The sequence below is a fragment of the Neovison vison genome, chromosome 13 (assembly GCF_020171115.1).
Source record: "Neovison vison isolate M4711 chromosome 13, ASM_NN_V1, whole genome shotgun sequence".
Taxonomy (NCBI): domain Eukaryota; kingdom Metazoa; phylum Chordata; class Mammalia; order Carnivora; family Mustelidae; genus Neogale; species Neogale vison.
In genome coordinates this window covers 30,093,914-30,238,092 of record NC_058103.1, presented here as the reverse complement: position 1 = coordinate 30,238,092, position 144,179 = coordinate 30,093,914, and the positions used below count along the sequence as shown (strand labels likewise).

The 144,179-nt window shown below is 39.6% G+C and overlaps 1 protein-coding gene and 1 pseudogene across 1 annotated transcript; one reads left to right on the top strand and one right to left on the bottom strand.

Moving 5' to 3' along the window:
• The first annotated feature begins 28,927 nt into the window (after positions 1–28,927).
• CATSPERB (cation channel sperm associated auxiliary subunit beta) lies at positions 28,928–138,873 on the top strand. The gene is given in 26 exon segments (XM_044231233.1): positions 28,928–29,006; positions 30,778–30,866; positions 32,570–32,710; positions 36,960–37,020; positions 47,836–47,931; positions 51,916–52,065; positions 58,726–58,821; positions 58,958–59,076; positions 60,126–60,158; positions 67,364–67,430; positions 67,687–67,733; positions 68,332–68,496; positions 69,797–69,949; positions 79,546–79,690; positions 90,465–90,619; positions 93,318–93,472; positions 109,064–109,254; positions 118,404–118,733; positions 121,807–121,946; positions 123,808–124,005; positions 124,794–124,904; positions 129,034–129,144; positions 130,496–130,631; positions 132,848–132,948; positions 133,639–133,713; positions 138,658–138,873. Coding segments are annotated over 26 exon segments (3,360 nt in total).
• LOC122894009 lies at positions 46,092–47,429 on the bottom strand (annotated as a pseudogene).
• Positions 138,874–144,179: the final 5,306 nt, after the last annotated feature.

Here is a 144,179-nt window from a genome sequence, read left to right as displayed (position 1 = left end):
AACACCAAGGAATGCACTTCCTCTAAAATCAATCTTTATGCTTGCTGTCTTCAGGATATGGCTACAATTACAGGAACCATCAATAATTTTTTCGAGGGTTACTCTAGAGTTCTTATGCAAAACAGCTGGACATCTACATTTATGGAGAAGACAATATCTGCTAAGTTTCCAAACAATTTTTTTCATGGAGATGGAGAACCAATGAGAAGACAAATAGGTACCAAATTCTAGCTTCCAAGCATGGAGAAAAACAAGAGTAAAACATCACTTATCACCGCTAATGGGTTTAAGTGTGATCTTGTCCATTTGAAGAGGTTAATGTCCATAACCAAAGAAAATTATAAATGATAAGTACATGTAAAGTAGCTGATCTTACAAAGATAATTGACTTAAAGTTAACCCTGTTTCTTTTTTTTTTTTTTTTAAGATTTCTTAATTTATTTATTTGACAGAGAGAGATCACAAGTAGGCAGAGAGGCAGGCAGAGAGAGAGGCAGGCAGAGCTGAACAGAGAGCCCTATGTGGGACTCCATCCCAGGACCCTGAGATCATGACCTAAGCTGAAGGCAGTGGCTTAACCCACTGAGCCACCCAGGCACCCTCGTTAACCCTGTTTCGAAGTGGCTTTCCAATCTACCGGTGTCCCCTGAATATCAGTTACAGGTGGAATCCAGAGAGGACTGTATCTCCGCCTTTTCTTCAGTTGTGTAACTAAATCTATGTGCCAGTCATTTAAAAATTTTAATTGTTAATTTATTCAGCATGTATTTACATCCTGCCTCACATTTGTGTGTATGACAATGGGGTAGGAAAGCTCTACCGATTTTCCCAGAACAGAATGATCACTAATGGTTGGGTATCTTCCAAAGTGAGTCTGACGCAAGTTAAATAGCAATAGTTAATATTAACCGAGAGAGGTTAATCACAGCCCAGAAGTCTCTTCAAATAGTCTTTCCAGAGAAAAAGAGAAGTAATTTGATAATATGTAAGTCCATATCCTCCGGGAATGCTTATCTCTCATTTTCTCAGGACACAGACTAAGAGACAGACTCTGGTGACATCCCAGCACCTGCTATCATTAGCTCAGGCCCTGGGGTTTGGGTATGAAGGCCTCATATACAGTCTTGCCCTTTGGGGCTATGTTCATGCCACTTCCCCCTGCCTTCCCCTTTCTTCTCCACTTTACCTACGTAATTTCTACATATTACGGGAGTCTCAGCCTGGAATCACTTTCTCTAGGAAAACTTCTGTATTAGGCAGTGTTCTCTGGAGAAACAGAATCAATGGGATAATTCCTATTTTACAATATTACTAGTTATTTAGCTTATCTTACTGATTTTAGAGTCATGGAAACCAAGATGCAAAATGAACATTTTACAACAAAAAACTGGGGTCTGGGGGCATATGGGTGGGTTAGTCGGGTAAGCATTTGGCTTCATCTCAGGTCATGATCCCGTCTGGGTCCTCAAGCCCAGCATTGAGCTCCTCACTCAGTGGGGAGTGTCTTTCTCCCTCTCCCTCTTCCCCTTCCCTCCACTTGTGCTCTCTCTCTCTCTCAAATAAATAAAATCTTAAAAAAAAAAAAGTGGGGCGCCAAGTCAGTGTGGCATTGATTTATTAGCTAATTAGTGCTGGAGCTGAACCAGGGACTCATGTTTACCAATGTCTAGTGTAGTCATTCAACAGGTATCAAGGACCTGTTATATCTCCAGGTAATATATTAAATGCTGTATCTTGGTTAAAATTGTTTTAGAATGTGTAACAACTTTATTACATTAGTCACTGTCCATTTCAGTCATTTCAGTCATAGAAGAGGAAATACTGAGATACCAAATGTTATTCGGGTTGATGTCCTTGTATAATTCAAAGTTCAATCATTTTGTTTTGTCTTTGCCTTAGTTAGTGATAAAATGCTACTTGTTCCACTGTTTGCTACTGGGAGCTGTTCCTTTAATAAGTATGCTTTAGGGGTGCTTGGGTGGCTCAGTGGTTAAGCCTCTGGCCTTTGGCTCAGGTCATGATCTCAGGGTGCAGGGATCCAGCCCCACATTGGGATCTATGCTTGGCAGGGATCCTGCTTCCCCCTCTCTCTCTCCCTGCTTCTCTGCCTACTTGTGATCTCTCTGTCAAATAAATAGTCTTTAAAAAAAAATAAGTATGCTTTAAATATCATTTATTATTTAACCAAATAGAGATCCACCTAGTTGAATTACATTACTTCCCTTCCCTGTCACTTTTGGATATGACTGGACAGGAAACATATCTTACTATGAGGGTGTGCTTTGCCTTAATTTTTTTGTTGTTTCCACGTCAAATAAGGATTGATATGTCGACCTGTGAAGAAATAAAGGAAGTCTTATTTTTAAGTTTATCACTATTTCTTAAATACTACAATTGGTAGCAAACCAGCCTTCATTTGAATCAGTCCCCTCAGTCACCTGGTACCTTCAAGAAAGAATTGTATTTTACCGAAGCATATTGGAAAGTATGGAGTTGAATCTCATTAAGTGTCAATTCCACTTTTTTGGATTATATACAGATCCCTTGTGAGATGAAAGGCATAACATGGGTTTAAAAATGCCATTTAGTTTTTAAAATTTTGCATTTAGTAACCATAAGCAATACAAATCATAGCTTAAACTACTTACTTTTCTTCTGACTAAAGCATAGGCAGTTGTATTACTGAGAGCAAATATTCAGCTTCGAGATCTTGGATCTGAAATGTCAGAAAACTCTGTCTCTGTTAAACACGTATTGGTTTGGGAGCAGACAGCAGGTGGTTGAAGTGCTTGTGGTGTGAGTTATAGGAGTTGGGATCCAGGCCCTTCTGCTGCTGAGGGGTGCTACTAGAGACACCTGACAGAGGAGAAGATGCCTCTCCTTGCCCGGTTCCTGATGAGCCAGGCTTGGGGGAAGTGCAGGCTGTAGGCCATCCATCTCTAGAGGCAGATGAAAACTTTGGGCTCCAGCTCACCTGCCACCCTGCCTTTCAGTTGACAGCCACTAGTCTTTAATAGAAGAAAAATTTTAAGCACCTTAGAAGATTTTCTGCTGCACATTTCCATGTATTGTTATCAAAGATGAAAAAGAATTTATATGTCAGACCCATTTCAAAAACTAAGTTTATTCTGAAATCACTTTGTTTGTTTGTTTTTTAAAAGATTTTATTTATTTATTTGACAGACAGAGATCACAAGTAGGCAGAGAGGCAGGCAGAGAGAGAGGGAAAGCAGGCTCCCTGCTGAGCAGAGAGCCCGATGAGGGGCTCGATCCCAGGACCCTAGGATCACGACCTGAGACGAAGGCAGAGGCTTAACCCACTGAGCCACCCAGGCGCCCCCTGAAATCACTTTGTAAGAAATCAACAATCCAGGAATGGATGTTTTCATTTTAGCCTACCTGTTGTGGTTCCTGGAGCAGGGCACCTATCTGATAATGAAACGGAGAAACCTTTTCATTTCTAGAATTTCCTGTTGGGGGTGTGGAGTTTTATAAGTAATATGTGGCATTGGCTAGTTACACAATACGTTGGATTTTATTGCCGCCACTTTGTTTAAAAAGGGCGGAAGAGGTTTGGACCAACAGGAATGTGAAGTCAAAGTTAACTATGATGTCATCTTACTGCCTGTCACATTAATAAACCAGACTCATAAGTAAATACATTGTAATTAAAATCTTTTATTACTCTGATAAGTCTGCTATAAAATAGCTCTCTCTAGCACTTACCTGCATATGATTTGGGGAAACTTTTTCTTTTCCATTCAGGGAACATGGTTAGAGGAGAAAACTTGGCCCCTGGAGTTGTATCCACAAGTGAATGGACATGTGAGGGAGGTTTCTTTAGTGATTGCGGGGGAAAGGAATGTGCACTCGTGGAATATTTAAATATTCTAAATACCTAAAATCTGTGTAGCTGAGAGTTAATTCTTCAGAATCATGTCCAGCTTGCTAAGATTCGTATCCCTGCTGTCCTCTGTCTCTAGATACACGCACAGGTGTTTAGTTCTGCCACATAACATTTCAGGTTATGTTTAGAATAAGAATCTTACACAGAAAAGTGTCTATAGTCTATGCTGTTTTTTTTAAGGGTTTTATTTATTTATTTGAGAGAGAGAATAAGCAGGGGGATTATCAGAGGGAGAAGAAGGCTCTTTGCTGAGCAGGGAGCCCGATGTGGGGCTCGATCTCAGGACCCTGGGATCATGACCTGAGCTGAAGGCCATTGCTCAACTGACTGCCTCTATCATCTGTGCTGTTTTTAGAGGTGTATCAGACACCATGCTGTAAAGTTCCCTTCAGCAACACACTGCCTCATTTAGTAGTTATAACCATCAGGAATTCCTTAAGTTAATATCTAATTTGTCTGTGTAAGACAGGGTTTCTTAACCTTGGCACTATTGACATTTTGGGTAAGAGAATTCTTTGTTGGGGTGGGTGGGACTGCCCTGTACAGTGTAGAATGTTCAGCAGCCTCTCTGACCTCTTTTCACTAGATGCACTTCTGCCCCAGTTATGACAACAAAAAATGTCTCCATACATTACCCAGTGTTCCCTAGGGGGCCAGAAATTGCCCCTGGTTAAGAACCACTGTTGTGAGGCAAAATAGATTGTTAGAGAAAAGGATCTTAGTAATTATCCAGTTTCTGTTTTCTCATTTTCCATATGGCTATGATTTACTTAAGATCTCATGACTCCTTAGTCTCAGAGGTGACTCGGGTTTCCTAACTTCTTAGTTTCTTTTCCTATCATACCATGCTTTCTTGGTTTGGGTTTAGGATACTCTGACACCCTTCTCAGAGGCTTGTCCAACCCCATGGGTTCTGTTAGGGCATAACCACCATTTAGTAACCTAACCCATACTGTTTTACAAAATCTGTAGTTATCCGTAAGTATCCACGTGTACATATTCATTCGGATTTTTCCTCTTTGAAGCAACCCTGAGATGTGGATTTCGATAGAAGTGGTTTCTTGGGAAGTGTTCTCAGGAGAAATTGGTAGGGCATTGGGGAAGTGGACAGGGAGGAGAAGGAAACCACATAAGGACACAATAGCAGGCAGACTTACAAGGAGGTAATTTTTGCTCAGTGTGACAGGAATGCTCTGGAGTGTGTGTAGGTCCTATCTCAGAATGTTCCAGATCTGGCACAAAAGACCTGGAGTGTCTACACTTTCCTGCCCATCAGTCATTGTTTATGGTGGAGTTTCTCATACAGACCCTACTGACATTTCAGGGCTAGTTCTTTGTCCTTTGTTGCAGGAGTCTGTCCCCTGCATGGTAGGGTTTGCAGCAGCATCCCTGGCTTCTGCCAAGTGGATGCCAGTAAACTCCCAACACCCTCCCCTAGCCAGGGATGACAATCCAGAATGCCTCCACACAGTTTCACCCGCAGAGGTCAAAATTACCCCCAGCTGAGAACCACTGGTTTAAGGGTGGCTCTGGGGGAGGTATGAATTCCCAGAAACTTGAGGCTGTCAGGCAAAGTCCTCTTTGGCAGCCTGAAAACAGCCCTCAGACAAAGACATAGGTGTCGGCTGTGGGGCGGGAAGGCACACCCATTGCCAGTGTGCAGGGAAGGTTAATGAGTCCCAGCAGACACGCACACAGCACTGGCATCATCTCCTACATGTAGATGAACTCCGTACGTTTCTACTCGACTGCATGAACGGTAGGAAGGATCAAGCCCCATTTTCCTTTAAGGGCTTGTACTGAACTAACTCAACAGAGCGTGACCCGTCTCACTGCGAGCACCGCACTGGTACTAAAATCCCCCTGCTGGGATCCCCCCTGCACCACATGGAGCTCCACTGGGACTCACGTCTATCTCTTTGGAGCTGCTTTTATCAGAAAGAGGATTTGAGAAAGAGGTCAATAATTTGGAACCATTTCTGCAAGACTAGAGTTTCTGATTTTTATCTCATGCCTCACAGGAAATCATTGTCTTTTGGCTGTAATCTTGGACATATATTCTTGTTTCCCTTCCTCCTGTCCATCTGTTCATTTATTCAATAAGTGTTTGTTGAGTGCTTCGTCGACACCCAGCACTTTGCTAGATGCTGGGAATACAGGAGGAGACGAAAAAGATATGACCCCTGCTTTCAGTCTAATAGAGGAGAAAGACAAGAAATAAGTTGTTGTTCCAAGAGCAGGTTTGTCTGAAAATGGCCGTGAGTCCCCGCTCTGGGTTTTCTGGACAGTGAGAACCAGGGGCTCCTCTTCTAGTAAGAGGGGCTGTGCACAATTCTTATAGGACTGGTGACTTTGTGTTCCCAGCAGAGGGGATTGCAACTTTGCAGGGAGGATGGCATTCTTTGACAACTCTGGTAAACAGCCTGCCTGGCTGCCCAAGTGGTTTGTGCGTTCCCCTAAAGACTCTATGAACAGGGACATGGCCTTTGTCCTAGAAGCAAATCCCAGTAGTATGGTGGTTCCTATAGGAAGAGGGCAACATGCTCCTATTCTTTCTTCTAAACACTGAGGAAGTTAATCCTATGAAGACCTAGGGGAAGAGCCTTCTAGGCAGAGGCAGTATATGGGAAATTCCTGAAGTGGTAAAGAGCTCGATGTGTTTGAGGAATTAGAAAAGTCTAACTTAGGTGCCCAGAGCATAGTGATTGAGGGAAGGAAGGATGAAAGTGGCATGAAACATAGGTAGAGAAGTTCAAAATACAGGCAGGATCAGATCATAATAAATGGCCTCACTGGTTGTGGCTAGGAATTCTTATTTTATCCAAACTATAATGGGAAACAGGTGATTTAGGTTTTTGAAACATAACCATTGTTCCTGTAGGGAGAGTGGTTTAGAATGGGAGCAATAAGATCAAGAGACTGATGTAGCAGTCCAGCTGAGAGATGGTGATAGCTTTGGGTAGCTGTAAGTGGAAACGAGTGTAGAGAGGTGAGATCAACTTTGGAGGCACAATTCACTGGAGAAGTTGGCCAACAGGATGGCAAGGAGAGAGGGAGAGTTGAGGATGACTGCCAGTCATTTGACCTATGCTGCTGGTAGGTGCTGAGATCAGGGTGTCTGGAGGAGATGCTGGAAGGAGAAGATTTGCAGGACAGGATGAACACTGCCATTTTTGTTGTATTAAATTTGAAATGTGAGCTGTCTGAATAGAGATTGAAGTGGGTGGCTGAGTATATACCCGTTAGAAGTTTGGAGACAAGGTCTAGGATGGAAAAGTAAATTTTGGAGTCACTGACATCCATGTGATATTTAAAGCTAAGAACCTGAATAAGTTCGCCAAGGGAATGAATGTAGACAGAGAGGAGTACCAGGAACTGATCTCTGAGGTTCTTCAGTATGAAGAGGACAGAGAGGTATGGAGGAACCAGGAAAAGGTACTCAGATGATGGGCTGTGGCCAGTGCTTTTGGTTAATGTAACAAAAATTAAACCTGGAGGTTGAAAAGAGGAAGGATTACCATGACTTGTTCTTTCTATTCAGTCTTCGAACTATAAGGAAAGTTATAGATCATGAACACATACTTGGGTAATAGAATTGTATGCAGTATTCAGTTATATAGGGTCATCCAAATGATACAGAAAATGACCCTATTAGTGTTTCAGCATTTTCATAGAAGCGAAAACAACATTTGAGAATCCTGGGAAAACTTCCCTAGGCCAACAAGACTGGTTTTATGCTTCTCCTATGTCCTCATTACACATATCGTCATCACCACATTGATATGTAGGATCATATGATGGGAAGAACCATCATGCTCTTCCCTCTGCCCTCCACCCCCAACCCCATAAGAGCACAGCTCTTCACATGAAGGCCTCCTCTCGTCTTTATTTTAGATGTCATCTCAAGAGGCAGTCCCTCAATAGAACATACCCCCTTAGACGTGTATTCTCTATCACAGCCCACTAGGACTCATGATCTCTTTTTAATTTTTTTTTTGATAGATGCATTTTTTTTCTAATTTATTTATTTTCAGAAAAACAGTATTCATTATTTTTTCACCACACCCAGTGCTCCATGCAAGCCGTGCCCTCTGTAATACCCACCACCTGGTACCCCAACCTCCCACCCCACCGCCACTTCAAACCCCTCAGACTGTTTTTCAGAGTCCATAGTCTCTCATGGTTCACCTCCCCTTCCAATTTACCCAAATTCCCTACTCCTCTCTAACGCCCCTTGTCCTCCATGCTATTTGTTATGCTCCACAAATAAGTGAAACCATATGATAATTGACTCTCTCTGCTAATTTATTCAATCACTTACTAATTTTTGTCCTTATTATCCACTGGATTGTAAATTCCATGAGTGCAAAGACATGGCAGGATGTCATTCCAGTCTGCACATATTTAATAAGCACTTTTAAAATGAATAAGATGATAATGAAAAAAATTGGAAAATTAACCATAAACAGAGACGTAAATAGTTCTTTTTTCTTTTTCTCGCTATACCAATATCAATGTCTTACCATATGTAATTGTTTTCCATTATTACTTATTGGTGTCTAGGTATATGACAATGCTTACCCCACCTCCAACTTTTCTCAATTTCTGTTAATTTTTCTTTTTTAAGATTTTATTTGTTTATTTGACAGAGAGAGAAAGAGAGCGCACACAAGCAAGGGGAGCAGCCGACAGAAGGAGAGGGAGAAGCAGTCTCCCCACTGAACAGGATGCTGGGATCATGACCAGAGCCAAAGGCAGACTCTTAACCACCAGAACCACCCAGGCACCCCAGTTTCTGTTAATTTCTTAAGCTTTATATTATACCTGCCTACTGTTCCGTGTACTGCCGTACCTGCTGCTCACCACCCGTAGTTCTGCTCTTGTTCCTCACCTTTTAAAACAACCTTGGCCTTTAATAACCATAGTCTTCCAGCCTCCTTCTTGCCTCACTTCAGCTTGCTGTTTTGTTGTATTTCTGGTGCTTACCTCCAACCTGCCCACCTATTCCGTATTACTGGCTTCATATCAACGTCCAATTTCCATGCACATTCCTGGGCCTGTGCTCTTGTGGGGAGCCCCCAGGAGCTGTGTTGATTTGAAGACCTTAGGGAGGGAGAGATTGAGAGCAGGGCCAAGCAGTGACTAGTGATGGGATAATCAGCTGTTCCTTGGCTGATATGCCTGTGCTCTTCCACAGATAATCGACCCTTGCTTTCCTTGGAGGCCTAAGACTTTTGCACAAACACAAGGATTTTCCCTGGAACTTCCCCACTCTGTGGATGTCTGCCTACAGATTTTCACTTTCAGAGGACCTTCAGCTGTGATTTTTCCAATAAGCTCTTTTGCTTGGGTTATGTCTCTGCCTACTCACTACAATCCTAGTTATTTAAAAAATCTTAAATAAAACAATCTGCATTAGTTACAGTCTTATCCTTTTGGTTTTTACTTTTTACCATAAGGGTCTGATACTATTTTTAAAGTATCTGCCTGTAGTAGACATTATCAAATATGTTGCTTTGCCCAGACCCCCTATTCCTGTGTTTGGCATGTCTGTACATAGGAGTGTTGGTATGAAATGCAACCTCGCAACCCACATAGTTGCCATCTCAGCCTTCAGCTCAACCCCATGCATATCACCTAGGCTTGATCAGTCAGGCACATCCACATGGACTTTGCATCAGGAGCCTGTGCATAAGAAGTGGAGGCAGTGGGGAATCTCAGTAAGATCCAGTTTGAGAGGCGGTACCCAGTACCCAGTTCTGGGGGAGGTTGTGTGATACACAGTTGGGGGCCAGCGGTTTGGGTTGCAGCTGCAGCTGTGTGCTCATGAACTCTTCTATGGCTTCGTATTTGGATCTGACCTTTGCTCCCGTGAGCCTTTCTGGCAATTGTGCTGGGCCAACGGTAGCCTTTCAATTGACCCCTACTTAGAAATCAGCCTATTTAGAAATCTTAGTTGCACCTAAGAATGCTATCTATTTTCTTGACTGACTTCTCTTTATATCATTCCTTTTTGTACTTCTGATGATTTTTCTGGGGTCCTTTTCTTTCTTGAAGTGCAAGCTTTAGACGTTCCCTTAGTGTGAAACTCTTGATAGTACCGGTGGACCTTGAACAATGCAGGGATTAGGGGCACTGATTTCCTGCACAGTTGGAAGTTTGTGTATAACTTTTGCCTCTCCCACAGATTAACTACTCATAGCCTACTGTTGGAGTGGATGCCTTACAGAAAACATAAATAGTTGAATAACATGTATTTTGTATGTTTTATGTATTACATACTGTATTCTTGGAAAGTGAGAGAGGGCTAGAGAAAAAAAATATTAAAATTATAAGGAAGAAAAAATACATTTATAATACTGTCCTGTATTTAAAAAAAAATCCTCTTATGAGTTGACCTGTACAGTTCAAACCCATGTTGTTCAAGGGTCAACTTTAAGCACTCTTTTTTATCTGTAAATGACTATTTGACTCTCATCTCTGAAAGATAGTTTTTTTCTGGGTATCTTTCTTAACACTTTGAAGGTACTTTTTCCATTGCTTCCTGATCTTAATTATCATGAAGAAAGTCAATTGTCTTTCTATTTCTTTTTTTTTAATAATTAAAAAAATTTTATAAACATATAATGTATTAGCCCCAGGAGTACAGGTCTGTGAATCGCGTTTACACACTTCACAGCACTCACTATAGCACATACCCTCCCCAATGTCCATAACCTCACCACCCTCTTGCTCCTTCCTCCCAGCAACCCTCAGTTTGTTTTGTGACATTAAGAGTCTTTTATGGTTTGTCTCCCTCCTGATCCTATCTTGTTTCATTTATTCTTTTCCTACCCCCCAAGCCCCCCACATTGCATCTCCACTTCCTCATATCAGGGAGATCACATGATAGTTGTCTTTCTCCGACTGACTTATTTCGCTAAGTATAATACCCTCTAGTTCCATCTACGTCGTTGCAAAAGGCAAGATTTCATTTCTTTTGATGGCTGCATAGTATTCATATATATATATATATATATCACATCTTCTTTATCCATTCATCTGTTGATGGACATCTAGGTTCTTTCCATAGTTTGGCTATTGTGGACATTGCTGCTATAAACATTCAGGTGCACGTGCCCCTTCGGATCACTACGTTTGCATCTTTAGGATAAATACCCAGTAGTGCAATTGCTGGGTCATAGGGTAGCTCTATTTTCAACTTTTTGTGGAACCTCCATATTTTCCAGAGTGGTTGCACCAGCTTGCATTCCCTTGTGATAGAGTTCTAGCTTCAGAGCATTGTGGTCTGAAAATATGCAGGGAATGAGCCCAATCTTTTGGTACCTGTTGAGACCTGATTTGTGACCCATGGTGTGATCTATTCTGGAGAATGTTTCATATGCACTGGAGAAGAATGTGTATTCTGTTGCTTTGGGAGGGAAGTTGAATATGTCTGTGATGTCCATCTTGTCCAGTGTGTCATTTAAGGCCTTTATTTTCTTGTTGATCTTTTGCTTGGATGAGCTGTCCATTTCAGTGAGGGGAGTGTTAAAGTCCCCTACTATTATTGTATTACTGTCGATGTGTTTCTTTGATTTTGTTATTAATTGGTTTATATAGTTGGCTGCCCCCATGTTTGGGGCATGGATATTTAAATTTTTTAGATCTTCTTGTTGGACAGACCCTTTGAGTATGATATAATGTCCTTCCTCATCTCTTATTATAGTCTTCAGCTTAAAATCTAATTGGAGAAGGGAATTTGGGTAAATTGGAAGGGGAGGTGAACCATTAGAGACTATGGACTCTGAAAAACAATCTGAGAGGTTTGAAGTGGCGGGGGTGGGGGTGGGAGGTTGGGGTACCAGGTGGTGGGTATTATAGAGGGCACAACTTGCATGGAGCACTGGGTGTGGTGGAAAAAAAATAATGAATAATGTTTTTCTGAAAATAAATAAATTTTAAAAAATCTAATTGATCTTATATAAGGATTACCACCCCAGCTTTCTTTTGATGTCCATTAGCATGGTAAATAGTTTTCCACCCCCTCACTTTAAATCTGGAGGTGTCTTTGGATCTAAAATGAGTTTCTTGTAGGCAGCATATTGATGGGTTTTGTTTTTTTATCCATTCTGATACCCTCATGTCTTTTGATTGGGGCATTTAGCCCATTTACATTCAGGGTAACTATAGAAAGATATGAATTTAGTGCCATTGTATTGCCTGTAAGGTGACTGTTACTGTATATTGTCTCTGTTCCTTTCTGATCTACTACTTTTAGGGTCTCTCTTTGATTAGAAGACCCCTTTTAATATTTCCTGTAGAGCTGGTTTGGTGTTTGCAAATTCCTTCTATTTGTCCTGGAAGCTTTTTATCTTTCCTTCTATTTTCAATGATAGCCTAGCTGGATATAGTATTCTCTGCTCCATGTTTTTCTCATTTAGTCCTCTGAATATACCATGCCAGTTCTTTCTGGCCTGCCAGGTCTCTGTGGATAAATCTGCTGCCAATCTAATATTTTTACCATTGTATGTTACAGACTTCTTGTCCCGGGGTGCTTTCAGGATTTTCTCTTTGTCACTAAGACTTGTAAATTTTACTATTAGGTGATGAGGTGTGGACCTATTCTTATTGATTTTGAGGGGGGTTCTCTATATTTCCTGAATTTTGATGTTTGTTCCCTTTGCCATATTAGGGAAATTCTCTACAACAATTCTCTCCAGTATACCTTCTGCTCCCCTCTCTCTTCTTCTGGAATCCCAATTATTCTAATGTTGTTTCATCTTATTGGGTCACTTATCTCTCGAATTCTCCCCTTCTGGTCCAGTAGTTGTTTGTCTCTCTTTTGCTCAGCTTCTTTATTCTCTGTCATTTGGTCTTCTATATCACTAATTCTCTCTTCTGCCTCATTTATCCTAGCAGTAAGAGCCTCCATTTTTTATTACACCTCATTAATAGCTTTTTTGATTTCAACTTGGTTAGATTTTAGTTCTTCTATTTCTCCAGAAAGGGCTTTTATTTCTCCGGAAGATATTTAATATCTTCCATGCCTTTTCTAGCCTCCTAGCCTGGCTAGAACCTTGAGAATCATCATTCTGAACTCTAGATCTGACATATTACCAATGTCCATATTGATTAGATCCCTAGCCTTCTGTACTGCCTCTTGTTCTTTTTTTTTTTTTTTTGTGGTGAGTTTTTCCACCTTGTCATTTTGTCTAGATAAGAATATATGAAGGAGCAAATAAAATACCAAAATGGTGGCAAAGACCCCAGGAAAATGTGCTTTAACCAAATCAGCAGAGACCCCAAATCATGGGGGGAAGAAAGGGGATAAAAAGAAGTTCAGGAAAAAAATTTTAAAAAGAAAAGAAATAAAGAAAAAATATAAAAAAGAAAATATATATACATATTAGACAGGTGACTAGAACAGGGTCACTCACTTAATTTTGGGAGTGTCTGGGTCTCTTAAAAGAAACTACCTCCCAAAATTTTAAAGAATGAAAAACATATATAAGGGTAAACACAATGAAGGGATGGAATATGACTATAAAGATAAAAAAAGATTTTTTTTTTAATTTTTGAAAAAGGAGTTGATAAGTTGGTTGGGAGAATAAAGAAAAAGAAAGTGGAGAGAATTAGCTCAAGCTGGAGACTAGAACAAGCCTGGTGCTAGATTTATGGTGTATTTTGATCTATTAGAAGAACTTGTACCCCAAATTTTTTAGAAGAAAAAACCCTATGTGTATACAAAAAATAAAGTTGGATACAATGAAGGATAAAATATGACTACAATAATGAATGTTCAAAAAACATTTTTTTAATGAAAGGTATTGTTAAGATAAACTAGTTTAAAAACGTTAAAAGAGGAAAGGGTAAAAGTTACAAAAAATTAGCAGAAGAAAAAAATAAAATTTAAAAAATTAATTAACTTTGCAAAACTAAAGAATCATGGGGAGAAAAGCCACGAATTCCATGCTTTGCTTCTCCTCCTCTGGAATTCTGCTGTTCTCTTTGGTAAGTGAACTTGGTCTTGGCTGGATTTCTTGTTGATCTTCTTGGGGAGGGGCCTGTTGTAGTGATTCTCAAGTGTCTTTGCTGGAGGCGGAATTGCACCGCCCTTACCAGGGGCCGGGCTGAGTGATCCGCTCGGGTTCGCTTTCCAGAGCTTTTGTTCCCTGAACGCTTTCCGTAGAGTTCCGGAGGATGGGAATGAAAATGGCGGCCTCCCTATCTCTGGCCCAGAAAAGCCGAGAGCTGGGGGCCCCACTCCTCAGTGTGTTCTCAGAGAAAAGCAGAGCGCTCAATCACTCCCGTCTCCCTGGCCTCTGGCTGTGCTCCGAGCTCACCCAGCCTGTGAACAAGCATCTCTGTCTCTGGCACACAGCTCTGCCTGAGTCTCCGAACCTTTCAGATCCCTGAGCTTTTCCAGGGGGTTCTCCCCGGATCTTGTGGGGACCCCACTCATGGAGCAGTAGCCTGTGCCATGGATTACGGTTCAAGGTAACCCCGAGTTGAGAGCTCACTCCTTGGTTCTGTCTCTGTAGCTGGCTTCCCCACTCTAATACCTGCGAGCTCTGCGACATTCAGACACCCCTGATCCTTCTGTGACCCCATGGGACCTGAGGCCATGCTGTCCCCGCGTGGGCTTCACCCCGGTTTAGCCTCTGGAGAGATGTCCCTCAGTGGAGCAGACTTTTAAAAGTCCTGATTTTGTGCTCTGTTGCTCTGCTGCTTGCTGGGAGCCGGCCCCTCCCCCGGCCATGGTCTATCTTCCTGTGGCTTTGGATACACTTCTCCGCCGGTCCTACCTTTCAGAATGTGGTCGATTTTCTGTTTCTAGAATTGTTGCTCTTCTTCTCTTCAATCTCCTGTTGGATTTGTAGGTGTTCAGAATGAATCTCTAATTATTTCTTTGTAGATGAGCTATCTCTCTCTCTCTCTCTCTCTCTTTTAACCTATTTTTAAGTTCTTTTTAAGAACTGGAGATAAATTGATTTAGAAGGTCTAGAAATTACTAGAAATATATTTCCCCAGTAAATTTCCTAATAGTCATGTTGTAGTCTGAATATTGACTCCAGGAGCCCAGGGGTCCTCCCCCATCTATAAAATTCACTCAGTTTAGAGTGCTTGGGAGGCTTAGTTAAGTGTCCAACTCCTGGTTTCAGCTCAGGTCCTGATGTCAGTGGTCTGTCTCCGAGTCTTCTTATATACCACCACCATCCCTTATAGCTGCTGACTCTCCATCAAGCCTTTTCCCTCTCTGAGAGTCTGGATTTGAAATCAGTAGGAGAAAATTATGGAAACAGCCTCTGTGCCTATTGACTGATGAATGAATAAAAATGTGGGGCATATACATATAGTATACACACACACACACACACACACACACCCCACAATGAGATATTACTCAGCCATAAAAAAGAATGAAATTTTGCCATTTGCAATGACATGGATGGAGCTAGAGAGTATTGTGCTAAGCGGAATAAGTTAGAGAAAGAAATACCATATGATTTCACTCATATGTGGCATTTAAGAAATACAACTAGCAAAGTGGAAAAAAAGAGAAGCAAAGGAAGAATTGGACTCTTTTTTTAAAAAAGATTTTTAAATTTATTTGAGAGAGAGAGTAGTGGGAGGGGCAGAGGGAGAGGGACAGACTCTTCAGCAGAGATTCAGTGGGCAGAGCAAGGAGCCCACCATGGGGCTCAATTCCATGACCCTGAGTTCATGACCTGAGCTGAAAGAGTCAGATGCTTAACCAATTGAGTTACCCAGGTGCCCCAAGAAGTGGACTCTTAAGTCTAGAGAACAGACTAATGGTTACCGGATGGGAAGTGGGTAGGGGAATGGGTGAAATAGGAGATAGGGATTAAGGCATGCACTGGCTGTGATGAGCACCAGATATTGAATAGCAGTGTGGAATCACTATTTGTAACCTGAAACTAATATTACACTGTATCTTTACCAGCTGAATTTAAATAAAATATAATAATAATAAATAAATAATAAAATAAAATCAGTAGGTGAGGATGTAATGAACTGAGAGAAACAGAGCCCATCCAAACTGAATGATGGTAACAAGTCAGCAACTGTAGAATCCAAAAATCACAACCTGCAGAAAGCTAATGGGTATATCATGCCTGGTAAAGAAGCCCTAGAAGCATTCCTATTGTAACCAGGAGTGAGATAAGGACCAATCCATTATAGTTATCTTTGTTCTGGAGGTATGTGCCATGGCAATTAGACTGAAGTAGAAATAAATGGTAAACAATAAACAGTTCAAAGGAGATTAATCATAGGAAACAAACTGAGGGTTGCTGGAGGAGAAGGGGGTGGGGACATGGGGTAACTGGGTGACAGGCATTAAGGAGGGCACGTGATGGAATGAGTATTGTGTGTTATAAAGGACGGATGAATCCCTCAACTCTACCTCTGAAATGAATACTACATTATATGTTGATCAATTGAATTTAAGTAATAAATATAAGAAAAAGCAAATGAAGGAGATTAAACCAATATTTGTAGACCCCAGGAATCAACTAAAAGGCCAAGTGGTGGGATAATTCAGTAAAGAATCATTACCAAGACAAAAAGCACAGAAATAGAACTTTATATATTCAAACAAGAAACAGAAGTAGCAATGGAAGAAATGATACCATTGCAGAGGGTTGGAAAATATAGAAAGAAGTTGACTTAGCACGAAATATGAAGAATCCACGTGAAGAAAATCGTAAAATGCCATGGAGAGAACAAAAAAGAGACTTAAACGTAAGGGCATTGCCACATTTAGATCAGAAATTTTAACATCTGCATAATGTCAACTCTCCTTTGGTTGATCTGACCACAACAGGGTTTTTTGTGGGTTTTGTTGTTGTTGTTGTTGTTGTTTTTTAGGATTTTATTTATTTATTTGACAGAGATCACAAGCAGGCAGAGAGAGAGGAAAGGAAGCAGGCTCCCTGCCAAGCAGAGAGCCTGACTCGGGACTCGATCCCAGGACCCTGAGATCATGCCCTGAGCCAAAGGCAGAGGCTCAACCCACTGAGCCACCCAGGCGCCCCAACAGGGTGTTTTTGTTTTTGTTTTTTGTTTGGGACAAACTGATTCTAGAAATCATGTGGACAAACAAAGAAGGAGTAATTACCAGGAGAATTCTGAAAAGAGAAGATTAATGAAAGAGTACTAACTGTACTAAAAATAAGAACGTGTTCTGCAGTAATAATAATGAACTACTGGCACTCATGTGTCAGTAGTTCATTGTTGATAGTTTATTGTTGATGAGTGAATCAACAATCCAGAGGAGCAGATTAGAGAACCCAGACACAGACCCAAATATACACAACAATTGAATAAAAGTCTTTTTTTTTCAAGACAGTGGAGAAAAAAAGGGATTATTCAGTAAATGGTGTTGGGACAACTGAGTAGCCATCTGCAAAAGAAAGTTGGATCCCTTCTGCAGAGATCATACCAAGATGATTTCCAGATGAATCAAAAAGTCACATTAAAAAAAAAATGAAGCCATGAATTACCAGAAGATCAACAAGAAAATCCACTTACTTAACAAGAAAAAAAAAAAAAAAAAACCACGTCTCCATAAAAAGAAATCAAAAGACAATGGGTAGATGGAGGAATTTTTTATAATTTAACCTCACTGAGGGCTGATTCCCTTAACATATAAAAATGCTTATAACTCAGTAAGAAAAACAGACTCAACTGTCCAGAAAAAAAATGGGCAAAACCTATGACAGTTTAGAAAATAGGGAAGAATGCAATACGAGACGTGCAAATGCAATGACAATGTGATCTTTTATGCAACGTGATAGCACGTAGTTGGCGAATGGCGCTCATGCTGGGCTCCAGTGTGTGTTTCCACAACAGCTGTGACGGCCTGCTGGATAGTAGTAAAATTCTAAGAGTACGTTTCCTTTAACTGAACAGTTGCACTCTCAGAAATGTATTTTCGGCTATACTTCCATTGTGAAATAATATGAAATGACACATGGACAGGAAGATTCTTTGTAATAGAAAAAGACTGGAAATAACCGAAACTATCAACGGTGGCTGGTTTTATAAAGTATGTGGAGCCAAGTGACGGAACAAAAGGCAGCCACTACAAAAGAATAGGACAGCTCCAAGGAGAGAGCTCCAAGATGGATCGTCAGGCTTAAAAATAGAAGGCATAACAGGGTGTCTAGGAAACCACTTTAAGTAAGGGAAAGGGAATGGGTCTATACAGACACACTCATATACTGTGTCAGATAAATAGCATGATTATCCCCATTTTTCAGATAAGGAAACTGAGGGTTCCAGAGGCTAAGTAACTTATAAAAGTAACACAGTTATTGGGATGCCTGTGTGGCTCAGTTGGTTAAGCAGCTGCCTTCGGCTCAGGTCATGATCCCAGCGTCCTGGGATCGAGTCCCACATTGGGCTCCTTGCTCGGCGGGGAGCCTGCTTCTCCCTCTGCCTCTGCCTGCCTCTCTGTCTGCCTGTGCTTGCTCTCTCTCCCTCTCTCTCTGACAAATAAATAAAATCTTTAAAAAAAAAATAAAAGTAACACAGTTAAAAAACAAATGAGAAAACCGTTACACAGATTAACAGTGACCACAAGCATAAGATTAACAGTGACCACAAGCATAAGAATGAGGGGAAATGTAACCACAGAGGTCCTGGTCTTTATTAATACATGTTGTCTCCAGTGGGGAGGAGAATGAATATTTTTTGAAAGCTGCCCAAATGTTCACTTTCTTTTATTTGGAAAGCCACGAGCATGCAGTGGCAAGGTAGTACTGAAACACTGATGATGAAAGGCCACAGTTGCAGGCTCATTCTTATCATAACCCCCTTCTCCAGGGGCATGATCTTTGAACAGTGTGTGTTCTTCCAGTGATTATCCCCTCCAGCTCCATAATCTTCTAAAATAGGCTAATTTCTCTGTTTCTTGATTTGCCACACTATGCTTTGTCAGTAAGTTGAGTTTAAATGGTGGAAACCAAGAAATGGCATTTACATTATTATGACTGCTATCAGAGTTCAACCAGAGAAATCAAATGAGCAGGAAATTGTATCTATCCGACTGTCAGGCTGTTAGGTATCTACTGCTCTGTCTGCATATGTCTGTGTAAATAGGCATATATACCTATGTGTCCGTGCACACACATTCGTTCGATTGCCGTTTATTATGAAAGATAAGAATAGTGTGCCTTTAATATCTGCAAGCTTTCTGCCTTCTTAGTCATACTTTATACTTCATGGGGTTCCTTTCTTTCTTATTTTTTTTTCCCAATCTGGAGACCTCTGTGATCCTTTTCCAGTCTGGACTACTCATCCTCCTGGCTTTCTGCCTACTTGTCATCCCAGGACTCACCTTTTACCATTCTTCTGGACTGATTCCATGCTTTCTGGATCCATGTCTTTTGTTTTCCTCAAGTATGTCCTCAAACAACTTCTAAGAATGAGGCAGGGGGTATAAATCTCTGAGTCCTGGCTGTGTCAGTTATATACTGAAGTAGATAGACTCACCCCTTACCCAAAATGGAATTTATTGGAAGGATAAGAGGGTGCTCACAGACTCAAGGAGCCTCGGGCTTAAGAAAAAGAAGAGTATCAGGTAGGTCAAGGGAAGGTAACGCAAAAAGTGCTCCTCTAACTTGCTTGAGGAATAGACTTACACTATTGTCAGTCTTCTTGTGCTGCACTGATTTCCAGTCCAAGAAAGGAGCACCTGCTTCTTTTGTTTTATTGCCTTTTTTCTGGTGTGGGTCACATACTTGCCTCCTGGCTATGGAAAGGCAGGGAATCTGGGTTAGTGGTCCCATTAGACTATACAGAGTCCATGAGTGCCCAAAAGTATCAAATTATTATTAGCAAAGACTGGTGGGATTGCCGTTGAGTAAAATATGACATGTTCATTATACTCTGCTTGAGTAAAAATGTCTTTAAATGTCTTCATTCTGTTCTGATACTTCCTTGTATGATGGATTATAGAATTTTAGGTTGAAAAATCATTTCTTTTTCCTGTAGGACCTTGAAGGCATTTCTCTGTCTCTTCCATCATCCAGTACTGGTTATAGGACTTGTGCCAGCCCTTGTAGTGGGAATGCCTCTCAAAGGTTTTTTGGTTTTGGTTGTTGGGTTTTTTTAATTTAATTTTTTCCAGTGTTCCAAAATTCATTGTTTATGCACCACACCAGTGCTCCATGCAATACATGCCCTCCATAATAGCCACCACCAGGCTTATCCAACCCCCCAACCCCCTCCCCTCCAAAACCCTCAATGTGTTTCTCAGAGTCCACAGTCTCTCATGGTTCATCTCCCCCTCTGATTTCCCCCAACTCACTTTGTTGGGTCCCCCAATAATGGGTCCATGATTAAAGGAGCAAGACTGATACAAAGCGAAGGTCGAGCAAAGCTTTATTTCATGCCAAGCATCAAGAATTAAACCGAATGTTCAGGGCCCACCTCTCTCTGTTTCACAGACTAACTTTTATAGAGCAAAGGCCATGTGGTTAGGCCTGGCCACACACAGGTGGCCAACGAAATTGTAACACACAGAGAAAGCTGCACAGTCATGCTAGGTGACCAATTGAATTACAATTTATCCTAGTAGACATTTGAACCAGCCTATCACCTTGGTTAGAATTGGCGCCCAAAAGGTGCCCAAAGGGCGGGGCCCATACTCCTTGGTAGCTAGGAGACAGTATGCGCCCCCACTGATTGATGTCTCCACCCGGCCAGACCCACCCTTGTATTTGGACTTTGTTACCTGGGACTGGTTTCCAGGACTTGTTTTTAAGTAAGTTCCTCTGCCGGGGGTGGGGTGGGGGAGAGTGCAGAGTCAATTTAAGTTTTACAACAAAATGGCAGCTCAACCAGGGTGGGGCCACTCTGGCTGAATAGGCCCTTACAACTTCTCCTCTCCATCTCCCAATGTCTTCCAGTTTTTGTTTTTTAATAAACACTCCAGTGGCTGATAAAAATCCAGCTGCCTCCAAAGATACTTTCTTGGGACCATCTTTTTGAACCATCCAATTGTCAGGTGACTTCTTCTAAGGAAGCCTAGACAGTGGTTGGTGTTAGAGGATGCTGTGATCATTGGACAAGTTCCTGATTTGAATTTTAACCAAACCCTACTTCCCTTTGATGGGGTACAATAATAGTACAGAAGTCAATGGGAGATCAGCATGCACTCAGATTCCAGATTCTTTTCTGATAAAGATAAATTCAAGTACTCCATAGCTCCTTCTTCCACTTTAAGTCTCCATGATGTGCTCGTCATGGACTGCCCCATCTGGATGGCAGGTGGCCAAGGACACCCAGATCCGCAGCAAGAGGCAGCTGGCAGTGAGCCTGGAAGGGAGCCACTGGCAGGGAGGACTAGGGCAGGAAGGAAGGAGAAGGAGCTGCTCTCCAGAAGTTTTTAAGCATCTTTATCCTTGTTCTGAAATTTCATCAAGTGTGCCAGATATGAGCCTATTTTGATTTTTCATGTTGATATTTCAGTCCGTATATTTGTGCCTTTCTTTTGCTTTGAAAAGATGCTGAATTTTCTTTGCCCATTATCCATATTTATTACTTTTTTTTCAATGATTTTACCTTTTAAAATTTTTGGTTTTGTTCTCTTGATAGTTTTCCTTCCTCTTCTCTGTGACCCTTATTACATTTCTGAGATTATTTTGTCTTTTTTTTTTTTTTTTTTCCATTTCCTGAGTTTGGTCAACTCTCCTTTCACACCATCCAGTTTTTTTCCCTCTGTTTCTATTTTGGGTTATTTCAAACCTATTACTCAAGGTGATTTTTGTTTTAACGTGCATATTCTTGTTTTAACATTTTAATTCTGGTTAGAGTGTTCTGTTACAGTTTTCTCTCCTTTCTACTTCTTGTTTGTTTGTTGCTTTTGGCAGGGAGAATATTTTCATCTGCTGAAATGTTTGAATTCCCATGTTCTATCTTCTAAGAGCTTTGTATGATGTTGCCTGCCACTTTGTGTTCATTGTCAAACATCATATTTTATCTGGACCAGCCTCAAGGAGGAGGTGTGAGTTGAGTGTCTAAGTAGGTTTCGTAATCAAAAGCATCCTCTTTTGTTGTTTTAGTGATGTTCAGTTTTGAAGTAGATGGAAATTTGGGGGTTAGGGTCAGTGTGTTTCCCAATTTTGTGGTTCTCTTTTATTTCTGTAAGACCTTTAATTTCCCTTGCTTTGTTTTTTCTCTTCACCATCACACATCCAAGAGATTCCTCCACCTCCCATCTAACCTATTCTTCACAATGCTGTTCTCCTAAAACTGCATGAAGACTTTCAAGCCAGTGCTCTAACCTGCCAGTTCTCAAACCTGTGCTTAATTTACCCCCTCTCTTTGGTAGGACTCTGTTAGTGACATTTTCTGTATTCTAACAGTGCAAACTCCTGCTATTCTTTGTTTTTTTCCATGAAGTCTCTACCTGAATATTCTGGTGTGGACTCAGTCCGGTTCTTCTGGTTTTAAAGATTTATTTATTTCAGAGAGAGACAGAGTGCACATAGCAGGTGAAAGTGTAGAGGGAGAGAGAGAGAGAGATAGAATGTCAAGCAGAACAAATAGCATGGAGGACAAGGGGCGTTAGAGAGGAGTAGGGAATTTGGGTAAATTGGAAGGGGAGGTGAACCATGAGAGACTATGGACTCTGAAAAACAGTTTGAGAGGTTTGAAGTGGCGGGGGGGTGGGAGGTTGGGATACCAGGTGGTGGGTATTATAGAGGGCACGGCTTGCATGGAGCACTGGGTGTGGTGAAAAAATAATGAATACTGTTTTTCTGAAAATAAATAAATTGGAAAAAAAAAAAAAAAGAATGTCAAGCAGACTGTGCCAAGAGCAGAACCTGCTGCTGGGCTTGATCTCATGACCCTGAGATCATGACCTGCACTAAAATCAAGAGTTTGACGTTTAACTGACTGAGCCACCCAGGTGTCCCAATTCTTCTGGTTTTAGATGTTGCTTTTCCTACTTATATGCAAATTGAAATTGTTAGTAATCTCTGTTTCATATTTGCTCTAAGGTTGTTTTATTAATTCTCCATATTTCTGTGATTTGGGGGGGACAATATATGGGGAAATTCAGTTGTAAAAAATCCTCAAATATGTATATCAAATCCTTTGAGTTCATATTGACACTAAAAACAAACCTTAATGATTGCTTCTGTGAAGATGCTGGAAAATCAAGTCATTATTTTCAAACTGGTAAGTGAAGGAATGAGGCATTTAATTCACCTTTACTTAGGAATTGTACTTCTTAGTAACCAGATGGTTGTTGAAGGAAAATTTATTTTTGTAGACGTATTCCAGAAAATAAATGAAGAATAAATGATAAAATATCACGATCTTGTAACATTGAGATACTTTTTTGCCTACCTAATTATTATAGATTATATTTCGTTCTAAGCTGCATTTTCTGGGAAAGCAGTTTGCCAACCTGTATCAGGAATTTTCAATATATTCATATCTTAAGAAAACATTTTGAATGTAGGGCCAGATTTTTGTTTGAGACCATTTATTACCACATTATACATAACAGAATAATATATAAAACAGGGGAATGTCTTATGTTTAAATAAATTTTGTGTAGTTATTTTGGATACATAATCGTGAAAACTTCTGAGAGAATACTTGAATGACTTCTGAGAGAACAGTCAGCATAACAATGACTAAAAAGCTGCATACAGAAGGATCCTACATGAAATTATAAATGTGTAGGGAACAGACTGAATAAATATATCAAAATGTTAGCAGTGCTTCTGACTGTTGGTTTATTTATTTTTTATTTTTTAATTAATTTATTTATTTGACAGAGATCACAAGTAGGCAGAGAGGCAGGCGGAGAGAGATGAGAAGCAGACTCCCCACTGAGTAGAGAGCTCGATGTGGGACTCGATCCCAGGACCCTGGGATCATGACCCGAGCCGAAGGCAGAGGCTTTAACCCACTGAGCCACCCAGGCGCCCTGACTGTTGGTTTATAGGTAATTAATTTCCCTGTACCTGCTTGTATTTTTCCAATTTTGCATTATGAGCACTTTTATAGTCAGAAAAAAAAAATTACGAAGAAAAAAAAATAATGATCCTTCTTCTAACTAACACCTTCCCTGGTTCCCAAACCTCCTAACTAGATACCCAGTGCCTGACTTGTGTTTTTTTTTTTTTTAAAGATTTTTATTTATTTGACAGACAGATCACAAGTAGGCAGAGAGGCAGGCAGAGAGAGAGGAGGAGGAGGCAGGCTCCCTGCTGAGCAGAGAGCCCGATGTGAGGCTTGATCCCAGGACCCTGGGACCATGACCTGAGCCGAAGGCAGAGGCTTTAACCACTGAGCCACCCAGGTGCCCCCTGACTTGTGTTTTGGGGGAAGAACATCTTTCATTGCGCTATTATGGGTAAATCACCTGCCATGGGAGTTCTCTTGGCACTCATTCACCTCACAGTTAATTCATCAGTAAGTCTGACTGAAGCAGATGCTTAGGTTCTAGGGAAGGAAAGCATTACTCAGTGGGGGAGGGGGAAGGAAGTGTTACATGGGGACAAACCGGGAAAGGAAACAAAGGTGTTGCTGGGGGAAAAGAGGGTGATGTCAACTGCCTCATAAATTTCTTGAGGGCCATCAGCGTATACAACCCTGCTACAACCCTGCTCAGACGTTCCTATTTTGATGCAGTCCAGGGAAGCAGCTTACCACAGAGTTGCTGCAGAGACCAGAAATTACAGCTTGCTTCTAGAAGAAAGCTTCATCACCTTCTGTCGTCAGAAACCAGCAACAAAAAGGAGCCCAGTTTTCTAATGACTTTCTATTACAGAAAAAGCATTTCGTTGAGTTATGCACATTATTCTAGACTGAGGAATAACTTTCTTCTTTAGGTCAAGGTCACAAGAAAAGGTAAGAGAAAAGTGTTTTGTTTTGTTTTTTAAAGATTCATTCAGTTATTAGAATGCGTGTGTGTGTGTGTGTGTGTGTGTGCGCACAGGGTTGTAGAGGGACAGAGGAAGAGAGAGAGAGATAGAGAGAGTCTCAAGCAGACTCTGCATTGAGCACAGAGCCTGAACTGGAGGTCAATTCCAGGACACTGGGATCATGATCTGAGCCAAAACCAAGAGTTGAACACTCAACCAACTGAGCCACCCAGGCACCCTAAGGAAAGTGTTTCTTATACAGGCTCTTCCAGGAATAGATGAAACCCACACACTAGCAGATTCTACATTGCCTTTTGAAAGGATGTCTGCAGGAGAGCATAAGTGTAAGACAGGTTTTATCATCATTATTAAAGAAATTTCTAGCTCCTATGACCATTCATGCCTTGTCAGGGTGCTTAGTAAGTCATACAGGTTCAGTCTGGGGTCAAAGCCAAAAGCAGACTAAGTAGACTTAATCAACCAGACAAGGGACATTCACAGAGAATAGATTGGCAGATCACTTGGTCTTGCTGATTCCCACACATACACGGCTCATTCTCATTCTTGGACTTTGTGGGTTTACTTATCCTGCTTACCCTGTCAACAAGGTCTTCTTTAATTTTCTAAAGTCCCAATCTTCCTTGAAGACACAGTTAGGAAGCTCTCTTTAACAGATTTTCTTTCCTTAAACCACATGGTATGTAGTTGGCATTTCTTTTTAGCATTTATGTTTTTCCTCAGACATTCAGTAGTCCCACTGAGGATTTTTGGATTTTGAAAATAGTCATATGTAGGTTTCTGAGCCCTCCTGGCAGATGTATTAGAGATGGTAGGTTTGGAGAAACGCCACCTCTTAGATTTTTAGAGAAAATGACCTTTGGTACTCTGGAGGAGGCAGTTAATTGGAAATTCCAACTGCCTACCCTTTAGATTTTCTAAGCCTGCTTCTGTACTTGGTAGCAGCTGATTGGCTGTTACCAAAGTTAGTGGACTACTAAACCAGTAAACTGAAACCTCAGACCTTGGTCTTCTTTCGCAGCCTGGATGGAAGAAAGCTTGGGAAAATACGAAAAAGAAAAGTGCAACTAGTCGGTCATTCTATTGGAGGCAATCACAGTAAGAAATATTAAAGTAAGGGCCCTGCTATAGTACCTATTGATAATGTAATCACTAGTCTATAACAGAGTGACTAAAAATGAATCAAATGGTGGAAAATGTAGGTTCCTTCTTTGGGGGCAATTCTCAAATTTTTTTTTTTTTTTTGGTGTTAGAGAATAGAAATACCCAGATATGTGACTTACATCTGGCCATTATATAGAATTCATCATTATTAAATGGGATGGGTAACTGGAGGTAATTTTACTGCTAATAGAGTGAGTAAGGAATGGGGTGAGGATAAAGACGCTGTTTCAGTTCATCAAGACATGGATTCAGAGCTAGTATTTATCAATTGCTGAGTCTATGTAAAGCAGCTGTTAAATGTCTAAAGTATGTTACTCATTCAGTTCTCACAACAACACCGTGAAGTAGCTGTTATCTCTATTTTACTGAATGAAGAAGGTAAGTGATTTTCCAAAGATCAAACATCCTAATGGACAGAGCCAATTTTAGGCCACAGTCAGTACCTCCTCTCTAACCAGGAGATGGTTGGTTGTTGAAAGAAGGTGGTACAAAATTGAGCAAACTTGTGATACTGCAGAAGTGGAACATGAGACTAATGAAAGTATGCAAGAGAATTGTGGGGGACACATTAAGCAGTTTTGGTGAGAGGTCAAGTCTACTCAAACCCTTCATATCTTTGTGTTTTTAAATTTTCATTTTGTGGCATCCTAGTAAACCTAAATCTTTTGAATTGGGAGATTTTGGTGTAAGCCTGGCTCTGTTACTAGCTAGTGATGGACTTTGGACATATAACTCCGGGCTCATATATTAACTCTAAAGTGTTTTCCATGTCTAAATGAAAAAAGAATGAATATGGGCTGAATTACTAGAACCAGGGAATGTGTAGCTACTAGCAGATCCACAGAGAGCCCAAACATCCTTCCTTAACTGTCTCTCCCTTCAGTTATGCTCTCTCACGTTTCCTGCCCTTAATAAAAGCACTTAAAAGCCTTTTAAAGTAGGTTTTTGGTTCTTGGGTTGAAGAGAGATACAACCAAATCCACTCAAGTGAAATTAGAGATCTTTTTGTATGTATTCATGAGAACTGAACTTGAACAGCTCTAAGGATAATGTAAAAATAAGTCATCCATCCTGGAGCCCTAGAGCACAAATGCATTTAGATCCATTTTTTTTAGGGATGAGAAAAAGTGATGGGTTCTTTTAATGGTGTTATGTCATTTAATGTGAATGTTTAGCGAACTAATACAAGATTTTCCTGGCAAAGGCACTATTTTCAGCTTGACTGTGATGACTTCTCCAATTAAGGTTAAATTCGTTCCCGCACCAAAAATGTAATTGAGCATAGCACCATGCTCATACAGTTTACTCTACTTTTGTTTAGTCTTACCTTGTGAAAACTGTTTTCTTAGGAGACCAAAAAAAAAAAAAAAAAGGACACCATAGTTCTTCCCTGACCATGTGCTGAAGATGACCAATTTAAAAATCCAATGAATGAGCTTTATGTTGTTGGCTAAATGTATTGAATCAAGCAAAGCCATTTTGAGAGAGGAACAACATCAGTTAAATTGAATTTACTCAGTAGTTGTCAGGAGCCCCGCAGCATCTGGATTATGCTTCACCTACATCTGGCAAGTCAGTCTGTTACTGTTTCTTGGATGCTGGCAAAAGAGACAAGAACTCCTAGGTCAGAGACAAAGGACTTAGTCACTCACAGCAAAAGCAGTAGCCAGAGCTTCAGCATGCTGCTCACCCCAGTTCCCCATGTCCCCCCAATGCCATGGAGCAGCTATCCACCAGGAAAGCTTTATTAGCTTAGTAGGGTTACAAGAGCAAAATACCACAGGCTGGGTGGCTTAAACAACAGAAGTTTATTGATTCACACTCCTGGACGCTTAAAGTCTGAGTTCAAAGAGCTAGCAGGGTTGGTTCCTTCTGAGGACAGAGAAAGAAGGATCCATTCCAGGCCTCTTTCCTTAGTCATCTTCTCCCTGTGTCTTCACATCGTCTCCCCTTTGCACTTGTCTGTGCCCAAATCTCCTTTTCTTACAAGGACACCAGTCACATTGGATCAGGGCCCACCCTAATGATTTCATTTTAACTTACCACTTTTGTAAAGACCCTATCTCCAAATATGACCACATTCTGAGTACTGGGGGTTAGGACTTCAACAGATCAATTTTTAGGGGAACACATTCCAGTCTGTCAAAGAGGCTTGCTTACACACACAGTGGGGTGAATTATAGGGGAAGAACACCGATCTTGGGAGATTTACCAGATTTACACTCCTCTTATCCAAGGGAGATGTTACCTCATCTCTCAAGGATTTTTTAAAAGATTTTATTTTATTTATTGGAGAGAGAATATAAGCAGTGGGAGGGACAGAAGGAGAGGGAGATGCAAACTCCCTGCTGAGCGGACATCTGGACATGGGGCTCAATCCCAGAACTCCAAGATCATGACCTGGGCCAAAGTTAGACACTTAACTGACTGAGCCACCCAGGTCCCCTTCATCCCTCAAGGTTTCTTGCCACAAACACAACTCTGAGAAAAGGCCTGGGTAAAAAAAGTGATCAGGACTTTGCATGCTTGGCACATGGGGAGAACATGCAGGGAGGCTCAGGACCCATGTGCATTATCTCTCTCAAAATAAATGCAGGCAAAAATGTCTGATCGAGGTACAGCTCTACCGTCCTCAGTCTTTTTCAAGTCAGGCTCTGTTTTACACAGCTGTAGAATTGATCACACCTCCCAACAGTTGTCCACCCTGAAGAAAAACCAGAGCCAGAGTTCTTTAGTTTGCAATAGTGATATTTATAAATGTCTTTAATACCAAGTAGGAAGTAAATGTAGAGCCTTGTCAACTGTTACATTGTCACAAAAAAGAAAATAATTTTAACTTAAAGGAATAGATGACTTCTTTACTATGTAGTTGTTTGTCGAAAAGGAACTAAAAATATGTTCAAAGTGATTGAAGAGAAATAATTCTTATTTCTTTCAATAGATGGGATTGCTACTTTTATGTATTATAATTTTACTTTTGAATATACTTGATTTTTCATCAGGAATAATATATAATAAAGGTAAGTTTCAGACTCTTATACTCTCTATTTTCTTGTAGGAGTTCTTTATTCCCTTCCTCACTAACAATTAAAATATAGTTTTTGGTACTTCTTTACATTGTCTTCCAATTTTTCCCAGGTATTATTTATTGTGTTTTTGTCCAGAGGTTTCTAATATTGCCATGAACCTATTGTTAATAAGTTGTGTAAATAGACACCTTAGATATGGAGTTTCATCACTTATAAGTATTAGAATATTTAAAGCTGAAGGAGCATTTCATATTTGAAAAACTTGAATTATTCAATAATTTAAATAGCTTTTTTTTTTTTTTTTTGCTTTTTCCTACATGGTTACATCTGGTATGAACTGTAAACTGAATTATAAGAGAGATTGAGGCTGAAGACAGTTTTCTGAAAGTAATACATTGATTAAATTACCCAGTAGGACTTTTATGGTGGAAATGCTTTGTAAAAGGAATAAGACAAGGCAGTTCACGTCCTTGTGTGCAGATTGTCTAGATTTTCTAGCATTTTGGACTGGATCTGCTAGAACATAGTAGATGCTTAATTAAAAAAATTGTTGACTGACTAAGGAAGAGAAGGACTCGGGCTATCTTCTCTTCACAGGTGTGTTGCAGAAATGCTTGAGTCCTGGGATAACTCAAGGATAACCTTGAGTCCTAGGTTCTACTGGAGAATATATAATACAGAGATGGGTATAATCTCAGATTGGAGAGTCACAGGCCAATTTATGAGATTTCAGAGAAGGGAGCATTTACTTTCACCTGAGGAGGTGGTCAGGGAAAACTTTGCACAAAAGAGGGCAATCAGTCTAGGTCCCCAAAACGAGTAATCTGTGTCTATGCATTTGTGGGGGAGAGGAATTTACAAAGACAACATCAGGGTAAGTGATGGTAAAGTCATGGAAATAGGTAATCATATAATGTGAGGGTGCTGCAGTAAGTATTTCAGTTTGGCCAGAATGAAGGTATAGAAGAAGTAAAGTATGTTAGAAAGATAGGAAACTGGTTCAAGTCATAGAATTACTTGCATACCTGGCTGGAATTTGGGTTTTAGCCTAAAGTCATTGAGATGGAGATTGACAGAATGGCTAAAACCCCACAGGATCCAACTCTGCTTTGTACAAGAGATTCACTTCTGATCAAGATAAGGAGAAGGGATCTTCCTCCCAACCCCTTCTCCAAACTTTTAGGAGAGTAGTCACTTTCCTATCAATAGCTCTCTATTAAAATACAAATTCTCTCTTCAGTCTCTAACTCTTGTTCCTTTTCTGTCCTCACCAAGGACTTTAAGAATCAAGAACTATTTAATATATACATTGCAGAATTTCCAACTTTGTTTTATCATTTATCAGTAGTTTTTGTACCATTGTGGCCAGAAAATGTACTTGTTATGATTTCAGTCTTCTTAGATTTTATATTTGTTATGTCTCTTTTTGTGCGATTTAGCTGGGGGATTCTTCTGTTTGCACTTGAGGAAAATGTGTATTCTATTTTTCTTGGATGGAATGTTTAATATATTTCTTTCAGAACCATGTAAAGTAAAAAAAAAGTTCTTATTGACTTTGCATCTGGATAATGAAATTTGTTGAAAACTTAAAAAAATATTAAAAATGAGTCAAGAACTGGTTTTTGTTCACTACTGAATTTAAAATATATAATTATAATTCTTACTCTTTTAAAATTATTTTGTCACTTTAAAAAATGTGATTCTTTTAATGGAAGTTCTTCAATCAGTGACCTAAAATATATGTATTTTTTGTATTATTTAGGTGATATGGAGAAACACTTTACATGTGATAACCAAGGGTTCCCCCAAAAGAAAGAAATAATCAAGTTGTATCTTTCCTCAGATGACTTGGTAAGGTCCCCTAATAGTATGCAACAACCCCTTATAGTCTTTTTAACTCCACGTGGAAAACCAGTAGCACCATATACTCTTTTCAAATACTTTCTACTATGTTCAGACTTGGAGAGGTAAAATCCTATGTAAATAATAATCTTTTTTTATTCCATTCCGCTTGGATCAGGTAAAATACTACATTTAGCCATTAAACAGCCTGGGTGGTTTTGCTTTATTTTTTATTTTTTTAGATACATCCCCTGCCCTTTTCAAAAGGCTTGGTTTGTTGTAATGATCTTTATTTTTTATGGATCTTATTTGTCCTTTCAAAGTTTGACAGATGTAGCCTGTTAGAGAAATTTACTTCATATGACCCAAAGAAAGAATCTTTCCCTTTTATAACGAGTACCACATTGCAGTTGTCATTGGGATAAGGGATAATTTTATTTCTTCAGTTCATATAAAGGCATTTAAACACACGTAACTCCCCAAATAAAATAAAATAAAATGTACTATTAAGATAGTCATCCTGCAAATGCTAACAAAAGAGTAAGCTCAGAAAAAACATTTAGATTGCTTGAAAATCTCCGATGAATATAATAAAAACAAGGACAAATATATTTTCCCCCAAAGTCTTTTTTTTTTTTTTAAGATTTTATTTATCTGACAGAGATCACAAGTAGGCAGAGAGGCAGGCAGAGAGAAAGGAGGAAGCAGGCTCCCTACTGAGCAGAGAGAGCCCTATGTGGGACTCGATCCCAGGACCCTGGGATCATGACCTGAGCTGAAGGCAGAGGCTTTAACCCACTGAGCCACCCAGGTGCGCCCCCCCCCCCAAAGTCTTTCTGACTTAGTTTCCAGTTCCTTCTTGATATGCCAAACATATATTTACTTTTATACTCACAGCTGTTGTGAAGTGCATGCCGTTTGAGTCAAAAATACCTTTCCTCTTTGTGATAATATATCATGGAGAAAGATGGGCTTTAGAGGAAGAGAGACCTTCCAAGCTGGGGTCAGATCTTGGAGCTCTGCACAGACACACATGGTCTGTGTGCCTTCGGGCAGGATACCTAACCCTGATCATCCCTAGTTTTGTCCTCTTAAATAGGGAATTAACTGTAACTTACCTACATTTTGGGTGGTTGTGATATAGTAGTTCTAGAAGTGATATTAGTAGAAATGATGCTTAATATTTATAAAATGTTTATGTGTGCCAGGCATTTTCAGAGTGTTTTATGTTCATGATGACATTTGATCTTCTGTAAGATAAGTACTTAAGATTCGTGGAGGAGGACTGAGCCTCCCCTCTTAGATTCAGTACCTGACACTTGTAAAATAAATGGATGAAAGACAGAATAACAGGAGAAAAATAAAATAAGATAAAATAAAATAAAAGAGGGATTTCTACATGTGATGGCAGATGGCTTTGATTCTATATTTATTAAATGTAATAACTTTACATCCATTTTTGGACAGTGAAGATTATTAGATTAATGAATTGGAAACCTGTTATGACACTGGCATGAAAGATGACTGAGTCCTAGAAGTGTACTTTTTCAAAAGAGATTCCTCCCCCCCACCGCCCAGAGACGAGAATTACTGCAGATAGCGGTCTTTGGCAGCATCTACTTTCATAGATATCCCTCACTTTTAAATTAATGTAAAAGATGCTTCTCTCCATCAAATGGTCATTACGTTTTTTTCTCCCCTCTTTCCCAAAGAAAATCGAGTGCTCTTTCCAATCTGAAAGTGAGCTTACTTCAAAGGAATTTCTAGGTGTGTTCACATCAGGAGGACTTGCTCCGAGTTTGGGAATTATAAATAGTACATATACAGGCATCTTCCACTTCAATTTAACTTTGGTAATAATATTTTATTTTATTCTTTGATATTATTAATAAGAAGCATACTCTCTCTTATAGGATGTGTTTTTTTTCAAAAACAGCTTGTCCATAATAGCACATCTCTATATGTTTTAAACCTAACAATACAACGTTACACTTTTTGCTTTAAATAGTTTTTAAGAAATTAGCGTGTGTGCTGCTGAAGCAAGCGCTAGTTCTTAAGAAGTTAAGGAAAAAAATACATATGGTTTTTAGCAGGTCTGTGGGTGATGAATTCTCTGGGAGTTTTATCCCCTCGAAAATATCTTTACTTCACTCTCATTTGGGGGGGATAACAAAAAATGTATTTTTATTAAGATATAATTTGCAAACCATACAGTTCACCTATTTAAAATGCACAATCAAATGCAATTTAATATATTCACAGAGTGCGCCAGCATCACTACTATCTAATTTTAGAACATTTCATGACTGTGAAAAGACAGCCCATCCCCGTTAACAGTCAGTCCCCCGTCCAGCTTCTGCTCTCAGATGTAGACAGCACTACACTGCGTGGGTCTCTCTGGAGTTGCTTATTAAGAACGTCTCAGAGAAATGAAATCCTACAACATGTCGCTCTCTATGGGCTTCCCTTCAGTTAGCATGACCTCTGCACGTTTCGTCCACGTGGAGGCACGTGTCAGGACTTCATCTCTTTTTATTGTCAGATCACATTCCACGGTATCAACACCATGTTTTGTTTATCCATTTGTCAGTGGCTGGACATTTAGGTTGTTTCCACTTTGGGGCTACGATGAATCATGGTGCTATGAATATCTGTGCACAAATCTTTGTGTGGAAATATATATATATATTTTTTAATCTCTCTTGGGTGTCTACCTGGGAAATCAAGTTGGCAGGTCCTAGGGTAACGGTCTGGTAACTGCCAGGCTGTTTTCCGGAGTGGTTGTACTCTTTTACCTTCCCACCAACATTGTATTAGGGTTCAAATTTCTCCACATCCTCACCCACAGGTGTTATTGTCAGCATTTGGTGATAATAGTAATCCCAGTGGATGTGAAGAGCTATCTTGTTTGGTTTTGATTTGCATTTCCCTGATGATTAATGATGTTCAGCATTTTTTTTCCCACATGTTTATTGTCTATTTGAATATCTTCTGTGTGGAGCTATCTATTTAAATTCTTTGTCCATTCTTAATTGGGTTGTCTTTTTATTCTTGTCTTTATATTCTCAGTACGAATCCCCTAGCAGACACATGATTGGCAAATGTTTTTCCCATTTTCTGAGTTATCTTTTTACTTGCACAAAAGTTATCTTGATGAAGCCTAATTACACATTTCATTGCTGTTGACCTTGTTCTTTGGTGTCATGTAGGAAGCCATTGCCTAGCCCAATGTCACAGAGATTTACCCCCTCTTTTTTCTCTTAAGAGGTTCATAGTTTTACTTTTTACATTCAGGTCTTTGATCCATTTTGAGTTCATTTTTGTGTGTGGTGTGAGGTTGGGGTCCATATGTGTACTTTTGTATGTGGATATCTGTCTTAGCACCGTTTGTTGAAAATACTCTTGTTCTTTCCCTACTAAATTGTTTTGGCACCTTTGTTGAAAATCAGTTGACAGTAAAGGTGAGGGTTTATTTCTGGATTCTCAATGCTATTGAATTGATCCATATCTATCCTAGCCAGTTCAATGTTGTCTTGATACTGTTGTTTTGTAGTAAGTTTTTAAATAGGAAGCACGAGTCCTCCAACTTTGTTATTCCTTTTCAAGGTTGTTTTTGCTAGTCTCTACATGAATTTGCTAGCTTCCATATGAATTTTAGGATAAGCTTGTCAATATTTACAAAGAAGCCTGCTGGAATTCTGATAGAGATTGTGTTGAATCTATAGATAAATTTGGGTGGTATTGCCATTTTCATAACATTATCTGTCCATCCATGAATATAGGATGTTTTTCTATTTATTTAGATTTTTAAATTTTTCTTTCAATGATACTTTGTAGTTTTATAATTCTTTTGTTAATTTTATTCCTAATGTTTTATTCTTTTGTATTATTTTTTCAAAAGATTTTATTTATTTATTTGACAGAGAGAGAGAGCACAAGCAGGGGGAGTGGCAGGGAGAGGGAGAGGGAGAAGCAGGCTCCCCCCTGAGCAGGGAGAACAATGCAGGACTTGATCCCAGAACCCTGGGTTCATGACCTGAGCTGAAGGCAGACACTTAACTGACTGAGTCACATATGTGCCCCTCTTGTTTATTCTGCTGTAGAGGGAATTGCTTCCTTAATCTCAACTTCAGATTATTCTTTGCAAGTGTGTAGTAATACAATTAATTTTTATATATTGATCTTGTATCCTACAACCTTACTGAACTCATTTATGAATTCTAATAGGTTTTCAGTGGTCACTTTGATTTTTTTTTTTAAGATTTTATTTATTTATTTGACAGAGATCACAGCAGGCAGAGAGGCAGACAGAGAGAGGGGAAGGGAAGCAGGCCCCCCGCTGATTTTTTTTAATGATATTTTTTTCAGATACAGTATTTCTGGTTGACTCCCATTTACTTCCAACATTTTGAGTACATTATTCTGCATTTTGAATATGTGAACTGACACCATTGTTTCTGAATGAGAAGTCAACTATTAATTGTATTTTTTTAAAGATTTTATTTATTTATTCGACAGACAGAAATCACAAGCAGCTAGAGAGGACGGCAGAGCAGGGGAGGTGGGGAAGCAGGTTCCCCGCTGAGCAGAGGGCCCAATGCAGGGCTCGATCCCAGGACCCTGGAACCATGACCTGAGCTGAAGGCAGAGGCTGTAACCCACTGAGCCACCCAGGCACCCCTATTAATTGTATTATTGTCCCCCGTATGTTACATGCCATTTTCCTCTGCATGATTCTAGGAGTTTCTCTTTGTATTTACCCTGATTGGGTTTCTCTGGGCTTCTTAGATTATAAGTTTATAAAATTTGTAAAGTCTTTAGTCACTATTTCTCTAAAAAAAAATTCTGCTCTTTTCTCTGTCTCTTTTCTTATTGGAACTCTATTATGTACGTTTTAGAACATACAATATGGTGCTGGAGATATCTAAGGCTCTGGTCATTTTTCTTTAATCATTTCTCCCATTGTTCAGATAGAATAATTTCAATTGCTGTATCTCTAAATTCATTGATTGTTTTACCATCTCCAATTTGCTCATCCAGTAAATATTTTATTTCATTATTAAACTTTTTGCCTCATTATTTTCACCTTGTTTTATTGTTATATTTTTCATTTATGTGCTGGGATTCCCTATCCATTCTTTCACTAAGACATTTTCTTTAAGCCTATGTACATATTTGTAGAAGCTGCTTTGAAGTCTCCGTCTGCACTTTGGACTCACTCTGGGTCAGTTTGTCATCTAACTTTTTTTTTTTTTTTTGTTACATGTTTCTCTTTCTTTTCATGTCCTATCATTTTGGTTAAAACTGGACATTTAAGATAAGAAGCTGTAGCAATTCTGGATTCTGCTATGTTCTTATGAGATTTTGCTGGACGGGGGAATTGTTGGTTGTGGAGTAAAAGGCTCTTTCTTGCCTTGACACAAACTGTAAACTGTCTTGTCTATGGTTTCAGCAGCTGTTATCTCTGCTCAATTTATTTATTTTCAGAAAAACAGTATTCATTATTTTTTCACCACACCCAGTGCTCCATGCAAGCCGTGCCCTCTATAATACCCAATTTTTTAACTTTCATGGTTGTTGTTGTTGTTTTTGTTTGTTTGTTTGTTTTTTAACATGGCCTTTATTGGTCTCCTATGCACATGTGTTGCCACAGGATTTGGGGAAATTTATAATTAACTCTGAGCTCCCCTCTCTTGCAGTTCCTTTGACCCTGGGATTTTCCCCTTAAATTCCCCAATTCTCTGTCTACACCAAGCTCTGTTCTCTGACACATCAAGCCAGAAATGCCTTAGTTTTATGCTACCTGAGCACGGTTGCATGGTATGCCACTTTATAGAATTTTACATTATCAATTAACATTTTAGTTATTTCCAGTCTTCTACTATTACAAGCAATGATGAAAAATATTCTTGAATACATTTTATTTCAAATATGTGAGTATAATGTAGGATAAATTCTGAACAGTGAAATTGCTGGGTAAAGGGTATATGCATTAGATGTTTTAATTTAATTTTTACTTTTAAAGATAAGGTGGGATATAACAAAGTAAGTGTTGCCATTGACATTGTCAAACACTATATTCTGATGTCTTCTTTATTCAAGTTCAGTGATCGAGCTTACTGGTTGATCAATATTCCCAGAGAAAACATTACAAAAAATACAGGTAAGAGTGATCTGAACTAATTATTTTACTCATGGGTTTGGGTTGCCAAAAGTAGCAAATAAAAAACATTTATATTAAAAAATTATTTACTATTCCACGTAAGTGTCTCATATCATAGTTGGGACATACATAATAAAAACCATTGTAGCTCATCTAAAATTCAAATTAACTGGGGTTCCTATATTTTATCTGGCAATTCTATTATAGATAGATTGGTTTAACACACATAGCATTTATACTGTTCTTTATTTAAGTAAACTCATTTTCTAGAAATAACTCAGAAGTTGTAGTATGGAGAAATTCACTTACCAATAGGTTGCCTTAAAATAGTCTGTAATAGGAAACATATTATTCACTATGGAATCTACTTTATGTGTTATGCGGTGGCATAGCTTTATATGTTACTATAAATACCCATATGGAAAAAGGAGGAAAATAAAATTCCAGGAGTTATAAGTACAGAGCTAGTGGACTGAGCTAGTAGATCTTGAGGCATGAAATACATTTTCATAGCTTAAAAATGATGGAGGGCATATTATTTTAATATGATGGGTGCAAAAAGTGGAAACTAACTTGGTTTCTTCACTGCAAAAAAAAAAAAAAAAAAAAAAAGATATTTGTTTTTGTCATGGAGCCCAAAGATAAAAATGCAACCAGGTTATAGGAAGGAATTAGGACTAAGATATGGATAACCATCAAGACTTTCACCTTATTTCTCATTTTGTGTTTTCTATAAATCTACTTTTATTTTTCTCTCTCTGCTGACTAGCTCTTCACGCTGCCTCACTGCTAGTCAATTTTTGAAAGTATATTTTTCCTAGGAGCCAGTCCAATTCCAGATTCCCAGGAGAGTATCTTTAATTGGCCTAGTGTTGATCCAGCACCCACTTGTGTACCAGTCAAATGGGAAGGGACCAGGACAATGGGGATCCTACTGACCAACCCCTCTAGGTACAGGAGTAGTTAAAGGGCATATGAGATTGTGTGTCTTTCAGAGTAAATGTGGGTGGTGCTTAAAGTAAGAAAGAGAAGATAGAAAAGTTTCCAGATGAGGAAGTATCAAAGAAAAAATCTGCAAAAGCAACCTCATTGCTGTAATATCTAATATGAACCAGATCAACACATTTGTCTGTATTCATCTTAATTTTTTCCAAATTAATCTATTGGAAACTTGGTGATATTTTTTTCAAAGAACTCACCTGAAAATTGTACTCCTTTTATTTTTTTCAAATCTAACTTAACTCTCATCAATATTAGGATGGAATGTTCTAGCTCCTTGGCATAATATTGACATGAGTTTGATAACTGAAAAAATGAAGATCACTTATTATTTTTGCTCCTTCTAGTAATAAACTATGATTTCAGAAATGCAGTGATTCTAGGGTCACCCAGACAGGAATAACGGTGATCTGAGAACTTAAGTATTTCATATGGAAAGACACCACATGAGCTCTGCCTCTCTTGATACAACTCCCTGGAGTGATTATAAATAAATATATGTGAGCTCATAATATAATAGGAGAGGACTGCCTAATTATTAATAAGCTAGAAATCAGGAAAAAATATGTTCAGGGGGAAGGAGACCATACTTGCTATTTCATTTTTTTTCTTCCTTAATCATATCTTATCTACTGCTCTGGCATGAATTAAAGTATTATGTAAGCATGACATCTTGGGAAGGGTAGTTGAGGACACATCACCCACAGAGGTAACAAAATAATCATCATAGTAGTAGAGCTAGCAGGTTCATCACTATTCTAAACACTTTACCTATACTAACTAATCTATCCCTCACTATGTGCTAGGCACAATTATTATGCCCATTTTCTTTTCTTTCTTTCTTCTTCTTCTTCTTTTTTTTTTTTAAAGATTTATTTATTTATTTGAGAGATGGTAGGGAAAGGCAGAGGAAGAGGGAGAGGGTCCCAAGCAGACTGTGTTGAGCTCGGAGCCCGACACAGGGTTTGATCCCACGACCCTGAGATCATAACCTGAGCCAAAATCAAGTCGATCACTTAACCAACTGTACCACCCAGATGCCCCTATCGTGTCCATTTCAAATGATTCAACTGAGACCCATGGAGCCATAGGGAAGTGCAGTGATAGCTAGGAAATGCCGAAAGCAGCCTGAAGTTTGACAGCTTAAAACTGTTGAAAGTAAAAAGAGTTCCTCTTTGATTTACACCTCATAATTTGTCCTTTTATAACATTTTAAATAAGGTATAATTTGCATTCAGTAAAATGTACCCTTTTTGAAAAGCATCTAGTTCAGTAAGTTTGCACAAATATGTACAGTTGTGTAATCCCTACAATCAAGATACAGAACTGCTCCAGTACCCAACAACATTATCCCACCCATGGTCAACCTCTCCCCATTGTCCAAGCCCCCCATCGCTGTGGATCTATTTTCTTTTCCTATCGTGTTTGCCTATTCTGGTGAACATATTCATATACGTGGAATCATGGAAAATGCGGCCTTTTAAATCTGGCTTCTTTCACTTAGCGTAATGCATCTGAGATTTCTCTATGTTGTAATTTCTTCCATTTTCTTCCTGGATAGTACTCCATTGTATGGGTATACCAGAGTTAATTTTATTGACGGGCATTTGGATTTTTACAATTTTTAGCTATTTTGATTAAAGCTGCTACAAGAATACAGGTTCTTTTGTAAACATAAATTTTTTTTGTGTTTGGCTAATACCGAGTAGTAGGATTGCTGTGTTATATGATAAGTGTAAGTTTAACTTTATGAGAAATTGTCAAACTATTTTCCAAAGTAGCTGTATCATTCTGCATTTTCACCAACAGTTTATCTGAACCCATGCCAGGACTTAATATGTATAAAGGTGTATGTGTGGGCACGTGTGTGTGTGTGTGTGTGTGTGTGTAATTTTAGCCATTCTAATAGTTGTATAGAGAAATTTAATAATTTTAATTTGCAATTCCCTAATAACTAATGACATTGAACATTTTTTGTGCTTATTTGCTGTTTGAATTACCTATGCAAATTTTTTGCAAGCTTGTTAATTATTTTGGATCCAAGTCCCTTATCAGATATATGATCTACAAATAGTTTTTTCCTATGCTATATCTTGTATTTTTCATATCTTAACAATATCTCTTGAAGATCAGAGTTTTTAATTTTGGTGAAGTCTAATTTATCAGTTTTTATTTTATGGATTACACTTTGGGCATCATAGCTGACTCAAGTTCACAAAGATATTCTCCTGTATTTACTTCAAGAAGATTATGGTTCCAAGTTTTATATTTAGGTCTGACTCAATTTGAGCTAATTTGTTATATGGACTAGTTTTATTTGGGGGGGAATACAGATACCCAATTATTCCAGCATCATTGTTATAAAAACTATTTTGTGTCCATTGTATTACTATTTCTGGGTTCTCCATCTTTTCACCAGTACCATGTTGTTTTGATTACTTAAGCTTTATAAACAGTAAGCTTGTAGGGGCATATGGGTGGCTTAGTGGGTTAAGCCTCTGCGTTTAACTCAGGTCATGATCTCAGGGTCCCCGCATTGGGCTCTCTGCTCAGCAGGGATCCTGCTTCCCCTTCTCTCTCTCTACCTCTCTGTCTACTTGTGATCTCTGTCAAATAAATAAATAAAATCTTTTAAAAAAATAAAAAATAAACAATAAGCTTGTAATAAGTAATGTTAATCCTTCAACTTTGCTCTTTTTCAAAACCGTTTTGGTTAGTATACTTCTTTTGCCTTTATAAATTTTAGAATAAACTTGTTAGTTCTATTTAAAAATCCCATGGTTTTTAGATTTGGATTGCATTAAATTTGTAGGTTAGAGAGAATTGACATCTTACCACTGAATCTTCCAATCCATGGACACTGTATACCTCTCCATTTATGTATATCTTCTTTGAACTATTTCATCTGGGCTTTGTGGTTTTCAGCACAGAGATATTACACATTTAAAAAAAAGATTTTTATGACTAAGTATTTCACATTTTTTGGTATATTATAAGTGGTTCTTTTTAATATTTGAATTTCCAACTGTTCATTTCTAGTATGTAGAAATATGATTGATTTCTGTAGATTGATTGTGTGTCTTACAACCTTGTTAAATTCACTTATTGGTTCTAGTAGCTTTTGTATATTCTTTGGTTTTTCGACATAGAAAAATCATTCATCCAGAAAAAGAGAGAATTTCATTTCTTCCTTTCTAGTATGTATTCATTTCTTTCTTTCTTTTTTTTTTTTTTGTTCTCTTTTATAGTGGTAGGACCTCTAGTACCATGTTTAACAGAAATGATAAGAGGACATCTTAGCCTTGTTTCCAATTTTAGGGGGAAAACATTCAATCTTTCATCATTATGTATAATGTTACTTTGGCATTTTGTAGATGCCCTTTAACATGTTAAGGAAGGTCCCTTCTGTTCCTAGTTTGCAGAATTTTTATCATGAATTGGTGTTAAATCTGTTGAATCTGTTAAATGCTCTTTCTGCATCTGTTGAGAAAATAAGTATTTTCCTCTTCAGTGTGTTGATAAGGTCGGATTTCTTTCTTTCTTTCTTTTTTTAAGATCTTATTTATTTATTTGATAGCGAGAGAGAGAGAGAGAGAGAGAGCAGAGAGAGAGAGCCAGTGCAGCAGGGGGAGCTGCAGGCAGAGGGAGAGGAAGAAGCAGGCTTACAGAGCAGGGAGCCTGATGTGGGGCTCAGTCCCAGGACCCTGGGATCATAACCTAAGCCAAAGGCAGACTCTCAATGACTGAGCCACCCAGGCACCCTGAGGGTGGATTTGATTGATTCATTTTTGAATTTTGAGCTAGCCTTACACTCCTAGGATAAACAACTCTTGGTTATGGTGTGTCATCCTTTTCATATATTTTTGCACTCATTTGGCTAGTTTGTTCTCATGGTTATCAGTCTGGAGTTTTACTCCTAAGGTCTTTATCTCCTTTTGGTACCCAATAATGCGATCTTTTTTTATTTTTTAAATTTGTAAAATTATTTTTGTTAGCATATGATGTATTATTTGACCCAGGGGTACAGGTCTGTGAATTGTCAGGCTTATACATCTCACAGCACTCACCATATTTGCTCTGCTGTTTGTTTGCTGCTGATGAACACCAGGGTGGTGCTCAACTTTAAGCTGAAAAAGGACATGCAGGGCTTTGGGGAGGAGTCAAGGTAGCCCATAACAGGGGATAACATCCTGTTCTTCACGGAGCCTCAGATGCTTTAGAATTTTCATCCCCCTGGGGAACATCTTCAAGATGTCCTACAGGATCAAGCTGTTGGGCTCTAGACCACCAGATATGAAACTCGGAACACACCTGCGCAGATGCTGAGTCTCTATCCCTCCATTTCTGATGACTTCTAGAATGTTTCTGATTAGGAAACCACTGATCTTTCCAGAAAGCCGAAGCTCATGGTGGTGGGAAGGGCAGAGGGTGTTTGGCAAGATGCACAAGGCTTCCCAGCCACATTGCTTTTCTTTTCAAAAGTATTTTCACTTTGGTCTCTGAATTGAAATGCTGTCTGCTTAAGGAGTTCCAGGAAGACTTAAATAAGGGGCTGTGATAGCAGTGCATTCCCCATAGATAAAAGAACATGTCTAGATCATTTTATTGTATTGCAAGTCAAGATTTCACTAGAAACCAGTTTCTGGATATTTCTTGGTTTATTTTTAATAGCCATCTTTTGGATATAAATTACAGGAATTTTGGATATAAATTACAGGAATTTTAAAAATATTTTATTTGTTTTAGAGGGAGGGAGAGAAAGAGTGAGAGCCCCATGTGTGCAAGTATGGGGTGGCAAGTATGCGGGGGACAAGGAGGAAGGACAGAGGAAGAAAGAGTCCCAAGCAGCCTCCGCCCTGAGAGCAGAGCCCATCCTCTGGAAATCCCATGGCCCTGAGGTCACAACCCAAGCCAAAACCAAAAGTTCCTCGCTCAACAAACTCTGCCACCAGGAGCCCCAAATTATACTGATTTTTAAAAATCATTTTCATCCAGGGATCTGGGTAAAAGGTTGGCTTTTTAATTTTGATTCATGCTCTTTATTGGACAGGGTTTATGAATAATAAACAAGTTCATTGTTGCTGGGTCCAACAGCACTGCTGGGACCAACAAGGGACCGTGGTCCAAATCCCCCACCCCCTCCAACCCTCCAGATGGGCTCTGCTTGGCAACTCGCTACAGCTGGGGGTCAGCCCCAGGACTTTCAGGGTGAAGATTCCCATGGAAGACAGACCCAAAACAGTCAGCAGAGGCAGACAAGAATGTTACGAGAAATTTCCCGTTGAGGCCCTCTGTTCAATAAAGTAACTTCAGGACCTATTAATTGTATAATTACTAGACCAATGGTGATATTGTGACTAACTTCTGTAAGCTAGGGTTTCTGAGTGCCTTTCAAGGTTGAAAAACAGTGAGCCTCATTCTAGGAAATACAGCACTTTGCACAGAGGTTTTTTGAAAGGGAGTTCTGGTCTAATTGCCAAAATAGAAATACAGGTGATCATTGCCTGGAACCCCACAGAGCTGTGTGGTTGTTGTGGTTTTTGAAATCCTGACTTGCAGGGAAACCTGGTGGGAAGGAATATAAGTACATAGGCTTTTACAGAACTAAGTGACCCTGAACATATAAAGCTGATTTCTCAAAAGAGAAATGGACAAGTACATAAATAGATAAATATGAGGGAGAGTCCCTCCTATGTTATGGAAAAGATTTTACAGGGTCCTCTTTACATTAAATGTTTGGTGGGATTCTCCAGGCCAGTGAAAACATGTAGGCCTGAAGTTTTCTTTGTGCAAAAGCTTTTAACCACAAATTCTATTTCCTTCATAGATACGGGGCATACTCAGGTTTTCTATTTTTTCTTAAGTATATTTTGTCAATTTGTATCTTTAAGGAACTTTTCCATTTCATCTACAGTCTTGAATTTATGACACAAGAACTGTTTGTGATATACTCTTATTTTCCTTAGAAGAGGGAGCCTGCAGTGATGGTCCCCATTTCACCTTTAATATGACTTATTTATTGCATTTTTTCTTCTTAGATTAGTCTGACAAGTTCATCAATTTTATAGACCCTTTCAAAGAAGTATCTTTTGATTTCATTGATTGTGAACCTTGTTTTCCTGTCCTTTATTTCATTGACATTTACTCTTATTAGTCTACTTACTTTTGGTTTAATCTATGGCTTTTCCCCCCCAGTTTCTTAAATTTGGAACCTTTAGATTAGGGGTGAACAAACTACACTTCTGGCCTGCAGCCCGTTTTTGTGAACAAAGTTTGACTGGAACACAGCCATGTTCGTTAATTTCTCTGTTTGCTGTGGCTGCTTTCAAAAGCACTATGATGGCGGAGCTGAAGTGTTGGGACCGAGACCACACAGCTCATAAAGCCCAAACTATTTACTACTTGACTCTGTGTAAGGCCATTGCTATCTTTCAACCCCGGCTTCGGATAGGTGATTTGTTTCTTTTATCTGCTATAAATATTTTTCTGCTATGTATTTTTCTCTAGCACTGCTTTATCTGCATCTCATAAATTTTGGCTTGGTTGTGCTCTCATTTTCTTTCAATTCAAAATATATTCTAATTCGCCATACTACTTACTCTTTGACCTGTGGTTTTTTAGAAGTACGTTGTAAGTGGGGTGGAAGTGTTGCTGGGTGACTCACTCGGTTAAGCGTCATCTGCCTTCAGTGCAGGTCATGATCATGGAGGTGTGGGATCGAGCCCTGTGCCAGGCTCCCTGCTCAGTGGAGAGCCTGCTTCTCCCTCTGCTTGTGCTCTCCCTGTCTCAATCTTGATCTATATCAAATAAATAAAATCTTTAAAAAAATGTTGTAAGACATCTAAGTATTGGGGGATTTTCCAGATATCTTTGTTATTGATTTTTTTCTAGATTAATTCTGTGTTCTGAGAACATATTTCATGTGATACTTTGTTAAGATGTCTCCCGTGGTCTAATTGGCGAATCTTACAAGTGCACCTGAAGACAGTACTTATTCGGCTCTTCTCAGCTGGAGTGTTCTATAAATGTTGGTTAGCTCAGTTGGTTAGTAGTGTTCAGCTTTTCTTTATTCTTACTGATTTTTGTCAATTGCTGAAGAGGGGTGTTGAAATATCCCACATAATTGTGGATTTTTACTTTTCTCTCTTCATTTTTATCGGCCTTTGATTCATGTATTTTGAACCTCTTGTTATGCACGTACACACTTAGTTGTCCCTCCTTTTCAGGGAATCGATCCCTTTCTCATACACATTGCCCCTCTTTATTCCTGATACTCCCTCCATCTGAAATTCTTCTTTGTCAGAGATTGATAGAGCTGCTACAGCTGTCTGTGAATTAGTGTTTGCATAACGTATCTTTTTCCACCCTCTTGCCTAGTTTTCCCAAGACAACCTTTAGAGCACATTAGTCAACAGAATGGAAGCACACAAATGAATTTTGAAATAAAACCGAGGCACAGCAAATAAGATCTGACCCAAGGGTACTGATGCCTCCCACTGAGAATATAATCAGAGGGAGGAAGGTAGAACTTTAAATCTGAGAGTGGTGGGATGCCTGTGAGGGAGGGAAGGACCCTGGGACCGAATTATCAAGGCCAACTCAGCAGATGTCTTTAACTTCCAGATGCCTCCTGCACTAACTGGTGGTTTGAGACAAGCATGGTGGGTTGTGGGGAGGGAGGGGGTCCACAAAGAGCAATGGGAGGTCTCTGCCGTGTCAGGAATGGGGAAGTCTCCAGTGTTGTAAAGATTGTAGACACTCAACTCTGTAACAACGAGGTGGGAGGTATGAGGCCACAAGAGCTGTGGGGAGGCTCTCTGCTCTTCCATATCATATGGCAGCAAGATATGATGAAAAATTACTGAGGTTACTAGTTCCACGGAGGAGCTGTAGCTGTAGGAAGGACTCTATGGAAAACAACCGGGTGGGTCTAAGCCAAAATAAACCTTCCCACAGTGGAGTAGCTATGGTGCTGTTTTTCAGAGTGGGATACCATCACCTTGGTCACTTAGCTAATGGGGAAGCCTTCTTCACCCAGAGCGAGAGTCTTCACAACCAGACATCCCTGTTTTCTAGAACTCTTCATGCAGTTCTGTTGTTCTCCCTGAGTTCTTGCATGGCATCTGAAGCAGATGTGAGGGCACGTCCACTACCTGATGAGGTTTGTTTGGAACTTTGCCATTGAACTCTTCCACTTCCAGCTCTTGAACTCTTCCCATGGCCCACTAGCCTCGCTTTGCACAACTTCTTGGCTGCTTCCTATACATCCTTCACTGTATGAGCCACATTGCCAGTGGGAATACTATTTCCCACGTGTTTAGGATGAGCGGGGTTAGTATACTACCAAACAGAGATGTGTGCTAGTTAATACACCTGTGGAAAGAGATGCAGCTGGTATAAAATGAACCCGGAAAATAACTAGATGTTACTGTTAATAAAGAATTAAATCCATGCTTTTCCTTGTATCCAATCACTCTGGGTACCATCACAGGAACCACACCATTTGTAACCAGAACTTGCAGAGAGTTATCCAAGCCTTGGGGATCCTCAGAGCTCCTCTTGTTTTTAAAAGCCAAAGATAGTTATGCACATACCAACTTTGAACCCCTCCCACTGAAGGCCAGTTAAGTCATACACCAGAAGATTGACTTCTCTTTCTGGGTTAGCCAATTACATGGGAAGCTCCATTTATAGAAACCTATATGGTGTTTTCTCACACCATTTTCTTTCCCAAAGCCCAGGAATTGCTTGATGGAAAATAGTGATGGCAAGAAGCACAAATTATCACTTGATTTACTCAGGTACAAGCTGCTTCAGAACCACTGGGAGAGGCAAATCCTCTCTGGAGTGGTGCGCAGACCCAACCAGATGCCTGGGCGTGCCTGAAGGCCTGTGCAGCCAAGGCATTTGGGTCAGGCTTATTTTTTCATGAGTGTGCCCTGATTTCAGCCTCAGGCTTGGCCATGTCATAAGAGCTCCCAGGCTGAGTTCACCACCCATGGCTTCCCCAGACCCACCTAGTCTTTTACTTTTAACCCACCAATGCATTTATAAATATTTAAAATGGGTTTCTTATAGATAGCATAGAGTTCAGTCCCGATTTTTACACCTAGTCTGGAAATCTGTCTTTTAACTAATGTTTTTAGACCACTTACATTTAATGTGATTATTGATATGGTTGCATTGAAACCTGTCATCAGACTATTTTCTGTTTGTTCCATCTCTTCTCTACTTTTCTTTCTCTGTTGTCATTCATATTAATTATGCTTTATCCCTTTTTATCTCCACTATTGTCTTATTAATTATACTTTAAATTTTTTTTAGTGTTGGCCTTAGGAGTTACACTATATATTTTAGTTAATCACAGCTTACTTTAAAATAGTAGTATACCACTTCACATGAAGTGTCATTACTTGCTTTTTAAGCCATAACAGCTCTTGGAGAAAAATTATGACCTAAAGTATTATTATACAGGGGCACATGGGTGGCTCAGGCAGTTAAGTGTGCACCTCTCAGTCTCAGCTCAGGTCTTAATCTCAGGGTCATGAGTTCAAGCCCCATGTAAAAACATAAAAACATAAATAATTAAATTAAATAGTATCTGGATTTATGTTGTGGTAATAAAACCAATTCATAATTCTTTTGTTTATTTTACCATCAAATTGTCTGTAGGAAAAACATGAGAAACCTTATATATAAATGCAGTCAAAGTGACTGCAAAATAAAGAGTAATGATGCTGGTCATGTTTACGTAGCCTTAAATTTCACCAACTTGGTATATTAAAAAATGGCTGATTATTTGTCTTTTGTTTTCAGATATTGCAGCTGTCGAAGAATGGTTAGTAAGGATCACTTTACAACATGGATTAAATATTTATACGACTGAAGGAACACTATTGGATAATGTCCGAGGTAAATGCCAACAGATAAAAGTAAAATGGAATTAATAATATTCTTCCAACAAACCTTGTACCCTACTGTATACCAGACTAAGTCTGAGAGAGAGAGAGAAGAGATGAACATTACCTTCAAGGAATGACAAAGAATTAAATACGTGTGATTAATTTTTTGTGTGTGTGTGTGTGTGTGTGTGATTAATTGTTAATAGGGGTCTGCAAAGGGTGCTAGAGAAATACGGAAATATATATTTTTCTATAACCATGTTGGGGTCGTAACAAACAGTGGCTTTATAAAAGTAGTTTTTACCTCTATTATAGAAAATATTATAAAAGATATATTATAGAAAATCTTTAGAAATATAAAATATTTATAATATTGATTTAGAAAATATTATAAAAGTTACTGTTCATTGGATTACAGTTTCCTTTATAATGACTATCAGCAAAAATTCTTGCTCATTCTTTGTTAGAACATTTACATTTTTTCCATGAAAAATTGGTTGTTTTAAAGTTATGAATACTGAGTGATATGACTGTCTAGACCTCTCTTTTCCAATTGTCTGGTTTATAGTCCAACTTTTGGATCGTCTGTAGCACTGTAATATAAAAATTTTTTAAGTCCTCTTTCCTGGACTTTGCATTTTTCTTTACTCTCCTCACCTTCATTTTTAAGAAAAGTTTTTCTTTAAATTCCAGTTAGTTAACATATGGCGTAATGTAAGTTTCAGGTCCTTTTTACTTTTACTCTTTTACTCCCACTTCGATTCGATGCTGTGTAGCATGCAGAGTAAAGATAAAGAAATATTACATTTTATGGAAAGAATTTCCTGGGTAGCTTTAAGAAAAGTAATAATGTCTCCACCCAACCATGTGCCAATTAAAATCAGACCTCTACAAGCAGAGCTAGGAATCTGTCATTAAAAAGGGAAAAATATCCCCACAGGTGATTCTGATGTACAGAGGATTAAGAACTGCTTTAGAGAAAAGGCTGCCTGTGTGCCAAGAGACACCTGTGCATCTATTTTTGCAGGATTATTTGTAGTAGGAGAAAGGAGAAGCAGCAGAAATGTCCATCAGTAGGGGAAAGACAAATGCCTGTAGTGTATTCTGTTAAAACGAAGGAAATAGACCACATATATCATCAAGAACAGAAATCAAAGCATTGACAGAAAAGTCAAGTTTCAGAATAGAAGAACATTTACTTAAAATTCAGAAAACACATAAAGCAGTGCTTTATACTATTGATGGGTACAGAAATATTGTAGTAAAAATATAAAAATGTGGATTCGAAATAGCTGCAGCCATGTCATGATGGTTGCATTTGGGGAGATTTGGGAATGGGGCCATGAAGGGGACAGAGATATCTTCAGTCCTATCTACAGTGTTTTACTTCTTTAACCAAAATTAAAATATCTGCAACAAAAATGACAAAACGTTTTACTTTATTATTTTGTCATAGTGTCCAAATTTTGAAAAAGTAGTCATTTATTCAATAGCAATTGCAAGCTTTTTGAGGCTGCTATTTTGAAGTCCTGCGCTAGCTACATTTAAGGACTAAAGTAACAATTTATAATTCAGTTTTTTAAAAAAAATTTGAAGTGTGAGTCATTTATATATTGAAATGTACCCAGAATATTATATACTGCATTTAAATTTTGGTGTACACTTATTTAGAAAGAATGGAGGTATGGCGGTAGCAAAGAGTTTCGCAAGTTGTTAAAGGTTCCAGATGCAGAAATGAGATTCATTTGTTTGAGCAACTGAAAGAAGGCTGGTAATGTAGAAACATAGTAAATGGTAGACAGAGTGGCCTAGAGTAAGTTTGGAGAAGCTGGCAGGGAGCATGGTAAGAAGTGTGGGCTTGATTTTAATTATAATGAAAAACTGTTCAAGTGTTTTAAGCAAGAGAGTGACAAATTTGGATTTATGCTTTCTAAATGGATCACTTTGGCTGCTGTGCAGAGAACGGACCCTTGGAGGAGGATGGAAGGAATGGGGAAAAAAAAAAAAAAAGATTGGTTAGCAGTTGTTGTACCGGTCCCCTTGGGAGGTGATGCAGAGGATGTGGGCTGGGGTTAGCGGTGGAGATTTTGAGGAGTTAAGAGTCTTCAGAATACGTTTTGGAAGAAGAGCTCGTAGGGCTTCCTGGTGGACTGGGGGTGATGGAGACAGAGGCATCAGGACGAATCCTAGATTTCTTACTGAGCAATTAAGTGGATGATGGTCTCATTTCCTGAAATGCTGACACGGGGGAGAAAGCATTGAGAAGTGGCAATTAAGGGTTAAAGTTAGAGTTATAGTGGGAACTCTTTTCTTCACTACTGACTCAAAAGAGATGTTTAAAGGTATTGCCCTATTTCCCAATCTCCAATCCATGCCCTAGACCACTCCACAACAACTGCTCCTAATTATAGCCACTCATCCCCTCTCATAGGGGTCGCTTTTCTGTCCCCTTCTTGACTTCTCAGTGACAGTCAAGACTTTTAATCATTCCCTCATTCTAAAGCATTTAAAATACAGTATCTGACTTTGAGGAGCATGTACATAAGTAAAAAGGTATTTGTTTGTTTGTTTGTTTTTAAGATTTTATGTATTATATGACAGTGAGAGAGGGAACACAAGCAGGGGCAGTGGGAGAGGGGGAAGCAGGCTTCCCGCTGAGCAGGGAGCCCCATGTGGGGCTCAATCCCAGGACCCTGGGACCATGACCTGAGCCAAAGGCAGACGCTTAACTGACTGAATCGCCCATTTGGGGAAATGTGTTTTCAATTCAATGCAATCATGCTCCAGATACAAAGTCCAATCTCCCTGTCCTCTAAGATCTGGTTATTAATTGCCTGCATAGACATGCTACGCCCTGGAGAGTCAGTCCAAATGTCTCTGAATTTCAGAGTAAATTAGTTTGGTTATAAATTGTATTTCTTTCCATTCTAAGTTACACTGTGTCAACTGTGAAAAATACATCACTTAAAGTTCTGGGATTTTGTAGCAGATCTGGGGGAGATGGTGAAGATTTACATTGTAGAAATATAAACAGCTAAAGAATTGATTATTAGATATCTCTTTTCAAAAGTGCTTTGACTATTTTGGAAATTCAGACAGCAGTATTTTATCAAATTGCCCTGGCTTGCCTTTTTAACTCTCCTTTCTCATTTTATTTTTCCAGAAGAAAAAAAAAAATCCTTCCATTTTTTTATCATTAAAATTTAACATCATCCAGCTCCAACCCTTTGCATGCATATCCAAGAATAGATTGCTGGGTTGAAGGGTAGAACGCATCCCCCTCTGACTGATTTTCCATTGTAATCCCAGCCCAACTTCTGTGTCCCTTCCAGAAGTCCTTCTCTGTGTCTTAGTCACTGATGATACCTCTCCTCATCCTCTCCTGGGGTTCTGGACTTATTCTGATGATTCTCTATCTGTTGCCATTTCATTGGAATGGGAGGACAAGTGAATGTGTGGTGTGGGCTTTTGAAGCAGATGTTGTTCTCTAAATTATAAATGTCCTGTGATCCCACAATTCCATTTCTAGGGATAGATCCTGAACCCAGTTGTACTTTCCAAAGATGGTCAAAGCAGTGTCTCCCTTCCCACATGCTTTTCTGCAGTAGTGACCATGCTGGGCCCCCATCAAGGGCAGGTAGACCTCATTCCTTCTACTCTGGAAAATAAGAATCAACCTATTTCTTAACTGATGAAGGGTGAGGTAATATACCCATTTGGGGGGACAGTGACAGGCCCTTTTATAGTATTTTTAAAACCCTTAAAGGAGGGCACTTGTGATAAGAGCACTGGGTGGTGTACGGAGTGTTAAATCACTATATTCTATACCTGAAATGAATATTACACTCTGTATTACACTCTGTATTAACTAACAGGAATATAAATAAAAACTTGGAAAAACAAAACAAAACAAAACAAAAAACTCTGAAAGGATACCAGTAATGTACCCCAAGACTGCAGCCACATTTTAAACACCTAAATTTGACTTCTACAGAACCTATTCTTCAGTGGGATCTTGGGGCTGTACTGACAAAAAAAGATATCGCCGAAGTCTATCCACATGTGGTAGATCTCAAAGTGGCCAAGTGTCCTTGTGCCAATGATGTAGCGTTACTTGGCTTCATTTTGAATACAACATATAATGGTAAGTTCACGGGCTTTGCTGGAAGTTGGGTGTGGAGTCTCATACTTTGTAACAGTGATGTTTCACTGGCAGAGCAAATTAGATGCATAGACATAAGGGAGTAAAAGTGTTTCCTAAACGTGCCTTCGACTTTACTCTTCATCACTTCCCCTTGTCCACTTGCAGGTGTGACTTTTGACTATGTCCATAGTGACTGTAGTGTCTCTCCGAATTTCACGTATCCCCTGCCACCTCTGAATACGTTACTTCCTCTCAGGGATTATTCATTGCCTTTCTAATCCATCTGCTATTCCAGCCATGTGTAAATAGGTATCATGTTCTAAGGCATCATATCATAACATTATTTTATTTATTGTGTATGTGTTTTTGGGTTAACACTGTAGTATTTAATAGCATCTTTTGAAAAAAGATTTTATTTATGCATATGAGTGAGACAGACAGAGAGAGCTCAAGCAGGGGGAGCAGCAGGCAGAGGGAGAAGCAGGCTCCTCACTGAGCAGGGATCCCAGTGCAGGACTCCATCCCGTGATCCTGGGATCACGATCTGAGCCGAAGGCAGATGCTTAATGACTGAGCCACCAGGCGCCTTTTAATAGCATCTTAATGCATTTCAACTGCTAATGTATTAGTAGTTGTTTTTCCTAGGTCATTGGTAGTTGCTTTTCCTAGGTCATTGGTGAGCTTTCAGTCCCCAGCTCAGTAAATGAGAAGGGAAATAAAAGAACTAAAAGATAAGAAACAAAATTTCATTACTCATTTGTAATATGTGCAAAAATCCAAAAATCCAAAAGAATCAGTAGCCAAGCAATCAGAATACAGGGCACTACAAAATTGAGGAATGAAATAACAACATGTAAAAACCATTCCACCAAAGACTGAAGATTATAATTTTTAAAAATCCCATTCAGAAAGTAACAAACCCCCAAATATACCTAGGAGTAAACAAAGAAACAGAAGAGTTTTAAGGCCTGTTGGACAGAAATTATAAAAATTTAACAAAGGTCATTTAAAAAGACTAAAATAAATAAGATATTTTATGTGCACGAACAGGAACTTCTACTATTGTGAAGTTGTTAATTCTCTCCAGATTTATCCGTTGTTTCAATACAATTCCAAGAAAAATTACAGCAGTTTTTTTGGCGTGTGTGGAAATTGATAAGCCAATCCCAAAATACATATGGGAGATTGAAATAATGTAAATAACATAATTTTTTTTTAAAGAATTCTTTTTTTTTTTTTTTTTTTAAAGATTTTATTTATTTATTTGACAGAGAGAGATCACAAGCAGGCAGAGAGGCAGGCAGAGAGAGAGGAGGAAGCAGGCTCCCTGCTGAGCAGAGAGCCCGATGCGGGCCTCGATCCCAGGACCCTGAGATCATGACCTGAGCCGAAGGCAGCGGCCTAACCCACTGAGCCACCCAGGCGCCCGGGAATAACATAATTTTAAAGAACAAAAACTTGCCCTACCAGGACTTAAAAGAGTGTGCTTTAATACAGGGGTAGACACACCCCCTTGCCCGAAATGTCTCTGAATTCCTAATGGCTTAGTGGTTTTGTGTTCTCGAGTTTTTCGAGCCTGCTTGTGCTAAATTGGTTTAGTTGGAAATTGCGCCTCTTCCTCCTCTGTGTCAACCAGATGGAAACTCAGCTCCTATTCTGACTTTCTGACTTTTGTGGCTGCCATGCCGGAACCCCTCCTTCTCTCTCTCCAAACCTGCCTTACTTCCCTGAGCCACAGGAGAGGAGTGCTTCTCAGCTCTCCTGTTCCTTTCTGTCACGTAACGGAGAGTCACAGGAGAGAAAGAGCAGCCTTCACTCCTTGGGGTCTCACTCAGCCTCTGGAGAAAAGAAATAGCTTTAGCAATTCCCCCGCAACCCCCCCCCCACCACCGGCCCAGCTGCCTTCCACTCTACTGCAGCAAAAAAAAGAAGTTCCCCCGGGATCTGAGCTGCTACTTCCTAAATTTGCAGTTCCTTTGTGAGGCCCTGGTCTGTCCCTGCCCCACCCCACCCACCCACTCACCTCCCCCATCCCACACACTCAGCCACAGCTCCCTGCCCCCAGCCTTCATACCACATGAGGTTAATTGTGGGAACAGATCTCTGGGAGCCCTGTGGGTTCCCTTCTGGACTTGCTATCCACCTTCCTCCTCTGTGACACTCTCAGTGCTTCTGCCCTGTCTCTCATCCCTGTTTTGTCTGTCACCCCCAGAAACCTAAGCTTCCTAGGTTACTTATGGTTCCTATACCACACACAGTTCTGGGCTTAATTTGACCCAAACTTCTGTCCCTTCCCATCTACCCAGAGCCATTCTTGGCATTTGTTGGCTGTCAGCAGCAATCTCCCCCATAGGGCTCATCTTTTCTCTGAATGGCCCCTTCAGTTTGCTGCCCTAGAGGGTCACCTGGCCAGTCCTAGTAACATGCCGTCTCACATGCCTCTGTATGTCATCATACTTGCTCCTTGGGATTATTTCTCTGTATCTGCTCTGTCTTCCCTTCAAAACTTCCAGTTCCTTGGAACTCAGACTTCCTCTCCCTGCAATTCCTCCTGGCTACAGCCTGTGCTGACCTTTCCTGTTACTCACACTCCCTCATGGATGACTTCAGTCTCTGGACCCCTGCCCTCCTCGCCATGCTATTTATTTATTTTTTTTTAAAGATTTTTATTTACTTATTTGACAGACAGAGATCACAAGTAGGCAGAGAGGCAGGCAGAGAGAGAGAGGAGGAAGCAGGCTCCCTGCTGAGCAGAAAGCCCAATGAGGGGCTCAGATCCCAGGACACTGGGATCATGACTGGAGCTGAAGGCAGAGGCTTTAACCCACTGAGCCACCCAGGTGCCCCTCGCCATGCTATTTTTGTCACTATTTTCAGTGACTTCGCCATCCCGTGCAGTACTCAGCTTCAAGGCCTCCTGTTCTCTTCTCCAGTGATCTTCCCCAGTCTTCTATGCCCATGTTCTAGACCTCATTGTCTCCAATAATGTTGTTATGTGCAGAATCTCCACCATGAGCATCTCACCCTGTCCACGACCTCCCCATTCCGTCTCTCCTAGTCCTCCTCCAGCACTGCTTTGATCTCCCGGAGACTTTCCCCACTTCTCAACACCCTTTCTCTCTACGTTCCACAGGTTGTATAGCCCACACTTATCCACACTTCTGTAACTCCCCTGCCCTGCCCTGTCTTCCGTCCCCATGCAGACCCAACTCTGATGTTCTACTGACTGGTCTCTCTGTCCGTTCACGATCACATCCCAAGAGGGCACTCAGCACCACCCAGAAGTCCTGTCTCTTTACTGTGGTATATTTATTTTCCAACTCTGCAAAATGACCTTCTCTCACACCTCTTCCCACTCCTCCAACTCTCTGCTTTCTCTTCTCCATTTTGCTCTCAGCCGCGACTTGATCTCATAGTTCATGTAGAGAGCCATGACGGATCCCGAGGAACTGGATCCACTGTTGCCCCTGCAAACCTGCCACTCTACTTGCATTCATACTTGCACACTTTGCCTTCTCGCCCATTGCCTCACGAGAAGTGTCTGCCGTGTCTGCCGCTGTCAGAGTCACGCCCACCCTGTTCTCCTGGACCCACTCCCTGCAGCCATCTGAAGCACTCACATCTATGTGGCAAATGTCACCTTTTCCTCTGCATCACCTGCTCTCCCTCCCTCCTGGACTGGGTCCATTAGCATACAAATAAACCCTAACATCTCCCATCCTAAGCATCTCTCTGTTCTCCTTCAAAGCAAAATTTGTGCAAAGAACTTTTTGTAGATGGCGCCCCATTTCCCACCTCCCCACTTTGTCTTCATCCCAGTACAGATCAGTGTTTGTTTCTCGCTGTTCTTCTGAAATGTTCCTTCCCAGGATCACCCGTGATCTCCATACGGTCAGTTCCAGCAGTGAATTCTTTTTTTTTTTAAGATTTATTTATTTATTTGAGAGAGAGACAGAGAGACAGAGCGCACCTGCGAGCTGGGGGAGGGGCAGAGAAAGAGGGAGGAGGAGGAAGCCAACTCCTCACTGGGCGGAACCTGCCCACAGGGGTTGATCTCATCACCCTGAAATTAAGACCTGAACCAAAATCAAGAGTCCTGACACTTAACAGACTCTGCCCCCCGCCCCAGGCACTGCCAGCAGTCAGTTCTCATTCTTGATTCTACTTTCTTTCCCAGCAGCAGTTCTTACAATTGACCACTGTCTCCTCAAAATACGTTCTCTTGGTTTTCTCGATACCACCTTTGATTTTATTCCACCACACGAGTCACTCCTTAGTTTTCTAGATGGGCTTCTGGTTGGTGTGCCCCCCCTCCAAGTGTTGTTGAACTCAGGACTTTTCCTGGACCCTCCTTCCTTATGGAATTACGCCTCTCTCTGAGAAACTTAACTCAGTCCTTCGGTAGAAATGCCATCTCCATGTCCATGATTCCCAAATCTCTCTTTCTGGTGCTAACTGCTCCTCGGAGACAGAACTCCTCTATTCAGTTATCTATTTTACGTTTCCTCTTGATGTATAATGAGCATCTCAAATACAGAAAGTCCAATACAAAACTCTTGATTCATCTTCCTCGGAAGTCTGTTCCTCTCCAGTATTCCTTATCCCAGTTATATCCACTTATTCAAAACTGAAATCTAGAACCCATTCCCACTCTTCCTTTCACAACATTCCAGGATGGTGCTGTACCCAGTGTGTATCCCCAGCATGACCACTTCTCCCCTCTGTTGAAATCTTAAATCAATATGGGTTTTCCACGAGCCTAATTCATAACTTCTTAAATGGTCTCCCTATTTCTATTCTTGCCACTGCATAACCCACCTTCCATACAGCCACTAGGGTGATCTCCTTAAGGGTAAACCAAATCATGTCACTTCCCTGCATCTAACACCCAGTGGCTTCCCTTTGGCCATTAGAATAAAATCCAAACTCTTCACAATGGTCTACATCAGCTTCTATAATCCTGGTGGTCACTCGTTATACAGAGTGGCTTATAACTTGAGTCTAACAGTATTAATCAAGATAAGGCATTTATTGCACTACTTACTTCTCTATTAAATATTTCTAAACTTTGCAGGGGTCTGGTCCTGTGATATCATAGAGGACACCAGTAGTCATTCCTACTTAGACTATAGGACAGTGTTCTGTGGAATGAGACTTAGTGCTTAGAAAGACAATGCTTTTGTCATTAGTTTTCCTCTTCCTGGAAAAAGTAAATGATAACACTTCCAGCTATGTCTTTGTCTACACGGAAAACAGCTGAGAGTGAAAATACACACTTCAAGATATGAGTGCCCCTACATTCATCTTTGGGAAACAGAAGATATGTATTAGATTATCAACTGTTTGTAGGCTCCCCCACTGCCCTCAATAGTTAATGCCAATTGACTAGACTTCAGGTTAATATTCTATATTTAAAATGAAAGACTCTCAACACTCCTACCCATGGCCAAAGAAAGGCGAGATCAAGGTATGTGCAGTGGGTTCCATCTTCTTTTACAAGGTTCTCATGAGGCATTAGCAAATATTTTTTCTGTTTTTTAAATCATAAATATTAAAGTAAGTCAAAGATAGTTTCTTCCTCTTGGAATTTTAAATTTCTTCTTGGAGTTTTTAAAGTATTAAGTAAGATTGTATTTCCAAAATAGGAATGTGTTTATGCTTACAAAAGTACCATCAGAAAAGAAAAAAAAAAAACCTCTCATGTTATGTGAATGAGGTCTGTGAATTAAATTAACAAAGGCAGATTAGCAGGGGGAAAAAAGCACACAATTTTTATTATTATTTATGTTCATGGGAGTTAACTGAATAAAAGTGAAAATTGAGTGGTTAAACTTGGGGGCATAGATACCATTTTAAGAAAAGAAAGAAGTTTGGGCTTCATGGGATGATAAATTATGGGGAAGTGACTAGGAAATATATGGGCAGAATAATGAGAAGAGCTATTCTAGTAAAATCTGTTTATGCAGACTTGTCTCAGTGCTGACGCCCCTCCCATCTCTGGTGATAAGAGTACTCTGCTCTTCCTGGTACAGGGGTGGGGAAGCACGTTTCCCAAAGGGAAAATTATGCTCTGCTTTTAGGCAGGTAAGGAGATGGTGGAGAATGCTTTTTTTTTTTTTTTTAAGGATTTTATCTATTTATGTGACAGACAGAGATCACAAGTAGGCAGAGAGGCAGCCAGAGAGAGGAGGAAGCAGACTCCCTGCTGAGCAGAGAGCCCGATGTGGGGCTCGATCCCAGGACCCTGGGATCATGACCCCAGCCGAAAGCGAAGGCTTTACTCCACTGAGCCACCCAGGCGCCCCTGGAGAATGCTTCTTGAGTCTGTTGATTCTCATTTGCCTTCAGCTCCAAGTAATCCTTAAGCCAGAGTGGCATATTTGGGGTGGCATATTCGGATCCCCTTCAATATAAAACACAAGCCTTAAAATTTAATTCAGATGGTTGGCTAAACTTCTATGTCAACCTGAAGTCACTTCATCTTTCCATTGCTTGGGAAATGAGATCGCAATTGAGGGGAGGGGAGTTGAAGTGGGGCAGAGAATTGTTTGGAAGTTGGGACAGATGAGGACCCTGGCCCCAGATGATGGAGCACCATGGGAGTGGGTTACTTGCTTTGTAAAGTTGTCTAGAGTTAACCTTCCTTTCTTCTCATGTTAGGCATTTACATAGGCCTCAGTTCTTCCGGGTTTTGGGATTACGACGATATCTTGTGGTTTAACTTGACAGATACGATCTATTCCCAAATTGGAGAAGGTAATTCCTCTAACTGTACCTTCTTCACCTATCCCATGTATGTCACACTTGATCAATATTGGTGAAATGTCTTTGCTTTGCTGGGGAGCTCACCTTTTCCTTCCTTTTTAACCCCTGGTATGATTTCTTCCCTTAGAACACAGAGAACTTTCAGTGGTGGATATGGTTTTAACAAATCACTTTTTAGTTATCCTCACCTCTCTGGGTTGTTTTGTAAGTGGAGATCTCCGTTATCCATCATCCTCTGTCTTACCGGTATGTGAATTGTGTTTACATATCTTCTGTAACAAAAAGTGGAGATTCTTGATACTTGAGCTCTGTGTGGTGTATCTTAGAATTTAAATGCTTTTTCTATGTAAAAAATGGAAGTGACTTTTTCCTTTGCCTTCTAGTGTATTGAATATATCCTTTGAAAATGGTGCTAGTTTTATTGCTATACAAATTTATAGTAAGTTTTAAATAGGTACATGTAGAAGATATTATATCTATTTTATAGTTATATATGTTCCCCAAATACTTTATGGTAACTTACAAAGCTAAATATAATATTACAAATTAACATAAATTATAAAGTTAATTTTGGGGGCACCTGAGTGGCTCAGTGGGTTAAAGCCTCTGCCTTCATCTCAACATGATCTCTGTGTCCTGGGATCAATCCCCGCATCCGGCTCTCTGCTCAGCAGGGAGCCTGCTTCCTCCACTCTCTCTCTCTGCCTGCCTCTCTGCCTACTTGTGATCTCTGTCATATAAATAAATAAAATCTTTTTTTTTAAAAAAAAAAGTTAATTTGGGGTTTGAAAAAAGGGGACTGCATTTTGGTGAAGATATATACTATGCATACCATGAAATTCTTTTTTTAATAGGATTTATTTATTTTAGAAAGAGAAGGGGGAGGGATTAAGGGAGAGAGAGAGAACCTAAAGCAGACTCCCCAGGGAGCCTGACAAAGGGCTCGATCCCACAACCCTGAGGTCATGACCTGAGTTGAAACCAAGAGTCAGAGGCTCAACAGACAGCCACCCAAGTGCCTCTCATTACATGATTTTTAAAAGAGTCTGGGATCCTTTCTGAAATTAAGTTCAAGCACAAATAAATTAATACAATGGTGAAACAAAGCAAAGACCAAAGATGACATCTCCAGCATATTATTTAAACTGGGTTAGAAGCTGGTTTTAGTGTGTGATGCTTGTAACTGCTAGGATACAGAAAGCATCATTTCCCTTTAGTATAACTCAAATTGCTGTGCTTTGTTTTGCCTTCTGATATGCAAGCAAAAACTGAAGTGCTTTTTTTTTTTCTTATAGTTTTCCAGAGCAGACTTTTGTGGTTTCGAAAGGGTAAGAAGCTTTAATTCCCAAGGGTTGGTGAGAAGCTAGGTATTTCCTCCATGACCTGAGAGATGAGGGGCAAGACAAGAACCCACAAAATAGATCGTTCCTGTTACTATGATCTTATTTACAGTTTGAACTTGAACACGTTTCCAGCAAATGTTAAGCAATGATCTCCCCTTCTGTTTTGAAGGAAGAAGTGCCTCTCCCTATTCAGAGGTCTCCCCCACCTTTTCTTTGTATGTTCTGTCCAGGACTCAGGGAGTGGTTGAGGTGTATTCTGCACAATAGTGCCCAGCTGGAAAGAAAGTCAGGGCTGAGATTTGGCTAACACTTTTCTCCCCAATCCATCTACCCCCATATGGGCCTCTGCCTACCTGGAGAAAGGCTAGCCACAGCTCTGCTTCTGGCCTTGGGGTGTGGGGTTAGGGTTCCATCAGTTGTTTTTTTTTTTTCTATTTCTTCTTTCCTCTCTATTCCAAAGTTAAGTTTTGTATTTCAACAAAGTCATTCCCATCAACACATAAGCATGCTTCAGTTTGGAAACCACTACAAAATCATGATTATTCGTAGACTTTTGCTGTGTCCCTTCCCCCTTCCATCCTCATATGGGCCTATGGGCACACACCCAGGTGGGCACACACACGCTTACTCAAACCATCTAGAAGGAAGGAGCACTTCTGTCTTAGGACGCAAATGGGATTAACTTCTTGCCATACTAACTGGAGGAAATGTGAAGCAGAGAACCAGGGAGAGCAGTCAAAACTGATGTACCTTAGAAAGAACAAGGGGAAGCACCTGTCAAAATAGGACCCCAAACCTAGCTCAACTCTATCATTCAAAAATGAGGGTGAAGAAAGGAAATTTGTACAGATAAGACATTAGGAAAGTTTAACACCAAGAGACCCTCATGAAGAAATGGGGTGCCAGAGATAGTGACAGAGCTAGAATGTGAGCTCTCAACCCGAACAGAGGCAGGCACCGGGGCCATGATCTCCTCTCTGGGATCTGTGTCTAACGTGGTGCCTGGCACAATATTTGTTCAAAGAATGGAATTGGTATAAAAAGTAACAGTTACAAATTTTGTGTTTTGTACTTGGGCCGAACCAAAACTCCAGATAATACAAGGACTGGAGATAGTTTTCAGTGAGTCACCAACCCATTTTAAGATCCTTGTTTTATAGGAGAATCAATATGGAGAATAATTTTGGAATTTGATAGAAAAATGTATAGTTCCACACAAATGAGTTTAAAGGATAGGTACCATAAAAGAAAAAGACATATAACCTAAAGCTTCCAACCCACCAGAGGAAGGAAAAAAGGATTAAAGAATAATCCATAAAATTTTGATTCCCATAAAAAAACAAGAAAGGAGGAAAACAGATGCAAAGATAAAAGAATGGAAAACCAACTATAAAGTAAAATGTTAGAAAACAATCCAAACATATTGGCTAAAACTAAATCACACAAAAAATGATAAGGAAACAAAGGAGACTATCACCTCAGCTTTGTTCCTTACCCTTCAGCTCCCACTAACTTCCATTTCCTGTCCTCCTGCCTGTTAAGTCAAGGGTGCTGGGGATGCTGGGACAGCTGGACTCACTCAAAGCCCAAGCTTTGAGGAACTCCAGTGAGGAAACCTGGCATGTCTTTCCTCTAATGGGTCATGTGAGAACAAGACTTTTGGCCACAAAGACATGCAGGTGAAGGACTACAAGGTGTGGCTCCTGGAGAGAGCTTGACTTGCAGAGCTCTGGGAACCCCCTCCCCCCAGAAAAGGTTTCTGTCAACCTTGAGAGAGTGGCTGGTCTTCTGGAGAGAAGCCCAGTGGGAAGGGTATAATCTCCCTGAATCGGAGGTAAGCAAGTTGGAGGAGACCAAAAGGAGGAAGCCTCTTTCTGGATCTGAGGTGAGGGAGGGATGGCAGCCCAGAGGTAGAGAGACCTCTTGGCCTTCTGTCACTCCAATATCACCATATTCTGAGGTGCTCTCCAAACCAGACCTGAGCATTCCCTTGAAAATACATCTAAGCCAGCCTAGCATTCTGAGAACACAAGATCTTTAGAATCAGAACATACAGTGTTGCTGATGGAGAAGACAACAGACAACAACTGAACAAGAAAGACAGAACTTAATCCACTCCTTTAACAATGAGCCAATGAACACCTTTTACTGGTTCCTGAGATCGTATTGAGATAGTAGCACTGAGATAGTAGCAAGAAAAAAAGACCTCTGACATTTATTAGCTTACGGTTTCAAGTGCCACATAAAAATACTTTCTGGGACTAAATACCACAAATTGCAACTAAAAATGGAATAAATTGAATGATAGAAGAGCCACTGTTTAGATGCAAAAAAGTGGCATAGAAGATGAAGAGGAAAAAACTTCCCAGACCATCTAGGGATGATGAGTAAAAATCACTGGGGCAAAGATAAGTCTTTAAGGATAATCCAGGTCTAAGAGATGAGAGAATTTTTGGAAGGAGTAAAAAAGGAATGGATAGAAGACAGGCAATATTAACACAAATAATAGAAGATTACACTGAAATTTAAAAAGATCCAAGGCTATCTATTGAAAATGCCCACTAAATCCTGGAAGAATTGAAAAACATGTATGCATCTGAATTTGAAGTTGAAGGGGAAAATAGTACAAGTTTCCAAACAGAAAGAACAAAAGCAAATCTACGTCACTGGTATTAGATTAATACAACAGTAGAAGCTGGAAAATAGTAAAACCCACATCTACAGACTATCAAGACAAAAGGACCAAAGTCCAAAAATCCTATTACCAGTCAAGAGATTATTCACTCATCTTTCAGATTGAGAAAGAATTTGGAGAATACATCACCCAGTTATCCCAGCTAAGGAAAGAACTTTAGCAAAATAAAACAATGAGCACAGACATTGGGGCAAAAAAGAAACAAGAAAACATTGGTGGGCAATGGTTTTTCTCATTGTATCTAATATACGTTTCCGGTCTATGTGGATTAAAGTGAAGTGCTAGACAAAGATCTTGAAACAGAGAGAACATATTGCAAGGGAAATTAGAATTTTCAACGTCTAAAAATTATTATTTTCAAATAGCATTACATTCCCCATAGTTAAAAACCAAAAGGGTTATATAAAGCTCCACATTGAGAAGTCTCACTTGCTCCTTTGTCTGTATTCACCCTGCTTCTCCCCATCCCCACCATCTTTTATCTTTTTAGTAATTTTTAAATGTAAATTCAAATAATTATGAATATAAATTGTCCTCTTTTTTTATACTATATTCTAAATATATACTTACCTGTTGCTTTCACTTAGCAACATATCAGGGGAAGTATTCCATATTAGCAAATGAAGAATGGCCCTTTCCTCCCTTCCTTCTTTATAGCTCTGAGTATTCCATTTTGTGGACTTCCCAGAGTTGACTTAACCTGTACCATACTGATGGATGCTTGGGTAGTTTCCTCATCTTTTGCTATGACAAACAATGTTGCCATTAACAATTTTCTATGTGGTAGGTTTGTAGTCCAAGTACATGTACATGTCCAAGTACATGGGTACAATACATTTCTGGAACTTAGACCGTCAGATCAGTTAGTAAATACTTACACAAGGAATAAGTACTTATGCAAATTGTCCTTCAGAGAGGTTTTTACTATTTGCAAGGATATTATAATAAATCTTCTCGAGCTAAAATATTTCAGCAAAACTCAGGGGATTTTGTTAGTGATGAGAGGGGAGGAAAACATGCATTCTGAAAGTAGCAAAGTAGTGTGGCAGGGGAGGAAAGGGAACAAGTAACTTCTCCTGAAAAGTATAGAGATTTACCTTTAGGTAAGACCTTTTTTATAATAATCGAAGGAAAGATGGAAGGAATGGGATATATGTGGCTATTTGGGCAGGTAGTTGAAGGAGCTCATACTTGATGATTTGTTAATTCACTTACTCCTTCATTCAACAAATAGTAGCTGAGGACTTGCTGTATGCCACATTTGTGTAGACAAGGGGAATTCTATCTGTGGAATGAGACAGGTGAAGTCCCCTAGTCTCCTGAAGCCTACTGCTCTGTTGAAGGAGGTGGACTTCAGACAGGGTCATAAGTAAATTCATAATGTGACTGCAGATTGTAATTCGGGCTTGTCCACATGAAAGCAGGGAAGAGGGGCACGTGCACCCGAATGTTTATAGCAGCAATGTCCACAATAGCCAAACTATGGAAAGAACCTAGATGTCCATCAACAGATGAATGGATAAAGAAGATATGGTATATATACACAATGGAATACTATGCAGCCATCAAAAGAAATGAAATCTTGCCATTTGCGACAACGTGGATGGAACTAGAGTGTATCATGCTCAGCGAAATAAGTCAAGCAGAGAAAGACAACTATCATATGATCTCCCTGATATGAGGAAGTGGTGATGCAACATGGGGGCTTAAGTGGGTAGGAGAAGAATCAATGAAACAAGATGGGATTGGGAGGGAGACAAACCATAAGTGACTCTTAATCTCACAAAACAAACTGAGGGTTGCTGGGGGGAGGGGGGTTGGGAGAAGAGGGGTGGGGTTATGGACATTGGGGAGGGTATGTGCTATGGTGAGTGCTGTGAAGTGTATAAACCTGGTGATTCACAGACCTGTACCCCTGGGGATAAAAATATATTATATGTTTATAAAAAATTAAAAATTTAAAATTAAAAAAAGAGGTACAAATGCTCAGTTATACATAAATGACCCACAGAGATGAAAAGTATACCATAGGAAATATGGTCAATAATATTGTAATAACTTTGTATAGTGATTGATGGTGACACACTTACCATGGTGAATATTGAGGAATGTAAAGAATTGTCAAATCACTGTGTTGTACACCTAAAACAAGTATAAAACTGTATGTCAACTGTACTTCAAGAATAACTAAATAAATAGATAAATAAAAAAAAAAAAAGCAGGGAAGAGCAATAGGGCCCGAAGCAGAGATAATACAGTATTTTAAACAGGGTGATTCTAGCAGGCCTTCCAAGGAGCTGAGCTTTAAACAGAAGCTCAAATGACCTCTAGGAATGGTTTTAACAAAACACATCCAGAAAGAAGTAATAACAAGTACAAAGGCCCTAAACTGGGAACTTGTCACAACGTGAAATCTGTTAGCCTCCCCAGTCTGTTCTGTGGACCAGCAGGGACTTCAGGTCAGTTTTTTAAGGATAAAACTCAAACTCTGTGAGACGTACAAAAGCCTTCCCAGTCAGAGCCTTCCTTACCTTCTTCAGCCTTGTCCTGTCTGCTCTTACAGGACAGAGCAGACAGCTCTCCTGCCAGCCATAGTAAACACTTGCCTTCTGTGAGATGAGCCAACCCTTCCAGCACCTCAACTCAATCACAGAAGATGTCTTATCTTCTCAGCAGGCCCTCCCTCCTCCTTTCAATTTCACTTGGAGAATTTCTCCTCATGCTTCAGAATCCCTCCCTGACCCCCAGAGTGTCCCATCTGTGCAGTCTTCAAATCTCTCAACACTAATTCCTTTCATTCACCACCCTCCTCTGAGTGGCCCATTGACCAGCCTCACGACACATGAGGTATCATGTCAAGGCCAGTCTCATCTGCCACATATACACATAAGGTCCCATGCCAGCTTGCAGATAGGGGGGTCTCAGTAAATATTTGTGGAATCAGTGCAAGAGTAAATGGAGACAGATGGGAGCTACATCTTGCACTGGCTTATTAGCCACGTCACCATGAACTTTGAACCAGCCCTAGCACCCTCTGGACCTCAATTGCTTCATTTTAAAATGGGCATAATAATACCCACCTGTCAGGTGAAGCAATTAAGTCACAATGTAAGAACAACCTTCACATGATTTGTGATACAAACTTAGAAAAACAGTTGGATCCTCACCCCTACACGGCTAGTCAGGACCTTCTGAAGGCAAATGACAAAAACCAAACTAAAATTGATTTTAGCAAAGGGGAAGCTATTAGCTCATGTAAGTAGGAAATTCAAGGTGGGGATGGATCCAGCTTCCAGACATGACTGGACTGAGTGCCTAACAGATGTCTGTAGGACTCTGTAGGACTCTGTCTTCTCCACGTTTGGGTCTGTTTTCCTAGAATAGCTTCATCCTCACTCATTTTTCTCCAGTTATTAGTAGGAATAGGCACCAGGTTTTGATCTAGTCAGGTTAATGGCCCCAATAAGAATGAGTTATGTCTTTACAGAGAGCCCCGGGAGGTCTGGGCCCACTCATTTAACCTGACTTGGATCACGTGTTCATTCCTGACCAATCTCTGCATCCTGAGTTCTTCCTTGGAATGAGCCCAACTTGGTCGGATGAAATTATCCCCAAGGATGTTCACTGGAATTTTACCAGTTTGCTTCCAAGTATGAAAAAAAAAAAAGCAAGGACTCTAAAGAGAAAGAAAAGGAATAAATCAAGTCCCAATAAAAATTCTAGATCAATTGCCTAGATATTATAACTGATATCCTACAAACCTGAAGATTTAGATTACATTTGATGTAACAGCTTAGCTTGAAGATACTACACATTGAAATAAATTGTTCATTCCATTTTGAAGTGCTTTTTTTTTTGTTTGGCAGTTTTATGGATTATAACATATAATTATACACATATAACATAAAATTCACCCATTTAAAGTGTGCGATTCAGACCTCTGGTACAATCACAGAGTTGTGCACAATCTATTTTAGGACATCTATTTAAAAGACTTTTAATGCACAGATTATAAAGACTTTCTTGCTGGTCTGTAAAAATGCAAGGTCTTCCTTTTGTCTCAACAATACTTTGAACATGAGAATCTTCCTATAACAAAGCCATCTTTAAACCCTCACACGTAATTCATATCCAGTATACAATCTATAAACTTGTGGCCCATCATGACCATGATAACTGTCTGACAGTTTCTGATAGCTCCAGAATAATAGTCTTATACTGACTGACCCCAGCGTCTCTCACTAACAGAGGCCAATTCACGTGAAGTTTTCTTTTCTTTTTATTCCTTTTACATGTGTTGTTCAAAATGCATGTTCTTGTCCCTTGCCCTCACTCTCCCCCCTTTTCTTTTGTTGGCATACAATTTTTCTCCTTTTATTTGCCTTCCATTCCTAAACTATGACAGTTTAGAATTTTTTATTAAGTTTTTCTATTTTATATCTTAAGTCTACCTATTCCCTAAATGACATTTTTATTTCTTCATTTATTCATGTAGGTTGACTATATCAAAGGAAAATTGTGGTATAATGAAAGATGTTTTGCTAACAGAGAACACTTTGAAGGTAAAATGAGACTTTTTTTTCAACATGATGGCATATAAAGACTAAATAAAATAATATAAATAAAAATAGGATAAAGTAGAAAGGTAGGCTTGCTTTGTATAAGACAATGGCCTAAAACTGAGGGGAAAGATTAAATCTGAGACAATAGACATGCTCGGTTATAAGTGTAAGAAAACCGTATATGCATATATTTAATTAATGACACATTTAGAAATATAGATACTGCTTGTAATTTCTGCACCTTTCTATTTTATAGTTGATTATGTTACTATCACCTTTGAAAGAAACAGAACTCTAAGTGAGGTATGGTATTAAATATTTTATTAGTTTTACTTTTTTAAAAAAAGATTTTTACCTGAGAGAGAGAGCACAAGAAAGCATGCACAATTGGGGGCAGGGGTAGAGGGAGAGGGAGAAGCCGTACACACGGCTCCATCCCAGGACTGCTGGATCATGACCTGAGCCAAAGGCAGACTCTAAACCAACTGAGCCACCCAGGCACCCCTGGTATTAAATATTTTAAAAGTTAAGAAATTTTATTTCTTGAATTGTTTCATGGATTATTATTCATCTAAAAGATGGTATTTCTTCAGGCTGAAAAACTTCATCCCTCTTTGCACCCAGTTATGCCTCTACTTGGGTTTAATGGCAATTACCTAGTGATGTTAAATCTGGACCTACACTGTAGTTCTAGAAAAACAACCCAGGCCGAGAAGAGATGCTTTGCGGTGTTTTCTGGACTCCCATCCCCAGAAGAGAAGCAGAGACATCAAAGAATTATCACTAGTATTTGTGGTCAGTCAGGACAACACAGTAGTTTGCTGGTTTGTTTGCTTAAGATTACACAGATTAGAACTTACATTTTAAAAATGGCGTTAACCTTTCCTTTCTCTTTTTGTAGTCAAACTCTTGTTTTTATGCCAACGAACCATTTAATGAGTGGTTACCTTGCTTACCTCATATTTTGAAAGGAATGAAATCCTTACCTTCAACTGTGTTAACATTTCTTGTTGACCAAGAGCATAGTGCTGGGATCTACCTCTTCTCCAGCCAGGTAGGTCATTAGGTGATCACTCTTGATGCTACAACAATGAAAATTTATCTTAGCAAACATTGATTTCTAAGGTCTTTTTATTTGTGGCAGTACAAGTTGATAAAATTAGCTACAGCAAAATTATTTATCATTAATAATATAGTTGAAGGCACTCTAGGGATTTCTTGCCTCTGCTGGTCATTCAGTTTGGTGGACGTGGAAATTGGGTGCTCTTTGCATAGTGACTCTTCTTTGCTTGTCTCCAGGAGCATATAAGCTGAGCTTGGTTTACATAAAGTTGAGGTTCCATAAGATAGTTTCAACGAACAAAAAAATGGAACAAGACTTAGACTTATAATTTTAGGGGAGAAAAAAAATAATTTTCCTCTACCTTCTTCTGTTCAGTGATTGGGACCCTGCAAACTAAACTGATAAAAGACAGATTAACGGGAGAAGAGAAAATGATTCATGTGTGCAGTGTATGTACACATAGATGAAAATCATTGAGGAGAAGCTTGAAAAGGTGGTTAAAATTTGGGGGCTATATATCATCTTAATAGTTTAAGGGGACAGGTGAGAAAGGCACTTAAGGGAAAACAAGTGAAAAAATAATGGATTAACAGGGGGAACAAATAGGAGATAAGAAAGTTTGTGATGTTTGTTCATACAGTTTTGAGTAGTTTTCCCATCTCCCTCAGAGCCATAAAACTCCCCAGGAAGAGTAATTTGGGGTAAGTTTTATTTGCATTCTCCCTCTGAGAGTGTATCTATTCTGAAGAATTAATGGTAGCTTATTTTTTGTGAGTTCCTGCTTTTAGTCAGAGAAGGGAAAGCTTTTTTTTTTTTTCACATCTGTTGAATCTTAAGTGTCTTCAATTTATAATAATCTCTTTACCATAGTGGCATATCTTGGGTACATATTCTGACCCCCTACAACATCACAATCCAATAGAATTGGAATGTAGTCCAGACATCCACATTTTTAAAGGGTACTTTGCCATCACAGTTATAAGCATGGGCATTGGAATCTGTCTTTGGAGTTCAGCAACGGTTCTATAATAAAACCTTCTCATGTCATATATTATAGAAGCTTAGATAAATTATTTAGTGTCCTGAACTTTATGTTCAACATCTATAAAATGGACACATAAGGCAGGGGGAGGCTGAACAAAGACATATGGATGGTTGCTAATCCTTTCAGTTCTATGCTGTGTTAATGGATGTGTCCCTATCTTAATCAAAATCCAAGTAGCAGAAAGCACAAAAGAATTGTAACATAGTCTAGTAATACTAATGGTAATATTCTTCTACTTTTCTGTTTTTCTACTTCTAGAAAAGCACGAATGCTTGTGTTAGCATCCTGAGAAATAACAAACCAGGATTAAGAACAAAATTTCCACAATTCGTATTTCCTTCATCATTCTCTTCTCCTGTTGGAATGGTATTCCATCCACGAAGCCATTTTCTGTATGCTTATGGTAATCAGGTGCGTACACACGAGATTTCATGCTCTAGTGTAGGCGTAAATCATTCCCTTATTCTATGCTGAGTTGTTGTACATCAAAGAACAGAGTCCCTCGGATGATCGGGGAGGTTTAGAAAGCTCAATGAAGAGAGAATGAAGGACGAGGAATTAGTGACGTGGGTAGAAACAAAACCTTCTGCAAAGTTTTGGTGAGCAGTAGAGCAGTGAAATGCAGTAATGGTAGCAGGAGAAAGGGAGGTTAAGAGAAGATTGAGAGACAGAACGAATTAGGTTGTGCTGATGGGAATTATTCAGTAGAGAGAAAAACTGATGGTGCAGGTGAGAGAGAGAGAGAGTGAGAGGAAGAATTCCTGGAGTGACATTTCTAAGTAGGTGAGAAGAGATGCCATCTATGAACTAGAAGACAGGTTGGTCTTCAGAGCTTCTATAATAACAGGAAGAAGGGAGAATTTGGGGGTTACAAAGTTGATAAGTGGGTATATGTGGTAGTGGAAGGGTGTGGGAGTTTATCTTTTATTTTCTCAGCAAAAATCAAAATTATTATCTGAAAATGAGGATGGAGGAGTGTCAGGGGTTTGGAAAAAGAGAACAGAGTGAAATAGTTGCCCGGGGGATGGGAGAGTGTGTTGACTGAGAGAAGCAGGTGTGATTGCGTATGCTTTATGCTTATGAAGTCCACATGCAACCAATTCAGCGCGATTGAATGTTGTTCTCTGTGTTCAGTTGTGGGGGTCCATACCTGCTGGAAAAGACAGAGTTGTGTTTAACCACAGTTGGAGTTTCACCAAGGAATTATTAAGGAGTAAAAGAGTGTGCAGAAGGGAATGTAATAAGACAAAGCAAAAATTAAGAAATCAAAGGGATGAATATTAAAAAGTTGTAAACAATTTACTTGCAGAAAATATGATTGTCCGTATTGAAAAAAATGATACATACAAATTATTAAAAGAAGCGGAAAAGTTAAACAAGATGGAAGGGCAAGTCAATTTCATTTCTACACATGATCAACAAATTTGGAAGCATAATTTTTATGACACTGTGTCCAAGAGCAAAAACAAAACAAAGCAAAATGACATTCAAAACATTATAAAGCGGAGCACCTGGCTGGCTGAGTCGGTTGAGTACACAACTCGATCTCAGGGTTGTGAGTTCAAGCCCCACGTTGGGGGTACAGATTACTTAAAAATAGTATCTTAAAAAAAACTATACATAAGAATAAATCCAAGATTCTTGGGGTGCCTGGGTGGCTCAGTGGGTTAAAGCCTCTGCCTTTGGCTCAGGTCATGATCCCAGGCTCCTGGGATGGATCCCCGCATCAGTCTCTCTGCTCAGCGGGGAGCCTGCTTCCCTTCCTCTCTCTCTGCCTGCCTCTCTGCCTACCTGTGATCTCTGTCAAATAAGTAAATAAAATCTTTAAAAAAATAAATAAATCCAAGATTCTTAAGATCTCTGTGTAGAAAATTATAAACTTTATTGAAGGACATTTAAAACTTTTTAAAGACATGGATATAAACCTACTTGTGGATAGGAAAACTTATCTTATGATTTCTTCCTCAAATTAATCTGTAGATCTAATACAACATCAATCAAAATCTCCAGGCTTTTTGGAGAGTTTAAGTTAATTCTAAAGTATATATGGTATATGTCAATTCTACCTCCGCTTTTAAAAACTTCAAATAAAGCAAAAAAAGAGTATATCTGGAAAAGCAAAAGACCAAGAATAACCAAGACACTTACAAAGAAGAATGAGGATGAGGTATTTGCATTACCAGATATTCACAATTTTTTAAAAGTTGTAGTAATTATGATAATGTGGTTTGGACCCAGGAGCAGACAAATTGACCAATGGAAGAAAATAGAAAGCCCATGAATAGCCCCATTGTATCTAGAAGGTTGATGGAGGCCAAAAATTGTTTGACTCTTCCAAGGGAAAAATAAGAGATTGCTCAAAATAGGATGGGAAATACTGGTTACATATGGAAAACGTTGAAATACATATCCACAGTGCAAGTCCAACTCCTAATGCCTTAATAATTTAAATATAAAAACTTTAAAAGGAAAATATAAGTGAATATCTTTCTGAAATCAGGGTAGGGAAAGCCTTTTAAAACAAGACCAAAAAAAAAAAAAAATAGCATCACTTTCATTAAAAAGAATTCTGGGTCTGCAAGATGGCAGATTAAGAAGCTTTCGGCCCTGTTCTCCCACAGACACTGAATCAGCAACAGTATTCAGGTCGGATTACCTTTGCAAGAACTCTAGAGACCAGTTAATTAGCTACAGCACCCAGACCAACACAAAACCAAAAAGGGATTCTAAAAAAAGGGTCAGGAAAATTAACCCATCTGCACCCCACTTCCAGCCAGCCTAATGTGGCACAACCAGGAGGAATCCTCCTGTTCAAGGGATCCTCCCTTGGGATAGAAACAAAAGAGTAAACCTTGCATGCAACATTCTGGCTTGTCTGAGGGCTTCTCCATGGACTGGTTTCTGTTTTGCTTAACCCGGAGCACTGACAGGGTTTGTTTGGAAACAGCCAAAACGAGGAGAGTAATGTTGGCAAGATGGTAGAGCAGGAACCTTTAGACCCTCCCTTTCCTCCAGAGACACCAATTTCACAAAATGCAGACCAGAATACCTTTATAAGAACTCTAAAATCCACTTGAGAAGCTACAGCTCAAGCCAAAGAGATTCCAACAAAAGGGGTAGGAAAACTTGCAACATTTTCCATGTCCATCCACACATCTCCTCCTATCTGACTTAATGCCGCACAAGTTGGAGGAAACACTCTCCCACGAGGGATCCTCCCAAAAGGATAGAAACAAAATAATTAACTGTGTGTCCAACATTCTGGCTGGACGGGTGAAATCTGTGTCATCTGACTCAAAGCACTGTTGGAACTGGCAGCCTTGTTGAGAAACTGTTGAAAACAGTTATGATCACTGTACCGCTTTACAGCTGCAGTTCTACAGCCACATAACAGAGGCAGCAAGAGCTTATGGGCATCTGGAAGAGGAGGGATCAACAGCTCAAGCAATTTGAGACAATGAAAAACACAGCACAAGCCAGAGAAAACACATTCTTAGAAGAGATTTCAGAAGTCCTAGAGCCTCTGGCTGGTCTGATCGGTAAGAGTCTGCGTGAGGCGAGTCCGTAAACACTGGGAGAAGTGATTTTGTGATGAAATGCCCACATCTCAAAATAATAGCATGACAAGGCATGCCGAAGAAACAGGGACACATGGCCCAATCAAAGGAAAGAATAAATCCCTAGAGAATGACCCTAAAGAAATGCAGAGCTATGAGCTGCCCGACAAAGAATTTTAAACAACTGTCATGAAGATGCTTGGTGAGTTAGAAGAGAACAGATAGACAACTAGAAGAAATCAAGGAAACAATGAACTAAGGGAGAGTATCAAAAATAGAAACTATAAAAAGGCCAAACAGAAGTTCTGGAGCTGAAATTTGAATGACTGAACCGATACACTAACTAGAGGAGTTGAATGAACAGCAGACTTGATCAAGCAGAAGAATCGGCAAACTTTGCAGAGAGGCTGTTTGAAATCGAATCAGAGAACTAAAAGCAAAAAGAGTGAAGAGAGCCTCGGGGATGTGTAGGGACTATCAGACATATCCAGGCAATATGGGAGTTACAGAAGGAGAAGAGAGACAAGGGAGGCAGAGCAAGCTTATTGAAAGAAATGATGGCTGAAATTTCCCAAATCTGAGGAAAGAAATAGGCATACAAACTAAAGAAGCTTAAAGAATTCCAATCACAGGGGTGCCTGGGTGGCTCAGTGGGTTAAAGCCTCTGCCTTTGGCTCAGGTCATGATCCCAGGGTTCTGGGATTGAGCCCCACATCGGGCTCTCTGCTCAGCAGGGAGCCTGCTTTCTTCTCCCTCTCTCTCTACCTGCCTCTCTGCCTACTTGTGATCTCTCTCTGTCAAATAAAATCTTAAAAAAAAAAATTCCAATCACAATAAATCCAAAGATTTGAGACACATAATCAAAATGTCAAAAGTCAAAGACAAAAAAAAAAAAAAAGTCAAAGACAAAGACAAAGAATCTTAAAAGCAATGAGAGAAAAGCAACTCACTACATCCAAGGGAGCTTCCATAAGATTATCACTGGATTGCTCAGCAGAACCGTTGCAAGCCAAAAGAGAATGGGATAATATATTCAAAATGTTGAACAAAAAAAAAAAAAAAAACAAAAACTGCCCATCAAGAATACATTCGGCCAACTATTGTTCAACATTGAAGGAGAAATTAAGATTTTTCCCAGATAAACTAAAACTAAGGGAGTTCACTGCAACTAGACTTGTTCTGGGAGTCAAAAAAAAAAAAAAAAAAAAAAAAAAAGCTGAAGAGAGTCCTTCAAGTAAAAAATAAAGGATACCAGACAGCAACATGAAGTCACATGAAAATAAAAACTTTTCCTATAACATAAATACATGAGCAAATTTAGTAACTTGTATTAATGTAACTTTGGTGCATAAATTCACATTTAATTCTTGTATAGAAATTAAATAAGGGGCACCTGGGTGGCTCAATGGGTTCGGCCTCTGCCTTTGGCTTAGGTCATGATCCCAGCATCCTGAGATTGAGCCCCGCATCGGGCTCTCTGCTCATGAAGGAGCCTGCTTCCCCCTTTTTCTCTGCCTGCCTCTCTGGCTACTTGTGATCTCTCTCTCTGTCAAGTAAATAAATAAAATCTTAAAAAAAAAAAAGAAATTTAAAAAAAGAAATTAAAAAAGAAAATAACTTAAAAACTATAAATCTATGCTGATGAGTATATAATATAAAAAGATATAATTTGTAACATCAGGAACACAAAAGGGGAGGTAGAGTTGTGTACGGATATTTTACATGCAATAAAGCTAAGTTGTTATCAGATGTAAAAGAATGTTACGACTTTAAGATATATAATTGCAATGGTTACTACGAAGAAAAAATATATATAGGATATACACACAAGAAAATAAGAAGGAAGTCAAAGAATATCACTACAAATGATAGCAATGAAATGCTAAGGAAAACAGTAAGAGGAAAGGAGGAGGGACAGAAGCCTGCAAGACCCAAAAAACCAATAAACAAAATGGCAACAGCAAGTCCTTCCATATCATAATTACTTTAGATGTATATGGGTCAAAGTACCCAATCAAAAGACAAAAATAAGCTGAGTGCATAAAAACAAAAAACAACAACAACAAAACTCAGGATGCAAACATGTGCTGTCTATGAGAAATTCACTTTAGCTAATACACACATAAGTACCCAAATAGGCTGAAAGTGAAAGTATTGAAAAAAAAAATTCCATGCAAATGGCAACCAAAAGAGAACAGGGCTAGCTGTGTAAATATACAGAATAAATTGTAAGTCACCAAGAGTTAGACAAAGAAGGTCATTATATAATAATAGAAAGCCAATTCACCAAGAATATATAATAATTAAAAATATTCATGCAAGCTACAGAGCTCCTAATATATGAAGCAAAATTTAAAAGAATTGAAGGGAAAAACAGCAACATAACTCTTGGACCCTTCAATACCCTACTTTCAATAATGGATAGAGAAACCAGACAGAAGATAAATAAGGACACAGAAGATATGAACCACACTGTTGGCCAATTAGACCTAACAGACATAACCCCATGACTCCACTTAACAACAGTGGAGTATAAATGCTTCTCAAATACACAGAGGATTCTTTAGGACAGAAAATAAGCAAGGCCACAAAACAAGTCTCAGCACATTTAAAGTGACTAAAATTATACAAAATGTCTTTTCTAATCGCAATGGAACAAAACTAGAAATCAATAGCAGAAAGAAAATTGGAAAATCCATGAGTATAAGGAAATAAATCAATGTATTCTTAAACAACCAATGAGTCAAAAGGGAAACTAGAAAACATCTCAAGAAAAATAAAATGAAAACAAAACACACCAAATTTATGGGATGCAGTAATAGCAATACCAATAGAGAAGTTTATAGCTATAAACACATACGTTAATAAGGAAGAAAAAAATCTCAAATCAACAACCTGAATTTACAATTTAGGGAGCCATAAAAAGAAGAGCAAATCAAACCCAAAGTTAGCAGAAGGAAGGAAATAATAAAGACTACAGTGGAGATAAATGCAATGGAGAATACAAAAATAATAGAAAAAAATCAACAAAATTAAGAGCTGATTCTTTGAAAGTTCAACAAAATTGATAAACCTTTAGCTATAGTCACTAAGAAAAAAAGAGAAGAGCGAACTAAAACAAAAAAATAAAGAGAAAACATTATAACTGATACCACAGAAATAAGGATTATGAGATTATGAAAAATAATATGCTAGCATATTGGATAACCTAGAAGAAATGGATAGTTTCCTAGAAGCCCATAACCTACCAATAGTAAGTCATGAGGAAGTAGAAAATCTGAACAGATCAAAAACTAGTTACAAGATTAAATCAGTAATCAAATACCTCCCAACAAAGGAAAGCAGGATCGGGTGGCTTTGTCGATTGAATTGCTCCAAATATTTAAAGAAGTAACATCGGTCCTCCTCAAACTCTTACCAAAAAATTGATGAAGAAGGAATATTTCCAAGGTCATTCCCTGAGGCCAGTATTACCCTAATACCAAAGTTAAGAATACTACAAGAAAAGAAAGCTAGAAATCAATATCCCTGAAGAACATGCATGCAAAAATCTTCAACAAAATACTAGCAAACTGAATTAAAGAGTGCATTAAAAAGGATTATATACACATGACCAAGTAAGATTTAATTCTGGAATGCAAAGGATGGTTCAACATATGAAAATTAGTAAAATTGGTAAATGTAATATACTACATTAACAGAAGGATGATGAAAACCCACGTAGTCATCCCAAAATGAGAGGCTGAAGAGGAAATGGACCAATCAGATCTGCTGATGGGAGAGTGAATTACTACAGACTATTTCGAAAAGCAATTTGGCATTATGATCCTCTAAGTTACAATGATTGCCTATGCTATGACTCACCAGTTTCACTTTTTTCCAGCAAGGGAAACATATATTTGAGGAAACATGTTAAAGTTTTCATTATGGCACTGTGAGTAATAGCATTAAATAATTGAAAATAATCCAGATGGCCAGGAGTAGGAGAATGAATAAATAAATTGCAGTTGATTATAAAAACAAATGAACTGAGCTATGTGCAACATGTATGAATATAAATAATGTTGAGAGGAGGGAAAGCAAGTTTTAGAAGACAATATATAGATGGTGTCTTCTTATAAAGAGCAAAAAGTGTAAATTCAAGCAATGTATTTCTTAAACATGCATACATATATATTGCTAAAACTAAAACAAAACAGAACCAAGGGAATGAAAACGCAAATTTCATCTCAGAATACGGGACACCTCTGAGGGAAGAATCGGGATAATAGGATTGGAGAGAAAGAAGAAAATGCAGAGTACTAGCAGCATGCTAATTCTCGTGTTAGAATGTCCAGTTTCCAGTTGTTTGTAATATTATGAACTTAAAAAATAAAAGTAAGCTGTACATGGATCAATAATTTAAAATTGAAAAAAAAAACACAATGAGATGCCATTGTTTACATTCAGGTAATCAGTACAAATTAAAAGTAAATTTTTATAGTATTTGTGAGGTTTGGGAATATACTGCTAATGGGCTTATAATTCATTTTCAATTTCAGGGAAATTGAAAAGCATTTTAGAATTTCTGTTAAAATTATACAAATATACTGCATGGAGCACTGGGTGTGGTGCAAAAACAATGAATACTGTTACGCTGAAAATAAATTTTTACAAAAATTTAAAAAATTAGACAAATAACCAGGTGGTGGGTATTATAGAGCACAGCTTGCATGGAGCACTGGGTGTGGTGAAAAAATAATGAATACTGTTTTTCTGAAAATAAATAAATTGGAAAAAAAAATTAGACAAATATGCATAGGCTCTGACTCAGCAACTCAATTTTTCAGTATCTTCCCTAGAGATACACTTTAACACTAGTACAGAGAGACAAGAGAATGGATGCTCCTTGCAGTATGGTCTGTAACAGCGAACATTTTGATACAACGTAAAAGTGTCCATTAGTAGGAAAACAGTATCTCCAGTAGGGTATATTCATAATATTGGAAACTATGCAGCAGTGTAGAAGAATGTGAAGATCCATGTGGGCTAGTATAAGATGATCTGAGACATTTTTGCCAAGTGCAAATGTAACTTATAGAACAATAGGTACAGTATGATGACATTTTGAACGTATTGTTCAAAGTACCTTTCCCTCACCCACCCACCCACAACAAGGCCACTAGTAACATTTACAGGAGCCAGAGCCAGAGTAAAATTGGGGGGTTCCTCTGTATCTTGTGTCTAGGAATACAGATTGTGCTCTGACAGGATGAACACTAATTTCTGAGTGATAGAAGACTTCATGTGTTGCTTAGTACATTTTCTCTGTAATATGCATGCCCTAAACATGCAGTCCAGTGCAAGGTTAAAGCTAGTCTAGAGCGCTAGGATGGCAACCAGAGAGAGAATGACATAGTTATAGAAAAAAAAATATGTGTGTGTAATATATATATGTGTGTATGTGTGTAGAATTTTTTTTTAAAGATTTTATTTATTTATTTGACAGAGAGAGATTACAGGTAGGCAGAGAGGCAGGCAGAGAGAGAGAGGAGGAAGCAGGCTCCCTGCCGAGCAGAGAGCCCGATGCGAGACTCGATCCCAGGACCCTGAGATCATGACCTGAGCCGAAGGCAGCGGCTTAACCCACTGAGCCACCCAGGCGCCCCTGTGTGTCGAATTTTGAAATATAAAAGAGTGGTTACCTCTGGGGAGGGACAGAGGAGACCACAGTTCTGTAACATAAGGTTTTTAAAAAAGAACAATTTTTTGGATGGTGGTCAAAGAGACTGCATCTATAATGTTTAAATTTAAGAAAAGCCTGTTTCCAGGTATAACTTCTCACTAAAATTAATTTTTAAAAACAACTTGAAAAAGCTGAAATCTTCATCTGAATAAGGCGTAGGCCATTAAAAGAGGTACCAAGCAAGCAGAATTCATCCAGTACAGGATCCGATTTCTCTTCAAGCAACTCTTAATTGAAAGATGAGGGAACAGAGAAACTTACACGGTGGAGTATATTTGAAGATTTACTAAGGTCCCAGGACACACTCTTGTAAATGTCAGTGGGCTCTCGCACACAACACTCGTTCACATACATCTTTGCCAGATGCCTGGAACCTAATGTCTTATGTCAATATGAGGTAAGTTCTCTCCTTCCTATCCAAGTACACCCAACACTTCATTCTTTTATGATCCTCCCCACTTGGGAGATGAGGGGATAATTTCATTCTTTTATACAGTCACGGTGCACACTGTGTTGACCTGAGACCCTGGCACATACATCGTCAATGAAACCCTAGGAAAGAACTGGGTGGGGAGTCTGTATGTGTGTCTGCAATGATGGGTGTGGGAGTGTGGGAAAAAGCACGCTGTAGGAATTTTCTTACGTCACAAGCTCAGGCTGATATGTTGATGCTGACTGTGAGGTGGCATCTGCTTCCATGAGGTATCATCTTTTTATTCCCTTAGGTGTGGCTTTCAATCGACGGCGGCAACACTTTCGAATTATTAGCTGATTTTCATGATGATATCATAAAGAATACTTACCATAGTTTTTATACTTCAGATATTACTTTTGTCTCCCAAAGTGGAAATGTCTACTTGACCAAGGCAGGTGAGAAATTCAGTTTTACTGGTGAAGGAACTACATATGAGCCAGGGATTAGAACATATATGAAAGAAATCTGCCATACTAATCAATTAATCTTAAAATCTCAAACCAATTAGAGGTGACAGATTTTTAAAAATTGCTTTCATTGGGGTCAAATACACATAACATGAAGTTGACCATCTTATACATTTGTAGGTATACAAGTTTGGGGTATGAAATGCATTCAAAATCTAAAAATAAAAAAATTAATCCTCACTTTCCCCCTTTCCACAGCCCCAGTAACCCCCATTCTACTTTCTGTCTCTCTGATTTTGACTACTCGAGGTACCTCGTATAAGTGGAATCATACAGTATTTGTCTTTTTGTGACTGGGTTATTTCATTTAGCAGAATGTCCTTAAGGTTCCTCCATGTTGTAGCATGTATCAGAATTTCCTTCATTTGGAAGGCTAAATAATATTCCATTGTGTATATATGACATTTTGCTTATCTTTTCATCCAATAAGTGACATTTGTGTCACTTTTGTGTTTTAGTTATTTTGACATTTTATTTATTTTTATTAACGTATAACGTATAATTTGTTTCAGGGGTACAGGTCTGTGATTCTTCAGTCTTACATGATTCACAGCACTCACCATAGCACATAACCTCCCCAGTGTCCATCATCCAGCCACCCTATCCCTCCTACCACCCTCCCCTCCAGCAACCCTCAGTTTGTTTCCTGAGATTAAGAATCTCTTATGGTTTGTCTCCCTCTCTGGTTTCATCTTGTTTCATTTTTCCCTCCCTTCCCCTATGATCCTCTGTCTTTTTTCTCAAATTCATCATATCAGTGAGATCATATGATGACTGTCCTTCTCTGAATGACTTATTTCACTTTGTGTAATACCCATCCACATCACTGTGAATGGCAAAAGTGCATTTCTTTTGATGGCTGCATAATATTCTATTGTGTGTGTCTGTATATGTATATGTGTCTATATATATATGATGTGATATATATATATATATCACATCTTCTCTATTCATTAGTTTGTTAATGGACATCTAGGCTCTTTCGTAGTTTGGCTATTGTGGACACTGCTATTATTGTAGTTATTTTGAATAGCACTGCTATGAACATAGGTGTACAAATATCCCTTTGAAATCCTGCTTTCAGTTCCTTTGGTTATATACACAGAAGTGGAATTGCTACTTCATATGGTAATTCTGTTTTTAATTTTTTAGACCTTAGAATTCTCTTTTCCACAGTAGATATACCATTTTACATTCCTACTGCCAGTATAGAAGAGTTCTAATTTCTCTGCATCCTTGCCAACGCTTGCTATTTTCAGTTTTTTGTTTTTGTTTTGATAGGGTTCATCCTAGGGGGTGTAAAGTGTCTCTAAGTTTTGATTTGCATTTTCCTAATGATTGAGCATCTTTTCTTATGTTTATTGGCCATTTGTATATCTTCTTGGTAGAAATTTCTATTCAAGTCCTTTGTCAATTTATTAATGATTGCTCTTTTCTTATTGCTGAGTTATAGAAGTTCTCTGTATATTCTGGATATTAATCCCTTATCAAACATTTGCATATATTTCCCCCCTTCTTTAGGTTGCCTTAAATCTACTTGGTTAAGTTAATTCCTATGTATTTTTTTGGATGACATTATAAATGGAATTGTTTTCCTAATTTCCTTTCCTGATTATTCATTGTCAACGTAATACAACTGATTTTTGCATATTGTTTTTATATTGTGCTACTTTGCTGAATTCATTTATTCTAATAATTTTTTTGTGTAATCATTAGGGTTTCTACATATAGGATCATATCACTGTGAAGAGAGATAATTTTACTTCTTCCTTTGTGATTTGAATGCCTTTTATTTTTTTCTTGCCTAATTGCTCTGGCTAGAACTTCAAATACTATGTTGAGTAGAAGTGGTAAAAGCAGACATCCTTGCCTCATTCTTGATCTTAGAGGAAAAGCTTTCAGTCTTTCAGCATTGAGTATAATGTTCACTGTGGATTTCTCATATATGGCTTTTATTATGTTGACATAATCTCCTTTTATTCCTAGTCTGTTATGTGTTTTTATCATGAATAGATCAGAACACAGATCCCCAATATTTGGAGGACAGGGTCCTTTTTGCCCACCTTGGCTCCTGTAAACTGCCCCAGGAGTATGTGCACAGCTCTGCCAGATGCCCCTAGTGGGAGATGGGTAGCTACTGCTAAGGGCTGAAATTAACCACAATTTACCATCCAATCCTTCCTCTGCAAGTTGCAAGCCTTTGCAAATGTTCAGGTGAGGAGACAGATTCCTGGTACCTCCTGCTCTACTGTCTTCCCAGAATCCTCAAGAGGGTGATGGACCTTTAGGATCTACAAAAGTAGGATCCTCTAAACAGCCTTAAAGAAGGGAACCCTGGAACATCACGCTATGTTCCCATTTGCAATATCTGTGATGTTTTACTTTCCCAAAAGCAATAATAGCTCCTATTTACTGAGCTGCATTTGGGCTTAACATGTTACAAATATCATCTTGCTTAACAGTCATAGCACTGGCTGAAGTAGGCAAATTAGGCAAATTGATGCAACTAAAATCACATGACTTGTAAGAAGTGGCATTGTGTAAATGTCATATTGCTCTCCATCTTACTTTAACTTTGTGATTTCATTGATCAAGGCTACCTATAGCTCCTCTCAGTTTATTTGTGCAGTAAAAGCAACAGCTCAGATTGACTGACCTTACTGACAAGCGCCCAATCTTTTCCAACTTGGTTGAATTTTGTTAATCAGTCTTGGAGCCTAGAATGATAAAGAAACATGGTTCTCCATTTATGTCTGTATCTCTATGATCTGCATTCTCATTTTATGTTGCTATTCGATTATGAGGTCTTTGAGGTCTTGTTTTGTTGAATCTATTAATTTGTTAAGGTCCTTTGATGCAAAATATGGGAGAAAATTTACCTCCTTTTGGGATAGGCTTTCTCTCCACTGGATTCTTTATATCTTTTTATGCTATTAGTACCTTCTCTGCCTTTTCTTTCCCCTTTACCTCTGCTGTTCCACCACCTTCCTCTTTAACCCTTGGCCCTTGTTGCCTTCTCTTTTTTCTCTCCTTGCTCTTCATTTCTTTCTGTCTAGTTCGTCATTACAGTGAGTGCAGCACTGGTCAGACCTTCTGTTTGCTTTCAAGTAATGTAGGTGGATTATTCCTGAGATCTGTTTGCTTCCCCTCATCCAGGTAGCACTTGAATTTGTTCTCTCAGTACAGCACCTTGGAAGGTGGTGGACCCAGCTACACTCAAGAGGGCTTGATTTCTTTTCCTCTGAGGACCAGCTTAACCATTGCCAACTTCTCTCTTGTTAGAAGCATACTACTGAGAGTCCTCAGGAATTTCTTAATCTATCTTCCTTCTTTTATTATGACCTCAGAGGTCTGAGTGTAGAGTAGTGTGACTTGTTACATCAAAATTTTCTCTTTCTTTCCTTAGTGCTTTCTTTTCTATGTTTTGACATATTGTTCTTTTTTCCTCTTTTGATTGTTGCCAGTGATTTTTGTCCGTTTTGTTTTGTTTGCTACTTATTTTTGTGCTAAAATATACCCAGCACAAACTTAAACATTTTAACTATGTTTAAGTGTATAGTTCAGTGGCCTCAAGGGCATTCACGTTGCTGTGCAACCACCAGCATTCCTCTCGCTTCCAGAACTTTCCCATCTTCCCAAACTAAAATTCCGTACCCACTGCACAATAACTTCCCATTCTTCCTCCTCTCACCCCAGCCTCTCAGAACTACTTCTGTCCCTATGGATTTGACTATTCTAGGTACCTCATGTAAATGGAATCATCCATTTTTTTTTTTTTGTCCTTTTGTGACTGGCTTATTTCACTCAGCATGTCTTCAAGACATATTCATGTTGTCACAGGGATCAACGCTTCATTCCTTTTTGTGGTTGAATAACATTCCATTTTATGGATCTGGCACATTTTGTTTATTAGGACATTTGGGTTGATGGGTGATGTTTAAAATTTTTAGCTCTTATGAATAATGGTTATTCTTATGAACAATTTATGTTCAAATTTTTGTGTAGAAATATGCTTTTGGTTCCCTTGGATACCTACATAGGAGTCTAACTGCTGGGTCATATGGTGACCCTATGTTTAACATTTTGAGGAACTGCCAAACTGTGGCATACCATTTTACATTCCCACCAGCAACACATGAACACTATTGCTCCACAGCCTCGCCAACACTTGTTATTGTCTGTCTTTGTTTTCGTTACCTGAGTGGGTAAGGAATTGTATCTCACTGTGGTTTTTACTTGCATTTTACTAAGGACTAATGATGTTAAGCAGCTTTCCAATATGTTTAGTGGCCATTGGCACATATTCTTTGGAGAAATGTCTGTTCAAATCTTATGCCCATTTTAAAATTGGGTTGTCTTTTTATTGTTGAGTTATAAGAGTATTTTATATATTTTGACTATTAGTCCCTTATCAGATATAAGATTTAGGTGTATATTCTTTCATCGTGGGCTGTCTTTTTGACCTGCTGCATGGGGCTTTTTGATGCACAAACATTTTTAATTTTGATGAAGTCCAATTTATTTTTCCTTTTGTTGTTCATACTTTTATATTCTATCTAAGGAACCATTCATTGCCTAATCCAAGGTCATGAAGATTTACTTTTATGTTTTCTTCAAAGAGGATGATAGTTTTCATACATACTTTTTTTTTTAAGATTTTATTTATTTATTTGACAGAGAGAAATTACAAGTAGATGGAGAGGCAGGCAGAGAGAGAGAGAGGGAAGCAGGCTCCCCGCTGAGCAGAGAGCCCGATGCGGGACTTGATCCCAGGACCCTGAGATCATGACCTGAGCCGAAGGCAGCGGCTTAACCCACTGAGCCACCCAGGCGCCCCCATACATACTTTTTTGGTCAATTTTGTTAGGTGTTCATAGGACAATGAAAGCTATTACTCGTATAAGGAAATAAAGCTGAAATTCAGGAACTTAATAGGCAAGGAGTAATATGGTCTCTCCAAACAGTGCTTAAGTAACACTTTTGTAGATTATTGGGTAAATTTGGAATTTGGGCCAAATTTGGACATTTCTCATTAGGTCTAACCAGAATCTGGAAAACACTGATTGTTTTCAAGACAAGAGCGAGGCTGGGTTTTTGCTGCTGCTGCTACTATTTTTAATACGTCAGCATTCTTAACTACTTAGCTTCAAACTAGTTTCTTCTGGTCTCTGATATGACTTTAAACAAGCCTTCTGAAGTTTTCTGATACGGCTTCAAAAAGTAAGTTTTCCTTGACCTCAGTATTGTGTCCTTGACACCCACCAGCAGAATTCAGTGTTATCATCTTGGTCCTTCCTTGGTCCTCCTTGGTCCTTCCTTGGTCCTTCCTTGCTCAAGGATAAGAAGGAACACCAAACTCTTGCTCCATTTCCCTAGATCTTCCCCACCGTGTTTATGTATTCTCTATTCTGTCAACAAAACCTTTATTCAATTTCTGTTAACATCAGGTTAATCTTTGTGGTGTATTTTCTGGGATACTTGTTGAGATGGTAGTTGTGCAGTAGCATTTCAGAATCTAATGATCAGCCATCATATGATTACAAGATAAACAGAAATGACTATGAGTAATATTAGGAGGGGTTGGAGAGTAGAATGAGGTATGAAACATTTGCAGTATTCTAGAAAGCTCCCTCATGCTATTTTCCCATCAGTATTCTTCTAAGGGTAGCCATTCTTCTGACTTCTAATACCGTAGATTAGTTTTACCTGGCCTTGAACTTCACAGGAATATAATTATGCAGTATGTGTGTGTATATATATATATATGTATACACACATATACACACATATTATTCTGTGTATATATACATATATGTATATATTGTATGTATATATATATTATTTTGTGTCTGACTTTTTTTTTGGTCAACATTATTATAACTGTGAGATTCCTCCATACTGACGCATATGTTACCAATTTGTTCTTTTTCACTGCAGTGTAGCTTGCATTGTCTGAATATTATATTTATCTACTCCACTCCTAGTAGGTATTTAAATTGTTTCTATTTGGGGCTTATGCTAGAGAAGCCATGGACATTTTTGTATCAGTCTTTTCCTGGACAGAGCTTCCACTTCTGTTTGGTATATATCTGAGAGTAGAATTGCTGCATCATAAAGTAGATGTTTCTTTAGCTTTTGTGGAAAAAAAAAAAACATTAAGTACTGTCAACACTTCCCCAAAGTGGCTGTATCAAACGTTTGTCCGTCCTACCAGCAATATGAAGGAATTCCAGTTGCTGCCCCTTCCCACCAGCACTCCGTATTGTTAGGCCTTTGAATAGTAAGTCATTCTAAGGAGCATGTAATTGTACCCTTTGAAGATTTCGTTTGCATGAGCAATGGTGTTGAGCATATTTTCATACATTCATTGGTCGATTTGTATCTTTTTTTTTGGTAAATTATCTCAAGTCTCTTTTTAATCAAGTTTTTAATGGAATGAGTTTTTTTATTGATTTCTATGAGTTTCTAAGGTATTATGGATGCACGTCCTCTTTTAGGAACAAAACTTGCTAACATCTCTTCCCAACCAACAGCCGGTCTTTTCATGATGTTGTGAGGGCCAAAATTGTTAATTTTTTAAAAGTTCATTCTGTCAGTCTTTGCCTGTATGGATAGTGCTTCTTTCATATCCTACTTGAGAAGGCTATCTTTTGGCTATCCCAAAATGATGAAGGTATTTTCCTGTTTTCTTCTAGAAGCTTGTCTTTATGTTTGTTATATAGATCAGTGTGAAATTTCTATTTTTGTGTGTGGTATGAAGTGAGTGTTCTTTTCTTCCCTAATAGCTGTCAAATATTTTACTGTGATCTTAAGTTGAGTATTCAAGGTCATGAGAAGGGTTTTTTAAAAAAAAAAAAAAAAACAACTCTTTCATATATCCATAAAAGTCATACTACCTTACAGTTTTTGTAAAAGCCATAACTGTCATTGTCATGTACAGCCACCCCATCAGATCCTCTAAAGTGCTGCCCTCCACCGACATACCATCCCATGCTACGCCAGTAATAATCTGACTGACTGTGATGTCCTTGCTTGCTGTGGGTTACCAGTGTCCCAGTAGCTGCCAGACACAGAGGTCATCTGTGCATTCCTTCAATATGTGAGCAACTCAGTCCCAGAATCCAGCCTTGATATTCTATCTTCCAGGGATACTTTGAGTAGAAATCTGTGTCACTTAAAGTCCTGGCAGGAAACATAATTTCACACAAGTGTCTCACCTGGAGATCCTTTATAAGGAAACTAGAGCAGTGGAAAAAGTTAAAGGAACCAAGAATGGTCTTGAAATAACCAGAGATTAGCAATGGGAGAAAACCATCAGCGTCCCTTTGATTTAAGGGATAAAGCAAATAAATAAGTGATAGATAGATAGAAGGTAGTAGATAGGTAACAGTATCACCTACACCCAATCAAAGCTAGACAGCAGGGACTATCCTACAAGAGATTCAGTGTAGGAAGCTCAAAGCTGGGGTCAGAACTGCATCACTAAAGTAGGGTGAAGGGTAGGAGGAACTATGTAGACTTTTCTCTCCTTCCCTTGTCCTTACCTCCTCCTAGTGCTTTTCATTGGCCAAATCCAATCAGAATGCATCTGGAAACACAGCACAAATAATGCAATTCATAGGGGTCAGCCTTCCAGTGTCCCAGACAGAGAGAAGAAAGTCTGGGGATGGATCTGGAGGAACAGGCAAATAGAGAATGAATAGCACATATTATGGAACAAAAATCAAACTAGACTAAGCAAGATTACTTTGGAAACAGTGAAAATAACACCAAAGAAAATGCAACTAAATTGTCCATATAAGAGATAAACTATTACATATAGATACAACTAAAAAACATATCCACATGTAGAATAATAAGTAAGTGGGAAGAATCTAAAATGATAAATATAGGTGCTAAAGATTGAGAGACTGCAAGTTGGAGACATTTCCAGTGATGCAGTGGTAGTGGCTGTTTAGCTATGGTTCCCAGCACATTCCCTCTGATATGAATGGCTGGATGGGTGAATGCATACTGAAAATAGGGAAAAAAATAAAGGAAACTAAAATTGACAATAATATGTTGTTTTTTTGAACTGAAAGCAAAGCTGTGTCTGAATTATTTGAAATAGAAAGTGTAAATCAATTTTAAAGGTGCAAAAAAACCCCACAAGCTAGTCTTGGATTTTGCTGCTACAACAATGAATAATAGCACATATTCTTCTCAGAACCTTCAGAGAAAAATAATATTACCTAAGAATTTGGAGCCAACCCAACCATTTATTCATGAGCAGAGCCAACAGAAGAATGTTGTAAAACTTGTATTTAACCAAATCTGAGATCCATTGGTTGTAAGATGACTTTGTGCTATTAACACAAGTAAAAACTTTGAATTACATTTTTTAAAGATTTTTTTAAATCTATTTATTTGACAGACTAGAGATCACAAGTAGGCAGAGAGGCAGGCAGAGAGAGAGAGGAGGAAGCAGGCTCCCCACTGAGCAGAGAGCCCGATGTGGGGCTCAATCCCAGGACCCCGGACCATGACCCGAGCAGAAGGCAGAGGCCTTAACCCACTGAGCCACCCAGGCGCCCCTTGAATTACATTTTAACAGTGTTTTAACTGTGATGCTGAGTGATGCATGGATTACTCCGACATTATTTCCCTTGCCTACAGTTGCATTGCTTGGTGTATGATAAGGCGATCTTTTGAGTGTATTTCACTAGCAAAAGATAATGCAGTTTCATCTGTTTGTGAGTTTCTTCCTTTCTTAGGTCCTAGAAAGCACTTGGTTGTGGTTGTACAAGGAAATGTGAAATAGCAGTAATTCTTCCAGTGTCGTTTGCTTTACTGATAAATACAAGCTCTGCTTTGTTTTCCTCTCTTACTGCACCCACAGTAACTTTGTTTCAATGCCAAATTATAATGTAATATTTTTGAAGGCATGTTAAACATTAGTAATATTTAACATTTATTATACTAGTGTTTCAGGAAACTCCAAGTGATGGACAGAGCAGGCACAAACTCCACTCCCCTGAGGCAAATTGACCACTGTATCGTGGGTGCCACCTGGTGGACCATGATTGTAAGACACCGCAATTATAAAAGTGATCTCAACCAAGACGTTGAAGTGTATTGTAGGTTTATAGGTGAGCTAGGGTATATTGAACCACAGCAATTGTAATGGTTCATTTTATGAGTCGACGAGGCCAACGGGTGCCCAGGGGAAGCATTATTTCTGAATGTGCCTGCATCCGAAGGAGATCAGCATTTGAATGAGTGGGCTCAGTAAAGCAGACTGCCCTCCCAGCATGGGTGGACACCATCCAATCCTTTGAGGGCCTGAGTAGAACGAAAGGGTGAAGGAAAGTGAACTCACCCCATTTGCTTCCTGCCTGCTTGTGAGCTGGAACATCAGTCTTCTGTCCTAGGACTGGGACTTAAACCAGTCTTCTTTCCAGTTCTCCGTTCTCACGTCTTTGTCCTCTGGAGTTCCACCAGCCAGTCCCCTGGTCCTCAGGCTGACAGACAACAGATCACAGGACTTCTCAGTCTCCATGCTTGCATGAGCTAATTCCTCATAATAAACCTCCTCCTGTGCCATACCAGCTTGTGCAGGGTGACAGGTGGGAGTGACAAGAAGAGGTTGGATTCTCTCTTTGTCTTGAGGGGGAATCAGTAGGATTTGTGGATGGCTCAGATGTAGGGCATAAGAAAAGGAGAGGAGTTAAGAATGACACCAAGGTTTTGGACTGAGCACCAGGAAAAATGGCAGTTGCTGTGATGGAGATGAAGAGGACTTGGGCGGAGGAGTTTGCCTGGGGATTGGAAACTCAGTCTGGAAGGAGTTCAGCGTGAGATGCCTGGCGGCCACAGAAGGAGCTGTCAGTGGGAGGCTAGATACGCAAATCTGGAGTTCTGGGCAGAGAACAAGACAGGAGGTTTAAGAGAATTATTCACATTAAAATGGGTTTGAAATCCTAAAACTGGGTGAGATCTCTAGAGATGGTGAGAAAGAAGATCTAAAAATTGAATCCTAGGGTGCTCCAGCGTTCACGGGTCAGGGACAGAAGAATGTACCAGGAGAGTCTGGCCAGACTGGGGTGTGGGTGTGGAAATTAGCCTTTGGATCTCAAGACCTGAGCGTTCTCTTGGGCTCCAGCCCGAGGAGGCAGCTGGTTCTCGGGAACCACGTCTGGTTGGATACTTACTTGTTGTATGTACTTACTACCAGATTACTGCTAGTGCTGCTTAACATGTTGCCCTAAAGCATGAAAGAAATGTAGGACACCAAATCTCATTCAACATATTTATCCTAGGATAGCGGATGACCCAGTGGTCTCTGCGGATCATTCACCCTGCTTCTCTGAGGGTTGTCACGGTCTCCTAGCTATGGAAGTGTCCGGGTTCCCGGACCAAGAGGAGGAACCGCCACCAGGGGGCCGCTCACCTCTCCTCCTCTAGACCTCTACCTCGTCCCCCTCCATCCTTCACCTACTTTAGCAATCAGGGTTGGGGAATGAGCTGGAGCCTGGAAAGGACTTCTGGGGAACTTAACAAAGACTGACATGAGTTTTACTAATTCTGGAGTCTCGAAGCCCTACTCCCGCCCTTTAGTTTAAGTGAAGGGTTTTCTTTTTTTTTTTTTTCTTCCCCCCAAGATACGGTATTGAAAGTTCTCTAGTTGTACTATATCAAGAAATTTCTGTTTCTTTCCTAACAGGATTAAGAAGATATGGTAAAATTGGATCTATTTCTGATAAGATTTTCACATTATACTACGACCACATGGGCTTTATACATAAACTAACTCCAGACCATTTTGAAGCTGATATGTCACTTAGAACCTCTGGGAATCCTAAAAGTATTTTTGGACAGGTTAGTGATAAAATGCATTGAGACTGTTTGCTTTGTTTTAAGAATTGATGTCCCACTGTGCGCCCAGAATTATGGGAAAACGAGAAGGTGTTTTGCTTGAGACAAACTCTCTTTTTTTTTTTCCCAACCCCCCTACCCCCAGCAACCCTCAGTTTGTTTTGTGAGATTAAGAGTCACTTATGGTTTGTTGAGATAAACTCTTATTAATGCATTTTGCTCCATCTGACTATAGGGGAAACCTTCACATGCCAAAGGACCCCTCCAAAACCTTCTTCCCAGTCCCATACTGGGTTCTAGAGCTTTAACTCCACCCAGAATGTCTCCCTACAAATATCTTCACAGCAACACCACCAGCATTTGAATGAGTGGGCTCAGTAAAGCAGACTGCCCTCCCAGCATGGGTGGAGCAGTTACTTAGACCTATTATAAGCTATTACTTAGACCTATGTCTTCCAACCCAGGTTTGCAGTATGTTTGGCTTTTCTACCTCCCAAGGCTGACCAAGAAACAGGAGCTCTCTTTTCTCCACTGGCTTACCTCTCCTCTTTTGTATTCACCCTGCACCTTCATTTCTTCCTTTTCTAATGCTCTTATAGGAAGGAGATACTATCTTCTTTGTAAGTGATGCTACACAGAGGTTTTTCGAATAATTTTAATGCATAATGTGCCACTTGTGAAGGTTCTGCCTGAGAATGCATCACTTGGGCATCCAGTTGTGAAAATGGACTTTCTTCACTATATCAGCAAAGAATCCAATTTTTTTTTTTTTAAAACTTGGCCTTAATGAAACCATCCCTTTGTCCTAAAGGAAATAGAATAATGGCTGACTTGAGTTTTCATAGATATTCCAAATGACTAGGCCAATTATTTTCATAGATATTCCAATTACCAGGCCAAATTACCAGAGTTGAAAAGATCGTGTTTTCACTCTCCTTGTCTGAGATGGGAGGAGAGTGACGGGGGAACTTCCCTGAGATGGTACAGGGGCTGCCACGTGACCATTCAATGCTGCCACGTGACCTCCGCGTGACCTCCCCATGACAGTAAAGTGCTGCCATGGGACTTGCCATATATTTGCTGTTATGTGGGTTCTGCACAGACACAAATCAAAGGACATGAACAGGAGAGTAGGACTTACGGAAAAAGCAGATATCCCGATTTGTCACTAACTTTACAACTTCTAGAAACGTCTTAGTTCTCTTATGTGAAAGTTTAAATTATTAAAATCAAAAGCCAGTTGGGGTTTTGAGCGGCAAGAGGAGTTCACCTCCCAACCCCCAAAGCAAGCAACAGACATCCTCTCTGGATAAAAATAACCATGAGCCTTTATTTGGTTCTATGTGCCAGGCAGTGTTGTACATTCTTACATTTTTATAACAACTCTTTATCTTCATTTTACTGATGAAGAAAATGAGGCACAGCAAGGCTAAGTAATTTAGCCCAAATTGCACACGCCACTGGGTAGTTCCTGGATCAGGCATCTCCCCGGACAGCAGGGTCCAGGGCCTGTGCTTTTGTCGTGTGTGGCCTTTCACTGGCCTTGTACACACTTTCTGTGGGATGTTCTTGTCACTCACATGCTAGAATGGCATTGGGAATTCTAAAGCACTTTCGGCCTTTGCGAAAGAGCCTTAAGACACCCATTCAGTCTCACGCCAATTCTTGCCTGTTTCCTACTCTCTTCTTCCCAAGATCCAGGGGACAGGGCATGACAGAAAATGGGTCTTAGAGGCACCATTGAATGCCTGTGCCCCCAGCCAGTCTGCACTATCTACCACCTACTCCTCATGTCATGTCCACAAGGTCAACCCCAGCATCCCCTTCGGGGTGGTCTTTTCAACACACCCTTCTCTGATCCTGATCCTGTCCAGCTTTGCGAACTTTAGGGACCATCCCAAGGCAAGGAAAATTGGCAGCCGCTTTCAAGTGAGGAGACATTTGCCATGGCCCCTTCCTTAAAAAAATACGCCAGTGGGGCGCCTGGGTGGCTCAGTCATTAAGCATCTGCCTTCAGCTTGGGTCATGATCCCAGGGTCCTGGGATCGAACCCCACATCAGGCTCCCTGCTTGGCAGGAAGCCTGCTTCTCCCTCTAACACTCTCCCTACTTGTGTTCCCTCTCTGTCAAATAAATAAATAAAATCCTTTAAAAAACAAAAGTACTCCATTAAGAACTGAGCTCCAGAGGAATCTGGGTGGCTCAGTGGGTTGAGCCTCTGCCTTTGGCTCGGGTCATGATCTCGGGGTCCTGGGATCGAGCCCCGCGTGAGGCTCTCTGCTCAGCGGGGAACCTGCTTCCCCTCTCTCTCTGCCTCTGCCTACTTGTGATCTCTGTCCATCAAATAAATAAAATCTTTAAAAAAAAAAAAAAAGAAGAACTGAGCTCTAAAATCTGTACTTCTACACAATGGAAAACACACCTCCACCCACCCTTGCACTCCGGCCTTCTACCAAAGGCACAGGAACCCTAAACTGAACCTTACTCCTCAGAATTTCTTTGCCTCCCTAATGGAAAAAGGCATTATCCCTTGTGCACACACGGATCTACAAACAGAACATGTTGAAATATGACTCCTATTGTTAAGCCAAACAGTACTGTTGTGACACCCACTGGAAACCAATCTGATATTTGCATTTTTCCCTAATTAAAATATAAAATAGTATAAAATGCAATGTCTTTTGTTCTTTTCCTTCTCCAGGCTCCTGATATGGGCTTCGAAACTGCCCTAGCGCCTCAGTACATCGCCTTAAAAGAAATTATCTTTTATGCGTACGTGCCTGCAAATGAACCTGAGGGAACCATATACACCAAGAAATTCAACAACATGCACTTGGGAAAAGTGATACACTCCAGGTAGGTACTTATTTGCCTCCCGTTTATTTAGACTGAACACTGGTTACTCAACTCCAAATTTTGAGGCAACTTCTTTGAGTGGTTTCCTTGATGAAATAGCGTACATCTTTTTCTGATACTTCAGAAGGCCAAATACACTTATAGATGCCAAGGTGCCTTGAGTGAGGCCCCAGGCTTAGAAACGCGGGGCTGGTTATGTCGGCACTATCGGGAAATGTGCTCTGTCATCTTGAGTATCCAACATGTTCTTGGCTTCACTGGACACTGTTTGTCCACAGGGGTCACACACGGCCATTCTCACATGTCTTGGAGACAGACACATCTAACAGTGTGAAGGCCATCTTGCATGAATTACCGCATGGCTGGGTATGAGATATTCCTAGAAGTGCTTACTTCTAAGGTATCAGCAAGAGTCACCAGCCCTGAAAGCTACCTTTAAGTCTGAAAACTCTCTTCGAAGAATGTGATGAACTTTATGACTCCCGAAATATCTAACAGCCAGAAAAGGAACAATTTCAGATGACCAGAAACTCAACCCTGTTCCTTTTTTTTTTTTTTTAAAGTGGGGAGAGGGACAGAGGGGGCATCTTAAGCAGACTGCCAGCTAAGTGTGAAGTCAGACACAGGGCTTGATCTCACACCCTGATGTCGTGAACCTGAGCCAAAATCAAGAGTTGGACGCTCAACTGACTGAGTCACCAGGCGCCCCTGAACTCACCCTATGGTGAGTGGGTCCTGTTCCTCCAGGGCGAAATCTGTCTCTATTATATTTGTATTGGGCCATCAGTATGCACCTTGTCCCACAGCCAGCAACTCCACGTATCACGGGGTGGCTCACACAGAAGTGGAGGTGAAGACTAAATTCACATGCAATAGAAAAAGTGCTGGGCATACATTGTTTGTTGTTATCGTCATTGTTTCTTTTGTTTCTAACAAGGATTATAGAACTTTCTATGTTGAGGAAAAGCACCTGTGATCTCTAAAACTATATTTTGTTTTCAACAGTTTTCGTATGGGTGACATCCCAAGCCACTTCGTTTCTGTAGGTTTGTCCTTGTAGAAAAAAGAATCAGGGCGCCTGGGTGGCTCTGTCAGTTAAGCAGCTGCCTTTGGCTCGGGTTGTGATCCGAGAACCCTGGGATTGAGCCCTGTGTCGAGCAGGGAGTCTGCTTCTCCCTCTACCTGCTGCTCTGCCTGTTTGTGCTCTCTTTCTCTGTCAAATAAATAAATAAAATCTTTTTAAAAAGAAAACATAGAATCGCTTTTTAAAAGATTAGCATGATAATCTCAATGTTAATATTAATTTTTTTACATCCTGCTTATTTTAAAAAGCATATGATCATTCTCTTAAGCATCCAAATACAAGTTTCCCTTACTATGTCAAAGTACACCAGTCCTATGAAACTTTTCACGAGCTGGACAGGAGTAAAGCAAAGAAGCAATTACCCTGAACTTACATGGGAAAATTTCTGAGCATTCCCAGACCCCCCCCACAAAATACCCTCTATTAGGCTTTTTCTGATACCCTAGGACACATCTTGCTAACAGATGCACAAAATAAGTGGAGATAAAGCCCAGCACCTGGTGCTCACCCAGGTCAGAGCTCTGGTGACTTGATGCTGAGAAGGGGCTGGGCGGGGCCCCTATAACAGATCTGCTCCCTGCAAAAAAAAAGCGGATGCTCTTCTCACTTTTCGTGTTTTCTCGTAAAAGTGAAAATTCTCTTCAGGCTTCTTTGAGTTAACAAACACAAGTGCTAACACAGGTCTTTGGTCCAAGTGAAATGGCGTAAGGTGAACTTTTGAAATGTGAGGAAACTGTATTTGAAAATTGGAACAGTACATTCTGTGATCAGACTCGGGAATTTGGTTCTACTTGTGCAGAAGCTAGGGAATGAGCATCTCCAAGGCAGGAAAGGGGAGGGAAGAGCCAGGATCAGAGAACTGGAAGGAAGGCAGACTTCAACTGGGCAGGTCAAGGATGGGGGACCCAAAATCCCAAAGTCAGCAATAGGCCAAGGCAGATTCTAGGTAGTCAGAGAGTAGAGCAAGGGGAGCCCTTCATTTATTTCTTCCACAAATAGTTGCCTAAAACTTACTACACTCAAGGGGCTCGCAGTGTCCTGAGAGAGCCATGAAGAGGGCATTCGAACCCATGCACACCTTGAACTTACGTGATGACAGTTGACAGCAGAGGGGCGTGGCGCATCTAGAGAGTATTTTCCTGGGGGTTGAGCCCTTGTTTGGAGGATGTTGGAAAGTTGCTCAGAGCCAGTGCTGCTTAGGATGGGATCGGAAGAATGAGGATGAAGGGGGCGGTGGGGGAAGGTTCCAGACAGAGAGAACAGTATGTGGAAGGCCCCCAGGCAAAGGGAGCATGATGGGTATTTGAGAAACTGAAGGAAAACCAGAGTGACTTCAGTGTCATGAAAAAAGGAGAGAAGTTATTGAAGACCCGTCGAGCCAGGTCAGGGAGGGCCTTCTGTGTCCCAGCCAGGGCTGGGAGCAAGGGTTGGAGATCATTCCAAGCAAGGGGGAAGCACCCGAGGCTTCTAATTAAGTGAATAACTGGACGGATAGATGGGAAATTTGCTCCCTGAACAAGCTGGAAAGACCACCTTGAATTTTCCTCCTCCTGTCCTTCCGACTCCTCAGTGGACTTAACCTCTAGGTAAAGTATCAGGCAAATCCCATAGCTTTTCTCTTTGAGGGCACATGAACATTTCCTTGGCTTAGAAAGTCTAAGTCAGTCTAATAATCACATGGCTCTCTTCTTGTCCAGTGTTTCAAAAGAGGTCAAATTCTTACCCAATTTAAATGCGTTTCCCAGCCCGTATTTGGGCCTGACCCAGACTGGGCCGCCTGGGGTGGAGGTGTATTTGCTCATGCTTGCTATTTTCCAGCTTCTATCTTCTTCCCTTCCAGAATTTGGGGGAGAGAAGGCAGATGAAATAAAGTGGGCAGAGACCCCGGAGTCCTTTGGAGGTGACAAGTGTCCCCTTGGTGACAGCTGCCCCTGTCACTCCGGGTGACAGGGTCCCTTCACCCTTTGGGCAGTTCTCCAGGGATCCTTTCCTTTTCTATCCTGTTTCTCCGCTGCCCCCCGTGACGCCAGTCCCTGCAGAGATCAGCATCATCTCGAATTTTCTGTGAACACTGAGACGTTTTTTCTTCTTTAGGGCTTCAACATGTCCCTATGCATCAGAGCGCACTGTTGGGTTCTGTCAAGGTGTTCTTCTCCTGCGACTCGCCTTTTCTGTGCAGCGACAATATTTTCCAAATCACTTGGTGCTGACGCGTGCGCTAGTCACTCGCACGAACACACCGCCCTGCCTTTAGCAACTCTCCTGTGTTTCCTTATAATCGTGTTAAACTTTTGCTTTTCATGTTGAAGTGTTCAGTCTGTCTAGAGCGTATGCGTGTCTTGTGGAGTGAGCACTGATTTCTGTCTTTCTTTTTTTTTTTAGGTAAATAACCAACTGTCCTTACAAGTCTCCCCTTTTCCCCTTGATGTGCCCTCCCTGCCCCCCTGCATCCATCTCTCAGGTTTGCATGCGTGCGTGGGTCTGTTTCTCCTCTCTTCTGTTTCGTTGGCATATTAGTCTTCCTTTTGACGACTGACTAACCCTCTGTGAGCAGCGCCCCCTCCCTTGGCCTTTGTCCTTGCATCTAAACCTTAGATTCAGCTTGTCGGGGTCCATTAAGGAGGAAAAAAAAAAAAAACCACACAAAACCCAAAACACACTAATCTGTTAATAGAAATGACCTCTTGTAGCCAAATTCTGCCTGATGGCTGCAGTTCAATCTTGGGTGGAAATTTCTGGCTGTTCTCCTGAAAGTGGAATAGTTCTACTTTGTTCTTTCAGAATTTTAGGCTCAAAACAGCCTCCTGACCCTCTGTTAATGGGCAGAGAGTTACTATTTTTTCCTTCTGTCGTCTTAACGTGTCTTTGCCTGTACCCCATGGATGAGTGGCTTTGCTTCCCATCACCCAGTAGCTTAAAGCTTTTCCTACGTAGGGAAAAGGCCAGGGAGGGAAGCAAGCAGGAAACCAGGATGTCAGAGCCAGCCCCCCCACCCCGCAGGGACCCCCTCCCAGCATGGATCACCCCTTTTGAGGTCTGTGTGCAAAAATGGTTAATGTCCAGCCTCCCAGGCCTTAAAGTTTTGCTTCCTATGAAAGAAGGTTCAGGAAAGTGGGTGGTGCTTCATGCTGTTTTCTCCCATCCTCCAGGCTGCCTGGACCTCTGGGCTATTGGCTCTGCTCTGGTCTTTCCAGAAGCCTCCAGGGAAGCCCATGGAAAGAACTTGTGCATGTAGACTCCCCTTCAAAAGGTGCTCCAGCTTTTCCAAACTCACACAGCAACATACCCTTAGGTATCACTTTTTTTTTTTTTTTAACAGTTCTAGCTATTTCTTGTTTGTGTGAGGGCCAGCACTGTGTTTCTCCCTCCCAAGCTCCTCCACACGGTTCCTGTGTTAATTTCCCTTGGAATTGCTCATTCCGGGCATGTCCTGTGAGTCGGTTATCTTTGTTGCTGACGCTAGTTCCCGGATGGGGTTACGGAAAGCGATAACTTTCTACTTTATCTGCTTTATTTTGTTTCTTTTTCTTGTTGGCTTCACCTTTCTGCCTCCGAAGTCTGGATAACTGACTTCTCTATAGCAACCATAAATTGTTCGAATCTGCTAACTTTCTTTAATTATTGCAGCACTTGTCTTCTGTGTTATTTTGGATTTTCTGAGTAGTGGTACTTGTTTTTCCAAGACAATCACTGTATCACTAGTAAATAGTTTGTTTTGTTTCTTAACATTTCTTAGCATGGTATACCTTTTCCCTATTACAGTGTCTAGGGTCTTGTTAACTAGAAGGGGACACAGTGGGTGACTTCATCCGTTGGGGCTGCTGTCACAGAAGGCCACAGGTGGAGTGGCTTACTAACAACAGAAGTGTATGTCTTCTGGTTCTGGAGACCATGTCCACACTCAGGGGCCAGCAGGGTCAGATTCTGGTGAAGACCTCTTCTGGGTTGTTCCGGGTTGCAGACGGCTGACTTCTTACTGTGTCCTCACATGGTAGAGGGTTCTGGGTCTCTCTGGAGGCTCCTTGGTAAAGGGCCCTAATCCCATTTTTGTGAGGGCTCTACCCTCATGACCTAAGTCACCTCCCAAAGGCCCCCCCTTCCTAATACCATCACTTTGGGCATCAAGTTTTTGACATATGAATAGGGAGAGGACAGGCACTAAGGTTCAGACTCTAGCAGCAGGCTTTTGTGTTGTTCCTGATTTTTTTTTTTTTTTGAGGGAGAGGGAGAAGCAGACTCCCCACTGAGTTGGGAGCCCCATGTGGGGCTCCATCCCAGGACACTGTGATCAGGACCTGAGCCAAAGGCAGATGTTTAACCACTGAGTCACCCAGGTGCCCCTGTTGTTCCTGACTTTTTTTTTTTAATTTTTATTTATTTATTTGATAGACAGAGAGAGATCACAAGTAGGCAGAGAGACAGGCAGAGAGAGAGGAGGAAGCAGGCTCCCCGCTGAGCAGAGAGCCCGATGTGGGGCTTGATCCCAGGACCCTGAGATCATGACCTGAGCTGAAGGCAGAGGCTTAAACCACTGAGCCACCCAGGCGTCCCTGTTCCTGACTTTTAAAAGAATATTTAAAGCATTTCACCATTATGTATTACGCCTTTCATCTTTTTTCTTTTACCCTTTTTGCTTATAGAAAAAAATATTGGGACGCCTGGGTGGCTCATTTGGCTAAGCAGCTGCCTTCGGCTCAGGTCATGATCCCAGCGTCCTGGGATCAAGTCTCACATTGGGCTCCTTGCTCAGCCGGGAGCCTGCTTCTCCCTCTGCCTCTGCTGCCACTCGGCCTGCCTGTGCTCTCTCTCTCTCTGACAAATAAATAAAATCTTTAAAAAATATATCTATATTTTTTCAGTTTAAGAGGTGTTTTATTTTTGGTGTTAAATGGTTCTGCATCTACTGGGCTTATATATAGAATTTTCTCCTTTAACTCTTAATTTGATGATGTGAATTATATTATGGATTTCACACGTCTGATTCCAAGATTTACTAACATGGATGTCTTGGAATACACCTATATTAGTCACTGTGTATTATCTATGTTCATACATTTCTTGATTCAGTTTGCTAACATTTAGGATTTTTGCATCTGTGTTTACAAACGATTTTTGCCTATAGTTTCTTTCTCATATGTCCTCACTTGATTTTTTGTATAAGATGATACCAGGGTCATAAGTAAATATTTCAATTTTATTTTCTGGAACACTTTGTTTAAGATCATAATTTCCTGTTTCTCAAAAGTGTGATTTTTTTCAAAAGATTTTATTTATTTATTTGACAGACAGAGATCACAAGTAGGCAGAGAGGCAGGCAGAGAGAGATGGGGAAGGAGGCTCCCCACTGAGCCGAGAGCCCGACGCGGGACTCGATCCCAGGATCCTGGGATCATGACCTGAGCCAAAGGCAGAGGCTGTAACCCACTGAGCCACCAGGCGCCCCATAAGTGTGATTTTTTTAAAAATTGGTTGAAATTTTCTTTATGGTGAAAGACTAGGCTATTATGCTCAATTTTTTGTAAATATTCCGCATGTGTTTATGGAGACTATAGTCTATTGTTCAGCGCAATGTAAGTATTTGTCAGATTAATTTTGTTAATATTCCAATTTTCTGATTCTTTACTGATTATTTTTTCTGTTCAATCTATTAATTATTGAGAGAGTTGTGTTAGAATTTCTGTGTGTGTTAATAGATTTATCAATGTCTTTCTGTGGCTTTATCAATTTTTACTTGTATGTTTTGAGGCTGTTGTTAGATACATGTAAGTTTAGAATTTTGGGGGGTGGGGTGCCTGGGAGGCTGACTGGGTTAAGTGACTGCCTTCAGCTCAGGTCATGATCCTGGAGTCCCAGGATCAAGTCCCGTATCCAGGGAGGCTGCTTCTCCCTCTGACCTTCCCCAACTCATGCTCTCTCGATTCTCTCAAATAAATAAATAAATCTCTTTAAAAAAAGGGGGGGAGGGGCAGAAGAGGAAGGAGAGAGAGAATCTTAAGGAAGTTCCATGCTCAGCTCGGAGCTGGACCTGAGGCTTGATCTCACGACCTTGAGATCACAACCTGAGCCAAAATCAAGAGTCAGACACTTAAACAGCTGAGCAACCCAGGAGCCCCAGAAGTTTAGAATTTTTAAGTCTTCCTGATGAGTTGAACATTTTGTTCATATTTGGTGACTATTTTCATCTCTATAATGATTTGTATTTATTTGTTTGTTTTTTATCTGACTTCAGTATATCCTTCAAAGTCAAAGAAAAACCAGACAGGAAATCTAAAACCAGAGCTTTTGGTACCCCATTAGGCATTCTTGTAAGGATAACCATTCATTCAGTAACCTTCTCAGATCATGCTGTTGTCAGTCACTTTGGATAAGGGATTTTGACAAGGTTTGGGAGACTGTTGAAGAGAAAGATTGTTCTGGAAACTGGGACATTCTTAGTTGGGAAAAAAGAGGGCTTTATGAAGGTGTTTCCACAGTTAGAATTGGTGACTTTGGACACAGAGGCGCTGATCTGGGGGCTGCTGAGCCATGAGTCATAATGGAGAAGATTGAAGGAAAAGGAGACAGAAGGTTATCAAGAGGCAAATTCAGTCATTTCCCAGTTTTACTTAGGACATGTGTACTGGCAACTGCAATTGGCAATTATCCTGAATGCCTATAGCATAGACTGACCATATCTATCTTCATGACTTTGGTCTGCCATTAGCCAGATGGGCAGCCATGACTGGGCATTTTTGCACAGGGATTGAAGACCCATGTTGCTATAGAGGTAATGAAGGGAAAGCAATTGACTCATTCTTTTAAAAAAAATAGACACAGAGAAATATAAACAGTAAGTATATGGAGAAAGGGTATTATTAGAGCAACTGCATATAAATACTGAAGAGTTAAATAGGTAGCACTTAAGAGTAAGATTCAGAAGAACACTTACTTGTTTGTTTGTTTGTTTGTTTTTAATAACGCTTCTATATTGGGGCACCTGGGTGGCTCACTTGTTTGAGCGTCTGACTCTTGATTTTGGTTCAGGTCATGATCTCAGGGTTGAGATTGGACCCCGAGTTGGGCTCTGCCCTCAGTGGGGAGTCTGCTTGAGTTTCTCCCTCTCCCTCAGCCCCTGTCTCCTGCAGACACTCTCTCTTTCCCTCTTTAAAATAAAAATTTGAAAAAATAGGGTGTCTGGGTGACTCAGTGGGTTAAGTGACTGCCTTTGGCTCAGGTCATGATCCCAGAGTCCTGGGATCAAGCCCCACATCGGGCTCCCAGCTCAGTGGGGAGTCTGCTGCTCCTTCTGACCTTCCCCCTCTCGTGCTCTCTCTCTCTCTCTCTCTCTCAGATAAATAAATAAATAAAATATTTTAAAGAAATTTTTTAAAAATAATGCTTTTATTTTGTATTCAGTGCTTCCATTGTAGTAAAATATACACAACATAAAATGTACTATTTTAGCCATTTTTAAGTGTATAGATCTGTAGCATTAAGCGTATTCACATTATTGTGCAACCGTAATGATGATCCATCTCCAGAACTCTTTCGTCTTCCAGACGGAAGCACAGTAACCATTAAACAAGAACTCCCCATATTCCAGACCTCACAGTGCCTGAAAACCACCATTCTACTTTCCGTTTCTATGAATTTGACTAGACTAGGGACCTCATATAAATGGAATCATATAGTATCTGTTCTTTTGTGACTGGCTTAATTAGCATAACGTTCTCAAGTTTCATTCATGATCCGTTCCTTGTCGTACCTTATGAGGATTTCCTTCCTTTTTAAGGCTGAATCATATTCTATTCTTTGCCATATATACACGTATCCATAAAGAAAAATGTACCCCATTTTACTGATCTATTCAACTATCAATGGACATTTGGGTTACTTCCATCTTTTGGCTTTTGTGAATAACACTGTTACAAACAGGGATGTACAAATATCTCTTTGAGACCCTGCCTTCAATTCTATAATGCATATGCCCAGAATTGGAATTGCTGGATCAGATGATAATTTAATGCTTAATATATATTTTTAAGATTTTGTTTATTTGACAGAGGGGGAGACAGGGAGAGAGGGAACACAGGCAGCAGGGGTGGGAGAGGGAAAAGCAGACTCCTCATTGAACAGAGAGCCCGAAATGGGGCTCGATCCCAGAACCCTGGAATCACAACCTGAGCTGAAGGCAGTTGCTTAATAACTGAGCCACCCAGGCGCCCCCAGTGTTTAATATTTTGAGGAAACTTCATACCATTTTCCACAGCAGCTACACCATTTTACATTCCAAATAACAAGGCACAAGCATTCTTGTTTCTCCACATCCTGGCCAACACTTTTTACTTTCTGTATAATTTTTTTGATTATAGCCATCCTGATGGATGTGATGTGGTACTTCATTACAGTTTTGATTTCCATTTTCCTAATTACTAGTGATGGGGGCATCTTTTCATCTGTTTATTGGCCATTTCTGTATCTTCACAGGAGGAATATCTATCCAAGTCTTTATGTTTGGGGTTTTTTTGAGAATTTTTTTCATGTTATACAAGATTTTTACATGTGTGTTAAATTAAAGTCTAGAATTAATTGATTTTAAAGAAAGATTTATTTACTTATTTTAGAGTGACAGAGAGCACATGTGGGGAGGGAGGAGGGGAGGGGGAGAGGGAGTTAGAGAATCTCAAGTAAACTCCCTGCTGATCATGGAGCATGACATGGGGCTTGACCTCATGATTTTGAGATCATGACCCAGGTTGAAATAAAGAGTCAGAAAAACTGAGCCACCAGGTTCCCCTAAAATTAATTGATATTTTTGTCCCTGCATATATAACCCCAAACCCTAGATGTCTGATCTGTCTCCACTCTTTATATTTTCTTAGGATGAGTCTAATTATGATCCCTTTGCCCCTCAAACCTCAGAAGACATGTCAGCTTATAAAGTGGTCCCATTGAAGGTCCTCTTGGCTTATCATGGGGAGAAGAACTTTCTTCTTCTCCATGTAGAATGGCATGGAGATGAGATGTGGAAGGCACAGCCTGCCAGCACAACCACACCATTATTACTACTTTCTTTAAACTTATAAACTATCTTAGCTAGCTTTTTTTTTTTTTAAGAATACCACTGTAGTTGTGTTGTGGATTCACTTACGTCATTTAAAAGGCATTTTCAGTGGTCTAGGATACATTTTGATGATCTAGTCTAAGGTGTTGATAGTAGAATTGGAGAGGAATTGAGGGATTTGAGAGATACTTGGGAGGTAGACTAACAGGACAGAAAAATTGCCATTACTTTGTTCCATTGCCTGGATCTTGACCTAAAAAAACCATCGATACTTGTCTTCTGCTTGCTCTATCCAGCTGCAGGTTGTCCTATCACGGTGATGGAATCTGAGGTTCTCACACTGTGCTTAAGGAGACAAGTACCTGAGGTGGACAGGCTATGGGTAAGGGATCAGGCAGTGTGGCAAATGGTAGGCTGGGAATTCAAAAGAGATTTGAGGAATAAGACTCAGGAACTAAGGTTAGATGCTGGAAAAGAAGGAACTCATATCATTAGCAAGGAATCCAGATCATGGGGTCAAAAGCCTTATATAATCTCAATAACAGTACCCCTTACAATGAGATATTGAATCAAACCTATTCAATACTGATACTGAATCAAACTCCTTCCCATAGTAGGAATTGTCTAAATACCCACCCAGGTAAAAAACAAAAAACAAAAAACAAAAACCATATCTGCTTGGTAACTGGAGAATTATAGTCACTTCATAAGTGATCAAGTATTAAGAAGGAACTTAACTCATTTTATAACAAAGTCAGCAAACTCTTAAAAGTGATAACAATGTCACTATTCATACTAAATTGCTTAAAAAGGAAAGCATCAACATTTACACATTTTTAGTGAGGCTATTTAATAATTCAGTTAATATTTACCAAGTGCCTAGTATGTGTTGAGTCTTATGCTGGCACTGGGAAGATTGCAGTAATTAAAATAGACAAGGTCCTTGCTCAAATGGAGAAGACATTCTAATGACCAGAGGCAGAGGACAAATAGGTAACAAAAAACAAAATATTTTTAGATCTCATACATGCTAAGAAGAAAGTAAATGTGGTGACCAAAGGGATTAAGAAGGATCAGCAAAGAGCTGAGAACAGAGAGCAAAGAACGAGGGAAAAGCTTTCCAGGTGAAAGGAATTGCAAGTGTAAAGGCATAGAGCAAGAAAAAAATCCATCATGTTTATTTATTTATTTATTTATTTATTTAATATTTGGAGCGAACACAGGCAGGCAGAGTGGCAGGCAGAGGCAGAGGGAGAAGCAGGCTCCCTGCCAAGCAAGGAGCCCGATGTGGGACTTGATCCCAGGATGCTGGGATCATGACCTGAACCGAAGGCAGCTGCTTAACCAACTGAGCCACCCAGGTATCCCTCCATTGTGTTTAATAAACAGGATGGTGCATAGTGAGATGGTATGGTGGAAAGGCCACCAACAGTAGGCCACTGGGTGGGAAGGGGGCAGGGCCCAGGATGGCATCAGTCTTGGAATGGAAGCTTAGCATGTGTAGGTAGTTAAGTTTGATGATAGTTGTCTATCTGTCCTTTTGCAGTGTTTTCCCCAGCTATTACTCTCTGCCTCAAGAATTCACTGACTCATCTAATTTTAAGCCTATCCTTCCAAATCTCCTTCCCTCCTCCTTTAAAACTGGATTTCTTACCTCTCCTGGAATGATAGAGTGCAATTACCAAGAGCAATCCTAAATACTCGAATACAAGAGACTCCAATAGCGAAGGGGGGGAGACTGCTTTGGTAGTTAAGGTAGCTACCTGGCCATTGGTCATTGACTTCAGAGGCAAAGAGGTTAAGGTTTTTGAGTGTGTGTGTGTGTGTGTGTGTGTGTGTGTGTGTTTAGTACACTTTACTCTTTGGAGAAGTTTTAGGTCCAGAGCAAAACTGAGCAGAAATTACAGTTCTCATAGACTCTCCCTCCACACCCACACACACCCCCTTTGCCACTATCAGTGCCCTGCATTATGGTGGTACACTTGTTACTATCCATGAAACTACACTGACATACCATTGTCTGAGTGGATACAATTATTTATCTATTCACTTACTTAAGGACAGCTTAGTTGCTTCCAAGTTTTTGGCAATTATGAATAAAGGCTCTTATAAACATCCTTCTTTGGATTTTTTTAAAGATTATTTATTTATTTATTTGACACAGAGAGAGAGATCACAAGGAGGCAGAGAGGCAGGCAGAGGTGGAAGCAGACTCCCTGCTGAGCAGGGAGCCCGATGTGGGGCTCAATCCCAGGACCCTGAGATCACGACCTGAGCCTAAGGCAGAGGCTTAACCCACTGAGCCACCCAGGTGCCCCCTTCTTTAGATTTTTGTGTGAGCTTGTTTTCAACTCATTTGGATCAATACCAAGAAATGTGATTGCTGGCTCCCAGAACATTTTTAGCTTTATAAGAAACTGCCAAACTGTCTTCCAAAGTGGCTGTACTGTTCGGCATTCCCACCTGCAATGAGTGAGCGTTCCTGTTGCTCCATATCCTTGCATACATTTGATGTTATCAGAATTTTGTCATTTTGCCATTCTATTTTTATTTTGTCAGAGAGAGAGAGTGAGAAAGCACAAGCAGGCAGAGTGAGAGGGAGGCTCCCCGCTAAGCAAGGATCCCAATGTGGGACTCGATCCCAGGACCCTGGGATCATGACCTGAGCCAAAGGCAGAGGCTTAACCGACTGAGCCACCCTGCCATTCTATCTTTATTTACTTTTCTAAATTTTAAGGAGGCTCCACACCTAACTTGGGGCTGGAAGTCACAACCCTGTGATTAAGAGTCAGTGCTCTACTGACTGAGCCAGCTAGGTGCCCCAAGTTTTGCTATTCTATGGGTGTGTAGTGGCATCTTGTGGTTGTTTTAATTTGCATTTCCTGATGACCTATGACACGGAGCATCTTTTCATGTGCTTATCTGCCATCTGCATACCTTCTGTAGTGAAGTGTCTGTTCAGATCTTTTGCCAATTTTTAATTGGGTTGTTTTCTTACTACTGAGTTTTAAGAGTGTTTTGTATTGTAGGGGATCAGAATATGTCACCCCAAAATATTCCAGCTTGGCCTACAGATTATTTTCAGCTGAAGGAAGTTGAGAAGAAGCAGACACAAGGGAAAAAAGCCTCTGACTTGAAACTGAAGTAACCCCTTCATAAAACACGTGTAAGGACACTGTGATGTGCAGGGATGGGATTTCTAGACATCACACAACTGATAAATGACAGAGCTGTTATTTCTCCTCTGGTCTTCTAACCAAGAACATAGATATTTATAATTTGCCTGAATTCTCATCTGAGAAAAAACTTGAAGGAAAAACAACAGTGAAGCAATTAAGCATGTGTGCATGCGTGCGCGCAGGTACACACACACACACACACACACACACACACATTCTCTCTCTCAAATAAATAAGTGAATAAATAGCTAACTAAATAAATAAATTCTTTTTAAAAAAAAAGAAAAAGAGGCATGCTTGGGTGGCTCAGTCAATTAAGTGTCCCAGGACTCTTGGTTTCAGCTCAGGTCACAATCTCAGGGTCCTGAGATGGAGCGGTGCCTCTGGTTCTGCCCTCACTGGAGAGTCTGCTTGAGATTCTCTCCCACTCTTTCCCTCTGCCCCTCCCCCTGTTCATGCGCAAGCTCTCTCTTTCTCTCTCTCTCTTTCTCTCTCTAAAGTAAACAAATCTTTAAAAAAATAAAAAGAAAGAAAAATAAAAGAAGAGAAAGAAAAACAATCTCTGCTCTCTCCCTCCCTCCCAAGAAAGGCAAGATGATCCCTAATCTCCAGAGAGTATCAGTTCAGAAACCTGAGCAGCATCTACATAACAAATCTTATTAAGCAAGACTTCTCTTTCATTAGTTTCCTTGTACATTAACTTTTCTACAGTCTGGCACTCTAAACCTCTTTTCCTTTGTCTTGTCACTTCTCTACAAACTTACTGTTCTTTGTTAAAATGCTTTGTAAACTTTCTAAGCATCCCCTTGAGTTCCTCCTCACTGATATTTCTCTCCTGTGGAAGCATGACACACAGGTTAATAAACTCTATTTTTTTTTCTCTTGTAATATGTCTCTTGTCAGTTTAATTTCCAGGGCCCCAGGTGCAGAATCTAGGGAAGTAGAGAAAAAAAAGGCTTTTTTTCCTGCTTTACAGTTTATTTTGGATAACAGTCTGTTATCAAATGTGTTTTTTGCAAATAGCCATGGCCCTGTGCCCCAATATGTGGTTTGTCTTCTAATTTTATTGGCAGTGTTTTTCACAGAGCAGAAGTTTTTAACTTCAATAAAGTATGGCTTACCAAGTTTTTTCTTCATGGATCATCATATCTAAAAAGTCATCCGCATGACCAAGGTCATGTAGGTTTTCTATGTTAATCTTGTATGTTAATCTTGTATGAGCTTTATCGTTTTGCATTTTATATTTAAGACTGTGATCCACTTTGAGCTAATTTTTGTGAAGGGTGTTAAGGTCTGTGTCTATATTTATTACTCTTTTTTTACATTTTTTAAAAATGGATTTTTTTCCTTATACTTACTCACTGTACAAATTTCTTAGAAGTCCGATAAACATGGGTGTACCTGGGTGGCTCAGTGAGTTAAGCGACCGACTCTTGATTTGGCTCAGGTCATGATCTCAGGGTCCTGGGATCCAGGCCCATACTGGGCTCCATACTCAGCACAGACTGCTTCTCCCTTGCCCTTTGCCTACTGCTCTGCCTACTTGTTCTTTCTGTCAAATAAATAAATACATAAATAACCTTTTTAAAAAAAAGATAAACATGAGGATAAACATTAAGAAGTGACAACTGGTAACATTTGATGAATTACCAATTAATCTCTTAAATATGCATTTTTAATTTTCTAATTAATATTTTTCACCTTGCTTCTTTCATTTAGACATTATAACATGACTGCTTTACTTATGTAATTAAAAACACTTTCTAAATGCAATTTTAATAGTTGCATTTATTCTAAGTGGATCATGTATTATCATTTACTTAATTTTCCTATCTTTGTGGTTTCTTATTTCTAATTTTTATCATAATTCCTTGATGAGCATCTCTGTGTGGAAAGCTCTTTTTTTCCTGCACTTCAAGTTATTGTCTTAAGATAGAACCCTGATGAATATAATGCTAGAATATAATGCTAGAGCTCTTAATGCATGCAGTCAATTTGCTTTCTGGGAAGCTTGTATCAGTTCATAGTCCGTTTGTGGTGGATGAGTGCCTGTCTCCACTCAATCCTTTCTGCTCCTGAACCCTGTCATTTAAAAATATCTGCTAATTTGATGGGTGAGAAATTGTATCGGTTGCTATAGCTGGTTAGTGAGGTTGAACAAATGTTAACCAAGTATTCATTTGTTAGCTGTTTGTAGTACATTTATAAATCATGTGTTCACAAACTTGTTCATTTGAACCACTGTTTTATCCAGATGGCTGGATGTTTGTTGGTTTTGTTTTTAGGAAAACTGGAACAGCTTACATAAGAAAAGTATTACATCATAACACTTCTCAAGGATTTTTGTCCTCTGTTATTGCGGAAGTGATAGACCCTTTTGGAATAGAAGAAGTGAATGAAAGCACTTGTTTGTCTAGTTCCCTTACCATTAGTCAAGTTGGAATTGACTCCTATAAGCTTACTCTTCAACCACAAAGTAAGTGTAATAATGTATGTATGTATGTAATGTATGTAATAATGTAATGTATGTACGTCTCTGATGGCTAGAAAAAAATGAAGAATTATCTTTTGGGAAGATTGTATAGATGAACAGTAGATTTCAAAATTTAGTCCATTTTGCAAGCTACTGAAATCTACATATACTTGGGTTCCTGGAGGAATGTTTAATTCTAATATAATAAAACCTAGCTAAAACTTCATTAATATTTCATATATAGTAGTGCCTTTCATTTATTTTTATAATGTTATTTTGTCTTAAACAGTATTCAAGAGAAGAGAAGAAAATAGGAAGTCCAAAAGAAAGAAAGAAAGAAAAAAATATTAGAAGTCCATGTAGATTTTGCCCTACATATTAACATAATTATGTAGGCTATTTCTATTTTAAGGATTATATACAACAGATATAAATCCAAAGTTAGTACCATTTATTGTAAGGATTTGGCTTTTATTGTGAGTAAATGGGAAGCCATTGGAAGCATTTAAACAGAAAGTAACATGATTGGACTTTGGTTTTAACAAGATCACTTTGGTTCCTGTATTGAGAATGGGCTGGGCAGGTGATAGAAGTCAAGAAGAAAATAAGAGAAATCAGTTTTGTGATTGCAGTAATCAGGTGAGAAATTATATTAAATTTAAGGTACCTGTTACTCATCCAAGTGGAGAAATGAGGTTTGTATTTAGGAAGACAAATCTGGAGTTCAGGGAAGGTATCTGGACTGGAGAGAGAAATTTGATCAGTCAGTATATGTATGATAGTTGATGCTATGAGACCAGATGACACCACCTGGAAATATGGAGTATAAATATGGAAAGGAAAAGCTCTGAGTTGCAATACTTGGCATTGCAACAATTAGTGGTTAGGAAAATGGTGGAAGAGTCAGGACAGGAGAGTGGGTGGTCTGTTCAGAGAAGAATTAAGAGAAAGTGTGAAGAAGATCTTTCAAGAAGGAGAGAACCAGTAGGTCAGGTCAGATGAAGAAGGAAAACCAGCCAGCAGATCTGTGGGCAAGTCACTGGTAACCTTGACAGAAGATTTTGTTGAGTGGAACAGTGTAGACAAAAAGTGTGATTGGATTAGTTTCTAAACAATAGGAACTGAATTCCTCTAAACAGAGAGGAATTGAAGACAGTGAATGAAAGCAACTATCTTGGCAGGAATTTTGTTAAAATAGGAGGAAAGAGATTATGTGAATTGGAGGGAAGATGGGAAGGGATTTTTGTTGGTTTGTATAAAGTGGGAGAGATTATGGGATGACTGAAAGGCTCTGTTGGTTAAGCATCCAACTCTTGGTTTAACCTGGGTCATGAACTCAGAGTCCTGGGACAGAGTCCCACGTCCACCTCCATACTTAGCAGGGAGTCTTCTTGGGATTCTCTCTCTTCCTCCAACTTTGTCTCTCCCCTCAATCTTTCTCCCTCTCTCTCTTTGTCTCTTTCTCCAGCAAATAAATAATAATAAAGTGCGAGAGGAGGGGAGGAGAAAGACGGCAGAGGAGTAGGAGACCTAAATTTTGTCTGGTCCTAGAAATTCAGCTAGATAGTTATCAAACCATTCTGAATACCTACCAACTCAATTGAAGAGCAAAGAAAAGAATAGCAGCTATTCTATGAACAGAAAAGCAACCACTTTCTGGGACATAGGAGTGTGGAGAAGTGAATCTGAGGGGATATATAGGAAGATGGACCACAGGGGCAGGGATCCTCTGTCATCTGGCTCCTGGGAAGTGAGAGAGGAGCAGAGCACAAAATCAGAACTTCAAGAAGTCTGCTCCACTGAGGGACATTGCTCCAGTGACTAAGCAGGGCAGGTGGACCCCTTGCTGGGACAGTGGGGCCTCAGGACCCTTGGAGTCATAGACCATGGGTGCTTGAGTGTGGCAGAGCTCCCAGGTATCAGAGCAGGGAAGCCAGCTGCAAAGACAGAGCTGAGGAGGGGGCTCTCAGTTCAGGGTTGCCCTAAGCCAGGATCTGTGGCACAGTCGAGCCACTACTCTTCAAGCAGGGATCCCATAAATGGCAGATCTGGAGAGACCACCCCCTGGCCCCGGGAGGAGCAGTGCAGGAATCTGCTGAGTTTGTCGACTCCAAATGGGGCCACATGCCAGAGATAGAAATGTTCGTCATGGGCTGGGTGAGTAGAGTGCAGCCAGAAACCAGAGAGACAGGAGTGATTAACTGCTTTTCTCTGAGGGCGCACTGAGGAGTGGGGCCCAAGCTCTTGGCTGCTATAGGGCTGGAGATTGGGAGGTCGCCATTTTCATTCTTGTCCTCCAAAGCTATATGGAAAGCATTCAGGGAACAAAAGCTACTGAGAGCAAATCTAACCAGATTGCTTAGCCTGGTCCCCTGGCAGGGGTGGTGCAATTCCACCTCAGGCAAAGACATTTGAGAATCACTGCAGCGGGCCCCTCCCCCAGAAGAGCAGCAAGAACATCCAACCAAGACCAAGTTTACTGATCAATGAGAACTACAAAACTTCAGAGTGAGGGGAATACAGCACATAGAATTCATGCCTTTTCCCCCATGATTCTTTAATCTTTCAGAGCTAATTTTTTAAAAATTTTCTTTATTTTTTCTTTTTCTCTCTCTTTTTTTGAATTTTTCTTCTTTCCTTTTTCAATCACCATCTTATCAATTTGTTCTTTAAAGTCTTTTTAAATTTTCACTTTTGCCATCATCTTCAATCCCTTCATTGCATTTAACCTTACTTGTGTGTGTGTGTGTGTCTGTATGCATATATATACAATTATATAAATATATATATGTATGTTTTTCTTTCTTTAAAATTTTGGGATACAGTTTCTTCTAACACCAAAATACACCCAAAATCTAGGGTGTGGCTATGTTCTATTCACCAGCCTGATCATATTCTTCTTTTCCTTCTTTCTTTTCTTTTTTTTCTCTCTCTTTTCCCCCCAATTTCAGGTCTCTTCTGATTTGTTTAGTGTATATTTTTCTGGTGTTATTGTTACCCTTTTAGCATTTTGTTCTCTCATTCATTTATTTGTCTCTGGACAAAATGACAAAATGGAAGAACTCACCTCAAAAAAAAACCAAAACAAACAAGAGGCAGTACTGACTGCCAGGGACCTAATCAATACAGACATTAGTAAGATGTCAGAAATAGAGTTCAGAATGACAGTTATAAAGTTACTAACTGTGTTTGAAAAAAGCATAGAAGATGCTAGAGATTCCCTTTCTGGAGAAATAAAAGAACTAAAATCTAACCAAGTCAAAATCAAAAGGGCTATTAATGGGGTGCAGTAAAAAATGGAGGCTCTAACTCCTAGGATAAATGAGGCAGAAGAAAGAATCAGTAATAAAGAAGATCAGATGATGGAGAATAAAGAGTCTGAGAAAAAGAGAGATAAGCAACTACTGGATCATGAGGGGAGAATTCAAGAGATAAGTGATATCATAAGATGAAACAATATTAGAATAATTGGGATCCCAGAAGAAGAAGAGAGGGGCAGAAGGTATACTGGAGCAAATTATAGCTAAGATCTTCCCAATTTGGAGAGGGAATCAGGCATCAAAATCCAGCAAACCTCAAAATCAATAACGATCGGTCAACACCCCATCATCTAATAGTAAAACTTACAAGTCTCAAAGACAAAGAGAAAATCCCAATAGCATCTCAGGACAAGAGGTCTGTAACCTACAAAGGTAGAAATATTAGATTGGCAACAGACTTATCCACAGAGACCTGGCAGGCCAGAAGGGACTGGCCTTATATATTCAGAGCACTAAATGAGAAAAATATGCAGCCAAGAATATTATATCCAGCTAGGCTGTCATTGAAAATAGGTGAAAAAATAAAAAGTTCCCAGGACAAACAAAAACTAAAAAAATTTGCAAAGACCAAATCAGCTCTATAGGAAATACTGAAATGGGTCCTCTAAGCAAAGAGAGAGCCTAAAAGTAACAGATGAGAAAGGAGCAGAGACAATATACAGTAAATCACCTTACAGGCAATACAATGGCACTAAATTCATATCTTTCAATAGTTACCCTGAGTGTAAATGGGCTAAATACCCCAATCAAAAGACACAGGGTGCCAGAATGGATAAAAAACAAGACCCATCAATATGCTGTCTAGAGGAGACTCATTTTAGACCCAAAGACACCAACAGATTGAAAGTGAAGGGCTGGAAAACCACTTATCCTAATGGCCATCAAAAGAAAGCTGGGATGGCAATCCTTATATCACTCAAATTAGATTTTAAACCAAAGACTATAATAAGAGATGAGGAAGGACACTTTATTATACTTAAAGGATCTATCCAACAGGAAGATCTAAGAATTTAAAATATCTATCCCTAACATGGGAGCAGCCAATTATATAAGCCAATTAATAATAAAGCCAAAGAAACACATCAACAATAATACAATAATAGTAGGGGACTTGAACACCTTCTTCACTGAAAAGGACAGACATCTAAGCAAAAGATCAACAAGAAAATAGAGGCTTTAAATGACACAATGAACCAGATGGACTTCACAGATATACTCAGAACATTCCATCCCAAAGCAACAGAATACATATTCTCCTCTAGTGCACATGGAACATTCTCCAGAATAGATCACACCGTGGGTCACAAATCAGGTCTCATCAGGTACCAAAAGATTGGGATAATTCCCTGCATATTTTTGGACCACAACACTTTGAAACTAGATCTCAACCACAAGAGGAAAGTTGGAAAGAATGCAAATACATGGAAGCTAAAGAGCATCTTACCAAAGAATGAATGGGTCAACCAGGAAATTAAAGAAGAATTTCTAAAAAGTCATGGAAACAAATTAAAATGAAAATATAACTGTTCAGGGGGCTCCTGGGTGGCTCAGTGGGTTAAGCCTGTGCCTTCAGCTCAAGTCATGGTCTCAGGGTCCTGGGATTGAGCCCCGCATCAGGCTCTCTGCTCAGCAGGGAGCCTGCTTCCCTTCCTCTCTCTCTCTGCCTGCCTCTCTGCCTACTTGTGGTCTCTGTCTTCAAATAAATAAAATCTTTTAAAAATATCTATATATATATATATAACTGTTCAAAATTTGGGACACAGCAAAGGCCATCCTAAGAAGAAAGTATATAGAGATACAAGCCTTTCTCAAGAAAGAAGAAAGGTCTCAAATACACAACCTAACCCAACACCTAAAGCAGCTGGAGAAAGAACAGGCAAAGAAAGCCTAAACCAGCAGGAGAAGAGAAATACAAAGATCAGAGCAGAAATTGATGCAATAGAAACCAAAAGAACAGTAGAACAGATTAATAAAAGTAGGAGCTGGTCTTTTGAAAGAACTAATAAGATTGATAAACCCCTGGCGAGACTTATCAGAAAGAAAAGAGAAAGGACCCAAATTAATATAATTAGTGACGAGCCACCCAGTCGCCCAGGACCCAAAATAATAAAATCACGGATGAATAGGCGAGATCACAACCAACAGCAAAGAAATACAATTATAAGAACATATTATGAGCAATTATATGTCAGCAAATTAGACAATCTGGAAGAAATGGATGCATTCCTAGAGACATATGAACTACCAAAACTGAACCAGGAAGAAATAGAAAACCTGAACAAATTGAAACAGTAATAAAATTGAAACAGTAATAAAAAATCTCCCAACAAACAAGAGACTGGGACCAGATGGCTTCCCAGGGGAATTCTACCAAACATTTAAAGGAGAATTAACTCCTATTCTCCTGAAACTGTTCCAAAAAATAGAAATGGAAGGAAACCTTCCAAACTCATTCTGTGAGGCCAGCATTACCTTGATCCCAAAACCAGACAAAGACCCCATCAAAAAAGAATTACAAACCAGTATCCCTGATGAACATGGATTCTCATCAAAATATATTCTCACCAAAATACTAGTCAATAGGATCCAACAGTACATTAAAATGATTATTCAGCAGGACCAAGTGGGATTTATTCCTGGGATGCAAGGTTGGTTCAACATCTGCAAATCAATCAATGTGATACAATACATTTAAAAAAATAACAAGAACTATATGATATTCTCAACAGATGCAGAAAAAGCATTTGACAAAGTACAGCAAAACTTTAATCAAAACTCTTCACATTTTAGGGATAAGAAGGTACATACATCAATATCATCAAAGCCATCTATGAAAACCCCACAGTGAATATCATTCTCAATGCGGAAAAAATGAGAGCTTTTCCCCTAAAGTCAGGAACACAGCAGGAATGTCCATTATCACCACTGCTATTCAACAAAGTACTAGAAGTCTTAGCCTCAGCAATCAGACAACAAAAAGAAATAAAAGGCATCCAAATCAGCAAAGAAGAAGTCAAACTCTCAGTCTTTGCAGATGAAATGATTCTTTATCATATCAAGCCCAAAGTCTTCACCCCAAAACATCTAGAAATCATACATGAATTCAGTGAAGTGTCGGGATATAAAATCAATGCAGAAAAATCAGTTGCATTTCTATACACCAACAACAAGACAGAAGAAAGGGAAATTAAGAAGTTGATCTCATTTACAATTGGACCCAAAACCATAAGATACCTAGGAATGAATCTAACCAAAGAGGCAAAGAATCTGTACTCAGAAAACTATAGAATACTCATGAAAGAAATTGAAGAAGCACAAAGAAATGGAAAAACATTCCATGCTCATGGATCAGAAGAAATATTATGAAACTTTCTATGCTACTTAGAGCAATCCACACATTTAATGCAATCCCTATCAAAATACCATCAACTTTTTTCAAAGAAATGGAACAATCCTAAAATTTGTATAAAACCAGAAAAGAACCCAAATAGCCAGAAGAATGTTGAAAAAGAAAACCAAAGCTAGTGGCATCACAATTCCATAATCAAACTTTATTGCAAAGCTATAATCATCAAGACAGTGTGGTACTGGCACAAAACCAGATGCATAGATCAATGGAATGGAATAGAGAACCCAGAAGTAGACCCTCAATTCTATGGTCAACTAATCAACAAAGCAAGAAAGAATGTCCAATGGAAAAAGACAGTCACTTCAACAAACGATGTTGGGAAAATTGGACAGCAACATGCAGAAGACTGAAACTAGACCATTTCCTTACACCACACACAAAAATATACTCAAAATGGGTGAAAGACCTCAGTGTGACATAGGAATCCATCAAAATCCTTGAGGACAACACAGGCAGCAACTTCTTCAACCTCAGCTGTAGCAACTTCTTTCTAGACATATAGCCAAAGGCAAGGGAAGCAAAGACAAAAATGAACTTTTGGGACTTCATCAAGATAAAAAGTTTTGCACAGCAAAGGAAACAGTCAACAAAACCAAAAGACAACCAACAGAATGGGAAAAGATATTTGCAAATGACATATCAGATAAAGGGCTAGTATCCAAAATCTATAAAGAACATATCCAACACAACAACCAAAGAACAAATAATTCAGTCAAGAAATGAACAGAAAACATGGACAGACATTTCTGCAAAGAAGACATCCAGATGGCCAACAGACACATGAGAAAGTGAGCCACATCACTCAGCACCAAGGAAATACAAATCAAAATCACAGTGAGATACCACCCCACACTAGTAAGAATGGCTAAATTAACAAGTTGGGAAGCAATAGGTGTTGGTAAGGATGCAGAGACAGGGGAACCCTCCTGCACTGTTGGGGGGAAAACAAGCTGGTGCAGCCACTCTGGAAAACAGTATAGAGGGTCCTCAAAAAGTTAAAAATAGAGCTACCCTGCAACCCAGCAATTGCACTACTGGGTATTCACCCCAAAGATACAAATGTAGTGATCTGAAGGGGCAGGTGCACCCCAATGTTTATAACAGCAATGTCCACAATAGTCAAACTATGGAAAGAGCCCAGATGCCCATCAACAGATGAATGGATAAAGAAAATGTGGTATATTTATATCTATCTATATATCTGTGTATATATCTATATCTATCTATATATCTATGTGTGTGTATATGTATATATGAATATTACACAACCATCAAAAAACCCCCAAAACCTTGCCATTTGCAATGACATGGATGGAACTAGAGGGTATTATGCTAAGCATAACAAGCGAATCAGAGAAAGACAATTATCATATGATCTCACTGATATGAGGAATTTGAGAAACAAGAGAGAGGATCATAGGGGAAGTGAGGGGAAAGATGAAAAAAGATGAAACCAGAGAGGGAGAAAAACCATAAGAGATTTTTAATCTCAGAAAACAAACTGAGGGTTGCTGCAGGGGGAGGGGGTTGGGGTATGAGGTAACTAGGTGATGGACACTGGGGAGGGTATGTGCTTTGGTGAACACTGTGAATTGTGGAAGACTGATGAATCACAGACCGGTACCTCTACAAAAATTAATACATTGTATGTTAATAAAAAAAATAATAAAGTGGGAGAAATTAGAGCATGCATACACAACAAAGGGAACAATGAGGGTCTCTTCTGACTACTTCTGTTGATTTTTTCAGAATGAGGAGAACATTGGTGTGCTGGTATCTTTCCTGAGGTATCAAAGACATTTGAATGTGGTGACCTCCCCTTCCTTGAAACAGCCTTCTTATGGATTCTCTCACATCATCTTATGTGGGGATGTTCCTCACAGTCCTACCCTAAAGTCTAGTTCTTTTAAATCTTCATGCCCTTCCTAAACAATCAATTATTCATCTACTCAACAAATATTTGTTGAGCAGCTTCTATATAATAGGCAGACCTTTAGGTCCTGGGGAAACACTGGCTATATTATCCTTCTCTTTATGTTATCCTTCTCTCTACATTATCCTTCTCTTAGAATCACAATAAAGATTCTAAGTTATTAAGGTTCTTGGTAGTTCTAAAGTAAAGAAATCAGCTTTCTTATACTTACTTACCGCTACAAAGGTGTCTTTTTTTTTTTTTCCCTGCAGGGGATTTTAGGGAACTAGTTTAATAATAAAGGTTTAAGAATACGTTTGTATTTAACATATTTGTGATATACTTTCTACAAAATAATTTGAATTCTAACCTCAAATCTGGCCAGTGTGTTCCCTGGTTAAGACCACAGTTTAAAAACTCAAATAATGTTTTCATCAGTTCTGTCCACCAGAATGCTTGAATAACATTGGCTATTTTATTTTACAATAAATTATTCCTTTTTTAGCCCTAGGTACTAATGCCTCATTTCAAGACCTGGATGAAGAGAAGACTGTGGTGATTCCTGGTCATAGCAGCTTCCTGATAACAAGCATTTTAGATGATAAGAATGCTTTAGCCATTGCTACCATGCCTGACAGAATACTCAACAATATGATAATCCCAAAAGACTCCTGGTTCTTACACAACTTCGGGCACAGAAATGGACGAATGTGGTCTATATATGCAAAACCATGCAATTATTGGTTTCAACAGGATCATTCCCTATTCCTCAATGTCCTGAAATACATTGATCTGGGGAAATCTTACACTTTCAAAGTTAAGGTTATACCTAATACAGAAGGTAAGTTTTTTTTTACTGGGAAACATCAAAAGGAGATGTTGTTATTCTTGAGTGTGAAATATACTCTTTGGTATGTCCATTATTTTTGGCTTACATGGTAGCTGACATTCCGTTAATAATGGTATTAGCTTCTAATTATTGAACACTTACTATGTTCTTAGGCTCTGTACTAAATTATTTTTATGTATTTTTTCACTTAATACTTACAACAACTCAAAAAGGATAGATTTTAATTCTCATTTATAAATGAGAAAAATGATGTTAAGTTAGCAGCCCAAGTTTACACAGGATTTTAGTTTAGGTTTTTGCTGTCCTCTGAAAAGAAACCTGTTTAGTTACTTTGGTATTTTTGTAGTTATTTCAAGTATTTATTTTGAGCCCAAAAATGGCTTTTAAATAGTATTCTATTTTTCCCATTTTCCATGGCATTTATTTATTACAAAAATGAAATTAAACTTCCTAAAGATGAAGGAGAAATGGCATAAAGGAAAATAAAACAATAATTTTGGCCAATAACTGAGCTAGAAAGAGGAAAGAAAGATGAAGGGAAGGGGGACTGGGGAGAGAAGAAAATTCTGTCACCAAAATGAAGAGGGAACTCAAAGCCAAAGAAATTAGCTACTTTGTGACTCCCTGAAAGATGTGAGACTTAGATATGGGCCATGTTGGCAGAGGGATGGATTTTAATACCCAACTGTTGGCAGAATATAATTTGTGGTAGGAGGCTGGAACCAAAACCAGTAAGTAAAACTGGGAGCTTAAATTATGAAAAGGGGATTATGAAAACTATATCTTCCAGCCCTAAGAGGGAGCTCAGGGAATTACCATCTCCATGAGACCCAAAGTGGGAAAAAAGGATCTCCTATAAAAACCGCAAACTCCAGGACTGTGTAACGCCTAGAGGCAACACACCAATTGTAGAAATCCCAAGCTGAGAAGTAATTTTAATGCATGCGCCCCAGCTTAAGCAAGCATAAAACCCTTTGTAGGAATATTTCCATAGTCCAGGGAACACAGACTTCCATGGAAAAATAGATCTCCATCGATCATGAATTGAGGAAAACATTTTAAAACCATGTAACCAAATGACCTAACAAAAGAAAAGAGAACTTGATTTTTATTTTCATTTTATTTATTTACTTACTTACTTATAAAGTAGACTCCACACCCAGCATGGGACCCAAAGTAGGACTTGAACTCATGACCCAAGGTACAGAAACAACCTAAGTGTTGGTTGATGGATGAATGGATAAAGAAAATGTGTATGTGTGTGGGTGGGTGTGTGTGTGTGTGTGAGAGAGAGAGAGAGAGAGAGGGCATGGATTATTATTAAGCCATAAAAAAGAAGAAAATTCTGCCATTTGCAGCAACATGGATGAACCTGGAGTATATGGAAAGTCAAATGAGCCACAGAGAGATCGATAAGTACGGTATCATCTCACTCAGATATGGAATCTAATTTTTAAAAAGTCTAACTCACAGAACTAGAGGGTAGAATAAATGTTAGTTGCCAGGGGTTAGGGAGTAGAAAAAATGGACAGATGTTGGTCAGTGGAATACAAGCTTCTTGTTGTAAAATGAGTAAGTTCTGGGAATGTAACATAGGCCAAGGGGCCCATAGTTAATAATACTGAATCAGAGGTACCTGAGTGGCTCAGTTGGTTAAGCTTTTGACTCTCGATTTTGGCTCAGGTCATGATCTCAGGGTCCTGAGATGGAGGATCATGAGATTGAGACCCTCTTTGGGCTCTGTGCTAGGTGTGGAGGTTGCTTAAGATTCTCTCACTCTCAGGGCGCCTGGGTGGCTCAGTGGGTTAAGCCGCTGCCTTCAGCTCAGGTCATGATCTCAGGGTTGGGATCGAGTCCCCCATCCGGCTCTGTGCTCAGTGGGGAGCCTGCTTCCCTCTCTCTCTCTTTGCCTGCCTCTCTGTCTACTTGTGATTTCTTTCTGTCAAATAAATAAGTAAAATCTTTAAAAAAAAAAAAAAGATTCTCTCGCTCTCTTTTTCCCTCTCTCCCCATGTTCTCTCAAAATAGTAATAGTAATAGTAATAGTAATATAATAATACTGTATTGTATACTTGAAATTTGCTGAGAGAGTAGATCTTATATGTTCCCACACACACACACAAGGTAACTGTGAGTTTGTGAATGTTAATTAAATTATGATCATTTCACAGTGTGTGTATATATAGACATATATATATGAAATCATCACGCTATACTCTCTTCATATATATATATATACACACATATATATATATATATAGTTTTCTTCGTCAGTCATACCTCAGTACAGTTGAGGTGGAGGGTGGGTAACCTCGGCCCCCTCCGCAGGTCCAGGTAGATCAGAATCTGCATTTTGACAGAAATATAGTTTTGGAAGCACTAGCCAGCTCACTCTGGTTTAAAGGAAACTGCTGTCCATGAGTCTCCAGGCAAATCATTTCCTACCTCTCAGTCCTGGTTTGCTGATTAGTAAAGATGGCAGAAAGACTACACAGTCTGTCAAATATCTTATTCTAGTAAATTTCTGAGTATGGAGCAATTGCAGGCAGGTGGCCTACAGGTAGAAACTGGCCTGATGATAGGTCTCCTTTTGTCTTGGCCACAGTGGGCTGATAGCTCTTGAAACTGAGCTGACATCCTTCAGTTTCTTTCTTTTTTAGTTATTTTTATTGTGTTAGTCACCATATAGTTTCTTCACTGAGCCATGCAGCTCAGTGTGATTGGTACTGTCCAAGTGACCTTTCCATGCATTTGAGACCTTGGCTGAAGAATGAGAAATGGAGGTGAGCAATATTTCTGGGAGAAAATATTTGTGAAGTTAAATTTTTCTAGGTACCATCAAGCTTAACTTTCTGTGAATTCCTAATTATAGCTGTAGCCATTATGAAGCCTTCATAATAGATTCTGTACATGTTCTAGAATCCTGATTAGCTAGTCATTATGAAATTGTTTAAAATTTCCATGAGTTTTTTCTTTTTTAGTTCCCAGATTTTTTTTCCAGATTTTTTTTAAGTATAACTGACATACGATGATTTAATTTTAACCTTTAGCTTTGTTTCCATAGGTGTTCGAACACTGAAAATACCACCACTGAACGTCATTGTTGGAAATGCAAATCTGCTGGAAGTTAAAAGTGAAGGCTCTTTTGATGATAGTGAGAGTTACATAATGAAAATTTCTGCAGCTAGCAAAGCTTTGCGTCAAGTAAGATTTTCTTTCATTACAAAAAAGTTCATTAATTATGGAAAACTTAGCATATAAGCTAAGAGAAAGAAGAGGAAATTACACATAATCCTACCTCTCAAGAATGATTAAGCACTTCTAACATTTGGGGAATTACAAAAAAGGCTGTATAGCATTACAGGGGACACCTGTTAAGTTAAGCTTCTGCCTTCAGCTCCTGTCATGATCCCGGGATCCTGGGATCCAGCCTGGGGTGGATCTCTTCTCCCTCTGCCTGCCACTCCCCCTGCTTGTACTTTCATGCTCTCTCTCTCTGTCTCTCTCTGAAAATAAATAAAATCTTAGCATTATGGAACAGAGGCTCAATGAGTGAGGTTTGGACAAGACTGACTGGTACAGATCTTAATTCTGGAGCTGTCTGTGAACTTGGGAAGGCTGCTTTACTATGGCTAAGTTTCCTTATCTACAAAATGAAGATGAAAATGATAATACCTTCTTTACAGGGTGGTGTATGAGAATTCACCGTGATCATTCAAGTAAGACATCTAAATGTCTGGCACATGGAAAATCTCAATCACTATGAACTAACTACTTTTCTTTCCTTTTTTCCCTAAAACTGGGAAAGCATTGTAAATGCCCTTAAAACATTTACCCCTTTCACTTAACTATATGATTTAATCCTTTTGATTCACTGAGTATTTTTTCTACATATCCCCAAATTGTCTTTCTCATGAAGACTTTCAGCTATAGACCAAAGTGGAATTTCCATACTTAATACTCAAATGAGTCAAGACTTTGCTACTCTTGTTTTATCATCCTCCTCCCACCTTTTGGCTTTTGTTTTGAGTTATTTTAGAGTGAAAGCAAACATCATGTCATTTCACTCTTTATGGGATTCAGTTTAAAACTAAAAACTAAAAAATATGTGCATTATCTCTCATGTAACCATTATCATGCCACTGTTGTTCCTAAAACTTTTTTTTTTTTTTTTGGTATCCAACAAAACCTAGTCCATAATCAAATTTACCGAATTTTCTCAAAAATATTTTTATAGTTGTTTGCGTTGAATTAGGAGCCAAACAAGACTCACATGGTATGTGATTATATTTTCTCAAGTGTCTTAGGTACCAGTCCGTTTTCATCACTTGCCATTGAATTGTAGAAATCAGATCAGCTGTGTTATAGAATGTCCAACATTTGGGATTCTTATGTTTGCTTCCTTGTCTCTTATTTAATTTGTGCCTCTCCTACCTCCAACCACATTTCCTTTAATAGTAGAATCCTGCATCGATGATGGTTCAATGTGTTTTGGTAAAAAATTAGAAAAACATATATATCATTTTTAATGAGTACAGAGTATGGGGATAGAGGTACCAAGATCTACAACATCATCACAGTTATTAGTATTTCTACATTAAAAATGTTTTTATTTATTTGTTTTGAGAGAGACACCAAGAGAGCATGAGTGAGGGGAGGGGCAGAGGGAGACAGAGAGGGACAAGCAGACTCCCCACTGAGTGCAGATCCTGATGTGGGGGTTAATCCCCTTTCTCTGCGCTGTTTCTTATATTCCGCATATGAGTGAAACTATGTGATAATTACCTTTCTCAGACTGACTTATTTCACTCAGCATAATACCCTCCAGTTCCTTTCTGATGGCTGAGTACTATTCCATTGTATGTATATGCCATGTCTTCTTTATCCATTCACCTGTTGATGGACATCTAAGTTCTTTCCATCATTTGACTATTGTTGACATGGCTGCTATAAACACTGGGGGGCAGGTGCCCCTTCAGATCACTACACCCATAACCAGCAAGGAAATTGAAGCAGTGATTTAACAACTCCTTTGAATAACCTTCATTTCTTTGGATGTCCTCAGGGTTCAACGTCATTGGCATTAGTTGTCTGGGGGGCATCCATTGAGTGTTTAGTCACCACAGTCGTGCCAATGATGAAAAACAGCTGTAGTTATCTCAAATCTATGCATCACATCCCTAGTAAACTTATCCCACTGGAAGACTGGATTAGTGGTGTTCATAAAGACAGTCAAGGTTTCAACATGATCAAAACTTTGCCGGTAAGAAACCTAAGTGGATTGTTTTAAGGGTACCTGTGATATGTTACTTTTGTGTGATTGGCTGGCCATCCCGTCTTAGCATTTCTTTCCTGACATGCACAAAACATTCCAGTTATTGGTCAATCTTCCTGTCATCTTGAGGATGTGACAATTATTTCTAAAAGGCCAACATGTCCTGAAATAATGACTTTTCCTGGTAACTCAGTCTCACCATTTTAAAAATTATTTTATGCTGTATTATGGGGACGTAATCTTGGGGCTTTTGTGCTATATACAGTTATCTGCCATTATGTTGACCTGTCCTGGTTCCATCTTACTGGTTCCATTTTGGTGTAGTTGCCATTTTAATCTCTGCCTTGTCAGAGTCTGTGACACTTTAAAAAAACATGTATTATTATTCTTTGCTGATGAACTTATTACTTAAGATTTTCTCTGTGTCAAAAAACCCAACTGACCAAACTTGAAGATTTATTTACTAAATATATCACTAAGACTTTTTATGAGGTGTTGAAACTTTCTTGCACTTCCTTTTGGTCGCTATTTTACATACTAAAAAATTTTTCACTTATTTACAAGTTCCAAACAATTATATTGCCATGGGCTAAGGTTGTTGAAAGCCCAGAAAAATAAGGTATAGGGAGTACAGGAAGAATAGAAATTTACTCTACTGCCTGGAACTAAAAATGAAATATTTGCTTTGAATGCTTTTTCTGAAAATCAAGATTTTTAAGTTAAAGACTTAGTAAATAATTATTAATTACTTGTTTTCTTTGCTTAATCACTTACAGATAAATTACAGACCCCCATCTAATATGGGAATTGCCATACCACTCACAGACAATTTTTACCATGCAGATCCCAGCAAACCGATACCAAGAAATCTATTTCCTACGTCAAAGGTAAATAATTTTTGAATGTACAGACTGTACTTATTTGAATTCAAGAAATCATTCTGTGAAATGACAGATGGACCTAGCTGCAGGGATTCAATGAGAAGATTCATTTAAAACAATGTTCCATCTACCCTGATATGTCAGCATTTATTACTACTTGTACTACCCTGTTCCTCCTTCTCCTCTTTTAGCCCCCCTCCTTTTTTTTTTTTTTAAGATTTTATTTATTTATTTATTTATTTAAGAGAGACACAAAGAGAGCATGAATGGGGAAGGGGCAGGAGGAGAGGGAAAGGGAGAAGCAGACTCTCATGGAGCAGGGACCCTGATGTGGAGCTCAATCTCAGGACCCTGAGATCATGACCTGACCCAAAGTCAGAGGCCTAACCAACTGAACCAGCCAGGTGCCCCATTAGCTGCCCCCCAACCCCCACCCTTACTGCTATTTCTGGATGTGGTTTTGGAGCTAAGAACTCAATAAACAGAATGCTTCTCCTGACCTCTCCCTGGTTTCTCTTTGGATTTCAAAGGGGATTAGTGGGGTAAGAGTATCTTTTCTCAGATGAAGGGAGCCCCCAGACCCATCTCACATGTCTAGCCCAGTGAAACAAATGGTGCCCTAAAGGAAAGAAGACTATTTGATCCAACAGAGTGCATTTAAGCTCCTACCAAGGTTCTGCCTAGAAAACAACCAAACCCAGCAGCCCTCTGTCTCTCTGGAATGTGGAGTGAACAAGATAGAAAGAATAGAAACCATGAGGTTGAGAGGAAGAGTACGTGATGGGGTAGTTTCTTGAGGAAACCTCACAGATACCTGTGGAATCTCTCTCCAGAAGAACACAGCTGCCTGTCTGTAGACATACACAAACAGACATTCACACCCCTTCCATGTGCATATGCATTGTGTATCTACACACATACATATGCAAAGACATAAAATGCTTGTTTCTTTTGTTCTAAACTCTTGTCATTCCATGTAATTCAGAACAAAAGCCAAATTCTCACCGTGGTCTATCAGGTCTTTCATGACTTGGCCTTGGCATTCCATCTGACCTGATTTCCCCTGAGGTTAATTGCTCTAGCCACACTGGCCTCCATGCAGTTCTTCAAATATGCCAGACGTATTTCAAGCTCAGGGCCTCTGCAGCCAAAGGTATTAATCTGGAATGCTCCTCTTCCAGATAGCTCATGGCGCATTCTGTCACTGTCTTCGGGTCTTTGCTTAAATGTCACCATCATTGTGAGGCCTGCCTTGACCACGCTATTTAAAATTGGAAGCCCCACACCCAGTGGTACCCACTGCCTGTCCCCCTTCTCTCCTTTATTTTTCTTCAGTGCACTTATTACAATTTTCCAGATTTTACTCATTTGCTTTATTTATTGTGTTTCATAATTCAAGGTGGTGGTGGTTATTTTGAAATCTATTTTACTCTCTACTGCATCTTTCATACCCAGCATAGTGCCAGCCACAAGAGTGTGGCAAATACAGAACTTGGACAGTGAAAGCTGCAAAACATAGCTGAAGAAGTTAAAGGGGAACTAAGTGTGAGAAAGATCCCATGTTCATGACTGGAAGACTTAATATTCTTACAGGGGCCATACTCCCCAAATTGACTTACAGATGAAAGGCATTCCCTATTGAAATTCCAAATGCCTTTTTTGCATGAATATAAAAGCTGATTTTGAAATTCATAAGGAATTTCAAGAGACTCTGAACAGCCAAAACCATCTTGAAAAAAGAAAACAAAGTGTGGGAGAACCCCCATTTCCTAGTTTCAAAATTTACTATAAAGCTATGGTAATCAAACCAGTGTGATAATGGCACAAGGATAGACATACATATCCATGGAATAGAATTGAGAATCCAGAAATAAACCCAAACATCTGTGGTTAACTGAGTTTTGACACTTGAGCCAAGACCACTCGAAGGAGAGAGAGAAGGTTTTTAACAAATGGTGCCATGACAACTGAATGAATACCTACATTGAATAGGATGAATTTGATCACCTATCTTACACCAGATGCAAAAATTAACCTAAGACGGATTGAAAACCTAAACGTAAGAGCTAAAACACAAAACTCTCTTATGGTTGTATAAGTGTATACCTTTGTCTCTTTGGTAAGGTGATGATTTGTTAACTATGGCCCTAAAGTGCAAGCAACAACAGAGAAATAAATAAATTTTAACTCCATCAAAATTAAAAACTTTTGTGCATGGGTGAAAGGACACTGTTGAAGGCGCCTGGGTGGTTCAGTGGGTTAAAGCCTCTGCCTTTGGCTCAGGTCATGATCTCAGGGTCCTGGGATCGAGTCCCGCATCAGGCTCTCTGCTCAGCAGGGAACCTGCTTCCTTCTCTCTCTCTGCCTGCCTCTCTGCCTACTTATGATCTCTCTCTGTCAAATAAATAAATAAAATCTTTAAAAAAAAAAAAAAAGAAAGGACACTGTTGAGAAAATTAAAAGATACTCACTGAATGGGAAACAATATTTGCAGTTCATTTATCTGATAAGGATCTAGTATCCAGATTCTCTCAAGATCTCTTACAATTCCACAACCAGGAGACAAACCACCCAGTCAGACATAGATGAAGTCTCTGAGTAGGGAGTCCTCCGAAAAAGATACACAGATGGCCAAGAAGCCCATGAACAATGTTTGATTAGTTAGTCCTTATGTAAATGTAGATCAAAATCACAATGAGATACCACACCTCGCCCATTTGGATGCCTGTAATAACCTTTTTAATGGAAAATGACAAATGTTGGTGAAAATGTGGAAAAATTGGAACTCTCATCAATTGCTGAGGAGGATAAGATATGGGCAGCTGTTGTGGCAAACATTTTGGCAGGTCTTCAGAAATTAAACATACAGAATTATTCTAAGGCCCAGCAATTTTACTCTTGGATATACATCTCCCCCTGCCAAATTGAAAATGTATGTTCAAACAGAAAATTTATACCAGCGTTATTGGTAATAGCCAAAGAGGGGAAACAACCAAATATCCATTAACTGATGAATGCATAAACAAAATAGGCAATAGCCCCACAATGGAATATTACTCAGTCATAAAGAGGAATGGAGTATTGCCATATTCCACAGCATGGGTGAACCTCAAAAACAATATTTGAACAAAAGAAAACAGACACAAAAAGCTATATTGTATATTTCCACTTATGTAAGATGTCTGGAATAGGAAAATTCATAGAGATAGAAAATAGAATGATTAGATGGGCTGGGGGGAGGGGGAAATGAAGAGTAACTATTCTTTTCAAGATTTTATTCTTAAGTAATCTCTACATCTAACATGGGGCTTGAACTCACAACCCTGAGGTCAAGAGTCTCATGTTCCTCCAACTAAGCCAAGCAGGAGTAACTATTAATATGTACAGGGTTTCTGTTTGGGGCGATAACAGTGTTCTGGAATTAGACAGTTGTGATGATTAAACAGCATTGCAAATGTACAAAAACTCACCAAATTGTACATTCAAAAATGGTTTAAATGGTACATTTTATCTCAATAAAAGGAAGAAGAGAAAAAAGAAGCTGGGGGGAGGGATGGTAATCCTTTAAAAAAAAAAGTAAAAGGAAGAATAACATTTAAAACAAATAGAGCTGATTATCAAAATCAAAAGCCAATCTCTAGCAAGAGTGATCAAATAAAAAATGAATGACAAATGGACAGTTATAATGGAGATTTTAAATTATTAGTGAACTAATGAATGCCACGAAGAAGGGCAAGCCTGAAACAGTAGACTTGGAGAGGGTTCCATCAAGTCCACAGCCCCATCACATCACATCTGCTGCTTCTAGGTCTCTGTCTTCATGCCTGTGATGGGAGGGATCCAGAACAGGAAGTCTCATGGTCCTGATGTGCTGCCTTCAGAATAACACAGACTTTGAAGGTCCAATACATGTTAAACATCAACCTGGCAAGCAGCTGATACTTGAGTTCAAATTACCAAGCAAGAAAACAAAATTCAGAAATACTGTACTTTTAGTCCATTACCAAAGGAATTTTCCCCCTCTTAACTTCTCAGGGATTTTTCTCATTCGGGAGACAAGTATCTAGCGAACATTTACTCAATCTGCAGAAATCCTGCCGCACAAAAAGCAAGTCAACCTGTATTCTCTTTGCAGAGATCTGGTAAATTCAAACAGTGCGCTAACATGTCTACTCGGGAGGAGTGTAATTGCACAAATGATCAGAAGTTTTCACATGCTGTTGCTTTCTCAGATTGCAGAGAAAAGGTAAGGTCATTTTTAATTGCCTGAAGACAAAGTACTTTCAATTAATATAAGATTCTGAAGTGTGCATTTTGATTCGATATGAAAATTAAGATGTGGAAGTGATGTCTTATTATGACATAGAACTAAACAGGACAGGCTAGGAAGATCTGGATTTAAATGTCCCTAAACAAGGTAATGAACCACCTTTGCAAAACAGAATAATACATGCACCATGCTGCCCATTTCACAGCATTCTTATAAAGACACCCTAAACAATTTGTAACCTGTCATACACTACACTAGATTACAATGGATACAGATTCATTCAAAAATTATTGAGTATCTAATGTGTATCAGTACTGGGAATATAGAAGTCGAAGTCCTTGTAACTGAGGAGCTTGGTTTGGGAGTAGTGACAAAATAGAAGACAGTATAGTATGTTGGTTAAGAGAATGGGTTCTGTGTCATATATTTAAGCATTCAAAGATGTGTCAGATGGATATTGGTGTTTGCATTCACTAAATTAAATGCACTTAATATAACTTTCAAGTAGGTCTTTTTCAAGGCCTTGTAAGACTATATCATAACATTATAGAGTCTCTCTCTCTATATATATAGTCTCTCTATATAGACTCTCTCTCTCTGGGTCTATATATCTATAGAAAGAGATATGTATACATTTATCTATAGGTATCTCTCTCTCTTCTGTAGATCTATCTATATATTTATCTTTATGTAAAGATAAAATCATTTAATACCATATCGAGCACAGCATTAGCAGTGAATTATGAGGATTGTTACATATACCCCTATAATTCTCCCCTCACTGAATTATAATAATATTTCTTGGGCATTTGCTATCTACTAAACACTGCTCTAAGTGTTTTCCATGATTTGTCTCATTAATTTTGAGGCACAGACAGGCCAGGTAGTTTGTCGAAGATCGCATCATTAATATGTGGGAAAGCTGCATTTGAACTCTGACCCCAGAGCCCAAGCTTCAGGAGTGTGGCTGAGAGATCATGGCTGGCCGGGAGAGAGGTGGGAGGGAGGTGGGCAAGATCCAATTCACGCGCTGCCCTGTGAGATACCAATTATCCAACAAAGTTTGAATACCGTCACAACAAATTCCTGAAAGGGCCAAAAAAAAGTTACAAATTTTGTTACCACAATGTTTGTGTATTACTTTGGGAGTTCATGCTCACTCTCCTATAAGACAGATTGTTTTTCATGTGCTGAGGAGGCAGGAACCCTAAGAGGCACATGTCATTTAGAATGGCCAAACTCTTAGAGAAAGGTACCTATTCACTCTTTACGAGGAAATGAAATTAGTCTTGAGTTTTGACATTCATTCTTGGAATTTGAATTTTAGGTTCCTCGTTTTAAGTTTCCAGTTACACAATATCCAATTTCTTTGGAAATTTACAGTGAGGATGGACATATCCCAGTGGAAACTCCATATCTGGTTACTGTGACTGAAGTGAATAGCAGAGAAAACTGGAAACTAAGTAGGGTTTGCTTTCTTGTATGGTTATTTTGTCATACAATTAATGTTGTTATTACCCAGGTAAGTGGCTTATAAAACCTGTTTATGCAAGAAGCAGCCAAGAGTTGGACGCCTAAATGACTGAGCCACCCAGGCACCCCTCTTTGGAGAAGAATTTGAATCGACTGGCACATTGCTGTTCACTCTCCTACTCTTGTCTCCCATATATTTCATTATTACTTTCTGTGCCCTGGATTTCACGGCATGAAAGCTATTTTTGAACAATCTGAACCATAAAACATTTGAAAGCCATTTTGTAGATGAGTAGCAAAAATGATAGAATCTGTGCTACATGTTGGTCTAGTTGTCTCTTTAGACTGCTTTTGCAATGCTACAGAGGAAGTTCTAAAATGTATGGCCAGATAGCCTATAAAACCTGTCTTCTAGGGGCACCAGGCTGGCTCAGTCCAAAGAGCATACGATCTCAGGGTCATGAATTCAAGTTTTACTTTGGGTATAGAAATTACTGAAATAAATAAAACTTGAAAGAGAGAGAGAGAGAGAGAGAATCTACCTCCTAATTTTACAATCCAAGTTTCTTCAAAATTCTATGGTAAAATAATTTAAAAGATGCAGAATTTTTTAAAAAATAAGAAAAATGAGGGGCACCTGGCTGGCTCAGTCAGTAGAACATGTGACTCTTGATTTTGAGGTTATAAGTTTGAACCCCACAGTGGGAGTAGAGCTTACTTAAAAGTAAAATCTTTGGGGCACCTGGGTGGCTCAGTTGGTTAAACATCTGACTCTTGATCTCAGCTTAGGTTTTGATCTTGGGTCATGAACTCAAGCCCCAAGTCTGGCTCCATGCTGGACATGTAGCCTACTAAAAAAAAATAAGAAGAAGAATGATTAATAAATAAACAAATAAAATTTTTAATAAAAGAAAAATGCAATTTACCACAATTCAATTTTACCTTGAATATTCAACTCTATCCTGTACATTTTATGTATGTAAACACTTTGATGAAATTGTTCAATCAGGACATAGATAAATACATAGATACAATTAAATGAAATTTTGATCAGCCATTAATATGTTACCAAGTATCCAGACACTGGATATTCAGTGAGTTTTACTCTACTCACTATATGCATCCTTGAAATGAAAATCTAGCAAAGAAAACTACTAAATATTTTGTTTTAACTAACATCCCAATTTTCTGTGGTGTGCAGGAGCCTAATGTTACCAGCTTTTGAGCACTGACTGTCAAATATTCAAACATTTCATGTACTGATTGTTAAGCCATTAGTAGCTTGCAATTAGCCATGGCGAGACTATTAACTCCACAGAAATTGGTAAATGCTACTATCAGAGCTCTTTCCCCTGTAGATCTCCTGTACCATTATACCACTGCAATTGTTAATCCCCACATTATATATCTGGTCTTAGAAAGAATTGTAAGAAAGGCAAGAATACATGATCACTCTTTTAGAAAAGATTTACCCATGAGAGACTATGGACTCTGAAAAACAATCTGAGGGGTTTGAAGTGGCGGGGGGGTGGGAGGTTGGGGTACCAGGTGGTGGGTATTATAGAGGGCACAGCTTGCATGGAGCACTGAGTGTGGTGAAAAAATAATGAATAATGTTTTTCTGAAAATAAATAAATTGAAAAAAAAAAGAAAAGATTTAAATGATCCTATTATGAAAGTTTTCTGTTACCTTATTGAAAATTATTTAGCAACGTCTAAGGTTGAATTATCTCTTTGCCAAAGATAGAAAGTATGTGCAGGTTAGGACTGGTCAAGAGCATGCAGCTGGAAGGAAAGGTCAGCCTGAATGAGTGCACAAGCAGGAGGGGGGAAGGGGTAGAGGGAGAGAGAGAATCTTCAGCAGGTTCCAGGCCCAGCTCGGAGCCCAGTGTGGGGTTAGATCTCACAATCCTGAGGTCATGACCTGAGCTGAAATCAAGAGTCACACACTTCACTGACTGAGGCACCCATGCGCCCCACAGGTCTTGTCCTTCTTGACAACGTCCCTGAGGAGATGAAATGTTAGCTATAAGGCCTAACATTTCCTAAATATATTTTCTATATAGTCAAAGCAAACCAAAAGTCTGGGATAACTTAGCCATGTTGCAGAGTGAAATCCTTTATTATACCTTGATTACATAGCACATTTTATGCAAAATGTGAAAATAACATAAGCGTGCTTAAAATACACTTCATGTACTTTTAGAACACAGTGTACCAGCAAACGTGAAGAAGTTGAAAAATTACTTAGAACACCGTCTTAATGCTCCAGTATATAATCCTTTAGGCCTCAACTTAAGTATAAAGGTGAGTTGACAGCACTTTTGTTTTTCCTGTTTTGAGCTGAAATAAAACATACATGTCTAAACTAAGATTGGCTTAAGTTTTAAAGTCTAAGTGTCCATCAATGGTAGAAACTGTATCTTTAAAATATATGGAGGGTATTTATTTTTCCTCTCTTTCTCTTGATATTATTATTTCTAAAGGTATCTGAAAGTTGAATTTAACATTAACTTACTATTTTTGGAGCTGGTAGGCAAAACTAATGATTATTTTTAAGGTGGAGCAGAAAGGGCATTTTCAAAATTTAGGGACTAAAACGGGTTTGGTATCCTTCATCTGGACAAACACAGGTATGTCTTCCAGTTCCAGCTGTCTATAAGAACACATGAAGCCGATATAATCCAGGTAATTGTTGCAAAAGTCAGTAAAAACAAGTGGACGTAGCAAAACCATGAATACGAAGATTAGTCCAAATTATTTGTCCAGGCCATGTTAGGTTTTATGTTTATGTTTCTTTATTCTAAAAAGAAATTTCAGCCATTGTCCTTCTTCCTCCATTTTTATTTTGATACACGAAGTAGATGCCCAAGAGCCTTAGGAAGGAAATTGGATTTTTCTATGCAACACCTATAGGGAGAGTGGCTCCACTGTGTATTTTAGCATAAAGGAAACTTCGTTCTGTGTTGCTACTGAGCAGGTGTGTTTTTTCCACAGGGCTCTGAGCTTTTTCACTTCAGAGTGTCCGTAGTTCCGGGAGTCACTTTTTGTAACTTAGTTGAAGAATTTCAGGTACAGTAAATGCATAAGGTACTGATGGGATGATGGCTGGGGAAGTCACATGACAAGTGTCTGCAAGAGACACGAAAGAGGAAAATGGTGTAATTTGTGTGATGGACAAGGCCTGGAGACAGGGGATGCTGGAGAACAGGGATGACATTGTCAGTAATGATGAAGGTAGTGTGTGTGACACGTAGCAGGACCCATCAACAGTGGGAAAAATTTAGAAAGTGCCTGTATTTGTTTATGTTCTCTCTCCATCTTCCGTTTTTAACTCTGTTTTCAGACTTTTACCACCTCTTCTCTCATGTCATGTCCCCAAAGAAACATATGTCTGTAGCATTTTAGTTTCCATTACAATCTTCCTGACTATCTTCATTGTTCATTGAATTCATTGTTAAAAGCTATCAAGATCCGAGATTTGGAAACCAAAATCAATCTCCCTGAATTACCACATGATGTGCAATAATTCAATTATGCTTCTTCATATAATGACATTTGCTACCTGTGGGGGAGATGGGGTGAGAAGGAATGAGGATTTGATTAAATTGATTAATGACTCACTCACTCATTATCAAATACTGATACCACATTATCAAAAATAAAATCTCTCTCTCTCCCCCTTCCTCCTTTCCTTCCTCTTTCCCTCTCCCTCTCCTTCCTATTTCCCCACCCCTCTCCTTTCTCTATCCTGACCCTGCCCTAAGGCCAGCCCCAGTAATGGATCCATGCTGCTGTAAATGTGTTCCAGTTAACTAACTGGAATTTAAATAAAAACTTAAAAAATAAAATAAAATAAAACTGGTGAAAATAGTCTTTCAAAAAATAAACAAAAGAAAAAAAAAAGCATAGCAAAGACTTCAAAATAAACCTGCAATATAAATACCACTTCAGTTCTGGAATAACCCCTGAGTAACACAGGAACCAGAAAGACACAAGAGCACAGCCAAAGTTTTGAAAACTGAACTGACACTGGAGCCACCACAGAGAGTAAAGCGTAATTTGATCCGAACTCAACCAGTGTGGCCAGCTGCTAAAACAAATAAAAACCCCAACGTTTTCCAGAGAATTCTTAATAGGACTCAGAGTCTCACAACAGAAACATCTTAAATGTCCAGGATAAAATCCAAAATTACTTAATATGCCAATAACTAAGAAACTATAATCAATCCTCAAAAGAAAAGACCATAAGCAACTGATGGCAAATGAACTGATCAGACAGACAGATGTCTTAAAACCAGCCATGATAACCAGGTTCTGTGAGGTAAAAGTAAACACTTTTGAAATGACTGAAGAGGGAAAGGGAAGAATTCTCAACAGAGAAATGGGAAGCTATAAAAAAGAACCAAATGGAGGTTTTAGAACTGGAAAATACAATATTTAAAATTTAAAAATCACTGGATAGACTTGCTAGTGGAAGAAATATGCAGAGGAAAAAAAAATTAGTGAATTTGAAAGCAAAACACTCTGAAAAAAAAAGACTTTTAAAAAAGAATGGCCTCAGGGAGCAATGTGACAGTATCAAAAGTCTGCCATTTATGTCCCCAGAGTCCATGAAGGACAAGAAAAAGGGAGTGATGCATAAAAAAGAAGGAGTTGGAAGGAGAGGAGGAGAAGAGGGAGAAGGGGGAGGTACCGGAGGAGAGGGAGGTGGGGGAGGAGTCCGAGGTGGGGAGAGAAGGGAGGTAAAGGGGGAGGGGAGGGAGAAGAGAGAGGAAGGAGAAGGAAAAGAAGAAGAGGAAATAAAGGCTGAAAATGTCCCAAATTTGGTGAAGACACAAATTTACATATTTAAGAAGCTTAGTGAATCCAGAGGAAGATATAGAGATTCTGCCTAAATATACCATAATCAAACTATTAACAATCAAAGATAAAGAAAAAAATCTTGAAAGCAGCCAAAACAATAGCAACAACAAAGCCATGTAAGTAAACAATAATTTGGATGACTGCTGATTTTTCCTCAGAAACCATGGAAGCTAGAAGAAAGTGGCCTGACATCTTTAATATACCACGAACAGGGGTTGGGTGTAGAGGAAGGACTGCCAATCCAGAATTCTGTATCCAGTGAAACTATCCTTCAGGGATGAAGGAAAAATGAAAGCATTCTTAGATGAAGGAAACCTAAGATAATTCACTGTTGGCAGAACTTCTCTTTTTAAAAAAAATACATAAAGAAGTTCTTCAAGGATGAAAGAAAGTGTTAACAGAAGGACACAAAGCTTCAGGAATGAAGGAGGAACCACTAAAATGAATAAAAGAAAGATAGGAAGTGATTGTACAGTGAACGAAGGAAGAGAATCATTAGGAAAGAGTAGAAAAAGGATGTAAGTTTCTTGGGACTGTTGACACCTGCCTTTGAAAGTAGCCTGAAACAATGGAGATTTTTGTGTACCTTAAAAGACATTATTGGGATAATTGACAAAATTTGAATAATGTCTGTAGATTAGAGAACAGCATTGTCTCAGTGTTAATGCCTTGATAGTGGTAATTACACTGTGGCTATTTAAGTGAATTCTCTGTGTTTAAGATACACAAAATGAAGTACTTTGGCAGTAAAGTGACATTGTGTCTAGAAGACACTCTTCTATGATTCTGGGATTTAACTTTTTTAGACACGGTGTGGAATATTTGGATAGTCAAAGAAGATTAGAAGGGAAACGTGAGGAAAAACTGTTTTCAAGAATTTTAGAGGTGGTAGTTTAGCTGGTGAATATGGAATTCAGAGGTGATACAGGTTTCTACTCTTAAAAAGTAATGACAGCTTAACTGAACAAATGAGATGTTTCTAATGTCTGGTAAGGTGACTAAAATTTTATTTTATGTAAAAAAAAATGGGTAAGGAAGGCATTCTGGGTTGAGAGACAGAAGCAGCAAAGACACAGTTAAGAGAAAGCATAAAGCTTATCTCTTAAGTGGCTTCGAAGTATGCATTTGGCTGGGATGGAAGGTTCTGTACAATAAAGTAGGCTGGTTAGGGTCAAACTGTAGGAGAAGTTAGAGGTCATTAACTTTAGAATGTTCCTGTCAGCAAGAAGAAGCTATTAAACATTTTTGAAAAAAGGTGTTCAGGGATGAAGACATGATCTACAACAGCCCAGTCAGAATGAATCACAGGAGTTTTGCTCCAAATGCCAGGACGTGGGTTTCTTGATGATAATGAAAAAAAAACAGCTTATAGACCCAGGAACTGCTGTCAGCCATGAGGACTGTGGGGACTAAGAGGAGAGATATCTAAACAAAAAGATGGAAACAAAACCCAAATAGACTTGATTACAATGAGTTACTTCCTCTGGCTCTTTCCAACTTCAGCACAGAAAAGAAATTTCACTTTTGTGATTACATGTAGCATACAATTGTCTCTCTCAGTGGTTGCAAATGGATTAGATGTTTCTTAACAAAGCTAATTATCCAAGCTCTTCTGATAGTCTGGCTTAAAAGGAAGATTTTTGTTAATATGTAGTACCATCCTGAAGACCACAAGTACGATCCTGAATATCACATTCAATATCTAACATTTTCTATCAAATTCCCAATAATTCCAGTACCGCTGGGCACACACCATTGGCTGTGCCGTACACCAGGAGATGGCTAAGCCAGCTGATCCATTACTGTGCAGGTACTCATCTGCCCAGCTGGGAAAAACAGTTTCTCCCCACTTTCCACACCATTTGGCCAGAATCACCCTTTCAATTCTGCTACTTATAACATCCCACTTCTGGCACCAGTTCCATATGGTCAAAATTCTTTTCATTACAAATAAAGCAGCCTCATTTTTTTTTAAAAAGTGTTTTATAGACAGACAGGTGTCTTACAAAGATGAATCTGGCAGTGTTATTATGTCAACATGGATTGACAGCACAGAGAGTGGGCTGAGTGACTTGTTTATATAAAGTGAGGTAATAAAGCTCACGGAAGCAGTATTAAAAATGGAATGGAAAGAATGAATCTCAGAGAAATTATGAAAGAATCGATGGCATAGAAGGGCTGGTCCTCAGAAAAAGCATACCTCCTCTGGATGCTGGGAGGATGGTGGTACCTTTAACTTGAGCTCTATCTTTTTTAAAAATTTAATTTAATTAATCAATTAATTAATTATTAACTTGAGCTATATCTTAAAGCAGTTTAATGATCCTTAGCATTTCTCCACATTTGCCACTGCCCTATTTCCACTCATCTCTCCTTTCTTCTACTTCAAAATGTGATGTAGCTTCCTACTTCACAGAGAAAACCTAAGTCACTCGTCTCGAACCATCTTACTTCCTATATACCCACCACTTGTAGAGTTAATGGAAATGGCACCCTGCCTTGCCTCTAGTCTCTGAGAAAAAGATACCTCCATGCCCCTCTGTCCACAATCCTGTCTCTCTTCTAGGCACTTGTTTTTATTAGTTATCAATTCAGGTATAGGAAGAATTTTGAATCTACAGAAGTTTCCCTATGCTAGCACATAGGGGATTTTCTAAAAAGATGACAGCTTAAAAGAGGACTTGCTTATTCCCTCTCCCTGGAATGCCTGTTCTTCTCCTTGTCTTCTGGGAACCCCTTACTCTTCAAGACCCAGTTCAGGAAGTGCATTCCCCGGTCACCCTGGGCAGTTGGCAGGCATTTCCTGTTTTCCCACAGAACTCTGTCCCTTCCTCGTAATTGAATACAGAGCATTTTCCTGCAGTGTAAGTATCCTGCAGACCCCTGGGGTTAAAGACCTAGGACAATAGAATTTATATTCTGTATTGTGTGCAAATGTGTACTTGCCAGATTGTCCAGAGATGGGTTCTAGGTTTTGTGGATGCTGAATGTCTGTATGTATCTGAGCAGAAGTTTGCTAATTTGATTAACAGTATCTCCACTGTTACAGAGATCCTATAAAATTCAGTGTCTCAAAAAAAAAAAAAAAAAAATCAGTGTCTCAAATGACTAGATCCAGGAAGCTAAAAGACTGTGCTTTTTCTGTTGCAGATTTATGTTGACGAAGTTCCATTGCCATTTCCAGGACACACACTGATAGCTGTTGCAGCGGCTGTGGTGCTGGGGGGACTAATTTTTACAGCATTTATGTTCCAGATACGTAACATCCACCCAAGTGGTATATGCCAAAAATTTATGGCAAGGAACAAAGTGAACGTATCAAATTTGAGCATCAATCAGGTGGCTCATAGGTGAAAATCTGAATAGTGAACCAATGATAATCACAATCTTCTCTTAATGTGCTGGTTTGACAGGACAATTCCTGGAACAATATTTAAAAGTGAATATAAAAACAAGACAAACAGGATCACCATTTATAACTCAAATTGCTATTTGTCAATGCATTTTCCATCCTATTTTCCTATTTTTAATATGTGGAAAATTTCTTCTGTTAATGCTTGCATGGAAGATTTTCCTTGAGGTTTTTACAAAACTATAAAATGTTAAACATCTCTGTGTGGAATTTGCTTCTGTAGTTTTTAGCTTTTATTGACTGGAGTCCGTTGTGTGGGATCAGGACACCCGAGCCTTGCTCTGTTGGAGAAGGAGCATGAGTAAAATGCAGCCACACCAGGGAAAGGCAGGTGGGGAGAAGGCCCAGCTGCAGGGGCACTAGCAAAGCTTCATGGGAATGAAAGAGAAAGCCATCTGGGTTTCTTGAAGCTCAACTTCAAAACAGATAGTAGTACCTAAAAAGAGGGAAATGTGACCCCCCATTATGGGGGTGTTGGAAGAACACTGGGCAAGGTATTTGTTTACAAACCTATGCACAAGTGTGTGGAATTGCAAAAGATGTACCTCTGTGTGTTCTCTCCGAGCCATTCCCAAATAGTCATTCTCTCCACCATTCCCAAATAGTCAGAAGATGGCAACACTTTCTGAGACCAGAGCGACGCTCTCTTGGGAAAGCTCAGGAGGGGCGGAGGCATACTGCTGTGACAACGTCAGGAGAAGGTAAGCATCTAGTCCAGAAGAGCCTGTTTCCTCCTACACCAGGAACCAAAAAAAAGCTACAGAGAGGACTTGGTTTCCAATTCAGGGGAATCATTATCATGGTCACTGGTAGAAGCACTATGACTCTGGCTAGAGAGACCACCTGATTGTCAGAGCCCTCAGGTCAGGGCACAGTAAGCAAAAATCTCAGCAGGATTTTATTAAGGGAAATCTTAAACAGAACCATTCACTGTTCACCCCTTGCTTCCCAAGTGACTCTGCTGTAGCTATAGGATACAACCCTGTGTACTGGGGATTATGGCACAAGACATATATCCCAGACAGCCAGGGAAATTACCAGTGTCCAAGGGGCCATTGTGCATGAACATTCAGTAGACATTCTCCTTAACACAGCACCACCTGTTTCTGGGTCACAGAGTAACAATAATGCAGTGAATCTCAGAATATCAACCCATTGCTTCACTTCTTTTTGCGAAGTTGAGGATAGAGTCAGGGGCAAATTTGCCTCTGAGGGATTAAAACATTTAGAGTTCATATGCACTGAAAAGATCACATGTTTCCCCATACGTAATTAAAATAAAATGTTGATGTAACACAAAACCTCAACATTTGTGGATATGCGAGTGAATTCTTTCTAGATTTTCTGATTGGAAAATTCTGAATAAATTCACCAGGGCTTTACTATTCTCATTTGCGGGGGGAGCAAGTATTGCCCCACTCCTTTGTTGGTGCATAAAGGGGCAGAGATGGAAGAATACCACAGAAGCCTACAAGACATTTGGAGCAAATGGGCAGGCTGGGTGTCTTCACCCAGCACCCAGAACTACCTTGTAAGTTTACAAGTAGGATAAAATCTCACACTCTTCACAGAGATTGATACAAATGACTTAAATGTGTTCATGGCTCTGCTGGTTCATGAGAAGGGAGTAATCAGATTTGTACTATAGCCTATATTGGACTGGATGCCACTCAAAGCTGCCCACTTTGAGAACCGAAGTGCAACAGAATGGAATATTTTAAATGGTATGTGGTACGTTCTACCTCACATTTCCCAAATGACCTCCCGGGTACTATTTGTTCTTCTATGTGGTAGGGAAAGCAGGGTGCTCTCACCAGTCCTTTACTCTGGATTATTTTCTATTCCACCACACATGTATCATGTCAATGTATCTTAAGAAGTTGCTGCTATGCTTTTCAGGTCCATGAGATATACTATTCTGTAGCATAGTGAGGTGGTGAACTTGCTTCCCACCAGACTGGGGCATAGGGCTAGAGGTGGCAGAATAGTAAAGGTATCTTGCTGTCCTGCCAGGGGAAGGACTGACCTTGAACTAGAACAATATGCCATGTTCCAGGGCTTTCATCGGTTGCCCCGTACTGTGATTACCATGCCTACTCTGCTGTCATTGTAAGGACCACGCTGGGCACGGTTGTCCTTAGCACCTTCCATCTCCATCCATTCCGGGGGTCCAGCTCTAACTACAGCACTATCCACCCCATCTAATCCTACTATTCAGCGTGGCATGTAAGGGCTTGGGCTCCAAGGTAGGAACACCTGGGTTGGAATGCCACTTTCTAGCTGTGTCGTCTTGGGAAAATGATTCTCTGTGTCTGTTTCTCTGTCTGTAATAATGTGACTTATTTCATTGGATTGCTTGGGAATTAAAGGACTTAATACACAAAGTGCTTAGAACAGAACTTAGCACCTAGAAAGGGCTGTAGAAGCATTATCTATGAACAGGCAAGGTCAGGGAGCATGCCTTGAAAGATTCAAATTTTTCCTTCATCAATCCACTCCAAATGACAAAAAAAAAAGAAAGAAAGAAAGAAAGAAAGAAAAGAAAAAAAGAAAGAGACTTTCAGATGTCATCAGTGTGAATTCCTCTCCATTGGTCAGGTGCTACATGGCCTTTCATGTCACCTGATGTGGTATACATGGTGGGCCAGATTTTCTTTGGCTACTCCAACCCCTGAGAACCCCAGCCAGCAACCACAGCTAGCGTACTGAATACTGCTGAATACAGCATCACTGTGATGACAAATGGAGAATAATCAGCATTCTGTTCTTCAGTCTTTGATCAAACGTCTCAAAACTCCTGGCCTGTTAAAAATTTCCCCAGAATTTTGACAATAACATGAGTGCTACAATTCTGTGGTGTCACTCTTTTCTGTTTAAGAACTTTCTGTTTATTTTGAGTCAGAATCCAAGAGTGGGGGTACAGCAGGGATTTTGAGATCCAACCTGCAAGGGAGGCCCATCAGGAAGCTGTAAAGGTTTCCCTGAAGGAAGACTTTAGATAGTATTTAGTTGGCCGAACCTAGTAGTCAGATTTTAGAGCAGAAGCAACTCTCACATCTCAGCTCTCTGGCTCATCACAACAAACGTGTATTTCTTGCTCACCGATCTGTGGACTGGCTGTGGTGGTTCGGCTCTAAGCAGGTCTGCCCTGGATATCTATGGTTCTGGAACACGAGCCAAAGAACAAGGTTCACCCAGCCAGCTCTTCTCACAGCACAAGACCAGACACAAGAGACCCAGCCAAATCATCTGCACTACCTACAGCAAGTCTCACATTCCATTAGCCAGGTCAAATCACATGGCCGAGCCCAACAAGAATTTTTTTCTAAATAACAAGTTTTAAGATCTTTAAGATCAACTGTGGAGTTGATTGCTTCTGTTTTCTATTACTGCGTAACCAACTCCACAGTTTAGGGTCTAAAACAGTAACTACTTTATTTGCTCAGGATGGTGTGATCTGGGCTGGACCTAGTTGGGTCACTCTGCTGGTCTTCCTTCATGCAAAGCCATCAGCTGGGCACCTGATGTCTGAATTTCTTTCTCTCTCCATGGAGTCTTGGGGCCTCTCCTTTTCAAGAGACCTGTCCATATGGCCTCTCCGTGTGGCTTCTCTACCGGGGTAGCTGGACCTCTTTTGTGGCAGCACAGGGCCCCTAAAAATGCAAATGCTGATTGATGCTGCCACATTTAGGCCAAGTACTGGCATGACATCATCCACGTTCTGTTGGCTAGAGCAAATGGCTAGCCTAGCCCAGGTTCAAGGGAAGAAGACAATGTCCTATCATGAATATTGAGAGTTGAGCTTCCTTGATAGCCACCAATGAAACAGTCCACCAGAAACCATCCTAGGCGAGTCTAGACTCTCTCATATGCTAGGGCTGAAACGTCCAAGATGGCTTCCTAACTCACATTTCCATTCCTCAGTTGGCCAGGCTGGAACAGCTAGGGGCTGACTAGGCATCACTTTCTACACATGGCCTCTCCATGGAGCAAGATTAGACTTATTCCCATACTTGTGGAATCATGATACTTGGATTAAACTTCTTGCATGGCAGCTGGCTTCCTCCAAGCACAAAAGTGGGAGCTGCCAGATTCCTTCAATACCTGGACTTCAAAGACTCAGAAGGTCATTTCTGTCATTCCAATGGCCAAGGTGGTCCCAGAGCCAGCCCATATTCAAGGGGAGGAGGAAGAGACTCTACCTCTTCTGTGTGGCAAGGTGACATGGCCAGGAGGCTTTGTATCTGAAGGAATTGTTATAGTCTGCTTTGGGAATCTAATCAGCCATTCTGATGCTCATCACAAATATTCCTGGGCTGCACACACAACCGGAAGTCCCTAAAATCATTTCTGACCAGGATTTCACCATCTCGGCTTTCAGCCACAGGTAACAAGTACTTCATTCAGAAGGGTCACAGCGTAATCTTCCAGCTAAGACTACTTTGTCCAGAACACTACTTTTGGAATAGTCTCTCTGCACTACCAGAAGCAACCACCCAAGCCTGAAGTAGCCACATTACTCTTTCAAAAGTCAATTAATACCACCCCCATCTCATGTCACACTAAGTGGGCCCAGGACTCTGCTCTGACCCAGGCAGCTCCAGGCTGTTCCTGGCCAGGAGGGGTTCCTGGCCAGACCTTTTCACACACTGCCGTTGTGTGACCAAGCTCCCACACATACACACAACACAACTACAACTTCCAACGTTGTGCTCGTGGAAGGGAGGGAGACAGAGCTGGGATCAGTGAATGACAGGACTAGACTGAAAGGATGGGCAGAGTCCTTCCGGAAACCTCCAAACACAGTGGTGTGCTCTACCCAGACATCGGGCCTTTTCATCTGAAGCCCCCAGGTAGGTCTGCCGTGGGCCTGGAGGGTGTTCTCAGCTCAGTCCCTCAGTTTGCCCATTGCCTCCACCCCTGCTGGTGTGAAGTGTAAATACTGAATGACACATGATGTTGTGAGTGCTGAACTGGACTGGTTGGTCGTGCCAGCCTGTGTCACTAAACTGGCTGCCCTGCCTTGGAATTGGGATCCTGTCCTGCTGTCCGCAGGGCTCGTCCAGTAGCTCGTCCTTACCAACTCCCCCCCCACCCCCGTCAGCCTTGTGCTTCCTGTCAGCTTCTTCCTCCCCTGCTAGCCTCCTCCTGGCCCATCAGCCTCCTCCTCTCTGCCAGCCTCCTCCCCTCAGTCAGCCTCCTCCCCTCAGTCAGCCTCCTCCCCCGTCAGCCTCCTTCTCCCTGCCAGCCTTCTGCATCT